The sequence below is a fragment of the Bos javanicus genome, chromosome 22 (assembly GCF_032452875.1).
Source record: "Bos javanicus breed banteng chromosome 22, ARS-OSU_banteng_1.0, whole genome shotgun sequence".
Classification (NCBI taxonomy): domain Eukaryota; kingdom Metazoa; phylum Chordata; class Mammalia; order Artiodactyla; family Bovidae; genus Bos; species Bos javanicus.
In genome coordinates this window covers 16,486,670-16,630,848 of record NC_083889.1, presented here as the reverse complement: position 1 = coordinate 16,630,848, position 144,179 = coordinate 16,486,670, and the positions used below count along the sequence as shown (strand labels likewise).

Here is a 144,179-nt window from a genome sequence, read left to right as displayed (position 1 = left end):
TCCATGTTTCTTTTTTGAGGGTATATTCCTTTTGATTCCTTACGATTCCTTTTTTCCTCTCTCCTTTCATCTCTGCTTTCTTGATGCATAATTAAGGAGAGTGCATATGATGATAAACATGCTTTTAAAATTTTTGGCATGCTTAAATTATAAAACACTGGCTCAATTTTTTGAGTTGTCCTTTTTTAGACATCCTGTTTCATTTTGAGGTTATAATACCATCTCTTGTTTCTCTGAGAATATGAATTAAAAGTTTGTTTCAAAGGTTTCTTTCCACACTATTTTTTCAGAGTTTTCTTCTGTTTTTTTTGGTTTTTTTCCCCTAAATATTTTGGTGTCATCTTTTGTGTTAGGCTTTTCCTCAGATGTTTCTGGTATCTGTTCATATTTTAACGATGAAGCATTAAGCCAGTTGGAAGTCTTGGTGCCTGGGTGGGCTTATCAACTGCTGCCTATAACATCATGTGATCACCTGTAGTTTCATCCTGAGAGGCTGCTGGGGGGTGAGGGGTGGGGCCCTGGGACAAATCCTCCAGTGCTCTGCTCAGGAGCACAGGTCCAGCTGCTAGTGTTTTAGGAGTCAGGTTGAGGGGGTGGCTGGGTTCATGAGTGTCTAACATGTGATGACCCTCAGCTATGTGTCTGTTGTCCCTGGTTCTTCCACGGGCTCCTTGGCTTAACTTTTCCAAGCACGAACCTTATCTTTTGCTGGGCGGGGAAGGGGCAGACCCATCTGTGCAGGATGGGAGCAAGGATCTGGGGCTCTAACTTCACAGATCCTCTTACTTTCATCTCCAGCCTCGCCTTCATTTTGAGAGCTCTGATACCTCCAATTCCTGGGTCTTCTGGGGGCCTATAGTATGATTCAGCATGTTTTGGGGGTTTTCTCACTGCAGGCCTAGGTTTTGGCCATCTGTGATCTGCTTATCCAGTGACTGTTCCTTTATCTGCTTTCTAGTATCTGATTATTTTTTTAGTTTGCTTTGCTCTTTTTTCTGTATGCTTTCTCTTCATAGGTTTATGCTTTTCCAAGTCCATTTCCTATAACTTTAATAAGAGGTTTTTGGCAGGAAGGACAAAACCCACATGTGCTGTATTTAATTGGAAACCCCAAGAGCAGTAGGTTTTGTAAACTACTTTTCCCGCCAACCCAGTGTATAATGCCTGTGTTTCTGTCTAATGTAGATCATTGTTTCACTGCCTGGAGTTCCCTGGTATGGGTGAACTTTCCAAACTTCTATGCCCAAACTCCTGTTTGTCAGACTGGACACTTAGATTGCCTGTTGAGGATATTTTTGGGTAGGTTAGCAGATGAGTGTTGAGATCAGACATTTTGAGTTCATATCCTGGCTCTGCTGGTGTACTGCAGTCTTGAGAAAGTCACTTAACCTCTTTGAGCCCCCGTTTCTTCCTCTATATAAAAAGGCATGATTCTTTAAATGTTATCACAGACTAATATGGGGATCAGCAGACTGTCTGTTAAGGACCAGATAGTAAATATTTTAGGTTTTTTGAGCTTTTAAGGCCTCCATTGCAACTATTCAACTCTTCTGTAATAGCATGAAAACAGCCATAGACAATATTAAAGTGAATGAGCCTGGCTATATTCCAATAAAACTTTACTTAAACCAACAGGCAGTGTATTGGATTTGGCTTGTGGGCTGAAGTTTGCTGAATGCTAAATTAATACATGAAAATACTTTGCTCAGTGCCTCGTGTATAGTAGACTCTCAATAAATGCAGCTTTAAATTTCACCATATGTACTTGAACCTTAGGCAGTCTTGAGTATAGGTAATTGTCAATTTTCCCAAAAAGGAAATCCAAAACCTTTTCCTGGCCAACTTGACTATATATAAAGTCTTTCAAGGTCTTAGATGATGTCGCCAAAGTCTGTTTATCATATGTATTCCTAGGTACATGTGCATTTTCTGAAGTCATTTTTCCCCCTACTCTGCCATTTCTCACCCCCTCATATTTGATTAGTTTTATTGAACCTTTTCACATGTTTCTCTGACATGGTCTTTGTTGTCACTGGAGTTACTTTTTGAGTCATGTAATGTGATTTCCTGAACTTCCCCTGATGAGAAGAATGAGAACCTGACTCAAGAGGTCTGAGATGGAACTGCAGAATTAGTTTTTTGTTTTTAGCCAGTACCCTCAGATAATAGTTCGTGAAGCAGCCAGAGGACATCCCTATCCTTCCGTCTGAGTTAGCATTTTAATTGCTGTTATTTCCATTTAAAGGTTTTATTATGAGATATTCAAAATATTTATGAAAATTACCCACTTACCCATTACTCATCATCAATAAGTGTTAACTCACTGCCGATCTTGTCTTGTTTGAGCTCTGTATCCCTTTTCTCTCCACAAATTATTTGGAGGAAAACTGCACCTACCATATCATTTCACCCATAAATATTTTGGTGTTTATCTCTCAAATTAGGATCTTTAGGGAAAAAACAAGCATAACTACAGTTCTAATCTCTCCCTCTGCCCTGTCCCCCCAGTCCTTAATAGGGTCAACTATCCAGTCAGTCTGGAGAAGGAAATGGCAGCCCACTCCATTATTCTTGCCTAGAGAATCCCATGGACACAGGAGCCTGGTGGGCTACAGTCCATGGGCTCGCAGAGAGTCGGGCACGACTGAGCAACTGAGCACACATATCCAGTCAGTGATTAAACTTCCCTATTTCATGGTTGTTTCAGTTTGTTTGAAGCAGGATGTAAGAGTCATCTGTGTCATTTTCTAAAGTGTTAAATCTCTTAGTCTCTGTAGATTCCTCCTCCCCTTTCCATTCCATGTTATTTGTTGTTACATATATTAAACAAAAAAAGATGTCTTTTGACTTGTAGAATTTCCTGTAGCTGAGATCTCATTGATACGATGTAGCACTTTTTGGTCTGTATTATTCTGTCCCTGGAAATTCTATACCACATTACAAGTAGCTGTTCCCTTTGCAAATCCCTTTGCATTTGTTCAGTCTTGGGAGGTAAATTTTGGGGCATCCTACAGTGTAACCATGTCTAATTATTCTTTCAGTTAGTATTTTAGGAAATATATTTCCAGGGTTTAAAACTAAAAAATGTATTTAGTGAAAAGTAGCTTTCCAACTGGCCCTGTGTTGCCCTATTCCTCCTCCTACGTATTTTATGTTTTTTAAGTTTCCAGTGTAATTTTATACGTAACCACTTAGCTTATTGCTTTTTAAAAAGTTATCTTTATAAAAAACTAAAAACTATCTTTAAAACCTTTGTTTAAAATGATATGTAGCAGAGAATTGTGAGGTCATACCCCCAGGAATAATTACTAAATCTGTTACCTTTTTTTGCTTCCCATCTCCCTTTAAAAAAAAAACGAGTTTAAGGAACCTCTTTAAATAAATACTCAAATTAGCTTGACTGAGTTTTGTTTAGGGTCATTTATCTTCTTCAAATAAAAGAGTGTATCTTGTCTACAAGAGACTTTGTGAGGACTTAAATATGAAATGAACCCTCAGAAAAGGGAAGTATCATTTTGAGGAGAAACCCTTACCTTCCATTTGGACATTTTTTATAATTTTAATCAGATTAACTTTTGTTGTTGGGGGAAGAGGAAATAGTGAAATATATTTTGAAGAGCTAGATTGCAAAGGTGTTAATTATCTGTTAGTGTATGTGAGAGGTATTTTATTGATGTGCTTACATGTGAACATGTCCAGCAGCTGGTGCTTGGCACCTACCTGTGACCTCTAGGATGTGGTTGTGGGTGCTCAGAAGTCATACGGTAGTCGACCTCCCCCAGAGGAGCAAGACTGGTTTGACCTAGTCCTGGAAGCTGCAGTCCCTTCCGGCTCTATCAGTTACCATACAAGTTGGCCCAGGTTCAAGGGGAGGGGTCACAGACCCCACTTTCAATGGAGAGTAACGTCAAAGAATTTGCAGACACAGCCTCCAAGGACTCCAACTGCATGGTGGTATATTTTGAATGTGCAACAGACCTGTTGTTAGTGATGAGATGCTGGGCAGTGCTTTTCTCTAACAACTGCACCCCCCATACCCTGTATGTCCTAGAGAGCAGTTTTTTTTCCCAAGAGGGGTTCTTCAGAAAGGGAATGCAGGCACAGCCTCCCTTCCAGGGAGGGCACATGACACCATGATCCCAAGTTTATTCCGTGGTAACCTGGCTCACTTTCTGCGAAGTAATCAGGAAGCCAGATGACAAAGTGCACTAAGGAGTCAATGCCGTGCCATCTCCGTGGCCTGAGAGTGGCCAGGGCCTCTATTTGGCTGGTGGCTGAGCATGGGAGGCTGTCCTCACACAGGTCAAAGGCAAACCTTCTGTCTCTTTCCTCCTCTGCAGCCTAAGGACCGGGAGGTGGTGATGGAGCGCACCTCTTCAGGAAGTGACTGGTCTGACGTGGACGAGATTTCCACAGCCAGGTTCTCTCAGGAGGAGCCCGTCCCCCTAAAACCCTTCACAGTTCCAGAGGCTTCTGCCTTCCCCACGGACTACGTCATGTACCCAGCTCACTTGTACAGCAGTCCCTGGTGTGACTATGCCAGCTACTGGGCCAGCGGTCCCAAAACCCCCAGGTACCCGTCCGTGGGCAGTGGCAGCAGCGACACGACGCAGGCGGGCAGGAGCTGCCAGGGCTCTTCCCCCGCCTCGACGGTGAGCCCCTTGCTCACCTCCAGGGAGCCTGAGGCTGCCAAGGAAGGCAGATCCCGGAAGTCTCGTTCATCTCGTTTCTCCAGAAGCTCAGAGGGACACGTGAAGGAGAAAAGAACATTCCAGGAGGACGTGCTGCCCCGTCCTGCTGAGGAACCTGCGTCTAGTTCCCTGCCCAGGAGCCGTCGGGAGTCCAGGCTGGAGGGTTTCATCGACACCCACTGTCACTTGGACATGCTGTATTCCAAGCTGTCATTCAAAGGGACCTTCAGCAAGTTCAGGAAGATTTACAGCAGCTCCTTCCCTAAGGAGTTTCAGGGTTGCATCTCTGACTTCTGCGATCCTCGCACCCTGACTGATGGCCTCTGGGAGGACCTGTTGCAGGAGGATCTGGTATGGGGTGCCTTTGGGTGTCACCCGCATTTTGCACGTTACTACAGTGAGAGTCAAGAAAGGAATCTTCTGCAGGCCTTGAGGCACCCCAAGGCCGTGGCATTCGGGGAGATGGGCTTGGATTATTCTCACAAGTGCACCACGCCTGTCCCAGAGCAGCACAAGGTAACGTCGTCCTTCGTTTGCTCACAGTGTTCCTCTCTTAGTGGTTACGTAAGCGTTTCTCCACTTTGGGAACTAAAGAATTCAGAATCTCTAAAAACATGATTGCTCTTATCCAGACCCCCTCTCCCCAACCCCAGATGTCATTGGTCAAATGCTTCGCAAGCTGTTGCTTTCCTTTCGGTTGTATTACGAAAGAAGAGGGTAGGGGCTGAATGACCTTTACAGCTAATGATACAAATGTCAAAGCTTCCATTCCTTCTTGGGAAGCAACACATTTTGTTTGTTTAATTAAACAATATGTTTTTCTTCTGATTTTAAAGTTAGTGTGCCCATTGCAGAATATTTTGCAAAACACACAAATGAGCAAAGAGAATCATTTCCCAATCCAGGAGAGAGCGACCATGACTTCTACCTTGTAGTGAGCTTCATTTCCTCTTGTTCTTTTTCTGCTGGCTCCTGAGGAGGACACATGCTCCACTGCAGCCACTGTTCCTGTCCCCTAACAATTCTTTCTTCTTAATAGTTTTTAAACTTCAGATGTGTTTTGGAATTCATATTTTTATTGTCGCTATCCCTTGGAGAGTTGCATGGAACAGTTGGTGGCATGTCTTATGAGTACCTGTCAAAGAATCTAGGAAACGAGTGCTGTATGTACGTGTCTTTTAAAAAAGAATTTAGGAGATTAATAGAAAGTAGTAGTTTGAATGTTTTTTCCACCGTGAAAATGTTCCCGCTTCATTAAATATTCTTTGAAAAATATGCTTTTTTAACAGCCATGTAATGTTCCACCCCAAGTCTATAGTAGTTTGATTATGCAAATAGTAGCTTTTTAGAAGCAAAAATTAAGTGTTGAAATTAGAATCTCTTGCAGCCTTCTGCCTCTAGAGGAGTTCAAAGAGGGCATATATGTTAAAGAGGGCTCCAGTGGGCTGTCGGTACTGGGATTAGCTCATCGTTAAAGTCCTTGAAAGCATTCCATGTTGTTGGTTTCCTGGCTCACTTCCTTTAGTTAAAAACACAGGTTAAACCTGAGTTACGTCAGAATTGGTATTGGTTCTTTGCCGCTATCTTGAGACAAGGTAGTGCGAGCGCTGGACTTGAACATGTCATTCTCGAGTGAGTCACCTGACTCAAAGCATCTTCTAATTTGATGTTAAAAATTCCAACGTGAATTATATTCCATGATTGGAAAAAACTACTCATGGAAATATTAAGAGCGTTGTTTTTTTTTAATGTATCTGTAGGTACTCACCTAGCAGATGTGATTTTGGTTAAGAAAGCAAGTTGCAGGATATAGCTTTAGTATTTATTCTTTCCACACATAATTGAGCACCTCTGAGAGTCAGGCATCATGCAGATACATCCATGGCAACTTTTCACGGAGGAAAAGGTGTGCAAGGTGACGGGCTCCCTCTTGGGAGTAGGAGTAGGGGCAGGGGCGGTGAAGGAGAGCACACTTATCTTGGAGTGCTGCTTCTGAGCCCTGCCCCGCCCCTGGAGCCCCAAATAAGCCTTGCCTAGTGGTTGCTCCATGCAGAGCCTGGGTTCTGGTTTGAATCGGGGTGCTCCAGCTAATCAGCTGCAAGTTATCTGGCCTCATTTGGAGCCTCCGTTTCTTTACATGATGGGCTGAGCACCCTATCTTAGGGTGTTTTTGAGGATTACAGGTTATAATACACCTAAATAATACTACTATCTAGTAAGCAGTCAGTAAATGTTAGCTATTATTATGCATTATAGAGCTTAAAAACAAAGAATGGGAGATGGTGGGGGTTGCCCACTGGACTGGCTGCTCTGGAGGTAACAGACATCCAGAATGGCCCTCACCCACAGGTCTTGTCGCTACCTTCTCCCAGGTGTTTGAGAGGCAGCTACAGCTGGCCGTGTCTCTGAGGAAGCCCTTGGTGATCCACTGCCGGGAAGCTGATGAAGATCTGCTGAAAATCATGAAAAAACTTGTGCCTCCAGACTACAAGATTCACAGGTGAGAGCCTGGAACTTCAGCGGGCAAAGGAAGTGAACATGTCCCTCTGTCTAGGATGTTACTGGGAAAAACAAATGCAGTGAGAAAAGAGCATTGATAATGTTAGGTCTTTTCATAGAATCTTTTCAAAAGATTAGCTATCATTTTGACCCATATGAAATTTCTGATACTTGACCACTTTTTACGTAAAAAATGACAGCTTCATATGGTTTGAGCTAATACTCTGAATCGCTGTGACCCCCATCCCATGAAGCAGGTTGTAACGGAGGCTCAGTTCTCAGAAATGAGAGCTGTTGATCTGGGGGGAGCTGCTGTGGGTCCAGTGACTGAGCACACCATTCCAGGGCACCAGAAAAGAAACTTTCTCTCCTCCTTGCAGTTTGAAAGCTCATCCCTCCCCACTCCTCCCTACCCCACCTTAAAGTCCAGGAGGTATCTTCTGTAAATGGTATCTAGGGGTTCTTTAGTTGGGTAAACTCACCAGCCTCCTGCCGTGTGCCCGTTCTGGGCATGGGCTTGGCTCGAGGGGGCCCTGGAGGAGCTGTGAGAGACGGTCCGCTGGTGACTCCCCAGAGGGTGTGGGGCTGAGCTGGGCACAGGGAGCCAGAGCACGGGCCCTTAGCTGCCTCTGGCTACAAGGGGCCAGGAGGTGATGCCCAGCTGGCTCTTTCAAGATGGGTGAGATGGGTTAACTGAAGAAACAGAGTCTAGATCCCAAGCCCGGTTCTGACAGGTGACTGAAGAGGGCGGGGCTGTCAGGCCTCTAGACCACCGCCTTCCAGGCACCCAGGCAAAGAGTGACGCCTCTGAGTGGAGCGGCCGCCAGAGATGAGACGAGGCACAGTCACTCGGCCCTTCTGGGCTGGTGTATATGGTACTAAGAACATGGACAGGTGTCAGGCTAAGAGAAGAAAAATTCACCCGTAGGCCCCTTCCGGTGTACTCGATGACATGGACGTAACTTCTGCCCATAGTATCGTGATCCGGAGGGGCTGCGGTTGTCAGTTTTGCTTCTGACTGTGTCGACTGTGAGTCCTTCCCTCGGATGCAGTCTTTGCATTTTTGAGAATTTGTCCAGCAACATTAACTCAGAAGAGGTGAAATGTCTAGAGGGAGCTGGGGCTTCGGCAGAGTGGGTAACGAGAGAATCCTGATGTGGGATTCTCCTCCTCGCAGGCACTGCTTCACCGGCAGCTACCCGGTCATCGAGCCCCTGCTGGAGCACTTTCCCAACATGTCCGTGGGCTTCACAGCCGTCTTGACCTACTCCTCCGCCTGGGAGGCCCGGGAAGCTCTGAAACAGATCCCGCTGGAGAGGATCATCGTAGAGACGGATGCTCCCTATTTCCTGCCTCGACAGGTAGGGCCGTCTTCAAGCTAAGTTGAGGCGCTGAGGAGAGAGGGTGGGCGGTGGGCGGTCACCCGTGCAAGGCTGGCAGGACCAGAGTGCCCAGTACCTTTCCAGGTCCCGCCCTTGGCTGTGTAGATGTCTCCTCTCTGTTGCTTTGCAGAACCAAAGTCTAGGGGGCTGAGAAGCTGAAGGGTAACCACTCTCTTCCAGGCAGTGCAAAGCCCTACCCTGTAGAGGGTTGTCCAAGGAAGCGTGGGACCCTGCTCACCCAGAGCCCCCCTGACTGGGACTCTCCCTGCACCTGCAGGTAAAGGGGTCTCTACACAGCTCCAGAGGCCCTGCTCGGGAAGGGCCGGGGGGGACACGCGCCTGACGGCTGTGCACAGAAAGCACAGCGATGTCCTGAATGCTTGGTGTCTTCCAGGTTCCCAAGAGCCTTTGCCAGTACGCCCACCCGGGCCTGGCCTTGCACACGGTTCGAGAGATCGCCAGGGTCAAAGACCTGCCGCTCGCCAGCACCTTGGCCACCCTGCGTGAGAACACCCGCCGCCTCTACAGTCTTTAAGCAGGGAGGGTGCCACCAGGAGTCTCCTAGGAAAGGTGGGGAAAATCACATTACATGTGTAGTTTTGCAAAACCAAGACAAAAAATGACTTGGTCTCTATGAATGTGGAGCAGGTAAACATGGGGTGAGCAATGAGCCTGGTCTGTCTTGAGTGAACTTGAGTTTGTGTGCTAACTCAGTGGTGTCCGACTCTTTTGCAATTCCTTTGACTGGAGCCCTCCAGGCTCCTCTGTCCATGGGATTCTCCAGGCAAGAATACTAGAGTGGGTTGCCTTCTCCAGGGGATCTTCCTAACCCATGGATCGAACCTGCATCTCCTGGGTTGGCAGGCAGATTCTTTACTGCTGAGCCACCAGGGACGCCCCTGAAGTTGAGTTTAACCTTCATCCTTTTCTCTTCCCCACACCCTGCAGGATGACCAGCGGCCTGACAGGAGAAAGGCCACGTGAGCTCTGCCTGTGGGTCCCCACTCGAGGATGTTGGAGAGCCAGCTGGGACAGAGGAAACCTGGACAGGGTGTTTCCTGAGACCTCCTCGGAGGCCTGTGCTTCCGGCTGGGGAGGGTGGGATGGGGTGCAGTGGGTAGGCGAGGGGCTTGGGCTGGCCTCCTGGCCGTGGTGCTCCAGGGTGACCTGGGCAGAAGGGGAGGGTATAAGGGCGCAGCAAACTCACCTACTCCGAGCTTGTCTCTGTGGCTTAGGCGCAAGCAGTCTGTGTGTGAAGTCACACTGCTCCTCGTTTAGTGCGCGTGAGCCAGTGGTGTGGTTCCTGGTTCTCCACTCTAAACACAAATCCTGAGTGGGAAATCTCTGGGGGACGTTGGCCAGAGACCTGTCTTGGAGGCTGACACTCCTGTGGCCGGTGAAGGAGCCCCTCGCTCCCCTGGATAACCTTCAGTCTGGCCCGCACCGTCGCCAGTGTCATTTCTGCGTCAGCACTGGCTGAAGGACCTCAGCTGCGGTCTCACTGGTTCCACTGCTGTTGACACAGAGAGGGCCGAGGGGCGTCCACTGTCCAGGGCAAGTCCTGGCTGAGGGAACCCTGGATTGATTGGAGGACCTGAGGAGGAAGCCTATTTGAGGACAAGGACCCCAGGGAAGGTGTTCTTCCCCCTCAGTTATGTTGAACTAACCGCTAAGGGTCCAGTCTGCCGCAGAAACTGTTAGCCTGCCCTCAGGGCTCTGAGCCCTGCTGGCCTCCACTTTGCCCCCTTCTCCTGCAGCATTGGACCAAAAATACTCCTTCTGTTCCATCTCTCGTAATGGCCCCTTGTGCGCCCCACCCAGGTCGAGAGGTAAACCAGTTTAATTCTCCAAAGCTCTGCTGGCGCCGCCCAGCCCTGTCCATTGCCTATGCAGAACAAGAGGCCCGGTGTCCATGAATCTCCCATTTCCCGGCCTGGGGCTCTCCCTCACCTTGGCCTCCACTGTGTTCTTTCTCCATGGTGGAAGTCAGAGCCCCTCCTCGGACTCTGAGCAGCCAGGCCGTCTCAAATTCTGAGCTGTGCTCTGCGCCCTGCTGGTGCCTTGTGAAAGTATGTTCCATACAGACCCTGGAAGGTTATGACAGTCAGAGGTTAAGAGTGAGGACGCTCTGGCACTTGGCACAAAAGGATCCTTACTTCCAACTTCCTCAGTGAGACAGGCCACCCTGAGTCCTTTGTCTCTTGGAGACCAGGAGCCGAAACCGTAAGATCATCACTTGCGCTGGACCCCTCTAGGTGTTTGTGGAAGGTGCTCTGGAACCTCGTGAGCTGCAAGGAAAAGGCCTTGGCGTTTCGTGTGTGGTATTTCCTCCTTGCCCGGGGACCTAAGTTGCTGGCCTGGGAAGTGGGCCTTGATTCACTGTCCACCTTCCATGGATCAGCTGTGCATCATCTGTGCCTCAGATCTGGGGAGTCCAGAGCCTTGTTCTCCTGCTTGGAAGATTTGGAGGACTAAGTGTTTCAGAGTGCTTCATTGTTCCCCAAATGAACTGCCGCTTAGCCGTCTCCTTCACAACAAGGCCTGGAAATCACGATACCAACGAGGGAAACCAGCCGGGCCCGCGTGCAATGATTAAAAGTGACAACTCAGTGGATGTCTCAGAGCCATCGCAGTCTCCCTGCCAAGGTGAAGCACCAGGTGCTATCTACTTTTATCTCCAGGATTAAGGATTTTCATTTCTGTTACACAGTGAAATGCGACCTGTGGCAGGCGGGATGGGGGTGAAAGCCAGTTGGCACTGTGTTTCATTTACAGATTTTAGATGGCCAACTGGATTGTTTCTGCTGTGTTGCTGGCATGCCTCTGTATCTCTGCCCCCTCGTCCCCTTTGGCCATCTCTTTCTGAAAATAAAGTGATGGATCTTCAGCCCATGGTCTCCATGTGTGTTTGTATTTCTCATTGTTAGCAGTGGTTTGGTTGTTTCCTACCTTTGTACCCTAAGGATCCAGAGGTCTGGAGACCTTCTCGAATATGTGCTTCAGCAGAATTCAGCTAGAAGTAAGCAGCTTGGGTACCTTCTCCAGATCTCTGCTGCCTCTAAGCACTTACTCTCATTTTACGGCCCAGGAACACCCAGATACACTTCTGCTTCTTAGCCTTGAAAAATAGACACGTTCTTTGTTCTGACCAATGAAACAGGAGGGAAAAAATGGAAGAAAGAAGGGTGTTGTTGATGGCTCCGTTGCACTGTGGGCTCTGGACTGTGAACTCTGGTGCCTCTGGGCAAACTCTGGACGCAGTGAAACAGAACTTCCTCCTGTCTTACGGTATCCTTGGACAGAAGTGCTCAAGCCAAAAGTAAGCCTGTCCAAAGGGAGGCTCTGTTCCAAGAACAGTTGATGAATTTGGAATCTGTTAATGCCTCATCTGGGACGCACAGTCATTGGTTTGTGTATTTCCAGCACATTCCTCAGTCTCAGCTCTGTCCCAGCTGAGTGCACGGCAGCTGTGTCTGCCTGACACAGAGATAGTCTCTGCAGCTGGAAATCTGCTCTCAGCTTTCCTGGTGTTTTCCACCTTTCCCTGTGTATTAAGCTTGGGACCAATAGTAATCATTTACTGTGAGCACTTTCATTTTTGTGTCACTCATTTCTGTAAAATCCAGGCAAATGTCCACTGTACGCTGCTTGAACACAGTGCCCAGGATGGCAGCAGAACTGTTGGTCAGTGGCCAGGCAGCCCTCTTGCTTGCTGTAAATGCTCGTCTGTCAACAGTGTTTGGAAGTGAACTCAGACCAAAGTGTGGTTGCTAAGCATGGGTCTCTACTCCTCTGTGTACACTGTCCTAAGGGAATTTCTTACACCCCTGTAAGTGTGTAAGAAGTTAAACACACGTGCTATCATTCTTATGTACTGGGCATATTATTTATAAAACAATTTCTTCATAAGGACATTTTTGTTGTTTTTGTTTTTCCTGTGTAAATACCTTGCTCAGCCCAGGGTGTAAATGTACCTGCTTCGGAGAGCCGGAAGGCAGTGTTGTCGGGAAGTGACATGGGCAGGTCTGAGAAGGCTGGCTGGACCAGGTGTGAAATGCTGCATTTTCTCAAGTGTGTCCCCTGTTTCCCCGCAGTCATTTTATATTTCTTCCAGTTGTCAACTTGAAATTGTCCTTGGCCTACTCCAGGTTGATCCCATGTCTTATGAATGAAAATGAAAAATGGAAACAAAAGGCTACCTTAGGTAGCAGGGCAAGAGGGTGACACTGGTTGAGAACAGCAGAACATGGGGGCGCCTAGGCCCAAGCCCACAGCTCTGGGTCGGTCGGAAACCTGTTTGCTACGTGGCCTCGGGAAGTCACCTAATTCCTCTGAACTTCAGTCTTCTTCCTCTTAAGTGGGTTTGTTGTGGAAATTAACTGAAATTACATTAAATTCATGCGAGATGTGTTTAGAACAGCGCCTGGTGCACAGCAGGAATGCAGTGAAAGGTGGCTCTTAGGATAATTGAATGCCTACTGTGTGCAGATGTCCTCCAGGGAGATACTGTTCAGTCTTGACTGGGGAGGTGGGTGTTTTACATGGGAGGAGCCTGAGAAGTTCAGTGTCACGGGCTGGATCAGACAGCTGGAGTTCACATTTGGGTCTGAGTCTGAGGCCCATAGCGTTCCACCCAGGCATGCTACCTGGGCCAGCTGAGAGAGCCCCATCCACAGTGGGTGCTTAACATCTGTTTCTGGAATTAATGACCTGGGCAAGTGGGAGAGGCGGCTTGTGTGTGCCCCCTGAGAAAGGTGTAAAGCCTTGTCTTTGTGGGGGAGCAACAGGTGACCGGCATTCCTTGGAGCCTGGCACCCATCCTCCCCTGAACCCAGACTGGCTGCTTCACCAGGTCAGGAGGTGGTTTCTTGGGCTGTTTGATGATGGTTGGGCCTTGGCTGCTCCTCTGGATGTTGAGAAAAGGGCTCTGGGCATTGTCAGCAATGATCAGGGTGGCCCCCCTTCTAAGTTTTAGAGCTGGGATGTGCCTCAGCTCCAGGCCCACATGTGGGTCTCTGCCTCAGAGAAAAGCTAGCTCACTGGAGGTGGACTTCGCTTCCTCCACCCAAATCATCCACCTGTTTTCCAATACCTTAGATTCCTCTAGTGGGGATGTGTGTGTGCTGAGTTGTGTCCAACTCTTTGCCACCCAATGGACTGAAGCCCGCCAGGCTCCTCTGTTTGTGGGATCTCCCAGGTAAGAATACTGGAGTGGGTTGTCATTTCCTCCTCCAGGGATCTTCCCAATCCAGGGACCAAATCCACATCTCCTGTGTCTTCTGCATTGGCAAGGGGATGCGTTACTGCTGAACCACCTGGGAAGCCCCCCTAATGGGGATAATGCCTTTCAAACTGGGGTCATCCCTCAGAGGCAGATGCTTTCAGAGGCAAGAGCTCGGTGAGCCAAGTCACTACACAGCCAAATAGGTGTGTGTGGTTTCCTGAGATGAAAGGGCTGTGTGTATGTGTGTGTGTGTGTGTGTGTTTTCCTGAGATGGAAGGGGTGTGTGTGTGTGGTCTGCCCAGTGGACAGGCACGGAGTTGATGGCAGAGCTGCAGCTTAGAGAGTTGGAGACAGGGAGGTGAGTCAAAGAGGAAACGACAGACTTTTCATTCAGTCTCACTTTCGTTGAGGGTCCCCTGCATTGTCCTAAGTTATGAGTCATGTCCTAAGTCATGAGAGTTGACACCTGTTCTAAATCAGGTGGGGCCACCTGGCTCTGCTGCCTGAATAGGACCCTGTGGGCATTAAGTCACTATATATGCTTCTGGGGGCTTGTTAAAAAGCAGATCCTGATCTTCTAGGGCAAGGACGGGGCCCAAGATTCTGCACTTCTAATAGGTTCCCTGATCACGGTGACATTCCACAGGCCATGCATGGCACCTCGCTGAGGGATGGTGGTCGGGTATCGCGGTGCCCACCAAGCGTGATGAGTGGTTTGCCCTACGGGGCTGTGTCTTAAGTGCCTGGTGCCTGGTGGCCAGAATGTCACTGGAGAAGTTACTTGGCTCCTACAGGGAGCCCTCTGTGACAAGGGTTTCTCCAGAGTGTGGACGTTACCCCAGCTCCACAGAGGGGTGTCCCGTGTGTTTCTAATGGGTGCACACATGCTGAGGCGGGCAGTGCTTCTCCCCCTGTGGTCACCCATCCTTCGTCACTAGCTCGAGAGTCAGTTCACACCAAAGAGCACGTGACTGATAAGAGACGTTCCCCCCGGGAAGACTGGGTCTTCACTGGAATTCAGCGGTGGAACTTAAGGATCAAAGCTCACTTCAGCTGTGAGCTGGGGCTGGAAGGCTTTTGGGACGTCACCCTAGTGTCCCAGATCAATGAAGGAGCCAAGGCAATGGCCAGCCTTGGCCAAGTGAGGTGGTGTCTGCTGTGCGGGTCTTCTCAGTGGACCAGGAGGAAGGGGAAGAGGTCAGGTCAGCTGTGTCTGGCAGTGGCTCTAACTGTTGTTCACGCCCCAATTGTGTCCAGCTTCAGACTCAGGCTTTCACATTCCCAGCATCTGTTTTGCCCTTGAATGTCAGTTCAGTAGCTCTGATAGTGTCACCGGAAGTTCCCCTGCTCACACAGGCCTCACTGGTTGTTAATGTACCTTTCTTTGCACTTGAGAAGCTCTGGTACTTAAAGGACCCTTGCCGGTCGTCTTTTCCTCTGTCTCGCCCTTCCTGCCTCCTTTCTGTCCCCCTCCTCTGCTCCTGCTGCTGCTAAGTCGCTTCAGTCGTGTCCGACTCTGTGCGACCCCATAGACGGCAGCCCACCAGGCTCCCCTGTCCCTGGGATTCTCCAGGCAAGAACACCGGAGTGGGTTGCCATTTCCTTCTCCAATGCATGAGAGTGAAAAGTGAAAGGGAAGTCGCTCTGTCGTGTTTGACTCTTAGTGACCCCATGGACTACAGCCTACCAGGCTCCTCCATCCATGGGATTTTCCAGGCAAGAGTACTGGAGTGGGGTGCCATTGCCTTCTCCGTCCTCTGCTCCTACATCCCCCCAGTAAACTTCTCCGCTGTAGGTGTGGCTCTAATTTGGTTTTCAAAGCATGCACACCTCCTTGCTACATGTTCACTTTTTCTCTTCCATTGACCACAGACCAAGGATTGGCTGGCTGGGGGGTGGTTTTTCAGTGAAATGTGAAATCTTCCTCTTTGGTGAAGTAAACATTTTGCACCTTCAGCATCCAGTTTGAGCACTGATTCTCCTCGGGCTAGTACCCCTCAGAGCTGCGTGTGATCTCGGAAGTGTTCTGGAATCCAGTTGAGTGCTTCTGGGAGAACAGAGAGGTGGCTGGTCTCAGGGTCGGTCACTTGCCGATTGGGCTTTCTGAAAAGCGAGAGGTCAAGTCGAAGTGCCGTGTCTGGGGCTCCCAGGGCGGTCCAGGGTTTAAGACTCCGCATTTGCATGGCAGGGGGCACGGGTTCCATCCCTGGTTGGGGAACTAATATCCCAGGTGCCTCGCCGCGTAGCTGGAAAAAACAATGCCCACCAAAAAGCCCCGCCAGTTTGCCCGCTGTCCTGCTGGCACCATCACAGTTGGCTTTTCTTCCACAGGGTGATGGACGTGGCGTGTTGTCACGGGGAGAGCACTGGCCTCGGAGTGTGGACCGTGTGACTGGGGTCCATCCCCTAAAAGCGGGGGGCGGCGGGGGAGAGGGCAGTCCTGGAACCAGTCCCCTGTAGGAACTGAGGGATGACTGGGACAGAGGGATCAGAAGCTTGAGAGGCAAGGGTGGGAAGAAAACTTCTGTTTGTTACCCACAGGCAGACTCACGCTGGGACTCCAGCGAAAACTTGGAGTTGACCTGACCTGGGCAAGGACTTACCACGGGCTTCTTCCCAAAGGACATCCTGAAGAAACCTCCCCAGGGACTAGCCATGCTGGTGGGACTGAGCCCCTGACAGCTTTGAACCCGGCATCAAAGCGGGCACTGAACTATAGGAGGGCCCAGGAATTGTCAGAGGTCTCACCCTCCCACCTCAGCCCCTCGCCTCCCACCCCCATCCCAGTGGAGGCCCTGGACTCTCAGGAGGGGGAGAGAGAAGGGCCTGGGGTCCAGCAGGCACCCCTCAGCCAGGTTACCCTCCTTCCTGGGCCTGGTCTTATCACCCCCACCATCTTTATTTTACATTGAAGGATAATTGCTTTACGATGTCGTGTTGGTTCCTGCAGTACAATAGCGTGAATCAGCCTGAAGTATACATATATCCCCTCCCTATGAAGCCCCCCTCCCTCCCCTCTAGGTCATCACGGAGCACCGGGCTGAGCGCCCTGTCATACAGCGAATTCCCACTAGCTGCCTGTTTTACGCATGATAGTGTATATGCTTCAATGCTTATCCTCACCATCTTTAAGGGCTTACCTTGTACCCTCTGTCCTTACCACTGAGGAGGTTACTGATAAAAGCTGTGGGGTCCCCTAGAACGAGTTTCCCCCATTCTTGCAGCTTTGGAAGGCAGAAGGTTGAATGGCCAGTGGTGGAGTTTGAGATGCCGGAAGGGTGATCTGGGGACAGGGCTCTCCCTGGTGGACGCAGCACTAGCCTGGGGAACGGTGTCTGCAGCCCACCTTCTTCCCTTCCCAGGTGGTCTTCCTCTTGACTGCACAGGCCTTTCCTTGTTCTGTGGAAAATCGGACAGGAAGCTGACGCTTTCCTCGAAGGATGCTCTGAGCAGGTTTGTTCTTCCTGTGCTCCGTCTCTTCCTTTCTGCAGGGAGGGTACCTGAGAAAGGAGGCCCTCCTTTCTCAGCAGCCTATGAGATGACTTCTTGAAGCTCAAAGCTGTGGGCAAAGAGGAAGGAGCTCTGTTTGTGGCCATGTCATCGTTTCTCTCCTGGGGAGTGGAGACTGTTTTCCTTCATGTTACCCCAATAACCACGTGGGTTCCCAGCTGTGTTGGGCAATGAGATTCCGGATGAGTAGACAAAGGGATCTTGGGGCCGAAAAGGAGCCCATGGTCCTTCTGCCCCCTGCCCTCCACTCAGGACGTGTCAGCCCCATTTTCAGGTGAAGCAGCTAAGGCCGTAAGAGGTTGTATGATGTGCCTGGGGCTGCAGAGGGAGGTGGTAGCCAGGGCCAGACAGCAGACTGGAACCCGCCAGCCCTGGAGCCCCTTTGAGCCCCAGGGCCGCTGCCACTGTGCCTGGCATGCAGCCTTCATCCTGGTCAGGCTCAGGCCGAGCCCTTACTCTCCAGGTAGGAGCCACTGTGGCTCCCATTTCACAGATGAGCAGAGACGCTCAGAGATATTAATAAAACAGATATGTGTTGGTTCCCTATTTCAAACGTACCTCCATCCCCCTCATCTCCACCATGAAGATGAAGCGAGTGATGACATCACTGATCTGGGGGACACCTGAAGCCCCTCTTTCCCTCCCTTCAGTGCATACTCATTTTCCCTCCACCCCCTGGCTGATGCGAGTGGTCGGATGATCCCAGCAGACCTTGCACAGCACTAGGGGCACCAAACTGGAGACCTGCCAGGCTAGACTGCATCCTGGAGCCGGACGAGGAGCAACCAACAGGCGCAGTGGCTGCTGGACGGGAGAGCGGCTTCAAGTGGCTTGAAAAGACCCCTTTGGCCTCAGTGTCTCATCTGGTGAGTGGGGGTTGGGTGCACTGGGGGTGGGACTTGGTCTCGAAAGCTTCTAGGTCTGAAACTCCATTTTGGGAAACAAGTTCAGAGGGAGAGGACGGGCCTGCGATGGTCCAGACAGGACCCCAGGACTGGAGGGGTTTGGAGAGCAGAGCCAGAGTCATGGCCTGTGTCATGGCCCCCTCCACCTTTGGGGCCCCCTCCACCTTTGGTGCCCCCCACCTCCGGTGCCCCCCACCTCCGGACTTGCGGACTAGCTGAAGTTGTAGCTGAAGCAGTGCCTGCTGTTCCCTCTGTGGAAACTAGAAACTTCTGCATCTGAGCTGGCTTGGAGCTTCTCTTGCCCTGCTGGACTTGGCCGGTGCACTGGGAAAGTTCCCTCATTTTAGTCTAAGGATTTGCAGACTGGTGTTGAGGGGGATGTGACAGGTGGGATCTCACGCATGGTAGGGGGAGGCGCCTGGTGAGGGTCAAAGGGTGTGGGTTGGGGATTTCACCCCTGACTCACAGGGATCAGGGGAGAGGCTGGGGGTCAGTGGAGGGAGGCCAAGGAGACTTCCTGGGCCACCCACTCTCTCTCTGCCAGATGGGTGATGGGGATACAGGGCTTGGGGACCGGAGTCCCCCCAGACCAGGGGTCCCACCTCTGCCCCACACAAGCTGTGGCCCCTCAGGCCAGTGAGCTCTCCCAGCTGAACCTCTGTCCTTTGTCTCTAAATGAGGGCCTAAGACCAGCCTTACTGACCTCACAGGCAGTTGTAGAGGTTAAATGCTAAGCAGGAGGGTGAAGCAGGGGAAAGAGAGACCGAGGCGTGGGCACCAGCACAGGTTACCAGGCACCCCGGGGGGATTCCAATTCCCCTGTACAGAGGTCTTTCTCTACCTTAACTCTTGTCGGGACCATTCGCTGGTTTTCTAAGCATGCACACCTCCTTGCACCCATCTTCCCCACACGGGTGGGGATCCCTTATAAAATGCCTTCATGCCCTCTCTCTCCTAGTCCTCCTTGCCCCCCCGCGCACAACTCACCAAAGCCTAAGCAAGCCTGGTGGGCTGCGTCCTCATCTACAGGTGGGGTTCGGTGAGAGCTGGGCCCCCAGCTCACCTGTCCCGGGTGCTGCCCCTCATAAAATACAGTCAGGTAAGGTCTGAGAGGTCCCTGAGTCCATCAGAAAGTTTTCTCTAGGGAAACGTCTCCAGTCTGAGCAGTGCTTTCTTCCTGATGTCTGCTTGCCGGCTCCCCTTTGCAATCGCCTGGTGTCTGCTGGCACCCCCGTTCCCCTCTGCTTGGGGCTCATCCTGCTGCAGCAAAGTTACTTAGGTATTTGCCTGCTGATGGGCAAAGACCTCCCAGAGCCCAGTGGTACAGAGTCCACTATTCCCTCCACTGCCAGAGACATAAAACTGCAGAGACCCACCTGATTTCCAGTTCCTCTTCTGCACTTTCAGCCTGACTTCCGATCCAAGCAGCCTCCCAGGGCCTCGGGACTTCAGTGTGACTGCGGGCTTCTTGGATTCCTTCTCTGCTGCAAAGAGGAGGTATTCTCCTTAGGACCCTGAGCCCCTGTCTGTCCAGAAGCAGAGTGAGGTGCGGGCTCGCATTTAGGCCTAGAGGCCTCCTTTGTGCTCTGAGGGAAGGCTGAAGCCCAGAGTGAGAGAGCCACTGCCCAGGTCACACGGCTCAGGGTAGGGCTGGAAGGAGTTTCCCCATTTAGAATGCAGGGCTTGTGGGGAGATGTCTCACCTGCACTTTCTGATGTTTGAGGCTCAGGGAGCTGGAGCCCACCCTGGCCAAGTCCACCCAGAGTGCACTGAGGAGCAGCAGGCTGCAGACGGTCCCCAGGGCAGGCATGGCCTCAGCTGGCTGGGGATACACGGGCCTGGAGGAGAGACTCCGGACCACGTGCCTCCCCTCCCCTTCCATCCCCTCTGCCCCACCTTCCATCCCTGTGCCCCAGCCCTGCAATCAGCCCCAGGGCTCCGACCTAGACCTGGGGCCACAATTGCTGAGTAGACAGCTTAGCCCCCTGTGCCTGCCTCCCCAGCTAGGAGCGGTGGAAAGACGTGGGTGCTGTTTGCCAAGAATGTTCATTCAGAGGCGGAATGTTTGACAGTGGGGCTCCCCAAGTCCTCTATCCCAGGCCCTGAGGAGGGATGACGAAGCTGAACCAGCAAGGTCCCAGGAGACTGTTCAGATGGCCCTGCAGACACTCAGTTGTCAGGGCGAGATAAACCCATAAAAACAGGTCCCTACAGACAAGAGCCGCCAGAGTGCCTGCCTGGGATTCATTTATTTGGCTGTGCTGGGTCTTCATTGCTGCATGGATTTTTCTCTAGTTACGGCAAGTGGGGGCTCTCATGTTGAGGGGTACAGGCTCGCGGGCACAGGCTCAGTAGTCGTGGCGCACAGCTCCACTGCTCCTCGGCATGTGGCATCTCCCCAGACCAGGGATCAAACCCATCAGCAGGAGGATTCTTTACCACTGAGCCACCAGGGAAGCCCCTGTTTGTTTTAAACAGCAGTCCCATCTCAGGGCAGCCCAGCCTCCGGTGCTAATTAACATTCCCTGGGAACTAAAAAAGCTCATGATGTCCTCTGGGTAGAAATCAGCAGCGGAGGTCAGATGCCCTGAGAAATGGCTGGGTTGGCCTGGGGCAGCCCCGTGAGGTGGCCGTCTGCTCCTGTTCCCAGGCATGCTCATCCCTGAGTTTAGGTGGGAGGGAGGGGGGCGGCCCTGAGTCCTGCCTGGTGTTGCTGCTAGGTGGCCTCGGCCTGTCTGCGGTTCCCTTCCTCCAGGGACAGGATCACTCGATCTCAGGAGCGTGTCCTGCCCTGGCCTTTGCTGCTTTCCATAAGGGATTCTGCTTGGGCTCTCATAGCCTCAAGCCTATAGGACTCCAGCTCGTTTTCAGGCCTCTCCAAGGGAAGGCCATTTTTCAGATGAAGAAACTGCAGGAGAGCAGGGCAGGGACCATCTCCAACAGGGGCTGAATGCCAGTGCTTTCTTCTGGGTGGTGGTGATGGCTCGGCTCAGCCTTTGCTAACATGTGGGCTGGTCTCCCCAGTCGCAGCCAGGTTCTAAGAGGGAGCAGAGGGGGCCTTGGGGCCTGGAAAGCTGGGGCCTGGTGCTACCCCAGGTGACCCTGGCCTTGGGGAGGTCACTCAGCGTCCCCCTGCTCAGGGCTGCCTCTCAGAGTGGCTTTCAGGATTAATTGAGGTGACGGTGTGAAATCCTTTACAACCTGTCAAGTATCATGCAGATAACAACTATTTTTTGTACCCTGGCCAGCCTCTGCTACGTCAGATGTTCTCAGATGAAGAATTCATCAACCACGTAGGGGATTCCATACCTGCCCCAGACCCCTTCACGACACGGGATGCTCAGGCGAGGACTCCTGAGGGCTCGGTGAGTTGTCTGCGTAGACCTTCTAGTGTTCTGGAGGAAGAACTCACTTCTGACCAGGCTCTGGCTGGGAGGGTAGGAAGGGCTCCGTGGCATCGGAGCAGAGCCTTGAAGGGCAGCCCTGCGGCAAGTGGCGGGCAGGGGTGGAGATGAACAGCAGGCCTGAGCGCAGCCTGTGTGGAGCCCCAGCCAGAAGGTGGGATGCTCAGAGGAGGCTGGCAGAGGTAGGGGATGGATCGTAAGGAAGGCCTCAAAGGAGATGCCAGGTGAGGATAAGCACAGTTTGGGAGCTGCTGGGACAAGGCACTGGGGCTGGATCTAGAGGAGGGGCTATGAAGGCTCCTGAGGGGCGGAATGACTAAACAGGACCGTAAAGGCCTGGGAGGCTGCACCTCTCTTTTCATAAGGAGGACAATCGATGCGCCAAAGGCCACAGTCTCCCCGAGCCACGCAGCCCTCAGTGGCAGTGCTGGCTGCCCGACCAGGTTCTGAGCACGGCAGAATGGGGGTCGGGGAGCCAGCAGACCAGCGGTCATCCAGTGACCTCCTGATGCAGATGGACTTCGGGGGGCACTGGACCCCTGTGGAGACAGGGGACAGTGTGGGCCCTGGAGGGGCTGGCTGAGCCCCTCAGGGCACTGCAGGGGCCGAGTATCAACACCTCTGCTGAGAAGCTTCTCACCACCAGCGCACCCACCGTGGAGGCTAGAACCCCTCCTTCAGTCCCAGCAGAGTGTAACCCTGTCACCTGGAGGCCTTCACCCTTGGGGGCCACCTGAGCTCAGGCCTGGGGGCCCAGAAGGCCTGAAGGTGGGGCAGGGTTGGGGGAGACACACTACCCACAGGCAAACACCCACTCTTCTTGCTGTGTTATCTTTGAAAACAGAAATGTGCCTGCGGGTTTGAAACCACCCCAGGCACATCCCAAAGAGCTGAGGCTGGGTCGGGGAGGAAGGAAGGGGTGAAGGACCTCAGAACCACTAAGGGAGAGGAGACAATGCCTGGAAAGCACCTCACTATGCAGTTGTGGGACTGGGGTGGGAACCCACTCGGATCTGGACCCCAGAGGCCTTTGGAGGAGAATAGTGTAACTTAAGCCAATGTTAACTGATGCTGAAGCTGAAACTCCAATACTTTGGTCCTCTGATGAGAAGAACTGACTCATTTGAAAAGACCCTGATGCTGGAAAAGATTGAAGGCAGGAGGAGACAGGGACGACAGAGTATGAGATGGCTGGATGGCATCACCAACGCGATGGACATGAGTTTGAGTAGGCTCCAGGAGTGGGTGATGGACAGGGAAGCCTGGTGTGCTGCAGTCCATGGAGTCGCAAGGAGATGGACATCACTGAGCGACTGAACTGAAGATAGACTCCCTCTCCACATATATTTGAGGGCTTCCCTGGTGGCTCAGATGGTAAAGAATCTGCCTGCAATTTAGGAGACCTGGGTTTGATCCCTGAATCGGGAAGATTCCCTGGAGAAGGGAATGGCAGCCCACTCCAGTATTCTTACCTGGAGAATCCCCATGGACAAAGGAGCCTGGCGGGCTACAGTCCACGGGGTCACAGTCACACACAACTGAGCAACTAACACCGCATGCATCTGCGCTTCTTATTCTGGAAAATTTCTAACATAGAAAGAAAGCAGAGAGAGTAATACAGTGAGTCTCCAAGCATCCATCGTCAGTTTCGACATGTATTAGCATCTTGCTTCATGTTTTTATCCCATTTACTGTTTTCCCTTTTAGGGGAATATTTTAAAAGCAAATCTCGGCAATCATGTAATTTCGACCTTAAAAGCTTCAGTATGCATCTTTAACAGATAAAACACACACTCTTAGGCTGTACCAGCCCTGTGCCTGTACCTGATTGTTTTTTTTTTTTATTGTTCCTTTCTACATTTACTAGCATTTTTTCCTTCAGCAATTATTTTGTCACCGTGATACACAGTTTGTACAGGAAAGGCAAGAAAAATATATGATTTTTTTTTCTTCTTACTTTCAAAGTAAGGTCATTGTTCTAGCAACCTTCAAACTTTTTCCCCTATCACACACTAAAAGAGTTTTTAAAATATGTGTTTCAATCGACTATAGTCATTATTATTTTTGATGCTTCCATATTTGAAGAGTTGATTGCTGTGTGCTTTTGACACAACCCTAATTGTTTTCCGGTAGCTTCCTTGTTATGACTGAGCATCTAACACTTTTGTTTTTTTCTGTCCTGTTAAGAAATCCTGGGCTCATTTTGTGCATGCCCTTCTTGCTTCTGACCTTAATCTGCAATTCCTTTAAGAAATGCTGGTTTCTTTTAATGGGAAGTAGTTTTTAAAGACCACAGTCTGGGACTTTCCTCATGGTCCAGTGGTTAAAATCTACCTGATAATGCAAGGGACACAGGTTCGATCCTTGGTTCCAGAAGATTCCACATGCCACGGAGCAACTAAGCCTGTGCACCACACTACTGAGCCCTCACGCCCTAGAGCCCATGGACCGCAACTGGAGAAAGCCTGCTGCTGCTGCTAAGTCACTTCAGTCGTGTCCGACTCTGTGCGACCCCATAGACGGCAGCCCACCGGGCAGTCATAAAGAAATAAATTTTTTCTTTTTTTTTTTTTTACAAAAGACCACAGTCTGGATGCTAATTAGTTATACTGCTTCTAGGCTTTTTCAGTGCAGAGATGAGAAAAAATATCGTTTTTAGGAGAAAACTAGGTCATGAGTTAATTGTGTTATTTCCAAGTAAAGCTTAAGGTGACAGTGTTTTCAGCTCCTGAGCTGTGTGCTTAAATCCCTTCTTTTATCTTAAAAATCTTGGTTTCTAGTCACAGTAACAAAATTACTTTTCTCTTGCTCTGTCTTACGGTATCAACATAATACTTTCAAAATAAGATGACAGCAATTACTACAAACCATAAAACTACTAAATATAGCCTATTAGGAATGTACAGTTTAAGACACTTGAATACTTATTTTCTCTCTGTGGTTATGGATTGGGCTTGATATATAAGTAAAATTACACCCATTTGTTCTCTCAGTTTTTAGGGATTTTCCCCTCTTTAATTGTTATTTTCTAAACATCACATGCTCCCAAAGTCAATGCACAGGACAGGGTTCACGTGTGCTAAGCCGCTCAGCCGTGTCCGACTCTGTGACCCCATGGACTGCAGCCCACCAGGCGCCTCTGTCCATGGGATTCTCCAGGCAGAATACTGGGGAGGGTAGCTGTTTCCTTCTCCAGGGGATCTTCCCGACCCAGGGATTGAACCTGCTTCTCCTGGGGCTCCTGCATTGCAGAGCAGAGACTATTACCTTCCATTTCTGCCTCCTCCTCTCTGTTTCTTCTTTCCTCTATAGTAACTATTTTTACTGTGACTTTTTTCTTTGACTCCTGAGTTATTTAGATGTGTACATATTCTTATATTTCCAAATACTTGAAGATTTTCCCAAATATTCTATTATTTATGTCTAGGTTATTTCCATTATAGTCCAAGAATATGTTCTTGATGCTTTTAATTCTTTTAAATTTGTTAAAGAATGAGTGTCCAGAAATGAGTCTATCTTGATGAGTGTTCCAGATGTACTTGAATGCATTTAAGTGTTGTTGGGTGAAATATTCTATGAATGTCAGTTAAGTCACACTGATTGATAGGTTTGTGTATGTATTCCATAACCTTTTTTTTTTTTTTAAATTAGGGATCTATTTCTTCTGTTGCTAAAAGAGGAGTGTTAAGATCTCCAGCTGGAATTGGAAATGACTTCTCTTCAGTTCTGTGAGTTTTTGTTTCACATATTTTGAAGCTCTGTTTTAGGTGCATGCGTATTTAGGATTGTTGCCTTCTTGATGAACTGATCATTTATTATGTCCTTTTTAAAAAATCCTTTATAAGTATTTGTTGTCCCGAAGTCTACTTTATTGGATATTTCTTGTTCTAGAATCAGTTTTACGTCATTATAATATAGATACTTCAGCTTTCTTTTGATTAGTGCGTATATAGGGTATCTTCTAAATCATTTCCATTGTTTTAATCCGTGTGTTCATGTTTAAAGTAGGTTTTGTATAAACAGCAAGTAGTTCTGGGTTTTGTTTGTTTTTAAGTCTATTCTGACAATCTCTCTTGCCCAGGGCCTTTTACTCGGGAGGGTTTACCTATTTATTGTAATCACTTGTACAGTTGGGTATAAACCTACTAGCTGTTTTCTATTTGACTCATCTGTTCTTTGTTCCTTTTTTCCCTCTTTTCATGCCCATTTTTGGGCCTTTTTTTTTTCTTTTTTTTTTTTTTTAATTTTTTATTCCTTTATTTCTCATGTGTTCCCCATCCTGAACCCTGGGCCATTTTTTTGTGGTATTAATCACTGGTGACTTATTAGCTATATTCTTTTAGTGGTTGACCTAGGATTTAAAACACAGCTTCACCACAACATACCTTGAACAGATAGGATATTCCTTTTCTATTAGATCCTTCAAACAGAATACTCTGATTTCCCTATTGCCATTATTTCTGTTATTTCACACATTTTATTTATATATGCTGTAAACTCCACAGTGTACTTCGGATAGTCAGTACTTTTAGAGATATTAAAGAAATGAAAGAAAATCTTCTGTTCACCCAGATCTTTACTATTTCTGGTGTTCCTTATTCCTTTGCATGGATTCAGATTTTCACCTGGTGGTATTTTCCTTCTACCTGAAGAAATTACTTTCACATTTCTTGTATTTCAGCTTTGCTGGTAATTCATTGTTTCAGTTTTTACTTGAAAACGAGTTTATTTCACCTTTAAAAAGGGATATTTTCACTAGATGTAGAATTCCAAGCTAACAGGTTTTTTCTTTCAGCACATCTGACATTAATCTTCTAATGCTTTACAAAATTTCTGATGAGAAGTTGGCTGCCATTGTTATATTTGTTCCTTTATCTGTAATATATCTTTTTTTTCTGGCTGATTTTTTAACTTCAGTTTTATTATAGTGTGTGTGAGGTACTTTGACTTCCTAGAATCTGTAGGGTTATAGTTCTAATGCAGTTTGAAAAAAATTTTGGCTGTTTCTTCAAAGATTTTTGGACTTACACATATTTTAAACTACTTAATATTGTAACTTGTTATTTTTTTGGAGGGGTCTCCTCTCTCTTTCTTTCTGTGCTTCAGTTTGTGTAATTTTTATTGCTGAATTCAGACTTACTGATCTTTCCTTCAGCAGGGTCTAATGTCTGTGTACTCCCATCCAGTCTATTTTTAACTTTAGATAATGAATTGTTCATTGCTAGAGACTCCATTTGCAACTTTCTTGCATCCCCCATTTTTCACTTTTAAACGAAAGCATGGGACACTGCTCCTAGTTTTGACAGTTCTCACACTGGCTGTTGAGTTTTCGATCTAGAAGGGATGTGTATTTGATCACAATTCTTGGGTTACTTGACTCAAAGGGCCTTAAAAACTTGCCTTTCTCCTCCCCGTGCTGAAACCACATTGGTGTTATGGCTATGAGTGGCTTGGCCCTACTCCTTCACGTTCTAGAGTTTGACGAACTACCTTAATGTCATCTGGGGTTTTCTTTTACTCTCCTAGTGGCTTTGTTTTTGTGAAAGGACTGAAAACCTGTGTGGCTGTTCTGCCACCGTGAACCTCACCAGAACTCTCTGTATATTTTACATCACCCTTCCATTCGTCTCATTTGGGTTTGGCAACTGCCCTGGAAGATGGACGCAACCCTGTATTCCACTCCATTGGTTTATTGTGTTGTAACAAATTTGAACTATTTCCCTTAGGAATGGCTAACATGTTACTCCCCTAAGCATAAATGTTTGGTTGAGGGCGGTAATTTCATTTGCTTCCAGCTTACTGTCATTGATCCTGGTGGTGTAAGGTACAAACACAGCTTATGGCCAGGAGCCCAGTGACCTATCACTAAGCTCACTGTGTGACTGGGGCCAGTCCCCTCTCATTATTCATTCACTGATGGCAGCAGGCACTGTACGGAGGACCAGGCCTGCCCTTGGGAGCAGAGAGAGAGAGAGAGAAAGCAGAAATGTACAGCTCATTAGAATTTAGAGTAGTCTGTGTCCGCTGAGAAGCCTGAGCAAAAGTTGCCTTCATGGCCTTTCTTTTCGTATCTGAATGGAAGGAAAGAAGCAACTATTGTCCTCCTGTTCTCTGAAGGCTTGGATTTTGCAGACTGAGTGCGCCAGGCCACTGTATCCTCACTTCAGCCAAAGTGGTTTCACTTTTTTTTTTTTTGCATTTTATACGTTATCATCTAATATTTATTATTTTTAATATCGTTTTTTTAAATTGGAGGGTAATTAACAATGTTGTGTAGCTTTCTGCCATACAACGTGAATCAGTCCTAAGTACATGTATATCCCCTCCCTCCCACTCGATCTAAGATTTATTTCAAAGCAGAGGTTCTGCTGCTGAGAAACGCACAAGGAACCTGTAGAAGAGGGGTCCACATTTAACTGTGGGCTCTAAGGAGCCCCTGTACTTCCTCTGATCCACCCTTGAAAGGACTAATTTCAGAATCCTCGTGGTGGTGGACCGTGGTGCCAGCACCGGCTTTAGCACGTGGCAGTGGTGGCTTTTGAACGTCTTGCCCGTTTGCGCATCAGTAAGGCGAGGGCTATGTGCCTACACACGAAGGCTGTGCTGCTTCACGCAGGCCTCAGTACATCGCAGCTGCTGTTGTGACTTCCAGTTCAGGTCAGGGCCCTGGGGCCTCTGGTGAGAGGTGGTCTTTGGTTCGGGGATGGTTAGGACCAGAACTGTGCTCTCCATGCTCTCTGGCCTAGACTGTCAGCCCTACGGTTAGTCCAGCCTTTGGCTCCAGCTTCCTCAGGCCCCAGGGATGTGCTGAGAGCCCAGGTCCCTGTGGCCAAAAGGAACCTTGTTAGGCATTTTTTATGTTTTAAAGATGATTTTATCTTGGAGTATTGTTGATTTGCAATGTTATGTTTATTTGAAGTGTACAGCAGAGTGATTCAGGTATAAACAGACATATGTATATATAAACTTCTCTTGCTCTTGGCTTCTTTTTGTATATAGGTTATGACAGAAAGTTGAGTAGAGTTCCCTGTCCTCTATAGTAGGCCCTTGTTGATTATTTTATAAATGTTACTGAAAGTGTCAGTTGCTCAGTCGTGTCTAACTGTGAGTCCCTGGGTTGCAGCCCACCAGGCTCCTCTGTCAATGGAATTCTCAAGGCAAGAATACTGGGGTGGGTTGCCATGCCCTTCACCTGGGGATCTTCCCAACCCAGAGACAGAACCTGGGTCTCCAGCATTGCAGACTTCTTTACTGTCTGAGCCACCAGGAAAGCCCATAAATATTAGTGGGTGTTGCTTAAACCCAGCCGCCTCCTTTATCCCCCCCAACTTTCCCTTTTGGTAACCCTAACTGTATCATCTAAGTCTGTGAGTCGTTTCTCTTTTGTAAATTAGTTCAGTTCTATCCATTTTTGTACTCTACCTGTAAGTGATATCATACATGTCTTTCTCTGCCTGACTCACTGGACTTCATGTGGCCATCGCCCGGTCCGTCCATTTTGCTGCAAATGGCATTCTTTCCTTCTGTTTCTGGCTGAGCCACAGTCCATTCAGTACATGTAGCGTATCTTTATCCGTTCATCTGTCGATGGACATTTCGGTTGTCCCCATCCCTTCTGTGTGCGTGCTTAGTTGCTCAGTTATATCTGACTCTTTGCAGTCCCATGGATTGTAGCCCACCACGCTCATCCATTCATGGTTTTTTTCAGAGGAGAATACTGGAGTGGGTAGCCTTTCCCTTCTTCAGGGGATCTTTCCAACCCAGGGATTGAACCCAGGTCTCCTGCATTCCAGGCAGATACTTTACCAGCTGAGCCACAAGGGAAGCCCAAGAATACTGGATTGGGTGGCCTATCCAGCCCATCCTATTCAGTTCAGTTCAGTCGCTCAGTCGTGTCCGACTCTTTGCAACCCGATGAATTGCAGCACGCCAGGCCTCCCTGTCCATCACCAACTCCCGGAGTTCACTCAGACTCACGTCCATCGAGTCAGTGATGCCATCCAGCCATCTCATCCTCTGTCGTCCCCTTCTCCTCCTGCCCCCGATCCCTCCCAGCATCAGAGTCTTTTCCAATGAGTCAACTCTTCGCATGAGGTGGCCAAAGTACTGGAGTTTCAGCTTTAGCATCATTCCTTCCAAAGAAATCCTAGGGCTGATCTCCTTCAGAATGGACTGGTTGGATCTCCTTGCAGTCCAAGGGACTCTCAAGAGTCTTCTCCAACACCACAGTTCAAAAGCATCAATTCTTCGGCGCTCAGCCTTCTTCACAGTCCAACTCCCACATCCATACATGACCACAGGAAAAACCATAGCCTTGACTAGACAGACCTTTGTTGGCAAAGTAATGTCTCTGCTTTTGAATATGCTATCTAGGTTGGTCATAACTTTCCTTCCAAGGAGTAAGCGTCTTTTAATTTCATGGCTGCAGTCACCATCTGCAGTGATTTTGGAGCCCAAAAAATAAAGTCTGACACTGTTTCCACTGTTTCCCCATCTATTTCCCATGAAGTGATGGGACCGGATGCCATGATCTTCGTTTTCTGAATGTTGAGCTTTAAGCGGGTAGGAGTTATTTATTTACATCCTTACAGCCCTTGTGAATGAATGTTAAGCACCGATTTGCAAGTTGTAGTTGCGAGCAATGGCCACAAGATGCAGGATTTCTTCATGCCAACTCTGGTTGCTGGGGCAACCAGAGCCCTAGGGAAAGTTTTGTTCCCAGGTTGTCCATTAGAGTGTAGTGTACCAGCACAAATATCCAAGGGCTTGTGATTCATTACTGCTCCTTCCTCACCCTTCTCCTCCAGGTATATTGGAATCCCTGCCAAGCTGCTATGCTGAGGGGTTGTCATTTTGTAAGTGGGGTGCCTCTAAGGAAGTGGGAACTCAGAGGATATGGGAGACCAGATGACTTTTCAAAGCTCTTCACGCCTGAAGGGACCATCATTTTGGGGGTCCTTTAGGCTTGGTTTAGCTGCAAGAGGGACCACCTGGATCTAAAGATTGTGGTCACATCCAGAGGGGACCAGACACTACAGGTCCCAGGGGGCTCATTGTTGGTACAACCTCCCCAGCAGCCTCAGCCAGAGGAGAGTCTAGCCTTGGAACCCAAGCCTCCTTAGGGATGAGATACCAGCCCAGGTCACCAAGGCCTGAAGGGAATATGGTAGGTACTTATTTTCATTAAAAACTTTAAAAATTACATATTTTTCTTTTTGGCTGCATTGCGTCTTAGTTGCAGCACTCAGGGTCTGCACTGTGGTGTGGGCCACTCTAGCTGGTGCGTGAATTCTAGAGCATGTGGGCTCAGGAGTTTCACCCCATGGGTTCACCCCTTGGGCCTAGCTGCTCTGAGGCAAGTGAGATCTTAGTTTCCCAAGAGGATCGAACCTGCATCCCCTGCATGGGAAGTCATGTTCTTAACCACTGGACCCCCAAGGAAAACCCAAAGATGCTGAGCATATTTTCATGTGATTGTTTTTTTTCTTTAAAGAATGGGAGGAAAATTTTGCTCTTGAAATGGCATCTTAAGAGTTGGCCCTGTACTGAATTCATTGATTTACCAACTGCAGGGCATTTCTTGAGGGAAGAGGTCATTTACAGTCCCACAGGCCTTGTGAATATTAAGCACCCTGAAGCACCAGCTTTCCCTTCATGGATCACAGCCTTGTAGTGGTGAAGGGGCTTGCATAACTCAGTGAAGCTATGAGCCATGAAGGCCACCCAAGATGGACAGGTCATAGTGAGGAGTTCTGACAAAATGTGGTCCACTGGAGAAAGAAATGGCAACCCACTTGAGTTTTTGTGCCTAGAAAACTTCATGGACAGTATGAAAAGGCAAGAAGTTATGACACTGGGAGATGAGCACCCCCGACCCCCCCAGGTCATACTGCATTCGGTATGCTACTGGAGCACAATTATTAACAGCTCTAGTAAGAAACAAGCCACTGGGCCAAAGTGGGAATGACACTCAGTTGTGGATGTGTCTGATGGTGATAGAACCAGATGGTCTGGTTGAAAGATGGTGGTAAAAGATGTGTCTGATGCTGTAAAGAACAATATTGCATAAGAACCTTGAATATTAGGTCCAGAAATCAAGGTAAATTGGACATAGTCAAGCAGGAGATGGCTTGACTGAACATCAACATCTTAGGAATCAGCCAACTAAAGTGGACAGGAATATGCGAATTTAATTCAGATGACTATTATATTTACTAGGGTGATGGCATTCCAGTTGAGCTCTTTCAAATCCTGAAAGATGATGCTGTGAAACTGCTGCACTCAATATGCCAGCAAATTTGGAAAACTCAGTAGTGGCCACAGGACTGGAAAAGGTCCGTTTTCATTCCAATCCCAAAGAAAGGCAATGTCAAAGAATGCTCAAACTACCGCACAATTGCACTCATCTCACACGCTAGTAAAGTAATGCTCAAAATTCTCCAAGCCAGGCTTCAGCAATACGTGAACCGTGAACTTCCTGATGTTCAAGCTGGTTTTAGAAAAGGCAGAGGAACCAGAGATCAAATTGCCAACATCCACTGGATCATGGAAAAAGCAAGAGAGTTCCAGAAAAACATCTATTTCTGCTTTATTGACTATGCCAAAGCCTTTGTCTGTGTGGATCACAATAAACTGTGCAAAATTCTGAAAGGGATGGGAATACCAGAACACCTGATCTGCCTCTTGAGAAATTTGTGTGCAGGTCAGGAAGCAACAGTTAGAACTGGACATGGAACAACAGACTGGTTCCAAGTAGGAAAAGGAGTACGTCAAGGCTGTATATTGTCACCCTGCTTATTTAACTTATATGCAGAGTACATCATGAGAAACGCTGGACTGGAAGAAACACAAGCTGGAATCAAGATTGCCGGGAGAAATATCAATAACCTCAGATATGCAGACACCACCCTTATGGAAGAAAGTGAAAAGGAATTAAAAAGTCTCTTGATGAAAGTGAAAGTGGAGAGTGAAAAAGTTGGCTTAAAGCTCAACATTCAGAAAACGAAGATCATGGCATCCGGTCCCATAACTTCATGGGAAACAGATGGGGAAACAGTGTCAGACTTTATTTTTGGGGGCTCCAAAATCACTGCAGATGGTGACTGCAGCCATGAAATTAAAAGACACTTATTCCTTGGAAGGAAAGTTATGACCAACCTAGACAGCATATTGAAAAGCAGAGACATTACTTTGCCAACAAAGGTCCATCTAGTCAAGGCTATGGTTTTTCCTGTGGTCATGTATGAATGTGGGAGTTGGACTGTGAAGAAGGCTGAGCGCCGAAGAATTGATGCTTTTGAACTGTGGTGTTGGAGAAGACTCTTGAGAGTCCCTTGGACTGCAAGGAGATCCAACCAGTCCATTCTGAAGGAGATCAGCCCTAGGATTTCTTTGGAAGGAATGATGCTAAAGCTGAAACTCCAGTACTTTGGCCACCTCATGTGAAGAGATGACTCATTGGAAAAGACTCTGATGCTGGAAGGCATTGGGGGCAGGAGGAGAAGGGGTCGACAGAGGATAAGATGTCTGGATGGCATCACTGACTCAATGGATGTGAGTCTGAGTGAACTCCGGGAGTTGGTGATGGACAGGGAGGCCTGGCGTGCTGCAATTCATGGGGTCACAAAGAGTCGGACACGACTGAGTGACTGAACTGAACTGAACTGATGGGCAAGAATCCCTTAGAAGAAATGGAGTAGCCATCACGGTCAACAAGAAAGTCTGAAATGCAGTACTTGGGTGCGATCTCAAAAATGACAGAAGGATCTTGGTTCATTTCCAAGGCAAACCATTCAACATCACAGAAATCCAAGTCTATGTCCCAACCACTAATGTTGCAGAAGCTAAAGTTGACCCATTCTGTGAAGACCTACAACACCTTCTAGAACTAACACCAAAAAGAGATATCCTTTTCTTCATAGGGGACTGGAATAAAAAAGTAGGAAGTCAAGAGAAACCCAGAATAACAGGAAAGTTTGCCTGTGGATTACAAAATGAAGCAGGACAAAGGCTAAGAGTTTCCCAAGAGAACCCATTGGTCATAGCAAACACCCTCTTCAAACAACCCAAGAGATGACTCCACACATGGACATCACCAGATGGTCAGTACTTAAAATCTGATTGTTCTTTGCAGCCAAAATGGAGAAGCTCTATACAGTCCATGAAAACAACGTCTGGAACTGACTGTGGCTCAGATCCTGAGCTCCTTATTGAAAAATTCAGGCTTAATTGAAGAAAGTAGGGAAAACCACTACTCCATTCAGGTATGACCTAAATCAAATCCCTTACGATTATATAGTGGAAGTGACAAATAGATTTAATGGATTAGATCTGATAGGATGCCTGAAGAATTTTGGATGGAGGTTCGTAACACTGTACAGGAGGCCGTGACCAAAACAATCCCAAGCAAAAAGAAATGCAAGAAGGCAAAGTGGTTGTCTGAGGAAGCCTTATAAATAGCTGAGGAAAGAAAAGAAGCAAAAGGCAAGGGAGAAAGGGAAAGATATACCGAACTGAATGCAGAGTTCCAGAAAATAGTGGAGAGAGATAATAAGGCCTTCTTAAATAAACAATGTAAAGAAACAGAGGAAAACAATAGAATGAGTAGAGATCTCTTCAAGAAAACTGGAGATACCAAGGAAACATTTGATGAAAGGCTGGGAACAAGAAAGAAGAGAAACAGTAAGGACCTAACAGAAGCCAAAAAGATTAAGAAGAGGTGACAAGAATACACAGAAAAACTATGCAAGAAAGATCTTAATGACCTGGATAACTGTGATGGTGTGGTCAATCACTTAGAGCCAGACATCCTGGAATGTGAAGTCAAGTGGGCCTTAGAAGGCATCACTATGAACAAAGCTAGTGGAGGTGATGGAATTCCAGTTGAGCTATTTCAAATCCTGAAAGATGATGCTGTGAAAGTGCTGCACTCAATATGCCAGCAAATGTGGAAAACTCAGCAGTGGCCACAGGACTGGAAAAGGTCAGTTTTCTTTTCAATCCCAAAGAAGGGCAATGCCAAAGAATGTTCAAGCTACTGTACAACTGTGCTCATTTCACATGCTAGCAAGATTATGCTAAAAATCTGTCAAGCTAGGCTTAAGCTGTACTTGAAATGAGAACGTGAAGATGTACAGGATGGGTTTCAAAGAGGAAGAGGAAACCAGAGATAAGACTGTCAACATTCCCTGAATCATGGAGATAGAAAAGGAGTTCCAGGAAAAACACCTCCTTCATTGACTACACTAAAGACTTTGAATGTGTGGATCACAACAAAATGTAGAAAATTCTTAAAGAGGTGGGAATACCAGACCACCTTACCAGTCTCCTGAGAAACCTGTATTCAAGTTAAGAAACAACAGTTATGGAATAACCAGACATGGAATAAAGGACTGATTCAAAATTGGGAAAGAGTACGACAAGGCTATATATTGTCACCCTGCTTATTTAACTTCTATTCAGAGTACATCATGTGAAATGCCAGGCTGGGTGAATCACAAGCTGGAATGAAGACTGTCAGGAGAAATATCAACAATCTCTACACAGATACTACTCTAAAGGCAGAAAGTAAAGAGTAACTAAAGAGCCTCTGATGGGAGTGAAGCTCACTTGAAAGTCAACACTGAGAAAACTAAGATCATGGCATCTGGTCCCATCACTTCGTGGCAAATATTAATAGAAGGGGGAAAAAGTGAAAATAATGACAGATTTTATTTTCTTGGGCTCCAGAGTCACTGCGGATGGAGACTGCAGCCATGAAATTAAAAGCGACTTGCTCCTTGAAAGAAAAGCTATGACAAAGCTAGACAGCATACTGAAAAGCAGACATGTCACTATGCCAGTGAAGGTCTATCGAGTTTGGTTTTTCCAGTAGTCAGGGACAGATGTGAGAGTTTGTTCATAAAGAAGGCTGAATGATGAAGAATTGATGCTTTCAATTTGTGGTGCTGGAGAAGACTCTTGAGAATCCCTTGGACTGCAAGGAGATCAAACCAGTCAGTCCTAAAGGAGATCAGTCCTCGGTGTTCACTGGAAGAACTGTTGCTTGAAGCTCTGTACTTTGGCCACCTGATGCAAAGAGCTGACTCATTGGAAAAGACCCTGATGCTGGGAAAGACTGAGGGCAAAAGGAGAAGGGGGCAACAGAGGATGAAATGGTTGGATGGCCTCACTGAGGCAATGACCATGAATTTGGACAAACTCTGGGAGATGGCTGGGGACAGGGAGACCTGGTGTGCTGCAGTCCATGGGGTGATAAAAAGTTGGATACAACCTAGTGACTGAACAAAGGACAAAGCACCAAGGTTCAAATTGTTTTGAGACAGAACCACAAGCAAGGAGCCCTTCTTTATGACCCACTCTTGCAACCATAGCCTAGAGGTAGTCCTGTTTCTGCCTGGTAACTTACAAGTGGAAAGTGTCTGAAGAAATACTCAAGAGCTGTATCTCATTGCTTACACTTGACCTCCGGCCCCAGACAAATCCAAAATTCTGCCAAAGTGCTATGATGAGGGTGCTGTGGTAAGTAGATGGGAGACTCTAAGGAAGGAGGCTGGAAGTCCAGCCCCAGAAGCCTGGGAGACAATATGACTTTATGAAACTCTTCATGGACAGGGGGTTCATGACCCTTCAGAGACACAAACCTTGGCATAGCTATAAGCAGACCAGTCTGAATATGGGAAAGGAAGTCCCAAAAGTAGGGACAAGGTAATCCAGATACAGTGGGGGGAGCAGCAGCTGGCATAACCTCCGCAGTTCCCGCAGCCCCACTACAGCCCAGCCTCCCAAGGGTCCCAACCCATGCCTGCTCAGGCCCCGTGGATGTGACACCAACATAGCCCATCAGGAAGGAGGGGTTGAACACAGGCCTTTGGGTTTAATTTTCTATTCTTGTGTGATTCGTATCTTCTCTTGCAGTACAGTTTACTTGCAAAGTTAGCCTCTTGTCAGGAGCACAGCTCCTTGATCCATCTGTCTGTATGGACATAAGTATCCCTTTGCACATTCTCTACACGAGTAACTTACTACCCTGTTGAGGAGAACTCCCTGTTGTATCCAGGAAGTCATAGTTCATTAACTTTCTTTCTAACTATCTTTCCAGGCCTCCACCAAACTCTCTGTATACCACCTCATCTATAATTCTATCTCTATTTCTCTTTCTGGCTATCAATAAATTTCTCTACCTATATTTTTATCTCTGTCCATTCATTTGCTATCTATACATCCATAGGCCTCACTGTTTCTCTGTGTGTATTCCTCTTTTAAGTCCATGATTCCAGCTGCCTCTATGTCCATCTATCTAGGTCTGTCTGTCTGTCTAGCTGGCTATGTATCTATCTCTGTATTTGTGTTTTTCTTTCTCCAGGTACCTATGTATCCAGGAATCCAGCTACTGATCTACCTCCCCGTCTATACTCATCTCTCTCTCTCTGCTTCTCTGCAGCTGCTGGAAGATCTTTCCACGTCCCTTCATCCTCTGTGTGTGTATTTATGTTTTATCCATCTCTCTATGGATCCAGTCTCCCTATCTCCAGCTAGATCTCTATCACACTATCTCTGAGTTTCATCCCTCCAAATCTCTCTATAGCTACGTGTTGATACACATTTTAATTTATATCTACCCATGTATCTACATAAGCATGTATCTATTGATATTTTTACAGCTATATCTAACTCTCCCACTGTCTTTCCACCTCTCCAGCTCCCTTTATGCCCACATATCTCTCCACCTCCGTATGTCACCCAAACTTCGTATGTTTTAATCCCAACATCCTCGATTACATCTCCCCTCGTCCCAGACATCGCTTGGCCAAGTCTCAGTTTGATGTCTCCGTCTGGGAATCCGTTTCTGCTGGGACACCAGTTCATTGGCATTGCTTCTGGATTCTGCTGAATGCTGTACTGTGTACACTCTTCATCTTTCTCCATCTGGTTTCCTTGAGTCAGTGTGAGGGTCCTTCAGTGTGGCTGCAAGTGACACGATTTCCTTGGTGTTTCTGGATGAGTCATAATCTACTGCATGTATGCAGCCTGTCTTCCGTATTCATCTGTGAATGGACATTTTGGGGAGTTTCCAGTGCTTGTCTCTTCTGGGGAGCGCTGCAGGTGACAGTGGGGTTCAGGTGTCTAGAAGAAGGATGGTTTTCTCTGGATAGCGGCCCTGCAGTGCAATGTGCAGATCTCCTGGTAGGTGCATTTTTCGCCTATGAACAACCCTACAGGCTGTGTTTTCAGAGAGGCTGTAACAGTTTCCATTCCGTGCAGCAACACGGGGGTTCTGTCTTCTCCACATTGAGAAATTCTCTAATTCTGTCTATATTTCTCAATCTGGGTATCAATTAATTTATCTACCTGTATTTATATCTCTATCCATTCATTATCTATACATCCAGTAGTTTCACTACCTTTCTCTCTGTTAATATTTATCTCCGAAGTCCATGATTCCAGCTACCTCTATATCCATCTATCTAGATATTCACAAGGCCTGCGGGGCCCTAAATGATCCCCACCCTGGAGAAACTTCCTGTGGCTGGTAATACTAGAAGAATGCAAAAGTGTGCCTAATTTCAGAGCCTATTTCAAGGCGAAAATTCTCCTCACAATTACAGCTTGTCAACGAACCTGGAAAGTTCTTCAGCCTCTCACCCATGAAGACAACCGCCATGCAAAAGGACAGCCGAGGCGGCGTCTGGCGCTGGTCCTCCGCTACCTCTACAAAGAACAAATGTTCAAGGCCGCCTGGAGAAAACAGAACCCTGCTGTGTTGCTGCACAGAATGGAGGCTGTTAACAATCTTGCTACAGACACGGCCTGCAGGTTTGTTCAAAGGCAAAAAATGCACCTACCAGGAGATCCCCAAATCACACTCCGGGGCTGCTATCCAGAGAAAACCATCCTTCTCCATCACACCTGAACCCCAATGTCTCCTGCGGGGCTCCCCAGGAGAGTCCAGCATTGGAAACCACCAAAATGTCCATTCACAGATGAATGGATAAGGAAGACAGCCTACATACATGCAATGGATGATGACTCAGCCAGAAACACCAAGAAAATCATGCCAGCTCTTCCGCATTGATAGTCCCTCAGATGATCACACTGACCCCAGGAAATCAGACAGAGAAAGATGAACAGTATACATAGGCAGCGTTCAGGTGGAATCCAAAAGCATCACAAATGAACGAGTTTCCCCAACAGAGACAGATTCCCAGCCGGAGACATCAAACTGAGACTTGGCAAAGGGATGTCTAGAATGAGAGGAAGGGTAACTGAGGAGTTTGGGATGAAAACATATCAAATTTGAGTGACACAGAGAAGTGGATAGATATGCAGACAAAAAGGGAGCTGGAATGACAGCGGAAGAGTTAGATACAGCTGTAAATTTATCAATAAATACCTGTTTATGTAGATACATGGATAGATATAAATAAAAATGTATATAAAGACCTAGAGATTCAGATGTATGAAATCCAGAGATAATGTGGTTACATATATAGCTAGATATAAGAACACTGGATCCATCGAGATATGGATAAAATATAAACAAACACAGAGGATGAAAGAACATAGAAATGTAGATAAATAGATTTACTAACAGATGCAGAGAGAAAGAGACGAATATAGACAGAGATAGATCAATAGCTGGATTCCCGTCTACACTGGTACCTGGAGAGAGAAACAGAGATAAAGACACAAAGACACATTCATAGCTACAAAGCCAGCCAGCCAGCCAGACTTAGATGGATATAGAGATAGCTAGATTCATGGACTTAGAAGATGAATACACACAGAAATAGTGAATAAATGGACAGATATATAAACATAGGTAGAGAAATGTACTGATAGCCAGAAAGAGAAATAGAGACAGAATTATAGATAGGGAGGTATACAGAGAGTTTGGTGGAGGCCTAGACAGACAGAGAGATAAAGGGTAATGAACAACAGCTTCCTGTGTGCACATGGAACTCTACTCAAACGTATATTAACTTACTCATGGAGAGAATGGGTACGAGAATACCTGCGTCTGTGTGGACAGATGGATCGAGTGGCTGTGCTCCTGACAACAAGCTAACCTTGCAAGGGAACTCCAATAGAAAATACAGCTTACACGACAGGAACAAATGACACCCAAAGGCCTGTGCTCGACCCCTCCTTCCAGAGGGGCTACGCTGGTGTCACATCCTCTGGGCCTGAGCAGGCGTGGGTCCCCAGGGTGGGCTGTCTCCTGGCTGAGGGAGGTGGGAGGATGGGTATGCAAATGAGCTCTTCCCTGGATCTGGAGGGCCTCGTCCTCTGCGCAGGGGACCTCAATCCTCAGATCCAGGCTGGCCCTCCTCCACCCTCACTAAGCCTACTGGCCCCCACTGAGGGACAGTAACAGGGCTTAGAATAGCCTGGAGTTAAAAGTTCCCCTCCAGGTCCTCCCCACCATTCTATGCAACACAAAGAACTCTCTCACCCGAAGAAAAAATGGACATTAGGTTGATTACACCCAGCTCCCAGCCGGTTCAGCCTCTGCCGATCTCCAAAATTCCTTATCCCAGCTGTTTAAGAGATAATTACTCCTAACAACCTTGAGGAAGAACAGGCCCCAGTAAGACAGTAGCTTTCCACATAAGATGCCTATATATACTTACTCTTTTCTTGGGTTAGTGCAGCAGCTCACTAATCTGACTGCTGCCCCTTCTCGCCTCATTAAAGGTGATCTGTTCCTGTAAAGTGCTGGTCTCATTCTTTTTCTGAACCTCGCCTTCTCTAACTCCCTTACCCTACATTTTTGGTGCCAAAACCTGGGATGTGGAGGTTCCTCCTCGTTCTCCACGGCCACCTCTTCGGAACGTGGAAGCCTGTCTACCGGGCTTTCAAGACCTCTTCCAGAGGACGGCCTGTGCCTTCGTGAGCGGCACAAGCCCTGTGTAAGGGCTTTATTGGTTTTCCATGTAACCCGAGGAATACTGGCCTCTCTCTCTCTTCCTCTTTTCTCTACACTTTCTTTTCCACGAGACCAACCAACTCCAGGACAGGCCTTTTGCCATTCGACTGCTTTACATGCAACACTCCTCTCAAGCCGGCGCCTAGATTAAGGGAAGATCCGCACGGTGTTCTGGAGGCGCCCTAGAATCCAGTCCTCTCCGGGTCCCAGGGACCCCAGCCTAGGGCCACTCTGTAGGCAACGGTGGGGGATGCTCCACCTCGACACAGAGCTCTTTTCTCGTAACTCATATTGCGACTACTGGTGACGACTCGAGCTCCCAATAGGAGCCTCTGCTTGCCTTTCAATTATGGGGTCTGACCAATCTGTTCCAAAAGATTCCGCTATGGCCTGTGTTCTCAAGAATCTCAAAACACTCTCACTCACTCAACTCAAAGCTAACCGCTTAAAACAGCTCTGTATACAGATCTGGCCTCAGTACCGATTAGACAATTAAGACCACTGGCCTGAGTTCGGGACTTTTGATTTCAATATTTTATCAGATCTCAGTAACTTCCTCAAACGGAATGGCAAATGGTTGGAGGCCCCTATATTCAAGCCTTCTGAGACCTTAAAAGCTGTGCTTTTTCTGCAAAGACTGTTCTACCTATCCTCCTCTGCTCTCTCTCCCCCTCCATTACAAAAGAATCCACATCTAAAGCCCCTAAAAGGCCCCCTAAACCCTCAGCCCCCCGATTTCGACCCGGCAACTGAGCCTCCTCCCTACTGCCCCAAAGAAAAAGCTTCCGGAGACGAGACCCCATCCTCCAGCCATTCCTTCTCCAAAACAGAAAGCAATGACTCCAAAACCCCAGAAGAGACTTCCAGCCCCTCCATCGTCCAGGACCCGAAGCAAACACATTTCCTTTCAGGGTTAGTAGGATTGGAGGGCCCCATACCGGTTCCTGGGCCTTTCTCCATTTCTGATATGAGCCAAACTGAAGAAACAAACTATTGAGATCCTTTTCAGAAAATCCTACTAGATACAGAAAAACATTCCTCCGCCTTACACAAACAAATCATTTAACCTAGAATGATCTTTATTACATCCTAAATGCCACTTTAACCCCGATGGAAAAAAAAAAAACGGATATGACAGGCAGCCCGGACTCATGCTGATCAGATCCATAACCAAGATAGGACTAATCCGGTGGCTGATGATGCAGTCCCTTTAACTGAGCCACAGTGGAAATATCAAGCAGGCGATGCTGACATCCAGGACCTGCATCATATGATCACCCGTTTACTGGAAGAAATGCTAAAAAGCTCTCACATTCATATTAACTACGATAAGATTAGGGAAGTGACTCAGGAAAAAGATAAAAATCCTGCCCTTTTTCTTTCACGGCTTACTGAGGCAGTCCACAAATACACCAATTTAGATATTTCCACCCCCGCCAGACTTCTGTACCTACACATCCAGTTCATAAGCCAGGCAGCCCCCAATAAACGCCGAAAACTTTGCCAGTCAGAAAAGGGCCCCCAAAACCCCTCAGCGAGAGCTCCTAGAAATAGCCTTTAAAGCTTTCAACAATAGGGAAGGAGCGAAAAAAGAAAAAGAAAAGAAAAAAAAGGCCAAATATGCTTTATTCCCCGAAGATATCCAAGGAAAAAACCAACCCCTTTGGCCCATCAACCTCGGCCCACCCTTATGAGACCTAACCCTCCAGGGCCCTGCTTCAGATGTAACCAAACGGGACACTGGGCTAGGTCCTGCCCAAATCCCCGGCCACCCACCAAACCCTGCCCCACCTGCAAACAATGGGGCCACTGAAAAACAGATTGTTCTCAGACACTACCCACCAAACCTCGGGGTCCACCCCAGGCCCAACAACAGTGGGCCAGGAACCAGACTCAGGGAGGCGCTGGCACCCCAGACCATGGTTCCTCGGATGAGGTGAGAGATGATCCAATTGTGCCTGAGTCATTCCAGTGACAGAGCCCAAGCTCCAGACCCCAAGTCTGCCCCATACGGACGGACTCGGGGCTTCAGGTAACTGACACAGTGGCTGGACACAAAGTCTCGTTTCTGTCAGATGCTGGAGCGGCCTGTTCACTTTTAACCTCCTTTAAGGGCCCTCTCCCAGAGAAGGCAATGGCACCCCACTCCAGTACTCTTGCCTGGAAAATTACATGGACGGAGGAGCCTGGTAGGCTGCAGTCCATGAGGTCGCTAAGAATCGGACACAACTGAGCGACTTCACTTTCACTTTTCACTTTCATGCATTGGAAAAGGAAATGGCAACCCACTCCAGTGTTCTTGCCTGGAGAATCCCAGGGACAGAGGAGCCTGGTAGGAGGCCGTCTATGGGGTTGCACAGAGTCAGACACGACTGAAGCGACTTAGCAGCAGCAGAAAGGGCCCTCTCCAACCTTCAAAACTGGCCATTAAAGGGGTCTCAGACATCCCTTTGTATCCCCAAATAAACCCTCCTCTCCTTTGTTCCTTTGGCAAAACAACACTAACGCATTCTTTTATAATAGTTCCTCAATGCCCGATGACATGGATGGGACGTAATCTTCCAGCCAAGCTACAAACTCTGTAAACTTCCCATTCTTAGATCCCATATCAGTTCTTTGCATCCAAATGGCACCCGAACCCCTGGCAAGCCCTCACTCCCAAAACCTGCCCCCTGATCTTCCCCCAATAGATCCTCAGGTCTGGGACACCGAAGCCCCATCAGTAGCCAGACACCATTCCCACCCCCCACAGGTCTTTCTTAAAAATGCCTCTCAAGTAATAACCCAAACTCAATATATCCTGACCACAGAATCCCGACAAAGACTTAAAACAATAATCCCAACTCAGAGATTTCGAGCCTTGACACAGACCCCCCAGGCCCCAGACCAAGAGAAAACGGCTTTCTCTATTAGGTCTATTAAACTTCTTCCAAATATGGGTCCCAAATTTTGCCCTCCACGCAAATTCTCTCTACCAAGCTACTCAAAGAAACTTACATGATCCCTTATTGGCCCCCACCTCTCTCCACACCCCAATAGACTTTGATCAAACATTTACTACAGGCCCCTTCCCTTTACTTACCTGATTACACCAAGCCTTTTTTCCTTTTTGTACATTCTCAACAAGGACATGCTTTAGAGATTCTGTGCCAAAAAAGGGGGGACATATGGGGCCCTCTAGCTTACTAATCTAAACAACTCGATCTCGTCATGCTCAGATGGCCACCTCGTCTCCAGGCCTTAGCGGCAACCACCCTCTTAATACCTGAAGCCCAAACTCTCACCCGAAATGCTCCTCTAAATGCATGCTCACCTCATTCCTTCAAAGATTTACTCTCTCATGGCTTTCCTTTCTCTGACCCCTGCTCGACTACTGATCCTCCACGCACACCACCTCGACCCATCCCTTTCTTTTATGCCTTGTAAACGTTTCTCATAATCCTGATAGCTTACTCCCTACACCAGATCCAGAAGCAGAACACCTGTTTCATGACTGTGTTCAGACCTTAGATATGACACTTAATCCCTTTGAACATATAATTGATCAGCCCCTTACTGACCCCAAAGTCCCATCCTGGTTCATAGATGGCATTGCCCAAAAACAAGCCCCATTTGGGGCTCAATGCTCTATAGTTCAGGGACAGCCTGACATAGTTATGCCCCCTCACCTCATCAAGTCAGCCACACTGCCAGCTCACACATTCTCACCACAGGCTGAACTGATAGCTCTTACACAAGCTTTGACCCTAGCCAAAGACCAAAAGATAAACAATTACACTGACTCCAAATACATCTATAACGTATTACATTCTAACATTATAATCTGGAGAAGAAAGAGATTCCTCACTCAAAAAGACACACCTGTTTTCAATGCTTCTTTTATTTCTGAACTCCTCCATGCAGCTCAGCTCCCAAAACAAGCTGCTCTAATACATGGCCGGAGACATCAGCGACATAGTCCTAGCTCCTTTTATAACAATATAACAGATCACGACACAAAATGGCAGGCCGCCTCTGTTAGTCCTGTCTTTTCTATAGCCCAGATTGATGAGCCTAACATCCACATATTACTTTCATATTTACATTCCCTCTTCCACCCCTCTACAAAAGTACTTAAGGCTTGCCTTCAAAACTTTATTAAACTGACTAAAGATGATGTAACTTATTTAAATAATCTGACCCAAACTTGTACCATTTGTCAGCAGACAAATCCTAACATTCGCCCCCACTCCTTTCCCCACCCACCAAATTCACAGACATTTTCCCGCACAAGACTGGCAGGTAGATTTCACCCACATGCCACCTGTAAAAAGGGTTAAATTTCTCCTAGTCTTCGTAGATACATTTTCTGGATGGATTGAAGCTTTCCCTACTACTAACAAATGAGCCCCTACTGTGACTCAGCTTATTCTTACTGAAATCCTCCCAAGGTTTGGAATGCCTTCCTCCCTCCAGTCTGACAATGGGCCCAAATTCACATCCCAAATCACCCAAAATTTTGCATGAGCCCGTCAAGTTCCTTGGAGGTTTCACATTCCTTATCATCCCCGGTCTTCTGGTAAGGTTGAGAGAGCCAACCGAGTCCTAAAAGAAATTCTGACCAAATTAACGATCAAACTTCATCGAGACTGGACTAAACTGCTCCCATTAGCCTTCTTTAAGGTCTGGGCCTTACGGAAAAAAACCCTTAAATATCAGTCCATTTGAGGCCATGAATGAGAGGCCCATAATACCTTTGGGTCTCCCCTCCTCCCAAGACAGTCCCAAACTGCCTTCCCACCTCCCTTTTCCTTTACTTGCCCAGATACAAGATGGCCTTTGCAACATATAGGTAACTTACTCCCTCGACCACACCCCAATCTTCCATACCCATCCCTTCAAATAGGAGACAAGGTCTATATGACAGTTCAGTCCCCCTCAGATCTAACCCCAAAATGGCAAAGACCCTACACGGTAATTCTGCTGACCCCTACCACTGCAAAATTAAAAGAAATCACCCCTTGGGTACACACCACCCAGTCAAAAAAGGTTACACAGCCCAATGATGAAAATGCTTGCCAGACTAATACTTATCAAGTTTCTCACACAGGCCCTACAACTTGGAAGTTCTCACGGTTTCCACCGGCCCCAACTGGCGATGGATGAGCCTGTCGGTTTCACGGCTACAATTATTCCTGGGACGACTTCTGGCAGATATCTGGGTCTCGAGTCCTCAAGGATCCATGCTCGAACACACTGAAGATTACATCTCCACCCTGTGGCTACAGGAAACCTTTTGTAACTTTTACCCCTTCTCAGACCATTCATGCTTATCATCTTCCTACTCACTTTTGGGCCTTGTTTGTTTAATCTTTTCCAGAGATTCCTCCAAGACCAAATCCGAGACATTTCCCGAGACCAAGTCAAGACTGTTTTGCTTGAGACCCTGACGGCTAGAATAGAAAATCAACGCTATGGGCCTTGGACTTCTTCCTCCCAGATCACAAAGCATTGACTCTCATTTATCAGCACGAAGAAGCCCTGAACAGTAATGGCACCTGCCTCTCTTTCTCTTTTTGTATATATTCCTTAGGGTCTGGAATGAAGGACAGTTACATGGCTCAAAATAGGCTGGAGTTAAGATTCCCCTCCAGGTCCTCCCCACCATTCTATGCAAAACAAAGAACTCTCTCACCCAAAGAGAAAAATGGACATTAAGGCTGATTAAGCCCAGCTCTCAGCCCGTCCAGCCTCTGCCGGACCTCCAAAATTCCTTGCCCCAGCCCTTTAAGAGATAACTACTCCTAACAACCTTGGAGAAGAACAGGCCCCCCGAAGATAGTAGCTTTCCACATAGATGCCTATATATACTTACTCTTTTCTTGGGTAAGTGCAGCAGCTCACTAATCTGCCTCATTAAAGGTGATCTGTTCCTGTAAAGTGCCGGTCTCGTTCTTTTTCTGAACCTCGCTTTCTCTAACTCCCTTACCCTACACCCACAAACGCTGGACGCCTCTGTGCTGAAAGAACTTTGCCAAGTCACCCTGTCTCCATGTCCCCTCGGGGTTCTGCTTCCCAATTTCAGCCTTCTCCTTTGCACTCAATTCAGCTTCCTAAGACATGGGCCTCAGCATAGCATATTTGAGGGGTTCTGATATGACTGGGACTGGGGGCCTGAAGGGTAAAGGGGAGGAAGCAATGACCCTCAAGCCCTTATCGTTTTGTCATGGCACTGTGCAAAGTACAGTACAACCCAGAAACACAACTTTTGTTCAAGCTTAGCTTCTCCCAGTTCCTAGATCGGGCATGAAGATGTGCTGCCCCCTTGTGGACATTTCTGTGAACAACAACTTTCAAACCTGGTGCTTAAGGCTATAGATATTCACAAGGCCTGTGGGGTCCCTAAATAATCCCCGCCCTGGAGAAACATCCTGTGGTTGGTAATGCCACTGCTGCTGCTGCTAAGTCGCTTCAGTCGTGTCTGACTCTGTGCGACCCCATAGATGGCAGCCCACCAGGCTCCTGCATCCATGGGACTTTCCAGGCAAGAGTACTGGAGTGGGTTGCCATTTCCTTCTCCAATGCATGAAAGTGAAAAGTGAAAGTGAAGTCACTCAGTCGTCTCTGACTCTTTGCAATCCCATGGACTGCAGCCTACCAGGCTCCTCCATCCATGGGACTTTCCAGGCAAGAGTACTGGAGTGGAGTGCCATTGCCTTCTCCAAAATACTAGAAGAATGCAAAAGTGTGCCTAATTTCAGAGCCTATTTCAAGGCGAAAATTCTCCTATTACAACATGTCAATGAGCCTGGAAAGTTCTTCCGCCTCTCAACCATGAAAACAACCGCCATGCAAAAGGACAGCCGAGGTGGCATCTGGCGCTGGTCCTCTGCTAACTCTACAAAGAACAAATGTTTGAGGCCACTGGAGAAAACAGAACCCTGCCGCGCCCCGCCCCCCCACCACCACCGTGTTGCTGCACAGAATGGAGACTGTTAACAGGCTCTCTACAGACACAGCCTGCAGGTTTGTTCAGAAGTGAAAAATACACCTACCAGGAGATCACTAAATCACACTCCCTGGCTGCTATGGAGAGAAAACCATCCTCCATCACACCTGAACCCCAATGTCTCTAGCAGTGCTCCACAGAAGAGCCAAGCATTGGAAACCACCAAAATGTCCATTCACAGATGAATGGATATGGAAGACGGCCTACATACATGCAATGGATGATGACTCAGCCAGAAACACCAAGAAAATCATGCAGCTCTTCCGCATTGATAGTCCCTCAGATGATCACACTGGCCCCAGGAAATCAGACAGAGAAAGATGAACAGTATCCATACGGCAGCTTTCAGGTGGAATCCAAAAGCATCACAAATGAACGAGTTTCCCCAACAGAGACAGATTCCCAGCCGGAGACATCAAACTGAGACTTGGCAAAGGGACGTTTGGATGAGGGGAGAGGTAATTGAAGAGGTTTGATTAAAACATACCAAATTTGAGTGACATAGGGAGATGGATTTATATGCTGAGAAAAATGGAGCTGGAGATGTAGAAAGATAAGACTTGTGGTTCGATAGGTACAGCTGTAAATATGGGGACAGGAAATTGTTTACATAGATACATTGGTAGATATAAATTGTAATCTCTATCAACAGACAGCTACACAGACATTCAGAGATAAAATCTAAGATAAGATGATATAGAAATAGCTGGATATAGAAAGATTGGATCCATGTATATATATATGAATGGATCATATATATGATCATATATCTATGTAAACAAAGCTAGTCAAGGTGATGGAATTCCAGTTGAGCTATTTTAAATCTTAAAAGATGATGTCAAAGTGCCACACTGAATATGCCAGAAAATTTGGAAAACTCGGCAGTGGCCACACAACTAGAAAATTCAGTTTTCATTCCAGTCCCAAGAAGGGCAATGCTAAAGAACATTCCAACTACCTCCCAACTGCACTCATTTCACGTGCTAGCAAAGTAATGCTCAAAACTTCCCAAGCTAGTCTTCAACAGTATGTGAACCAAGAACTTCCAAATGTTCTAGCTGGATTTAAAAAAGGCTGACGAATTAAGAGATCAAATTGCCAACATCGCTGGATCACAGAAAAAGCAGAAGAATTCCAGAATAACATCCACTTCTGCTTCTTGACTACACTAAAGCCTTTGTGTGGATCACAATAAACTGTGGAAAATTCTTAAAGAGATGGGAATACCAGTCCACTTGACCTGCCTCCTGAGAAATCTATATGCAGGTCAAGAAGCAACAGTTAGAACCAGACATGCAACAACAGACTGGTTACAAATTGGGAAAGTAGTATGTCAAGGCTGTATACTGTCACCCTGCTTATTTAACTTATACGCAGAGTACATCATGAGAAATGCTTGGCTAGATGAAGCACAGCTAGAATCAAGATTGCTGGGAGAAATAACAATAACCTCAGATATGCAGATGACACCACCCTTATGGCTGAAAGCGAAGAGGAACTAAAGAGCCTCTTGATGAAAGTGAAAGAGGAGAGCGAAAAAGCTGGCTTAAAACTGAACATTCAGAAAACGAAGATCATGGCATCCAGTCCCATCACTTCATGGCAAATAGATGGGGTAACAGTGACAGACTTTATTTTCTTGGGCTCCAAAATCACTGCAGATTGTGATTGCTGCCATGAAATAAAAAAGACACTTGCTCCTTGAAAGAAAAGCTATGACAAACCTACACAGTGTATTCAAAAGCAGAGACATTACTTTGCCGACAAAGGTCCATCTAGTCAAAGCTATGGTTTTTCCAGTGGTCATGTATGCATGTGAGAGTTGGGCCATAAAGAAGGCTGAGCACCAAAGAATTGATGCTTTTGAATTGTGGTGTTGGAGAAGACTCTTGAGAGTCCCTTGGACTGCAAGGAGATCAAACCAGTCAATCCTAAAGGAAATCAACCTTGTATATTCATTGGAGGGACTGATGCTGAAGCTCCAATACTTTGGCAACCTGATGCGAAGAGCTGACTTATTAGAAAAAACCCTGATTTTGGGGAAGACTGAAGGCAGGAGAAGGGGACGACAGAGGACGAGATGGTTGGATGGCATCACCGACTCAATGGACATGAGTTTGAGCAAGCTCCAGGAGATGGTGAAGGACAGGGAGGCCTGGCGTGCTGCAGTCCACAGGGTTGCAAAGAGTCGGACACGACTGAGCGACTGAACTGAACTGACTGTGTATAAGACATTGTTCAGGCCCTCATGGAGTTTACAGTCTAGTGGGAGACTAGAAATATTACAACTATTTATGACCAGCACTGGGGAGAAGAGCACGAAGGACACGAATCAAGAGGCTGTTCTTGAAGGATGAGTAGGAGTTCAACAGGCAGAGAAAGTGCTCTTAACCACCTCTGATTTGAGGTTGCTGGAACTTAAAAGAGGGAGGCTCAGATTAACTCTTAGAAACCTGAAATGGGCAGAAATTAACGTTCTCACACACAGTGCTGCATTTCACGTGGAGCACACGCCTCCTCTAGTCCCTGAGCACCTCGCTCAGGGGCACCAGGGCTGAGGACTCTCAGTGCAGTCTCTTCCCACTGCTCCCGGCCCCCCACGCTCCTGGTGTCATCCTACCAAGGGTTTTTGACACCCTTTCCCTTGTTTGCCTTTTCTTCTCCACACAGGCACACACAGGGAATGCAGGTGAAACTCACGGTGACTTGAATCTGGTACCTCTAACAATGCATCTGCCCCAAGAGCAGACTGGAATCAGGGGCGCTGCTCACCGAGGATCAGTCCCAACTCCGGAGCAGCCCATCTGATGCCCCAGATTCCTGCTTCTCACTGAGGCTTAACATTGTGGGCACAGCTCTGCTGCTCCAGAGTTTCTATCCAGAATATAGTCCCTCTTCCAAAATCAGACTTGCAGAGCCTAACAGGAAACACCAATTCACATTCCATTTAAAATGATCACTTATGGAGAAGGAAATGGTAACCCACTCCAGTATTCTTGCCTGGAAAAGTCCATGGACAGAGGAGCCTGGGTGGCTGCAGTCCATGGGGTTACATGACTGAGCATGTGTGCATGAGGGTGGAGGGTGACGGGTTGGTAGCAATAAACTGGGAGAACTAAAAAAATAAATAAATAAAACGATCACTTAAACGACCATGAAAGGAAAAAGTGTCCTGCCATGACTCCACCCCCATTCCTTGGTCATCCTTCTCAGAGCAGCTCAGAGACCAGAGTTCTGATACAGTTCTGGAAACTCTGTCACCTTTGTGACTGGATCTGCCATTTATAATTTTTGATGCTCAGACTCAGATTAAAGAGAGGAAAAGTGAAAGTGAAAGTTGCTCAGTCGTGTCCAACTCTTTGCAACCCCATGGACTATAAATCCATGGAATTCTCCAGGCCAGAATACTGGAGTGGGTAGCCTTTCCCTTCTCCAAGGGATCTTCCCAACACAGGGATCGAATCCAGGTCTCCCACACTGCAGGTGGATTCTTTACTGACTGAGCCACCAGGGAAGCCGAAGGGAAGGAGAGGAAAGGACTTGAAATTTGGTGGGTAGATTTTATCTTTATTATCCATGATAATGAAAGAGAAGAAATAAAGATAATCTCTACTCCCATGAAGGCAAGGCTGACCTCTAAATCCTCCTGGGAAAGATGAACACAGAATACCCAGTCCCCAACACTGAATATGTAGTCCCCAGCAGATTACAACAATCAGCTCTCATAATATGTGGATCTTAGCAGTGTCTTAAACACATACCTGTGAGCATGCAGTAGATCCTCATGAAACATTCCTTTCGAGAATGAATACTTCTTGTCCCCCACAACAGGCTTGCTCAGACTCCACTGCTTTCCCCAGGTCCTGCTCAACTGGCAGATGGTGAGCAGAGAATGTCATCTTTTCAGAAGGTGGTGGTGGTCTTCACTGGCAACAGCAGTATTTGTGTTCAGATAGGGTGGTTGTGTGTAAGGCACTCAGGCGCGGTTCTTGATTTCTTTAATTAATCCTGCCAGAAATGAAGTCTGGGGTAAGCAACTTCAGTGGTCATTCAAATTGCAAATTAATGACCTTCATCCCAGATTTGGAGAGTCATAACCTCTGAGTGTGGGGCCCTAGTATCGGTTTTTTAATGAGATCCATAAGTGATTGCTATAGATGGGAAATTCTGATAAGCAATGTTCAAAGTCATTTTCATCTTTGATTCCCCACTGGGATCATTTGTGTATTTTTTAGAACTACCCTCAGAGCTTCTGTCAATTCATCTTTGGCAGAACTCAGATCAATGATATCTCAATGAAGTGGCCCAGGTTATTCTATCACGAGGCTGGGTATACACTGGGAGGCTCCAGGTTCATTCCTGAGACCTAGTAGAGGGTCTGGGCCCTGGGGAGGCCTGCTCCGCACAGACATGAATGGGGGACAGTCAGTCTATCTCATGTTCCCGGCGTCAGCGGATGTGCAGGTGTCTCTAGGAGACAAGGGAGGAGAAACTCACACAAACTCCATAAAGGAACTCTGTAAACGCACAGATTTTCCCAGGCCCCCAAAAGCAATGGAAGAAGAGTTAGAACATCCCTTGCTGGGCGTGGGGAAGCCTCTGGTTCTCACTTCAATTGCCATGGAAGATCACCAGAGCAAAAGGAAAACCCTTAGAGGATTTAGGAGCATGGGGAGTGGAGCAGGAGAGGGACCTCTGTGACAGCGGGACACAGAGGCCTGGACTTCTCGAAGGAATCCCCCGTGAAGCAGAGCCGCCCAAACCACATTTTAAGGCCTCAGTTTCTCCTTCGCCTCAGACACCATCCCTGCGCAATCTGCGTTATTCATCCCTACCTACCTGGGTGCATGACTGTTGTCTCCTTTTCTTAACATCCCAGGGCTCCTTTCTTTGCTCAAAAAAGGTGACGAGGTTCAGCTTAGAGACAGCAAGACCTGTTTATTAAAAAAAGGAACATGAGTCATCCCCGAGATTCTACAATTTCCAATCTACTACAGTGTTCAGTAGAGAAGATAGGTCACTTTAAGTTATAGAAAATTATTTCATCAAATAGTATTTCCTGACAGCCCCTTTAAAACACTTAGGAAGCATTTCTAATTTGCAGTTCCTTAACTCTACTTCCGAGTACTATTCAATCAAAACCATGTATACATGTTTATACGTGTCTGAGTCCCTTTGCTGTCACCTGAAATCATCACAGCGTTGTTAATTGGCTATACCCCAATACAAAATAAAAAAGTTTTTTTTTTTTTTTAAAGGAATAGATATCTGATTTTAAGATGTGGGCAACATCTCATTTCATTTTAAATATCTAGAATGATCACTGATCAAGAGTGAAAGAGCCAGATCAACTCAAGACATGAGGACAAGATGAAACATCCTGAAGATTCTTTTTTGCATCAACAAACCCCTATTTCCTTAAAATGATTTTACTTCTCACCTGTGCTGATTGCAGCATTTTAAGGTACCTGAATTTTAAGCATTTTAAGAGTCCTATAGGACTCCTGTTTTCTTGTCCTGGAGATACAAACTGTAATAAAATGAATTCTTGTACATGACTGTGGAATAAAACTGCAAATTTATAGAACATTTACTTACAAAAGCCTGAACAAAGGTAAGAGCCTCCACTTTTCAAAGCCATCTACAAGTAAAGGAAAATGAAGCAGTCAGGGGGAGTATTCACTTGAAATGTGGTGGGTTTTAACACCCATCTCTCAGTAAATCCCTCCAAAACCCTATTAACGATGATGGGGAAATTATTAGCTTTTCAGTTGAGGAACCTGGGCAGACAGCCCCTGAATCAAATGAATAAAATTAACGTTAGCTGTAATGGGACAAATTGGTATCAGCTGACCAATACACTCATCATCACTGCTGGGATAGTTTTGACAAAAAATAATGACGACGGCAAAAAAAAAAAACACATAATCTAGGATATCCCAAGAGGTCCAGGGGTTAATCCTCTGCCTTCCAATGCAGCGGGTGTGGGTTCAATCCCTAGTTGGGGAATTAAGATCCCACATGCTATGCAGTTTTGGAAAAAAATTAATACAATTAATCACGAGAGCAGGTTAAACACATTTAAAACCATATATAACTGTCATGTCCTGTACTTCGGTGTATTTTAAATAGGAAGTCTTGCCTTGAGGCAACTGAGAGCTCTCTCTTTCAGAACTTTGAGTTATTCTAAGCCATATAGCGGAGAAGGTAATGGCACCCCACTCCAGTACTCTTGCCTGGAAAATCCCATGGACGGAGGAGCCTGGTGGGCTACAGTCCGTGGGGTCGCTAAGAGTCGGACACGACTGAGCAACTTCACTTTCACTTTTCCCTTTCATGCATTGGAGAAGGAAATGGCAACCCACTCCAGTGTTCTTGCCTGGAGAATCCCAGGGATGGGGGAGCCTGGTGGGCTGCCGTCTATGGGGTCGAACAGAGTCAGACATGACTGAAGCCACTTAGCAGCAGCAAGCCACATAGCAACAGCTTTACTGCTGCACTTTCATTATCCTTGTCTACACAGACTGGTGCTACATCCAGACAGGACCTAGACATTGCGTATTCTTCTTCTTCACTGATATGCCAGGACCCACCCTCACAACCAGTGGGAATCTTGTATCAACACATCCCCAAGGTGACCTGACAAAAAGGGAACATTTTCAACATTTGCACACTGGTAATTCATGGCAGGAATTCCTCATGCTCTGAAGAGACCTTGGATGGAGAAAATGGAGAGAAGGCGATGGGATATGAGAGGAATATCTTAAAGAGCTAACCTGGGGTATTACTAGAAAAAAAAAAATGTATTAAAAACTAAGTTTGTCAGCACCACCCAGAGGTCAGAAGTAAATGTTCACAATTTCTAAGTACATGGGATTTCAGTAAGGGGGACCCAGCCTCTGATGTGGATCCCAGACTTTACCTGAAAACCTGCCACTTCCTCCTCTTCCTCCTCCATTTCTGGGTTTCTTTCTCTGGCCATATTATGCAGAGAAATCACACCTGTGCATCTTTGAAGCATCAGCTCTGCCCTTTCACCTGTTCACGCTCTGAGGCAGGTGGCCCTTGAAATGCAGAAAGGCCACAGCGTCCCATCCTTTGTCATGTGACAGAGTCAGGAAAAAATGAGCTCCTACATCTCCTTCCCTGTTTTCCTAAGCCCTTCGGTCTCAGAGTCAGCCACCACAGCTGTGAGAGCAATGGGGAATGTGGGTGGCACCCACAGAGGCTATTAACCTTTCCTCAAACCAAAGGCTGGACTCAACTCTAAGTGCCTCTAACTCAACATAGTTCATATTTCAGAACCAATGACAGGCAAACTAAATTAAAAAGAAATGGATAGAGAAGGAAATGGCAACCCACTCCAGTATCCTTGCCTGGGAAATCCCATGGACAGGGGAGCCTGGCGGGCTGCAGTCCATGGGGTTACAAAAGAGTCGGACACAATTTGGCAACTAAACATCAACAGCATTTTGATGTATAATAAAAACAAAACGTCTGCTCAAAAAAAAAAAAAAGAAAGAAAAAGAAATGGAATTTCTACATTAACTGAAATGGTTTATGCACCCCCTTCACAGAGTATTTCTAAGACCCTTATTAAAGATAAAATGGAAAAAACACAAACTTCTCAAGTGCTGGAATCTCAAAGAAAGCATCTGAACCAGTAAAGATAAGAAGTCAGAGGATAAATGGATAGCAGACGACTAAAGCACAAGGAATGACACAGTATCACTGCCTGGGCGTTTTTGGCAAAAATAAATAAAATCTTAACCTGAAACAATCATGAAAATGTCACTTTTTTGCAAATTTCAATCCATACAAACTTTCCATTTCTTCTTCCCATTTCATCCATTTCTTTCTGTGTTCCTAATAGTACATTTAAATAGCAAGACTTTCCTAATTATAGAAAATAGACTCTCTGACTTTTTTAGAACATTATGAGGGATTCAAGATTATTAAGGTCATCCTGTTTATATGTGCATTTTCTTTTTTTAAACTTTTTATTTTATATTGGAGTATATACAGTTGATTAACGATGTATTATTTTCAGGTGTACAGTAAGTCAGTTATATGTGCATTTGCTCAATCCTGTTCCAAGTGAAAAATGTATCCAGATATAATCACTACATTTTCTCCCACTTACCTAAAATCCAAACACCTAAACCCAACTCAGCGGGGATCTTGGATAGCAGTACATTCCCTTGTTGATGTCTCACTAAGGGAACATTTCTAATACTTGAAACTTACAAACTCATGGTGGTAATTCTTCATCCTCTATAAGTAGGCTGGATTCAGACAAAGGAGAAAAGGTTCTGGGACAAAAGAGTATTTTAAAGAGTTGGCCATGACTATCACAAGAATAAAAGGGAAAAAAATCAGGTTGAAAACAACCTCACTAGGCAAGAAATCAGGAGAGAATTAATAATTTGGACATTCTCAATCCATGGCATTTCAGGAGGAAAAGGGGACACAGCTTCTAAACCAGGACAGGGTATTCAGCTGTGACGATGGTTTAGTCCAACTCTTGCTACCCCACTGACTGTAGCCTGCCAGGCTCCTCTGTCCATGGGATTTCCCAGGCAAGAATACTGGAGTGGGTTGCCATTTCCTTCTCCAGGGCACCTTCCTGACCCAGGGATCAAACCCAGGTCTCCTGTATATATATTTACCTGAGATGCTCCTCTTCTTCCTCCTGCTCCAAGTTCTTTTCTCATCAATATTGTGTTGAGCGGGGCTTCCCTGACGGTCCAGTGGTTAAGATTCCATGCTTCCAATGCAGGGGATATGGGTTCTGGTCGGGGAACTGGGATCCCGCATGCCGTGAGGTTGGGCCATAAAGTTTAAAAAAAAAAAAAGTTGAGGAATGACATCAGCATCTTGAGATTAGGCCTTGGGTGGCGTCAGCACAGCTCCTCCCCCGCTTTCCACCACACCCACAAGCCAAACTTTCAAAGCCCGACTTGAAAAGGTGAAAAGGCCAGTCTCTCCACTCCTTTGTCTCAGAAGAGATTCAGGAAAAAACAGGTCCTACATGGAGACCAAGCTGTGAGTTTGTCCTTTGTCGTCTACACGTGTTCTCTCTTCATAAACATCCCAAAAACAGTGCAGGCGGGGTATGCGGGCTGCACTGCGTTCCCCTTCCAAGCCTGCGTAGAGCAGACTGCTGCCTCTTTCTGAGGTCGGCCTCAGCTCTCACAGATGTACTCAGAAGGCCATGTGCTTAACCCTGGCCGCACCTCAGAATCACCGGGAGCACCTACTTAAAGCAGCACTGACTCTCCCACAGGACCAACAGACAGGCTCTGGGAAGCACACAGGTGATGCTCGTCTTAATACTGGTCATGAGATCCCAACAGGCACTCAGTTATACACTGAATACGGACGTGTAATCCCTACATATTTTGAATGGCCATCTCACATGCTGTTTCATTTTGTACAGTTTTCCCCACAGTTTCCAGGCTGAGTTTATTTCTAGGAAAATGCATTATTTCAGATACATAATTGCACACTTGGGGCTCCTTTTCGTCCCTGAATTATTTAACAGGCTTCTCCATAATACTGCCCGCTCCATTACATGAGTAAGATTATATTTATACATGTATTTATACGATAAGCACGCAAGCATGCATTTACAGTTGTATTATGATTTACTGCTCCTTCTGGCCCATAAAACTGTATCATATGCCATTCTCTTATAAATGACTGTTTAATAATTATACTCAGGAATTACACAGGAGCGAGTAAACTAAAAACTGACCAATGTGCAAATATAATTTATATATATATATCTCATAAGATTAGGAAATCCTCTAATAATTATCAAAGAAAAACAAAAGGGGGATTTCCCTGGCAGGCCAGTGGTTAAGACTTCACCTTCCAATGTAAGGGGTGCAGGTTTGATCCCTGGTCAGGGAGCTAAGATCATACTTGCCTCAAGGCCAAAAATCCAAAACATAAAAACAACAGAAGTAGTATTGTAACAAATTCAAGAGGCTTTAAAAAAAAATGGTCCATGTTAAAAAAAAATCTTTAAAAATAGAAATAAATAAAGGCGGTTCCCTGGTGATCCAGTGGTTAGGATCCAGAATTTTCACTGCCATGGCCTGGGTTCAGTCCTTGGTCAGGGAAGTGAGATTCTGAAAGCTACGTAGTGCAGGCACCCCCAAAACACCCTGGGACCATCCCAGGGTTGGTCCAGTGGTTGAAGCTCGGAGCTTCCACTGCAAGGGGAACCAGGATCCCTCCTGCCACTCGACCAAACAAACAAACTTCAGCAGTTCCTTGCTGCAAACTGAATAAAGTTCAAGTTAAAAAAAAACAACAACAACAAAAACCTGGATACTCTGCAGTCATGAAACAAGAGAATGAAGGGGATTAGAATTAAGAAACAGTAATCAAAGAGACTGGCCTTTTATTTTAACATAAAAGTTATGCAAACATGGAATCTCTGATGTATAAAATCTTGTGCATTTTATTAAGTTGGAACTGGACATTTTTATTGATAGATTATTTTTTAAAAAGAGTGAATATCACAAGATATGTTGGAGCCTGACTTCTGTTCTCTGAAATTCATTCATTTATATCTCCTTAAGAATTGATTCCTTTTCTTCAAGAGGGAAGGCCATCTCATCAAAATGACAGAGCACTGACATCTGCAGTAGGAAAAAATTTACTGTCTCCATTAAGCACTTCATACATCCTGAACTAGAGAACAGTTCTATTCCAGTAACTGCCAAGCAAATGGATACACCATTTCTGCCCAAGACATAATGATTTCTGTACATTCACCTTACTCCTTTTATTATAAATGTGTGGTGTTACAGGCACATACCTGCATAATCCTGAAAATTTAGTGTCTGATTCTAGTCATTAATATGAACAACAAATTGGTTTCAGTCCTTAAGAGTATATTAAAAGTCAGGCTGAAGTATTACTTGGACTCAACACCAAGACATCAAGGTCATTTTGTGAATTACACTAAATTGATAGAAATTATAATCCCAGTCTCTTTTTGCTAGTTCAGCTCAAGCTTCAGAATTATTTCATCTTCCTGTGTGGCTAATGCAGAATCAAACCTGAAGAAGCACCTTCTCTGACATGAACATGTACCTAAATTCCTGACACCCTTTCTTCCATTGAGAAAGGAGACTCATGGAGAGTACCCTTTCAGATTGAAAGAAAAAAATTATCACCTGACTCCTTTCTATGCCAGGATGGGTTCAGTGTGATGGTCAAGACAGCCAGTACTTACACTGCAGGGAGGTAGGCATAAACCTAGGTATGGGTCTGTGGAACCACTGGTGGACCAGTGGTTAGGACACCACCCTTTCACTGCTGTGGGCGGTGGTTCACTCCCTGATTGTGGAACTAAAACCATGCATGCTACATGTGGTGCAGCCAAAAAAATAGAAAGAAAAAAAAAAAATCTAGGTATGGGTTTGTTATTGTGAGACTTCATCTTTCCTCAGAAGCACAAATATCTTAGTTTTGGAAAATGGAAGATATTTGTGAAAAACTTCATCCCAGTCATTAATTACTAAAAAACAACTACAATCTACTAGTTATTTCCACAGAGATTATTAAAGAGTTTTGAGAGACTTTTTTTTTTTTATCCCAAAAATAAAAGTCAGAAAGAGGCTCAAGTGAAGGAAGCAGGAAATACTGAGTTGACCATAGAAACTGGAAATACACAGGAGACTGAAAGATTTTACAGAGGCAATAAATAATGCTCGAATCAAAAATCTGGAGGCCCATCAAGGGGAAGGAGAGCCAACCTAAAAAGTTCCCAATGGCCAAATGGAGATCGCCTTGAACGACAAAATAAAGAGCACAGCCGTGAATGATAACATAAAATATTCAATAAATACGTAGGGCTCCGAATCAATCTTAGAAAAATAACTACAGGAATAAATGAAGAAATTTATTCCTTATACAAAAATGATGAATAAACTAGGGAGTTGTTCCTCTTTTATAATGGCGAAGCTTATTCCAGTCTCCCCGCCCCAGCCTTTCCTTGAGTATGAGATGCACTTAATGATTTTCTGTAAAGAAGAGAGTATGGAAAAGGAAACCAGAGCTGTCACAGCATGATGGGAAAACTTATTTCCGGTCACAATATAATGAGGATCTTCCATTTGAAATATCACTTTTCTTTAAATTGATGTTTTCTATGTGTGCTGAGAGCAGGTCCTAGGGGTCATGAACTCCCTGAGCTCACGGGCAGGATGTGGGTCTCATGCCACCATTGCTTTTTCGTTTGGGGGCAGGCCCTGTTGCTGATCAAGCCTGGATAAGTAAACCTGCTTTCTTGAGTCATCGTTAACCTACAGGGGTCTCCCGTATGTTTTTTCCTATAATCCCCTAGTGGGGTTAACCATGTAATCACCTACTTTGTCCCATTATTCTGTGCTATCACAAGTATGACCAAATCAAGAATAAGGACTGGATATTTAAGATGTGGGCAATGGCATTTTATGTCATTCTATATTTTTTAGTATTTATTTATTTGGCTGTTGTGGCACACAGAATTTTTGACCTTCACGGCGGCATGTGGGATCTTTAGCTGTGGTATGCTGGGGAATTTTTCTTTTGTGGTGATAAGATGGTCTGGAATTAGACAGTGGTGATGGCTGATAAGTATGTAAATATAATAACAAACTACTGAATTATACACATTAAGTGAGAAATAAATAAAATTCTAAAACCAGAAAAAAAAAAGTAATACTGATCTATCAGGCTGCGGGCTGTTGAAACTGGACATTTAATTGTCAGTTCCAGGGCAAGGTTCTATTGATCATCCAGGGTGCACAGCAGAAAGACAAATACAGATAAACAGTTCATCCTCTTATCCAGATAACATACCTCTGAAATGAGGAGACCCAGTGAACAGTTCCCCATCTCCTTAGATGGAGACATGTATCTCTCTGTGCTTTGAAAAATGACTAATCTTCATCTGAGAGAAACATCTCATTGTATCCTATGGTCTTCTGCAGGCACACCTGTTACATTGAGAGTGAGAGGGTCTGGGTCAGCACCAACCATCCTTAGGTATCCAGCAGATGTCTGGATAGGAGGTAGGGTCTCCTCAGGACAACACTCTGAGATCGACTTTTTGCCCTTTCCACGAACTGCTCAGGGAGGCCAACTCTCAGCACTCTTCACGTCTGGCCTTGGTTGGGCGCCTGACCCATACGTGTGACCACACACTGCAGAGCTCTGCATGGCCTTCATCTTCTTCATTGGTACAATAATGGGGTCAGGTGAGATCAGGGAGACCTGAAGATTGTACCTGGGAGCATCAGGGACCCTCAAAGGGGTAGGAGGTAACTGGTGAACAAGAGTTCTGAGACCTGAAGAATGCTAGTAGAAAATGTAAAACAGGATCCTCTTCCACAGGACCTCTCCAGGGCTTTAATGTGCTGATGAGGGAAGCAGGATAGTTACAGCGATTAAGAGCACCAAACCCTGGAGCCACACAGACTTGGGCTGACCTAGTGATTTGGGCATTCATTATCTGTGTGACCTTGGGCAAATCACTCAACTTCTCTGAGACTTAGTTTCCTCATCCCTAAAAAGAGCATCTCCTTTTCATTATAGGGGACTGGAATGCAAAAGTAGGAAGTCAAGAGATACCTGGAGTAACAGGCAAATTTGGCCTTGGAGTACAGAATGAAGCAGGGCAAAGGCTAACAGAGTTTTGCCAAGAGAACACACTGGTCATAGCAAACACCCTCTTCCAACAACACAAGAGAAGACTCTACACATGGACATAATCAGATAGTCAATATCAAAATCAGACTGATTGTATTCTTTGCAGCCCAAGATGGAGGAGCTCTATACAATCAGCAAAAACAAGACCAGGAGCTGACTGTGGCTCAGATCACGAACTCCTTATTGCCAAATTCAGACTTAAAGAAAATAGGGAAAACCACTAGACCATTCAGGCATGACCTAAATCAAATCTCTTTTAATTATACAGTGGAAGTGACAAATAGATTCATGGGATTAGATCTGATAGACAGAGTGCCTAATGAACTATGGATGGAGGTTCGTAACATTGTACAGGAGGCAGGGATCAAGACCATTCCCAAGAAAAAGAAATGCAAAAAGGCAAAATGGTTGTCTGAGGAGGCCTTACAAATAGCTGTGAAAAGAAGAGAAGTGAAATGCAAAGGAGAAAAGGAACAATATTCCCATTTGAATGCAGAGTTCCAAAGAATAGCAAGGAGAGATAAGAAAGCCTTCCTCAGTGATCAGTGCAAAGAAATAGAGGCAAACAATAGAATGGGAAACACTAGAGATCTCTTAAAGAAAATTAGAGATACCAAGGCAACATTTCATGCAAAGATGGGCTCAATAAAGGACAGAAATGGCATGGACCTAACAGAAGCAGAAGATATTAAGAAGAGGTGTAAAGAATACAAAGAAGAACTATACAAAAACATCTTCACGACCCAGATAATGATGGTGTGATCACTCACTTAGAGTCAGACATCCTGGAATGCGAAGTCAAGCGGGCCTTAGGAAGCATCATTACGAACAAAGCTAGTGAAGGTAATGGAATTCCAGGTGAGCTATTTCAGATCCTAAAAGGTGACGCTGTGAAAGTGCTGCACTCAACATACCAGCAGGTTTGGAAAACTCAGCAGTGGCCACAGGACTGGAAAAGGTCAGTCTTCTTTCCAATCCCAAAGAAAGGCAATGTCAAAGAATGCTCAAACTACCGCACAATTGTACTCATCTCACATGCTAGCAAAGTGATGCTCAAAATTCTCCAAGCCAGGCTTCAGCAGTACTTGAACCGTGAACTTCCAGATGTTCAAGCTGGTTTTAGAAAAGGCAGAGGAACCAGAGATCAAATTGCCAACATCTACTGGATCATCGTAAAAGCAAGAGAGTTCCAGAAAAACATCTACTTCTGCTTTATTGACTATGCCAAAACCTTTGACTATGTGGATTACAACAAACTGTGGAAAATTCTTAAAGTGATGGGAATACCAGACCACCTGACCTGCCTCCTGAGAAATCTGTATGCAGGTCAAGAAGCAACAGTTAGAACTGGACATGGAACAATAGACTGGTTCCAAATCGGGAAAGAAGTATGTCAAGGCTGTATATTGTCACCCTGCTTATTTAACTTATATGCAGAGTACATCATGAGAAATGCTGGATTAGATGAAGCACAAGCTGGAATCAAGATAGCTGGGAGAAATATCAATAACCTCAGATATGCAGATGACACCACCCTTATGGCAAAAAGCAAAGAACCAAAGAGCCTTTGGATGAAAGTGAAAGAGGGGAGTGAAAAAGTTGGCTTAAAACTCAACATTCAGAAAACGAAGATCATGGCATCTGGTGCCATCACTTCATGGCAAATGGATGGGGAAACAGTGGAAACAGTGGCAGACTTTATTTTGGAGACTCCAAAATCACTGCAGTTGGTGACTGCAGCCATGAAATTAAAAGATGCTCCTTGGAAGAAAAGTTACGACCAACCTAGACAGCATATTAAAAAGCAGAGACATTACTTTGCCAACAAAGGTCCGTCTAGTCAAGGCTATGGTTTTTCCAGTGGTCATGTATGGATGTGAGAGCTGGACTATAAAGAAAGCTGAGCGCTGAAGAACTGATGCTTTTGAACTGTGGTGCTGGAGAAGACTCTTGAGAGTCCCTTGGACTGCATGGAGATCCAACCTGGAGGATTCAATGTGTCAAAGTGGGGCTTATCAAGTCTGTATATCACAGCGTGGCCTTGGTCCCTGTGGGAGCTCAGAAAAAGCAGCATATAGTTCCCTGGGGGTTTGGAAGAATGACCAGGAGGTTTCCAGGGAGAGGGGAAGGGGAAGGGAACCCAAGGCAAAAGAAAAAGCACAAAAGCATGGAGGTGGGATGACAGGAGTGGACTCAACAACTGCTCAGATGCAGACGTGGGGGAAACTCAAGCATGGTGAGCAGGAGTGTGAGGGAGGCAGCAAGGGAGAAGCTGGAGAGGTGGGCTGGACAGGAGCCCAGTCACTAGGAGCCACAAAAGAGCCCTAGAAAGCTCCTCTGTCAACTGCAGCAAGCGGTGGAGGAGAGCAATGGCGTGCCAAATGCATGGGGAGGAGGGGCCCGCCTGGGGACGACCCTTGTCATCCCCAGCCTGATGGCTAAGATGGTCCTCTCTTTTGCAGGGAACACGGAAGGAGACCCGAGTCCAGCCGTCAGGCTCAGGAGAGCTGAGAGGGCTCTCAGACAACCAGGGAAGCCCCGAGGGGTTGGAGTTGGGTGAGCATTACACTTGAAGCTACTCAAGGAATGAGGGTGCAGGCAACAAACAGACGATTTTGACTGACATTCACATGAGATAAGACACAAACCACTCAACATCACAGTAATCTAAGTCTATGCCCCAACCACTAACACCAAAGAAGCTGAAGGGGAATGATACTATGAAGACCTAGAAGACCTTCTAGAACTAACACCCCAAAAAAGATTTCCTTTTCATTATAGGGGACTGGAATGCAACAGTAGGAAGTCAAGAGATACCTGGAGTAACAGGCAAGTTTGTCCTTGGAGTACAAAATGAAGCAGGGCAAAGGTTAACAGTTTTGCCAAGAGAACACACTGGGTCATAACAAACACTCTCTTCCAACAACACAAGAGATGACTCTACACATGGACATCTCCAGATGGTCAATACTGAAATCAGATCGATTATATTCTTGCAGCAAAAACAAGACCTGGACCTGACTGTGGCTAGATCAGGAACTCCTGATTGCCAAATTCAGACTTAAACTGAAGAAAGTAGGGAAAACCACTAGACCATAAAGGTATGACCTAAATCAAATCCCTTATGATTACACAGTGGAGGTGACAAATAATCACGAGATTAGAGCTGATAGGGTTTCTGAAGAACTATGGATGGAGGTCCATAACACTGTACAGGAGGCAGTGACCAAAATCATCCCAAGGAAAAAGAAATGCAAGAAGGCAAAGTGGTTGTCTGAGGAAGCTTTACAAATAGCTGAGGAAAGAAGAGAAGTTAAAAACAAAGGAAAAAGGGAAAAATAGACCTACCTGAAAGCAGAGTTCCAGAGAATAGCAAGAAGAGATGAGAAAGCCTTCCTAAGTGAACAATGCAAAGAAATAGAGGAAAACAATAGAAAGGGAAAGACTAGAGATCTCTTCAAGAAAATTAGAGCTACCAAGGGAACATTTCATGCAAGGATGAACACAGTAAAGGACAGAAGTGGTAAGGACCTAACAGAAGCAGAAGATATTAAGAAGAGGTGGCAACAATACACAGAAGAACTGTACAAAAAAGGTCTTAATAACCCAGATAACCATGACGCTGTGGTCACTAACCTAGTCAGACATCCTGGACAGTGAAGTCAAGTGGGCCTCAGGAAACATTACTATGAACAAAGTTAGGAGAGGTGATGGAATTTCAGCTGAGCTATTTAAAATCCTAAAAAATGATGCTGTTAAAGTTCTGCATGCAGAAAGTCAGCAAATTTGGAAAGCTCAGCAGTGGCCACAGGACTGGGAAAGGTCAGTTTTCATTCCAATCCCAAAGAAGGGCAATGCCAAAGAATGCTCAAACTACTATACATTTGCGTTCATTTTACATGCAAGTAAGGTTATGCTCAAAATCTTTCAAGCTAGGCTTTGGCAGTTCATGAACTAAGAACTTCCAGATAAACAAATTGCCAACATTGGTTGTATCATAGAGAAAGGAAAAGAATTCAAGGAAAACATCTACTTCTGCTTCACTGACTACACTAAAGCCTTTATGTGGTTCACAAAAAATTGTGGAAAATTCTTAAAGAGATGGGAATACCAGACCACCTTACCTGTCTCCTGAGAAACCTGTATGTTGGTCAAGAAGCAACAAAACTGGACATGGAACAAGGACTGGTTCAAAACTGGGAAAGGAGTATAACAGGCTGTATTTTGTCACCCTGCTTATTTTATGTGCCAGTGGCAGCCTGTTCATACAAAGGCTTATGAAGGCCTGGTGCACAACTGAGAAGACAAGAAATCCTCTTGGCTCATCATGGTCACTCACTCACTCCAAGGATTCCACCCAACAGATACTAACTTTAAGCAAGATACTAACCTCAACAGGATACTAACCTCAAGCAGCTCCCACTGGATTAGTCCAAAATAAGCTTTAAATCTAAAGAATCAGACTGCCTACTGTCCAGGTCACAGCCTAACCCCGGGTACGCAGATACAATGAAACAAGGAGAAGCTGGCCTATGACTCCTTATGCGAGAGGCAAAAAGTGACACCTCTGCAGACATGGGGAGCCAGTTTCGGAATTCTCAGCTTCGGAGGAATGTCCAAAACGTTTCGTTCAGTTTTCCCTTCTACTGAAGATATCCCGAATTCCCAAGGTTTTTTTTTTTTTTTTTTTCCTTTTAGTTGCTGCAACTAATCCCCATGCCGCAACTAAGACCTGGTACAAAGACAGAAAGATTTTTACCAGCGAGATATGGGCAACAGGCTTCTCACCTTGAGTCACGTGGAAAGTAGTGTTCAGGCAAAAGGGCTTAAAATGAAAGACAGTGCAGGTAGGTGTGTGTCTTCCTCGAAAGCGGACTATCCCAATAGGAGATCAGATTTTACGTTCCAGCTAAGAGAACAAGCCTCAGTCCCCGAAATCTCTTTCCACCTACAATGGATGAAGATTGGGCGACTTCGATTCGACGTATACTCTCCTGCTCCCGTTATCTGCAGCGCCAGGCTGCGGATGAGGCGATTCCCGGCGTCCCCAGCCCCACTCCAGCCCCGCGAGGCCCGCAGCGCCCCTCCTCCGCATTCCCCACTATCCAGCCCGCCGCAGCAGCGTCCCGGGGTCCACCTTGTTTCCACAGGCCAGCTTCAGCGAACCGAATGTGCCCCGGGTGCACAGGAACTTGAATACTTCCCAGAAGCAGCGCACATCGCTCCAGGCAGCAGGAGGTGCTGGAATCCGGGGGAGCCGTCGGGGAAGGCAGCGGCGCACACCTTACCCCAAGCGGCCTTTGGCCTTCCTGCCACGTGTGCGCTCGCCGCGACAGACACCAGGCTAGATCGAGAGAGTTCAGCGATTGGACGGCGGCCCCACGTGACGGGACGCTCACGTTGGTTGGGTGGCCAATAGAGGCTCAGCGAAGGCCTGGAGGGGCGGTTGCCGGCAGAGACGCTGGGAGCCTTGCCTCCATGGTATGCTGCTTTCCGCGTTAGGTTTAACTGCGCAAAACACTCCTGGCCAGATGTATGAGGTCGACTGTGGTACTGTGGTTGCTGTTGTGGAATAACTCTTCGTGGCCTAGCAGTTTGAATCCTTGTCGTTCGGTGTCAATATGGGCTTCCCCTCCCAGGTGTCGCCCCACATCTGTTCAATTGGACTGTGTGTTTTAACAAGTCTCCCGGGAGATCTACATGCGCCTTACATATGCTTGGGCACAGAGTGCCAGAGACCTGCAGACTCAGCAAGAAAGCGGACTTGGGTTAAGGTTTCTGACAATTCAAAAGGCCCAGATGTCCCAGTGCCCAATATCGTGAGCAGCTCATTACCGTTGCTACAAATGTTTGAGTAAACAGATTATGATTTGATGATAAAAGATAAAATTAAGAAACTTATTAATACGATGATGTTAACTAGAGCACCCTGAACTGGGACTATGGAGGGCAAGGAATACCTTATCCCACATTTATTTAAAAAGCAATGAAAACAAACCTCAGAGATGGCTAATGGACAAAAGATGATCCATTGAGTTCTGGGAGACCCACTCAAACTCTCCCTCAACTTCAGGGGCCAAAGTCACAAATTTAAGAGGCTACAGGGCCCAGGGAGGGAATATGAATGTGCAAAGTTCCCCACACCAGTTACAGTGAGACAGGAAGGACGGGTGTGGCCTGTGATGACCTAGGGAGTGAATATCTTGTGTCTTACGCCTTCTCTCCAACCTTCCCTCAGTCTCTTCCTCTCTTCACTCTGTCCATTTCTCAGTTAAACCAATGAGCTAATAATAATATATACTCTGCTGCTGCTAAGTCGCTTCAGTCGTGTCCGACTCTGTGCAGTCATAGATGGCAGCCCACCAGGCTCCCCCATCCCTGGGATTCTCCGAGCAAGAACACTGGAGTGGGTTGCCATTTCCTTCTCCAATGCATGAAAGTGAAAAGTGAAAGTGAAGTCGTGTCTGACTCTTAGCAACCCCATGGATTGCAGCCCACCAGGCTCCTCCATCCATGGGATTTTCCAGGCAAAAGTTACTGGAGTGGGGTGCCATTGCCTTCTCCAAATATATACTCTGGGCCAGGCCTATTCCAGGCAGCAGAGATGCCAGGATGACTTAAGGTCCTGGCATTCCTCCAGTTTTGGCTTTTTGCAAAACTCAATTCTAACTCCGTCCTGAGCTGGCCTAAGGCTTTATCTCCTTTTCCTTTATCTGATTGACTTTATGTATTGAATTGTGGCCCCTAAAAAGACGTTTTGAAGTCCTCATCCCCAGTACTTGTGAATGTGACCTTATTGGGAAAGGGAGTTTTCTCATCCTGCAGCGGCTTGAAGCAGGATTTCAGTTGCCAGCCAGAGTGCCGTAATTCTAGGCTGCAGCAGTTACCTTCATGGTAATTGGAATCACTTTTATGAGGCATTTCTTCTGGCTTTTATGTGGCCAATCATCTTTCTTTGCCTGAAGTGAGTATATACCAGGCAGAGCAAGGTATATACTTGGTGTATCTCAGGGGCCTCCCATGTGTGAGCACACACCTCTTAGCCAAGATGGGTTCTAGCGGAGAGGCCTATGGGTAGGTTGCTATCACTTACATGAGGTGATGCCCTCTCCCTTTTGACCTCCGAGGAACTTTTCTGTGCATGTATAGTTGGGAAGGTCTCACTGACCTTGAGAATGAGAAATACGAGGTCTCTTATCTGGGCAGGGCTCAGCTCTTCTCTAAATCCTGCTACTTTGGAGTATCCACAGGGAATAATTCCAGCTGCTGAGCCTGGGGCCCATCTATCTCTTGCCTCAGAGTCATTGCAAATGTAGGCAAATTAAGGTCATTAGAGTGAGTCCTACTCTGACTAGTGTTCTTAGGACATATGTACACCTATGGCTGATTCATGTTGTTTTGACAGAAAACAAAATTCTATAAAGCAATTACCCTTCAATTAAAAAACAAAAAGGAGACAGAGGTGGGAGAAAGCCACGTGGCCATGGAAGCAGAGACTGGAATCATACATCAAAAAACCAAGGGACCTTCTCCCGCCATTGGCCACTGAGGGCTGAGGCCTGAGGCTGCCGGAAGCAGATAAGCGGCATAACCGGCGGTGCCAACAGCAGGGACAGGGCTCACGCCTGGCCGCACGTGTTCCTGCTCCCTGCATTCTCAAAATGACAACATTTTTGAGATGGAAAACAGATTAGCGGTTGCCGGGATTAGAGAGTATTTAAAGGATGCTTCAAAGAAGATGAAAAGTAGGCTTGTGTTGGTAAAACTGGCTAACCCATGTTCAGGGGAAGGAGCCATTTACTTGTTCAATATGTGTCTACTGCAGCTTTTGAAATAAAAGTTTTCAAGGAAAAAAACCCATTCTTGGTTTATAAATGAATCAGTTCCATCAGGAGGTCTTCTTCACTTTGCCACACCTGTGGACCCGCTGTTTCTGCTTCTCCACTACCTTATAAAGGCCGATAAAGAGGGGAAGTTTCAGCCCCTGGATCAAGTTGTGATGGATGACATGTTCCCAGATTGCATCTTGTTGCTGAGACTTCTTGAACTTGAGAAGTTACTTTGACACATTACAGAAGAAAAAGAAATAGATATGAAGAAATACTGCAAGTACAGCAAAGAGAAGACATTAAAATGGTTAGAAAAAAAGGTTAATCAGACTATGGCAGCATTAAAAACCAGTAAGGTAAATGTCAGTGCCTGGGTACAGTCTACTGCATTTTCCTCTGGTGGCCAGGTTTCCAGTGACAAAGACGAGGATTATGTTTGTTATGCCCATGGTCTGATATCTGATTATATCCCTAAACAAGTGATGACATCTAAATATTTAAAGCTTCCAAAACCTCCAGCTTCAGTGCCGAACCCTCCATCAGAGAAAGCAAAGTTATCAGATGAGCCTGTAAAGTCAAAAGAAGATTACACTAGGTTTAATTTCAAAGACTTCAAGACTGTAAAGGAAAATAGCAAAATGACCACAGCTCAGACGGCTCAGGCTAAAGTTGACAAGAGTGGAATGAAAAGTATTGATTCCTTTTTTGGTGCAAAACATGTTAAAAAAAAAATTAGATTTGAACCGTTGAAAGTGAAATTGAGCAAAAATATCTGCCTTCTTCATGTCCCACTTTCATCCTTCCTCCTTGCTGCTGTACTTCCGAACCCTTAATTATCACCTTTTGAAAAAAGATAGGATGAGGGCAATTTTCAGATTCACTCAAACATTTCTTTGAATTTTGTGTTTCCTGAATATGGGAAAAGTAATTGGGAAACATCATGGATTATATATAGCCTTTGGAATTTATTTGACATCATGAAAAGTAATCGAGTAGAATTAACCTTTAGCATCACAAATTCCTCAATAAACTGACATGTGACAAAAAAAAAAAAACCAAGGGATGCCAAGGGTTGCTAGCAATACCACAAGAGAGGAATGAAACAGATTTTCCTCTGGAGCCCTCAGTCTTGACTTTGAAAAGCCCTAACTGAACGTCCGGTCTCCAGAACTGTGCAAGAATAAATTTGTTGTTTTAAGCCATCTAGTCTATGATACTTTGTTGCAGCAGCCCTGGGGAACTCATACAGATTGTTGATGAGTAACTAAATCAATCTAGAAAAGAAATGGAAAATTTTGTTCGAGCCAAAACTGAGTATTTATAATGTGGTCAAAACATCTCAGAAAGCTGAGAACTGTTCTACCTGTTAAAAGTCAAGGCACAGTTATATGTTTTTGAAGAAAGAGGGCTGTACATCAAATGATGTATTATTGACAGTTTAGATAACCGAGAACTAAACACCATGTGATCCCTTATGAAATCAAGAAGGAATATTATTTCAAGGAGTTGTCTTCCTGATGCTAGAATATTGTTCTTTTATGGCTGAGCAGCCATTTATGTCAATGGGGAAGGTTTGGCTGACGCACAATGCAGAATCAGGACAAAAGATGTCAAAGAACAAAGATTTTTTAAGTTACATTTTTCTTGTCTTGCTATAAAATGTGAATTTTATTTCAGGAGGTGATAAGATTCAAGTTTCTTCACTGCCAGCCTCACTACACTACGTTCTCCCACCTCCAGGGCAGTCAGTGTCTGTATGTTACCTTACACTGAATTTTTGTTCATTTTTCATTTCTGTCTCTAGTGTTATCTGTTGAGAATTCAACCATGCATCAGTTTTCTATTTATTTATTATTTTTGCTGCATCAGGACTTAGTTGCAGCACATGAGGTCTTCCTTGTGACATACAGGATCTTTCATTTTGGCGCAGGGACTCCAGAGCTCGTGGGTTCACTAGTCGTGGCGCACAGGCTTACCTGCTCCACAGCATGTGGGATCTTAGTTCTCTGATCCTGGTTCGAACTAATGTCCCCAACATAGGAAGGCGGATTTTTAACCACTGGACTACTAGAGAAGTTCCTGCATTAATTTTCTAAAATTGTTTTTCTGCAGCATGACTGAGGTATAATTTACAAACCATAAAATTAACCTATAGTGCAGGTAGTTTCATTCTTAGCAATTTTATGGAGTTGTACAATCAGCTCCAAAAACCAGATGTACAACATTTCCATAATATCACAAAGTTTCCTTTTGCCCATACAGAAATTCCCACTCCCGCCTCCAAGCAACCAATTATTTGCTGTCACTTTTATGGACATTCACATAAACAGAATCATATAATATGTGGTCTTTTGGGTCCCTCTTCTTTCATTTAGTATCTTTTTCCCCTAAGGTTCATGCATATTGTAGTATATATCAGTTTTTTTTTTTTTTTTACTGTCTATCATATGTAGAAAGTGTTCAATATCGTTAGTCTTTAGGAAAATATAAGTGATACAGTACTTCACACCTGAGAAGATGACTACAGTAAAAACCTGACAATAACAAGTGTGGGAGAAGATGTGGAGAAACTGGAACACCCTACTAGTGGAAACATAAAAAAGCAAAGTCGAACGGTACATTTAGAAAACAGGCAGTATCTTTGAAAGTTAAACACACACTCACCAGATGACCCAGCAATTTCACCCCTAGGTATCTCAAGAGATATGAAACGTATTTTCACACCAAGACTTACATGGAAGTATTTATAGCAGCATTATTCTTAGTAGCTTCCAACTGCCAACAGATCAAATTATAACTGAGCGCCTTCTGAGGATAGACCCTTCCTCTGCTTTAGCTCCTCCATAAGTACCTAGATAATAGAATCTGATGGCATACTTCCTGAGGTGTTTTATAGATACTAAACACCCTGCTAAATGGAAGGAGTTAATGACCATGAGTGCATAGCCCCTGACCTTCTGGCACCTAAGGATTGATAATGTGATGTGACAGCACCCTGTTACCTCACTATCAACCAATCAGAGTTCCTTTCAGTTCAGTCGCTCAGTCGTGTCCAACTCTTTGTGACCCCACGAACCCCAGCACACCAGGCCTCCCTGTCCATCACCAACTAACTCCCAGAGTTAACCCAAACTCATGTCCATTGAGTCAATGATGCCATCCAACCATGTCATCCTCTGTCATCCCCTTCTCATCCTGCCCTCAATCCCTCCCAGCATCAGGGTCTTTTCAAATGAGTCAGCTCTTTGCATGAGGTGGCCAAAGTACTGGAGTTTCAGCTTCATCATCAGTCCTTCCAATGATCACCCAGCACTGATCTCCTTTAGGATGGATTGGCTGGATCTCCTTGCAGTCCAAGGGACTCTCAAGAGTCTTCTCCAACACCACAGTTCAAAAGCATCAATTCTTCAGCTCTCAGCTTTCTTTATAGTCCAACTCTTACATCCATATATGACCACTGGAAAAACCATAGCCTTGACTAGATGGACCTTTGTTGGCAAAGTAATGTCTATGCTTTTGAATATGCTGTCTAGGTTGGTCATAACTTTTCTTCCAAGGAGCAAGCGTCTTTTAATTTCATGGCTGCAATCACCATCTGCAGTGATTTTGGAGCCCAGAAAAATAAAGTCAGCCACTGTTTTCCCATCTATTTGCCATGAAGTGATGGGACCAGATGCCATGATCTTTGTTTTCTGAATGCTGAGCTTTAAGCCAACTTTTTCACTCTCCTCTTTCACTTTCATCAAGAGGCTCTTTAGTTCCTCTTTGCTTTCTGCCATAAGGGTGGTGTCATCTGCATATCTGAGGTTACTGATATTTCTCCCGGCTATCTTGATTCCAGCTTGTGCTTCTTCCAGCCCAGGTTTCTCATGATGTACTCTGCATAGAAGTTAAATAAGCAGGGTGAGAATATACAGCCTTGACAGACTCCTTTTCCTATCTGGAACCAGTCTGTTGTTCCATGTCCACTTCTAACTTTTGCTTCCTGACCTGCATACAGGTTTCTCAAGAGGCAGATCAGGAGGTCTGGTATTCCCATCTCTTTCAGAATTTTCCAGTTTAGTGTGATCCACACAGTCAAAGGCTTTGGCATAGTCAATAAAGCAGAAATAGATGTTTTTCTGGAACTCTCTTGCTTTTTCGATGATCCAGCAGATGTTGGCAATTTGATCTCTGGTTCCTCTGCTTTTTCTAAAGCCAATCAGAGAATGGGGCACAAACTGACTACAAACCCTGGGACACCTCTCCCTCACCTTACCTTTAAAAATGCTTTGCTGAAATCTGTAGGGGAGGTGGTGCCCTGCAGTGAACCCTGCACCTTTCTTCACCACAACCTGGTGTCAGGTGATTGGCTTTACTGCATACGGAGATGTGGTGAGCTAACCCAAGTTTGGTTTGGTAACAAAATGTCCGCTGAGAGGTAAGTAAATAAAATGTGGCATGTCTACAAAATGGAATATTCAGTTCAGTTTAGTTACTCAGTCGTGTCCGACTCTTTGTGACCCCATGAATCGCAGCATGCCAGGCCTCCCTGTCCATCACCAACTCCCGGAGTTCACTCAAACTCATGTCCATCGAGTCGGTTACTCCCAATAAATAAAAAGTGCTGATACACAGAAGTTCTTTAAGGGTGTTACAGAGTCCAGGCTTGTTCTGCTCGCTGCATGACAGACCAATTAACCAAGAGACGATGTGTTGAGGCAAGGAATATGACTTTATTTGGAAAGCCAGCAGACTGAGATGATGGTAGACTAAAGTCTCAAAGCTACCATCTTATTGGGGTCTGGATGCCAGTTTCCTTTATAGAACAGAGTGGGAGAGGTGAAGAAGTAAAGTAAAAAGACCATTATTCTGGCAAATATCTCCTGGAATGGCCAGCCCCGGGAGGGGATGTGTTAATTCCTTCCTTTCTGTAGTCATCCACAGGTAGACAGGATCCTGAACAAAGGCATTTTGGTTTAACATTCAGGCCAGAGGGACAGGGTTCTCTGAGGCAGGCTATTATGTACGGACAATATCCTTTCAGTGAACAAAACTAATGGGAAGCAAAGGTTAAAGTGAAAGAAACAGATCCAACATGGACTCAATTCTTCCCTGTAACAAGGGCAGGGTTTCTGTTGGCTTTGATCACTGATGACCAGTGCCTGGCATATAGCAGCTGCTCAGTAAGTATATATACTCAATAAGTATATGATGAATGAACACTATAAATTACATTATTAAAATGTATATTTTTAAAGTATTTTATTATATTTTTAAAAAGGCCATATTTACAGTCACAAAAAAGGCTCCTGAGAACACTTCAAGGAATATAAAAATAATCTATATTAACAAGTCTGCTATCCATACACACTGCGGAGTCACTAACTTCACTGGAAGTTTTGAAACCCCTGTAATATTGTTGGAGTTTCTGATGCAAGACTCAAAGGAGATTATGGCAGTATAGAAGGAAAAAATTAATCTGGCCAACATCCCTGTTTCCCTGTAAAGCCTCAGTTACAGGCTTTTATTTTAAAAAGGAAAAGGTTTTCCAATATTTACAGGTGACTTTAAAAGCTTTGAAATGGCAGCCTCTAACTGCAGACTGCCAGTTGCCACAGGTATGTACAGATGCGGTGTTCAGAAACTTGAGGGTCAGCCACCACCCCCATCCCCTGCCCCCACGTACACCATTAATAGTCATGGCTCTTAATTCAGCTCTACTAAGTAGGCATGGGTAGCTCTTACTTTTATAAAAGGGGAAAAAAAGTCTCCCAACAAGGTAGGCAGTTGATCAGGATCTTTATGGCTCATTCTTTTTCCTTTCTTTTAAAAATAAATTTTCAGCACGCAACTTTTCTGACTCCTGGTAAGAAAAAGAAAAGAAAAAAAATTTAGGCTCTAATTCTTATAGGAAGAAGTATTCTCAGAATGCATTAAGTTTAAATTTCCACTGATAAACTCTTAATGGTAAACAAGAATCTCATGGGTACGATAACCGAATTACGCTTGGACTAGCAGTGGCCAACTTTTTTTCCAAGTAGTTGAGTGATTCAATAATTAAATTTTAATTAAATAATCATTTAAAAATCAGAATGAGCCTATTTAGAACAATCAGGAGTTTACCTCAGTAAGCCTGACATTTTCCTTCTTCAACCGCACTACGTACTGGATCTTCTGATGGAGGTTTTGGTGACCCACCAACTTTCCATTCTCCTCGGCCAGACACTCCACCTGTTTCCTTAACATTTCCATCTCCTGTAGGGAAATCAATACAGGGAAGGTAAAAATGAGCTGCTTTGAATTTTTCATTTAAAATAACATTATTGCATGCCTTCCAGGAGGAGAGGGAGGGAGAGACAGAGCCCAGGCTCCCAGCTTTCGTGACCACACATCTCTACGTGCTCTGAGCAACTCTCAACTACAGGGTGCCCAATCTCAGCCAGCACCCTTATGCTGATCGGCTCTGTTCATAAAACCAACACACAAATGCACCTGGCATGTTCTCTCTTTTTCTTCTTTCAGCTCTTCGAACTTTGATCTCAGTTGTTCCTTTTCTTGGAATGCTTTAGACTCCAACATTCTGACTCGTTTGACTTCCTCAGTCATCGTCAGGTAGTCGGTCTCTTTGTTCTGAAGGGTGCTCTGGAGCTGCTCCAGGCTGTAATGGTAACTATCGAGTTATAATATTCCAAAGGGACACAAGTATAAGACAGTACTCAAATCAGACATTTGTCACCCAAGCCCAGGATTTTGATTTGAAAGTATCACTAATATTCAGTCCTCCCCTTCTGACAGAACAGGAAGATAGCAAGAGTTGCAATATAAGCTTTTTTTTTTTAATGCTTGCTTACCCCAAACTTACATTTTTCAAAGTTCCATAATCCATATTTTTAGACAACAAAAAGTTAGAATGCAGATTTTTAGATGTAGCCCTTGGAGGAAACTGTTACTTAAGTATTATTAGAGTCTGCAAGATTTATTCAGTGCCCCTTAGAGTAATCATTTCTGATTTCAAAAACTGGTTCTCAGACGATGGGAGAGTAGTCATTTCTTCAAGGATGTGCACTTTATGCAACTATCACTTGAAAATAAACATTAAAAAGAAGGGTTACCCCAGAGATTGTCATACTGATTGAAATAAGCCAGACAGAGAAAGACCAATAACCTATGATATTGCTTATATGTGGAATCTAAAAAAATTATACAAATGAACTTACTTATAAAACAGAAACAGACTGACAGACTTGAAGAATGAACTTAGAGTTACCAGGGGAAAGGGTGGCAGAGAGAAATAGACGGGGAGTGTGGGACGGACTTGTATACACCACTGTATTTAAAATAGATAACCAAGAACGGCCTACTGTACAGCACAAGAACTCTGTTCAATATTGTGTAATACTCTAAATGGGAAAAGAATTTGAAAAAGAACAGAAACATATAACTGAATCACTTTACTGTACACTTGAAACTAACATAACATTGTTAATCAACTATACTCCAATATAAAAAAAAGTTGAAGAAAAAGTGTTCAAAAACAACTAAGTGTTCAAAAGGGAAAGGAAAAAGGATTACCAAAAAATTATACAGAATTTCACAAAACTAACTTAATCCTATAACCTTCCCAAAGAAACAAATACTTTTAATTTATTTTACAATGCATATGGAATACAACACTGATAATTTAAATGATGTAATACACAGAATATATCATTTAGAGCCAACAATTCCTGGGGCAGTGTTTTCAGACTACATTCCGTGGAACCTCAGGACAGTGTGGGTGGCACTGATGTTTTCCTAATTGACCTGGAGCTGTTCTGCATTTGTCTTAAGTACTTTGCTTTTGTTTGATGAAAAAAAAGGCTTTGTGGCATGGCAGACACTACAGTTTCCTACCCATTTAATTTTTATAAAAACTCAGTTTGGGAGAAGAAAGGCAGAGGAGAAGCACACCCAGTTCCCCAAAATTAGTAAATAATAACCGGTCTGACCTGAGCATGGTTATCTCTATGCCACTGCCAGATACTGGTTTTTCTCAACTTGCCCTGCAGGCATGCTAATTTTGGCTAAGGCACAATCTTGAGCACTCCTCTGAGTATTTTTCCCCTGATAAAGTCCTTTTGAACCCACCACATTGCAGAGAGTTGACTCATTGGAAAAGACTCTGATGCTGGGAGGGATTGGGGGCAGGAGAAGGGGATGACAGAGGATGAGATGGCTGGATGGCATCACCAACTCGATGGACATGAGTTTGAGTGAACTCCGGGAGTTGGTGATGGACAGGGAGGCCTGGTGTGCTGTGATTCATGGGGTCGCAAAGAGTCGGACACGACTGAACTACTGAACTGAACTGAACTGAACTGAGGCAGTTTATAAGATTACATAAGTTAAAACATGAAACTAAATGAATAAAATAAAATTATGTCCATAGAGAACATATAAAAAAACCTAAAGTCAAGACAAGAAGAATTCAGAGTATTCATCTATGGGTCTGAGAGGGCCTCAAGGTTTTAAATGAAGTTGAGAAGGAAATCTGGTCGGTTCTCATTGGTCACACTGTCCAAGAAGCGAAAACCCATCAATTGCCCCAGGGAAACTAAAGTTTTCCTGGCACTTACTTCTTTAAGATATATATATATTTTTTAATGGCTTCACACGAGGAACCCCTTTGGCAAGAGGCATTTAAGGCAAGAATTTTGTAACCACCTACTGTGTTCACATACTGTGTTCACTATTACAGAAAGCAAAGAATTTTCTTACCTTGTGGTTATAATAATTATTTCTTCCTTTAGAGGAATACTGCTTGGTATTAATAAAGAAAAGGTCAACAACAACTTGAATTACAAGAGTGTACTTACTCTCCTTTCATTTTCAGCATTTCTTCCACCAATTTATTCTATAAGAGGATTAAAGAAAGAAAAAGAAAAAATGGCTTAAGTTATTAACATTGCTAAACAAAACACTGAAAGTAACTAGTCCACTCATGGTAATAAAACCATGATAATAAAATATTATTTTATAATAATATAAAATACTGATAAATAATAAAAAAGCAACATCCTTTTTAATATACAATCATACCTCAGTATTCATAGAAGCACTATTTACAACAGCCAATATATGGAAACAACCAAATGTCCATCAATAGAGGAATGGATAAAGAAGATATGGTACATATAGACAATGGACTATTACTCAGTCATAAAAAAAGAATGAAATATTGCCATTTGCAGCAACATGGATGGATCTGCTGCTGCTGCTGCTAAGTCGCTTCAGTCGTGTCCCACTCTGTGCGACCCCACAGGCGGCAGCCCACCAGGCTCCCCCGTCCCTGGGATTCTCCAGGCAAGAACACTGGAGCGGGTTGCCATTTCCTTCTCCAATGTGTGAAAGTGAAGTCACTCAGTCATGTCCAACTCTTAGTGACCCCATGGACTGCAGCCCACCAGGCTCCTCAGTCCATGGGATTTTCCAGGCAAGAGTACTGGAGTGGGGTGCCATTGCCTTCTCCACTAGAGATTATCATATTAAGTGAAGTAAGTCAAACAAAGACAAGTATCTTATGGTATCACTTATAGATAGAATCTAAAAAAATGATACAAATGAGCTTATTTATGAAACAGAAACAGACTTACAGACATAGAAAACAAATTTCTGGTTACCAAAAAGGAAAGGAGGGGAGGAAATTAGGAATTTGGGATTAGCAGATATAGACTACTGTGTGTAAAACAGATAAACAACAAAGTCCTACTGTATAGTATAGGAACTATATTCAGTATCTTATAATAAAACACAATGGAAAAGAATATGAAAAAGAATACACATATAGATATAACAATCACTTTGCTGTATACCAGAAACTAACACAATACTGTAAATCAACTATACTTCAAATAAAAAAAAAAAATGGGGGGGATATCCCTTTCCATAATCCCAAATACACACACGTACTGTGCCCTTTAATGCTTCAAATAGGATACTTGCTTCTAAATGGAGAACTCTATGTGAACAATGGGCTTACTATTTAGGCATGAAGACTACTTCACTCTCAATTTTCAACTATAGCCAAATAATGATGGTAAATATCAAACTTAACAGTGGGAATACAAAAAAGACAAAATTTCAATAATAAAATGATTTCTAAAATATATAACCATGAATGCTAATTATAAAAGCATGTCTCAGACAAGGAAAACAACTATTATATTAAAAAAAAAAATCATACTTTAGCAAGTCTTTCTTTGATCACTTCTTCTTGTTCATTCTTCAGCTGTTGACTGTCTGAATGATTCTGTTTGCTACATAGATTAGGAAGGGAGGATGGGAAAACACTGTCAAATTTATTCAAGAGTCAATTTCACATCTACTACACATACAACAATGCCAAGGTGTGTGGTATTTGAATGAAGGAATCTGACTGCTCCAATGAAACATCAGTTATCAAACAGGCTGACCCCTGGGTTGTAACTTTCTTCTAATCTTTCATGAAGAAGGTTCTGTATGGCTCCTCATATAAGGAACACAAGGCTATGAAGTATTTTAAATTGTGGTTTTATAAATGACCTGAAAATGTTCTGTGTTCCATGCTTAAACTAACTCTTGATAAAAAACAGTATACGATGTACAATGCTTTTCTTTAATGTGCCTGGACATGGGGGTGGAGCATATGGAAACTAGGTGAGCAGACTAGGAGCTACCTACATCAGAATCACTCAGAAGGGGAAGGTAAATCCCTAGAAGAGGACGCTTAATAAAATGACCATCTCCTTTGCTCATTAAAACTTGAAAGAACCATCTAGGAGGAACTTCCTGGTGGTCCAGTAGTTAGGACTCTGTGCTTTCAGTGCTAAAGACTCAGGTTTAGTCCAATATCACACGGCTTTCAAGCAACAGAGAGGACATAGCCCGGGTGTGGTTGCCCCTGACAAGATGCTGGGCCATTAGCAGATACAACTAGAAAGCTGCCTGAGTCAAAACCAACACACACACACACACTCACCTACCCAGACCTAAGAGAACACCCCTCTATAAAGTTCTTCCCAGAAGCTTTCTCTCCACTGGAAGCCATGAAGCAAAACCAAGGAAATTCTTTTTCTGCAGGCAGAACCTTAAGCCTTATCTTGTTGACATATCTGCTCCCCAAGCTCCAACCCCTCTTTCAGATACAAGTAGACAGTTTAGTTCAAGTATTTATTTCACATATTTGAAATTAATTTCAACAGCTCTACAGCAATAAAAAGGTCATCAGGGTGGGCAAGATCATGATGACCTTCTTCATCTCTGAAAAACCCCTCATTAGACCTGATGGAGAAGCAACTGATGAAGCAGCTCCTGGATCATCGAGAAACATCACACACGCTGTGAAACCTATTCCGACCTCATTCACTCAGTGGTACCCAGGCAGGCCAAGATTCAGCCCACAGAGCTCTTGAGGCTCTTTCTTACCTGCTGTCCTTCTGTCTTTTGATATCGTCCAGTTGACCTTGCAGGAGCCAGTTTTTCTCTCTTAACTGCTCAGCCTCCAGGCGTAGGTTTTCCATTTCACACAACTGCTCCTAAAAACATCAAATCAGGTCTTTTCAGAAAACATATGATAGTAGACATTATTCTGCTCCCCAGGCCATATTAAGACAGGTATTGTGTTTTAAGTTTCCTCCACGCACTGAACACTGTTCTGCATATCACTGGATTAAAAAGGAGATGATGAGAAGCTCTTGGGGGCTGGGAATGTGATTGATTTTCATATCCCTACTGTCTTAAACATAGTCCTTTATCAATATCACACAAATCAGACTTCCCTAGTGGTCCAGTGGTTAAGACTTCCGTTGCAGGGGGCATGGGTTTGATCCCTGATCGAGGAACAAAGATCCCACATGCCATGGGGCAACTAAGCCTGTGAGCCACCACAACTAAACATAAGGGCTCTGGAGCCTGCGTGACACAACAAGAGATCGCGTGTGCTGCAAGGAAGACCTTGTTGTGGCACCAAAACAAAAAATCACATCAAAATTAAACTTGATTTTAATGATTTAATTAAATCATTGAAATTCCTTTATGAGAAAAGATGAACAAAAGTTATCTACTTTGGTAAATATTCTATTTGATTCTATTTCATAGATTCTAATTTTTTAAAAAAACTGATGTGCCACAGCCTCAAAATACTTAACTGTATTCTAACTTGAAAATCATGAGCACAACCATCCAGAAGAAATAAATACTTGTCTATAAGGAGTGTTCTTTTTTATTTTATTTATCTATTTTTGGCTGTGCTGGGTCTTCATTGCTAAGCAAGGGGTTTCTCTAGTTGCAGTGCCTGGGCTTTTCATGGTGGAAGTTTCTCTTGTTGCAGAGCATGGGCTCAAGGTCGCATGGACTCAGCAGTTGCGGTGCATGGGCTTAGCTGCTCCGCAGCATGTGGGATCTTCCCAGACCAGGGATCCAACTTGTGTCCCCTGCATTAGCAGGGGGATTCTTAACCCCTGGACTACCTACCAGGTTAAATCCTGGAGCAACCATATTCATTTACTTCTGCTTATCTATTTTTTTATTTCTTTTAACCTGACCCAATTTCTTCTAAGTACCAAGATTGTATTGATCTGGGTAATAAAAATGATCCCCTCTATCCTATTAGCATAGTAAGGTAATTTTGTTCTAAAACAAATACTCACTGCAGAGCAATGAGCTCACAGATGATCTTCTATGGAGCATCACATCCTCCCTACCCGCCGCCCCCCACACCCACACTACACTTACCCAGGCACTCCTTCACACACCTTCTAGCCATAACCTCGCCCTAAACACACTCTCCCACACACAAAAACCATACCCTCCACGAGTGAGGTGAAAAACCTTAGAAGGAACTTTAAAGAAACGGCAAACAAGAGAAAAGCACTTTTTCACTATCACAGACAAAAGCAAATCTAATATACGAAGAACACCTGTAGCTCATTAAGAAAATGTTCAACAACAGAAAAATGGATGAAGTATATATAGCTCATAGAAGCAAAAAACTAAAAGATGCTCAATCTGACTCTTAATAATAAAAGCACAAATTAAAAAATACGAGATAATGTGTTCCAGCTATTAAACCAGCAAAGATCTAAAAGTCTCACAGCACTGTCATGAGAGTAGCTGGTGCAGCCTGTATGATATGACACCATCACAAGGGAAAAAAAAAGGGACAGGGAGACTGTTTTAACACCTGGCTATACATGCATTGAAAAGCTCTCAGAAACTGACTCCACCCAGAACTTTCAGGGACAGCAAACCAGGTAGCTTGGAGTTGGGCTGAGAGGAAAACTTTTCTGCATCTTACACTTCACTTTTGTTCCTTTTGAATTGTGGATCCTCAGTCATCATGAAAGATACTGCTTATTTTGCAACATTAAATTCATTGAAAAAAATTACCCAGTTACCTTTATCCTGAGAATCTCAGCATTTTTGACTTCTCTCTCTTCATTGAGTTTTGTTATCAGGTGTTGCAAAGAAATCTTAGAGGCTTTCCAGTCTTCTATCTCTTGTTCTTGCGTTTCCAGGAGTTTTGCCAAATGTGTTTGAAAATGTGGTGGTGTTTTAGGGCTCTAAAATAAAATCAAATTTCATCCAAATACCTGATGAAGTAGTTACAAAGATTTCATGGTAAATGTATATGTCACACATGAAGAAAATACACAGGCCACACATCGTTTGTTATCCTAATTCTTGTCCAAGTAAAACAAATAAAACACTGGTACCTTTTCATCAAAAACAAAAAAACAGAGAAGGTGTTTGTGACAATCTTTTTCTGTAAAGACAAAGCTAGTCTTAGCAATTTTCAGCTTTCATTGTTCACAAAATCGCTTATTCCTCCTGAAATGCACTCGTTTATGAAAAGTACCTGGGGATAATTGACAGCAGAATCCATCACATGTCCTAGTTGCCTCATTTTGAAGTTATATTCGTTCTTTTTCTGTTCTACTTCCTCTTTCTTTTGATTTAGCTGGGGAAAATTGAACAGGAGTTTACAGATTAGATAATAACATGGGGACATGATCCAATTAGAATAGACAATCTTCCCTGGGCATGTGGAAATGGACTTCTTATGTTATTTTTTTCATGACCTGTTTGATAATTTGAAATTTCTCTCACAAATTTATTTCCACTTTAAAATAAACTTTCTTTTTAAGCTTCACAAGTAATCACAGGGTTATCTGAGGAAAATTACAAAATATAAAACCACAATAGCCAAAATGAGGATGGAAGTCAGCCATAACCTTTTGCCATAGTAGTCAGAACTTGCTGGCATGTGTCAAGGGTCGAGGGTGGGTAGGAGGACAGCCATGCAAGTCTGAACACAAAGAAGCAACCTGTTAAGAGCCCAGCTACACACCCTGTTAGCCTGCTTTTCTGAATGAGGAGAATTACCCAAGGTGGGGACCTCATAGCTCAACCACAATGCAGCCCTGCTTCCCCCACCCCCATGCCCATCCTGAGTAATGGTCCCCCTGCATCTCACCTCATGCTGAAGTTCCTGGATGAGGGCATCCTTCTTGGTCAGCTCCTCCTGGGCCGACTGCAGAAGCCCTGAGTGCTTTTTCGAGGCCTCGGTGAGCATGTTCAGCTGCTCAGTGGCATGAGCCAGGTCCTCACAGAGCATGTCCTTCTGTTAGGGGACAAGGCCCACGGAAGAAGACTCTCTTAATTGTGCCACTCCAATATCAATTTACAAATCATTACTATGCAGGATTTTTAAAGTGCTAGGAAAGTTTTAAGTGAAAACTTTTTTTTGGCTTGTATGCTAATCCATTATAAGATAAACCAAGCAGTTAATATTTAAGTCATCACATCTAGAGATAAATATTACAGTAAATTCATTTAAGTAGCCAGACTGAAGTCTCACTGCTCTCTGCTCCTCTCTCCCCTCACCCCCATGGAATCAAAGCTGATCTCTCTCGCCTTGGGAGGACTCCAGGCATTGGTCTCTAGTTTACCTGCTGTCTCTCCAATAGATTCTATACATGGGAAGGTAAACAGTTATAAAGACAAGTACTCCTCAGCTAATTGTGTTAGAGTGTCACAGGCCATCAAAGTTTCCGGGGAGCAGCTTGATAGAAAATGGCAGAGACAATTAGAAGTCCCAGAGGTTGCATGCACAATTCCTACATCCACAGTGTATGTAATCTCTACCAAATTAGAGCAGCATCTATTCCACCTAACTTTCCAAATATGCATGCATGAAAGTGAAAGTGGTACCTGCTCAGTTGTGTCCAACTCTTTGAGACCCCATGGACTGTAGTCTGCTAGACTCCTCTGTCCATGGGATTCTCCCAGGCAAGACTACTGGAGTGGTTAACCATTCCCTTCTCCAGTGGATCTTCCCAACCCAGAGATCAAACCTGGGTCTCCCACATTGCAGGTGGATTCTTTACCGTCTGAGCCACCAGGGAAGCCCTGTGCATGTATGCGTGCGTGTGTGTGTGTGTATAATAGTGTATATTACATATACATTAAACATACAATATTACATATACATCATAGTATGCACACATATACTTGATAGATCACAAGATCTCCCCATATACTTATTTTTATGACAGTAAGTTCCCTACATATGAACCTTCAAGTTGTGACCTTTCAAAGGTGTAAATGTATATTTGCATGTCCAATCATGGAAGTTAGTTCAGGTGTCTGGCACACATTGTCACAGGTGTGCATCCTCTGCAAATGGTTGTGCTTTTGTGCACTTCACTGTATACTACTGTATATAGTAGTAGCAGTACAGTATCTTTATTTCAAGCCCAGGGTGTCCAGAAGCAAGTGTAAAAGCAGGAGTGATGCTCATGTGCAACAATTACTGAAGCCCAAACATCCTAGAGCTCGGGCTCTGCAACAAGAGAAGCCACTGCAATGAGAGGCCCAAGCATCTCAACTAGAGAGTAGCCACCATTCGCCACAACTACAGAAAGCCACATGCAGCGATAAAGACACAGCATGGCCAAAAAATCTTTTTTGGACTTAAAAATGCACTCTCGAAACGGAACTCGTTCATATGTAGGTGACTTACTGTATATAATTTTCATTGAGTGGGCTCTATTTCATCTTATGGATGTACCATTTAACCTTCCACTAAATATTTTAATTGACCTGAATTTCTCACTACTATATGCATCTTATTCTAATATCTAGATTATTTTGTGATGTGCTTAGTCACTCAGTCGTGTCCAACTCTTTTTGACCCTATGGACTGTAGCCTGCCAGGCTCCTCTGTCCATGGTGATTCTCCAGGCAAGAATACCGGAGTGGGGTGCCATGCCCCCCTCCAGATCTAGATTATTACTTTTAGGCTAAATTTCTAACTGTGCAAATTTGAAGCATATGCAAAAAATTTAAGGCTACATGTTATTACCAGATCACCTCCCAAAAGGTTGAACTTAAACTTCACCAAAAGTTCAAGTAATCCTCTTTCTCTGCATATCTTCAAGTCTTAATATTCACCAGTTATAACATCAAAAAATAATTCTTATTTCAATTTGCATTTTGCTGACTTCAGAGCGGTTCCTGGGTCACTACAGTTCTCCTTCGGGAAACTACTCCGCCTAAGCTCTTGCATCTCTAGCCACTCACAACTAACTATTCCCCTTGATGGGGATCCTCCACAAACATTCACAACTGCCATGCTTCCCTCCCTAGCAAAGTCCTGTACAAATACTATCTCCTTCTGGGAGCTCTTAGGAATTCTCCAGGCATAACTGCTTCCTTTTCTGGGATCCCAAGCCTTTTATTACCTTGTAACACATCTACCTCTTAAGTTAGACTGCATGCTTCATGGTAAATAACTGTGTTTCAATCATTCTTCTATTCCCAAATGCAAAACAAGTACAGGTTGTATGACAGGAGGGTTCAGTAAATACTCGTTGAATTTGTTTCATGGTAGCAAGAGAACTATTTGTAAAGCAAGTGCAAAGCAGTATACATAGTGAGTTCTCATCAAGGTATACAGGACTAGCCAAAAATATTTCTGGAAGGATACACAAGGATATTGCTTTATATACTTTTAAGTTTGAACCACATGACAGTACTGCTTAATTTTAAAAAATACATTTACATCAACAACAAAACAAAATCTGTTTTAGCTAAAACACAAGAAGCCACTCTGAAGTTAATCAGCCCTTTCTTTGCTCCCTGTTGTTGCCACTACATCCAAGTAAGTGTAATTTCCACTCTGCTTCCTTTTCAGAACAGAGTTAGTTACAAGAACTTAGCATGGTGTTAGCACAAATGAATGAAGATAAATCAACTAAACAAAATATAACAAGCTCAGTGTTATCTACCAATTATGTAATACCTTAGGGAAAATGGTCCTAATTATGACTTACTCCTTTTAAAAAGTCTTATATTTATTCATGAATATACACATAAACATACTGACAACTAAAAAAAGCAAAAAGAGTCATGATGTGTTAACATCTACCTCTATGTCCTCAGAGAGTATTCTCAGTCTCAGGGCTTCTTTGAGATCCAGAATGTCCGCTTCCTGTCTGTTAATCAATGCTTTGCTCTCTTCTTTGTCAGCCAAAGCAGAGTTGTATTTGCCCTACAGAAAAGAAAATTATGATACAAGATCTGTCTGCCTTATTATCAGTTTATTTTTAGAGTAATAATACTCTAGTAACTGAAGAATGAGTCTCAGTTCTAAGATGTTGACCAGATTAACACAAATGAGTTTAATAACTACTTGTTGAATGAAGGAATGGAACAGTAAATGTATAAATTACAAAAGAGAAGTGGAAAAGTCCTGCAGGTATCAGTGAAAATACACCTGGTTTTGTCATCTTATCAGAAATCAGTATGGAGCACAAGCTCCCTCTGGAGCAGAGGAGTGAGGGACATTAACAAAAAACTTTACCTTGACCCAAGGCACGGAGGAAGCATCACCGTTTATATGCAGAAAGATTAAGTCTTTACTTTAGGAAATGATAAAGTCCAATAATAGAAAAACAAACTCATTTTTTAAATCACTGACATTTCTGAACATCACTAAAATATGCTTTTTTTTTTAAGCAATTAAGGAACACCACATACCCTTAAGAATCAGAGACAACAGCCAATCTGTTTCTGATCTGGGCTGGATCAGCAATGTCCTACTGTGCAGAGAGGGCACTCTCTCAGGTCAGTGAGGTCTGAGAACACTACAAAGTGACTTTGCCTTCCTGAGAAGCACACAGCATGTCAGCATACTAAAGGCTCTGCAGGTTCTGCAGATACCCAAGCATGCTGAGCTCTCACCAATACATATTTCCAAACCTGGGTGAACACAGAACCTTGCTTTTGTGTGAAGCATTTGTGTCTTGTGCTCAATTTTAATATCTTGTTGGCGAAAGAACTTACATTGATGTCCTCCAGTTCTTGCCTCAGGGTGTCTATTGTTTCTGTTTTCTCAGAGACTGAGGTTCTTAGCTCCTGGATCTGGCTCATGAGGTCAGTTACAACTTCCTGACAAGCACAGAAAGGTATCTTCATACCGAGTGACAGCAAAGAGATCATTCTTTAATGGTAAATAGTTTACCTTTCCAAAGGACAACAGAAGTCAATTTTATTTTAGCAGAATATCATGTGTCACATTACATTATTAATATCATCACATTATATTATCAATTTATATTTTAATGATTTTCTAATATTTTCATCATTTGCATTGGTTTTATGAATGAATAAGAGCTGAACATAAAAGGAATGTATATCTAATTATTCACATCAGGGGACTGACAATCAATGAGAAAAGGTTGCATTAACGGCATCTTAGTTAAAGGGGGCAGGGATGTGTTTTAGAAACACTGCAGTTGTGACATAACAGTTGGCACTTCAAGTTATGAGGAAAGTTAACTTAAAAGACCTCATTCTCCAGGAACTTTGGAAGATGAGCACAGCCTAAATGCATACAGAAATGCTGGCTACCTATCACCTTGGGAGCAGGAAACCAGCATGTGAAGGCAGCATTTATAAGGAATACACAGGGGGCTATAACCTCAACCTCAACCTACCTTGTCAGCGTCTCTAGACTTCTCCAGAGAACTGATTACTTTTTCATTAGCACACAAACTCTCCTCTAGTTTCTGTACTTTTGCCATCTATGGGGGGAAATTAGTATTTTTAGAAAGAGAATTAAATCACAAAGTTAACCGTGCATATATATCCAAAAAAAAAAAAAGAGTTGAAATCTGCTTTTCGTATTAAACAGTGTACACTAAGGTATAATATTTGAAAATAAAAAGTCGAGCCAAAAGACAATGATTTTGTGGTCTCCATCAGGAAGCCACCAACAAATTAATATTACAGCCATCTGGGGGTTAGAAAAACAAGAGCTGAAAATAATATAACCAACTCCATCTTTTTATTACCAATATTCAATATCTGAAACATGGAACAATTTTTATAACAAAACTATTTAGATACCAGGAATAAAAGTTACAAACTTCAAATTTCATAGTTAAGAGTATAGGATATTTACCTGCTGCTCACACTTGGCCATCTCTTTCTGTTTCTCCTGACGTACCGCTTCAAGTACTTCTAAGATTTCTCTGGAAAAGAAGAATTATCTTCTAGTCATGACTCATTCAATGGAAACGGGAACTGAGTCCATTCATGAAAAAGACATTCAATGCAACTGAACTTCCTACACAGTGTTAGGAATTGCATTTCACTCAGATCAGAAATTTAAACTAGTTTCTTCAGTTATTTTAACGAGAACCCAGTTTCGTGCCAGGACAGTTTATTTTTCTCCAGAGTACTTAGGACTCCCTAACATAACATGAAGCATTTACTTATCACCTATCTCTCATTTAAACCTCCTAAGGGTGGGGATATTTTGTTCATCGTCTTACCTCTAAATGTCCTGGCATTTACTAGAATAGTGCCTGGCTTGCTGGCTATCACTAAGCATCTGAATGAATGACTAAATGTTAACTATCTTTCCCAAATAGATAAGAGTCACTACTGTATACCAGGAACTAGAGAAGAATCTGTCTCATAGTAAGAACTCTACAAGTATCTGCTGAATAAACTAACGCAAATTCTTCTTACTAGAGTCATTATCCTACTGCTGGCTGAAACGAAGAGACTGAGAGAGATCACCAAGGAGAAGGACTCTGAGAGAGGGAAGAAAGACAACTGCATTCATGTTAAGGACCAGAAGAATAAAGGAACAGAGAGAGAAAGAATAGTAGAAAAGAACAGAAATAATTTCCACTGGTTTATAGTAGAAATAAACCAGTTCCCATCTTCCAATAATAAATACCGTGATTTATTTACAGAAGGTCCTGAATTCTAATCACCACCAATTCATTTAAAAAATACTATTCATTTAAAAAATACTGTAGACAGTTATTAAATGTTTTGAAAAATCAAGTTTCTCTATATATCTGTTTATACAAAAGAATCTGGTATTCATTTTGAAATTAAAAAAAAAAAAACAAAAACCTAACAGGCTATAGCAATTAAAAAAAAAAGGCCCCACAAGATAAAGAATGTAGTAGTAAATGATATTCTAGTCAACCATGGGAAAGATAAATAGCACTCACTTAGAACTGTTTTCTTTATCTTCTTCAAATTGTAATAATAATTTGTTATTGCGTTCTTTTTCTGCCTCAAAAAGCTCCATCAAATTCTAAAAGACAATGTTATATTAGATTTTAACGTGCAGTCAACAAACACACGGAATACCTTCCACGTGGTAGCCACAGTGGGCCATTACACAAGTCAGGAATAGGTCAAATAGTCATACATCCAGGACAAATTCATCAATAACCAGTACCTTTCTTAACTTACATTCAGATCAGATTTCAGAGTTTCATTTTCTTTTTTGCAGTTTTGGAGGCTTTTTGAAAGTTGGTCAATTTCAAACTTCATCACTTCTTGTAAGTTGTCATAGGAATCCTGTAGGCAGGTTTTGCTCTCAAGCAGCTTTTCATTTTCTAATCTTTATCAGGAAAACATTTTTACAAATGTAAATAGAGACGTTAAATGAAGTTCTGCTCGCCAGACTTATCTGCAGTTCACTGATCCCATTTACAGACCATTCCCAACTTACAGAAGCCTGACTGATGTAAAGCTTCTCACAGACTTGTGTGAAATGGTCATGATGCACAAACATTAGTGTGAGGGGGATGGAGAAGACAGGGTGAGTGTGTCAGCCTGTAGCCACCTATTTCCTCATTCTTTCTCCCATGGAGTCAACCAGACATGCTTAATTGATCGGTAATTTCGGGTGATGAGACTCATTTAGGGAGGTCCAGACCTAACCCCTTTGTAAACCAAAGACTGGCCACTGACTTAATTTTATTGCTAGCTCAACTGTATTCACTCAGCACATATTCTCCAAATCCAGAAAGACTTTTCAGGATGGCAAATGTGGCTTCGATCTGAACAAGAGAATAAATTCCTTCAGGATAGAACTATCTTTTTAAGTCACATGATTATTATTTACTGCTTTTTAGGTTTTCACCCTCTCATTCTGCTTCGCAACATACAGTGACACACTCAAACATCAAGAGTTCATCCAAGAACTAGTGAACAATGAACTGATCTCTGGACCACTCAAAACAGATGTCCCAGCTTGTATACAGAAGGCTAACAGATCTGGAACTATCTGGTTCCACAAACTCCAAGCAGAGCAGAAACAGCAAATTATAAATTGCTAAAGACCATAGATATAGGAAAGGGGAACATATGTGTTTATGATACAAATTGTATATATAAAACATCAAATAATTCAAGAGTGCAAAAAGATCACACAAAATTCATTGATGACAGAGCCAAGATAAGATTTCGTGATTTAGATGTTCAAAACAAATGCCAGGTCTAAGAAAAAGGAACAGTGCACCAGTGTTGATAAATGGCCATTGATCACCAGCATTGGTGCCGGCAGATGGTGCAGGGGAGTGGAGGTTGCACAAACTCAACACAGGGTCCCCCTCCACTAAAGGATGGCTGCCAGGCAAGAATGTGGGCCCAGAGCCACCCACTTGTTGGATTTTTAAGAGGATGCTGAAATATGGATCTTTACAGGAAAGATCTCAATTTTTTAAATGTTATGCTTTTTTTTTTTTAAGTCACACTGGGGAACCTTCCTGGTGGCCCAGTGGTTTGGACTCCGAGCTACAATCCTTGGTTGGGAAACTAAGATCCCACATGCTGTGCAGCGTGACCAAAAAATTTTAAAAAAATAAAATAAAAAGAAGTTAAAAAAAAAAAAAAAAAAAACCCTGACCACCACACTGGTTAGGTCCAACAAAAACATGTCTATGGATGATTTGGCCTGCAGGCCTCAAGTTTTTGTCCTCTATTTTTAATTCCTTATTGTATATTCATAAACCACTCAAGCATTACGGATTTTTGTCTTTGCAAAGTCTATAAAAATTAAATTCAAGGTTGTCTATTAGTAGCCTTTCTAGAGTGAGGAGTCACACTCATATCACACTCAGAGTATCATGATCAAAATGTCCACTATTAAGTTATTGTGATACTCAGGAAGCAGCATCAAAACCATAGGATAGCTTTAAGTTATATTTTGCAAAAGGCTGAAATTAGTAAGAAAAAAAAAAAAAGTGGAAACAAGCAGTTTACATCTTTAAGATTATTTTGTTTCAAGATGACCCGCACTTGACTGACTAGCCAGCCTCTGGCGTTCCGGTGGACAACGGGGACTACTACTGATCTGGTCTACCCTGTACTGTCCAGTAAGAGCACACCCTTCCCTCTAGAGAGGGAACAGGCACATCACCCAGGCTGGGCCAACCCTTGGTAAATGACTGGTCCAAAAGTAAGCAGATGACTCCAGTAAGAATAACCGCAATTTTCTCTGGGATTGACATATGGCAACTGAAAGACACTATTTCTTTGCAGGGATTGTTACACCAGAAGACAGAAGATGGAGCTGTCTGAGGCAGTCTGTTCCCTGTCAAAAAGAGGAAGGTTCTTAACAGGAGAAGAGAACGAGGGCAATACACAGAGGGAAACAGAGCACCGAAGGAGTGAGGAAGAGAGGAAGAAAAGCTTGGCAGGGGTGGTGGGCAGAGAAGGGAGTGCATACTGACAATGTTGTTTGAGACTCAATCTAGTCTGTCCCTGAAACCAAAATCACCTCTGGGGCTTCCCAGTATCAATAAAGTACCATTTTTTCCCCCTGTGGCCCCACACGCTGGGCCCCACCTGGAACAGAGTGCTGGGTCTTAGCTCCCTGATCAGGTGTCAATCCTGGGCCCTCAGCAGTGAAAGCACAGAATCCTAACCACTGGACAGCCAGGGAAGTCCCAATAAATTACCCCTGAATTTTTTAAACTAGCCTGAGCTGGGTAAACAGCACTTGTGCTTTAAGTAGTTCTAGGTGACAAGCCAATCAGGCAACTTGAAAGCAGAAGAGAACTCTACCTGACATTATCCAGTTGAAGCTGGACCTGCATGTGTCTCTCGGAAAGGCTGTTGAGTTCTTTCTCCTGACTCTCTCTGAATAAAGTGTACTCCAGTTTCACTGAAGAGAGCTCCTTGTCTGCAGAATGAAGAACGACTCGCAGGTCATGTACCTCACTTTTCAAAACTAAAACAAAGAAACACAAAATAAATCTAAACAGGCTTTTTGTCACATGCATTTTTACAAAACAGACAAATAAATTTGATAGGTACCCTTCACACAATCAGCAAAAACAAGCTGAAGAGACCATTTTGAGTGTAAAATGTTGAACTACTAACTGGGAGGTACCCAGGAACACTGGGATTTCCATTTTCTTCCTCTTCCTCACCCATGGACTTTAGTATATTGTTTTAGTCGCTAAGTTGTGTCCGACTCTTGTGACCCCATGGACTGTAGACGGCCAGGCTCCTCTGTCCATGGAATTTCCCAGGCAAGAATACTGGAGTGGGTTGCCATTTCCTTCTCCAGAGCATCTTCCTGACCCAGGGATCGAACCTGCATCGCCTGCATTGGCAGGTGGACTCTTTACCACTGAGCCACCAAGGAAGCCTGAATTCTGATACATTCCTACCCCCCAAAAAAGTTAATATCTGACCCTCACATGTAGGTCATTTGATTTTTCTACATTTCTCCTGTAGAATGTGCATCAAAATTCTTAATATAAGAAAAAATGCAAGAGATTTTAACATACTTTAGGTGACCTAATCTTTACTTATTGAAAACCCTTTGGAGATGTACCAGAACTTTCCAACATAGATTAAACACTCTGGTCTTCTAAAAAAAACTCCAACTGGAATTAAAACTGGGCAACTTTTTAATAGATCAAACAAAAGAGAATGGCTCTCTTTTTTGTCTTAGTAAACTACTGTAAATACTTTGATAAAAGGAGACATAAACTGGAAAAACTGGGAATTAAATGACACTCCCACATCTACAAATATATACAAATATATAATTTATGCTTTTTTTGTCACTACTAAAACTCTTAAAACATTCATCACATGCATTTAAGACACTGCATTTTCAAAGCGGTCTTCAAACTTCAAGCAAATATTTGTATCATTTTTTTGAGAGCAGTCTTGGAGAAAATGACCCTTTATATTACTATTACTCATCTAGTCTAATTTAAAAGAAACAGGACCAACCAACTAAAAACACAGACACAACACTAAGCCGTATCAGTAAAAAGTTACTGAGTTACAGCGTTCAGATCAGGAAGCTCCCAGTGTTCAGACTCACAGTCATTCTTGGTCTGTGTGTCTTGAAGCTGCTTTTCAAGGACGTTCAACTGAGAGAGATGCTCCAGCTGCTGTTTGGTCCACTCAGTTCTTTCTGATGAGAAAAGCTTTGGGAAAGAGATCAATTTACTGGAAGAGGAATACTAACAAGCTAAAACACACACCAATCACTTTGTTTCTGTTTTTCAAATGCAGTTTTAAATTCAGACTAGGGGTGTGTGTCTCCTTATCAGAGGAGTGGCTGAAATAATAAGAGAATACAACTCAAATAGACCTTGACCCAAGCTTTCTAAAGTCTCTTCCTTCCTTCCTTACTTTGAGGTTCAGACATTTTCTGAGGTCATGCTTGCAATCTCACCTCCTGCATCTGAGTAGAATGATGTTCCAGTTTGTCAATCTGCTGCTGAAGCTTTACATTTTTATGCTCTTCTTCATCCAACTTGACTTGAAGGGCACTCATTTGTTCCTGCAACACAAGAACTTCAGGGGTCAAAAATTCTTTTAATGAACATCTTAAACATTCCACCATTTCTCCTGCATTAAAAAATACACAACGCAAAACCTCATACGGACAAAGGTATCAAAAGCCAGTATGGAGCCAACAAGCAGACTATACTGATGATTTCTCACGGTTCAGAATTATACTTGTGGCCTGTCAAAGTCGGTAATTTGAAGCACAAAGGAAAGAAGAGATTAAAATTAAAATCAAAGACTACATCAGAGCCATCTTAAGACTTCTTTGATGCTTCCTCAAGACTCTATCGAGTGACCTCACCAGAAAGGCCTCCCTGTCCATGAAAGGTAAACTTTCAGAATTTGGGGTGATGTAGCTTCAAGTCTTACTAGAGAGTAGAAAAACTTGTACAAAAAAATAAATCACTGAATTCTGAGGTAAACAAACTTCATGCATTATTTCAAATACACAGAAAGCTGTCTAAAATTTGAACTATCATAAGATTCTTTCAAACTATGTCATCTTCTTTAGCATATATAACAGTGTGTCTTATAAATCAGTTCTGGAACTAAAAGATAGAGGCAAACTGGTCTTTTTACACACAAGAGAACCAAACCCCAAGGAGAGCAGAAGGTGACTTGCTAAATGCTGGATTAAAAGAACAAGAGTAGGCTGATTTCTAACCCAAGGACCTTACATCCTTAAAAAGATATGATTTTGATACTAAACAGGTTCAAACACTGCAGATTACCAAGAGTTAAAATGATAAAGAAAATTTATTGAGTGAAAGTCTATTTCTTTCTAAAACTGAACATTACCTGCACCATTCTCAGCTCTTCGGAAATGGCTTCAAAAGCTTGTTCACTCATCTCAGGAGGCACTGGCTCACTTAAGATATCATTATCCAAGTTGCTAGAATTCTGGGTTTGCGCAGAGCCAAAGCTCTCTGGTTCAGGGCTGAACTTCAGTAGTGGTCGAGACCTAAGTTGATAAGCCTTGGTTGGTGTTGTTATGATCTGCAGCAAAAAATTATCAGGAAAACAACATTAGCACACATGAAAAGAATAACTTATTTAGTAATTGTGTGAACAGAGGATAAAATTACAATTCTATCAAGTGAAAATTCATCAAAAGAAAAGAAAAAGTATCCTTCAGAGCCAGCACAGAAGAAAGGCCCATGTGGAAACAAATTTATCAATTCAAAGCAATCTCAAGCAAAACTGTCAAAAGATTTTTAAAAATAAAACTTGATAAGTCAACACAAAAACTTCATTCAAAAAAATAAATGTGCAATAAGTCATTGTTAAAAAGAAGAATTTAGGAAGATTTCCCTGGTCAATATAAAAATAAAAGGGTATGGTCATTAAAACAATGCATCATTACCATGCGAACAGTCAGAACACTGGAAGAAAAGACAAAGTCCAGAAACAGAACACTTTATACATGGAAAGTTCAAATTAGTGAGGAAAGTAAGGCTGACTTAAAGAAAGGTAAACCCAGAGGCCATGCCACTTAAAAATAAAATAGCAGGGACATCCCTGGCGGTCCAGTGGCTAAGAGTCAGCCCTCTCAATGCAAGGGGCCCAGGCTCATTCCCTGCTCGGGGAACTAGATCCCACATGCCGCAACTAAGAGTTTGAATGCTGCAACTAACACCCAGCACAGCAAATAAATAAATGTTAAAAAAAAAAATTAGACACCATTGATTTAAGCTTCAGATTACCTACCTTCAGTGTTTCAGCATGAATTTTACTCAGTTGAGAAACTTCTTGCCGGTTGCAGACTTTTGTTGCTTCCAAAAGGTTTTCAAGATTAAGGTTCGCTTTTTGCAAAGACTGAATCTCTGATTCTAATTCCACCTGCCTTTTTCTAATAGATAAGATAAAATGGAGTATTTCAGGTAATAAGTAATGTCATACATTTGTAGAGTAGTTTATACTCTCACATAACATATAATTATCCATTTAATCAGAGACTTTGGCAGATTATTACCCTCATTTTCCAATTGGGTGAGGCAAAGTTCAGAGATTGATGACTGTTTAAAGTATTCAACTAGCAAATGGTATGCTCCAACTCAAAAGCCCAAATAATTCAACAACAATTCCATGTTACATTATTTTTAAAACAAATATTTCTTTATCTTTTAGAATAGGATTAATCTTAGTTGCATATATGAAGGTGGTTTATCTGTTTTCTTTTACACAGTATATCAAGAATATTAACAAAACTGTAATTTCTAAAAATACCAATATAATTCACAACAGCAATGATTTAAATTTTGTGCTCAGATAAAGAATTCACAAATAAGTTTAACAGATACTCATCTCAATAGGTATATCCCTCCAAAGATTTGTATCATCTAGTTACTAAATATATTATTAAAGACTAGAAGTTTAGGTCAATTTTACCTCAGTTTTTAAAAAATAAGTTAAGAAAAAGAAAAGAGCAAGATGCAAGCCCTTTTGCTTCATGTCAAAACAAGTTAGCTGCTATATTAGAATATTTAAGGTAAATGCTCAACTAAAATCCTAACCAGGCTAAACACTAGACAAATCAACATTAAAGGACATTGAAACAGTAAGTATGAATGTGTATTTATACTTTACCTAGTTAGTTCTTTGAATTCTTCATACTCTTGCTTTGAATTATTCAGCTCTGTGTGAACTTGCAGGAGTTGTGCTTTTAACTTCTCAGTGTTTGCTAATGAACACGGCTCTTTCAGAGCTTTTGGGGAGAATCCTTGCTGACCTGATAATAAGGAAACAACCTGGCCTTTGAAAGACAGAAAATCACAGAATACAATTTCTAAGTTCTCTGCCAAGTATCAATTTTGAAGCACAAGGAGGAAAAATGAGAAATCATTGGAAAATGAACCCTAAAATACAAGAGCCTGTAACTCAAGAGGAGACATAAGACACAACAGAGTGTGTTGAAGAGTATTAAAAGTTGTTTTTGTGAAGTTGTGAAGCAACAGGATGAAGGGGCATATTTAAAGCAACACTTTTTCCATTAAGAGAAAAGAACAAATAATGACTGAAGTATAACACCCACACTGCTGGATAGAGAAGTATCACCAGTTGAATTTTGCATGAATTAGTGTCAGCAGTCAATGAATTTTTAGCAAAGGAGATAAACAGCAAAGGCAGCCAGTTCAAAGAACTTGGTATCATCTACCAAGCAGAAAATACTAATTTTTAGGAATTCCTTAGATGACTGAATTTGTTGAAGAGAGTACCACTAAGTTTCAGTATGGGAAAATACCACATAAAAATTGTTCAGAGACTGATGTTTAGAAGATAGTGAGGTCCAGAAATTACCATTAGTATCTTTGGAAGATAGTAAGTTAAGGTACTATAGAGGCCAAAATGGCCAATGAAATATAGAGCACTGTAAGATATATAATACAAAAAATCTGATTTTAACTTTGCATCCAAAATCATGGTCTCTCTACAAGCCATATTCCAAGAATTTTATTCTTTTGTTAATTAATAACAGAATGGAAAAAGGCTTGGAAAAGGAAATTCATAAAACTTTTTTTTTCTTTATCATTGCAGTATAAAAAGATTAGAAGTATCTTCATTTCAACTGAATTCATTTCAACCTAAAAAGAAACAAGGACTGAAACAGAATATGATAAAAGGCCACGAAACTACTCAAAGAATGAGCAAACATTCTGTCACCAAATCCCATAGCATTAATACCAATAGCTGCCAAGCCTGTAAGTTAGATTAGTACTAACTAAACCACTTTTCAGAAAGTAACAGTAAACTTAAAGAACTAATGTATAACTAACATAACCGACAGTGGCAAGATGACCCGCAAACAAGACATCAGGATCAAAAACTGTGCTGGCTGGACCGTGAGTATGACCGCTCTGACCAATCTCTCACACCATATAGTTGTTCATCAGGGGGATAAAGATGTCAGCTCTACAGTCATTCAGATTGTCATTAGTTAAGCACTTTTCAAATACTTAACACAGGAAAATTCCATTTAATAAAAATGTAAAGTATCAAGATCTGCAAGACAGAGATATAGGAGTATTCCCTTGCTCGTGGGTATCTAATAGCCTACATGAAGAATAAGTATGTACATAGGAAATTTGCACACCAAGTCTGGAGGCTAAGTGCAAACCCTCAGGGCAAGGCAATATCAAGGTCCTTATAAACAATCTCCCTGCCCCTAGAAGACATGTTTACACAATCATGTCTTACTTTTGTCATTTTTCTCTGTTCCAGACACTTCGAAGAAGGCTTTTTCCAGGATTGCAATGGTCTGGGCATCCATTTCGTGGGCTCTTTTCACAGGCTCTAACAGTCTCAGTCTTCTGTTCTCCTCCCTGAGGGAATGATTTTCCATAGCATATTTTGCCACTCTGGGGTGGTGCTCTATCTGTGACATGGAAGAATCAGAGACATGTATTTACAAACGTGACCATTTTAGAGAACAAGTTTTTCTAAAAACCAACAGAAAACACTGTGGACACCACAGGAACTATGGAGAGCACCTCAGTTTTTATGATCAGACTGAATATGTGCATATCCTACAACTCTCAAGTCCACGTTTGGGTCTGAAAATTTGAAACTTCTCCATCTACTCTTGAAACTCACCCAGACATCTTCAATAAGCATACGGGGTGTACCCTGTGGCAGACTCTTCATGCAAGGGAGACTGCTTCAACACACTGAAAATAATAAGAAAGCTCTCCAATGACTACAGCGAAATGCCCCTCAAGATTCAGTAAATGAAAAGGGTGAGGTGCAAAGAAGTGTATATGGCAGCTGTCTTTTGTGCACAAAAGGAATAAAAGCCAAAATATCTGTATTGGTCTGAAAATGCATAAAGACCTCTTGAGAAATGTACACTCTGATAAGAGATTATCTTTGTTTCTTAATAATGTGCCTGGTGTCAACTATCCATCCTCCCAGGGAAAAGGAAAAACAACAAAACTTTGATGAGCTCAACTGCAAACTGACTCTGATAACCCCAACTGCCCCCTGGAAGGAACTGTACCTGGCCTGCCGGGGCTGAGTGCCACAGCAGCAACATCACAACTTTCTCCCTTTTCCCTTCAGGTTTTACTATTTTAGAAAAATGGGGTGTGTGTGTGCGCGCACGCACATAAGTAGTGGGGTGGGGGAGTGTTTGAATTATATAATGATACTGTCAGTTCAATTCATTTAAAACACTTTCTCTTGCATTACATTACAAGAATTTGCTGACCAGTCTGGTGACTGACTTATACTTGTCCTGAATCTCTTATTTTTAGAATTACTGTGAATGTCACGTACTCACTTGTTCTCGCAGAGTTTGAATCTCATCCCTCAGTTCCGACAGCAAACGGTCCTGCTCCTCGGGCAGAAAACTTCCCCGGGATTCCCTGTGGAGCTTTTCCAGGCGCATTATTTGATCCTCTCGGAATTTCACGATCATTTTATTCGACTGAATGAATTTTTCTTTTTTGAGGGTGAGATCTTCCAATTGCGTAACTTTTTCTACCAGAGACTTAAGAAGTTCAAAATTTGATTAGACATAAAAAATAACTGGGCTTCCCTAAATTTCCACAAACCAAGCAACAAACACTAACTTCACATTTAATCTCAAAGTCAAAATTAAGTGTTTCAGTCTTCCTTTGTTTTACTGACTTTTGCCATATATTTTACTCAGAAAAATTCCAGACAGTGAAAGCCTAAAATATCTTGAATCCCCTTTATAGTAAAGTTTCCTACCTTCTTTTCCTGTTCAGATTTCTTAAAGAATAACATTGCCTCTCGGAAATACTTGATGTAGTTAGTCTCATCTTTATCTGTAATGGGTCCAATAAAAAAGAAAAGGAAGTAGGAAAAATGTTTTATCTCTAAAATTTTAAGAATCAGCAATGAGCTGGAATAGCCTTTGATGGACTGCTCTCTATTACTCTAAAAGAATCAGACTCTCATCACCACATGATGAATTTCAAATTAACTCAGTCTACAAGTTAGCTATTCTTTGAAGAAAAGTAAGTCTCTGATATCCAATTTAGTAAACATATAAAGATTACATATAACACAATCCGGAAATGGATCTGAGTGATTTACTAGTATCTCTTTTTTTTAGCACTTATTAGGGATGCATTTTCAAAATTGCTTCTACATCGCCCCCTACAACACCTCTCACAGAACTCAGCACCTGCAGTAACTGTGAATTCAGTATCTGTAGTAACCACGTCTGGTTTCTATGCAGGTGAAATAAACACGAACAGATACTCGTGGGAAATCTGGATAGCCATACAGTGCTGTGCCTGTCATCGGAGGGCTCCCATACTACATCTACACCTAGATCTCCTCAGCTTAAAGGACACTGAGCTCATCTTACCTACGGTGAGCAAGCTTTCTGGTAGCATTTGCCCTGCAGTAAGCTGGGCCAGTTGCTCTTTGAGTCTCTTCACTTCAGCTTGGAGCTGGGTCACGTTTCCTTGTGTGTCCTCATTTACCACTGCCTGTTCAAGAATTTTTTTTTTTAACCATTAAAAGAATGCTTTTTGAGTCATACAGTCTTGTGTTTATATTTGTTTGTATGGTTTGGAGTGATGAAGACCAAACAAATTGACACTTGCATCTCACCAAGAGTCCGAAGGCTTCCAGAATTGGTGTGCTGGAGGGGAGGGGAGGCTTCTTTTCCCTGTGCCATCATGCCTAGAACCAGAGACTCTTTCCTCCCCCTCCCTATGCCCCACTTAGGTCTCTAATCTGTTTACAAGGCAACGGCACCCCACTCCAGTACTCTTGCCTGGAAAATCCCATGGATGGAGGAGCCTGGTAAGGCTGCAGTCCATGGGGTCGCTAAGAGTCGGACACGATTGAGCGACTTACTTTCACTTTTTCACTTTCATGCATTGGAGAAGGAAATGGCAAGCCACTCCAGTGTTCTTGCCTGGAGAATCCCAGGGGCAGGAGAGCTTGGTGGGCTGACATCTATGGGGTCACACAGAGTCGGACACGACTGAAGTGACTTAGCAGCAGCAGCCCTGGGCCCTGCTGGGCTGGTTCACTCCTGAAGTGAAGTGAAGTGAAAGTCGATCAGTCGTGTCTGACTCTTTGCGACCCCATGGACTATACAGTCCATGGAGTTCTCCAGGCCAGAATACTGGAGTGGGTAGCCTTTCCCTTCTCCAGGGGATCTTCCCAACCCAGGGATCGAACCGGGGTCTCCTGCATTGCAGGTGGATTCTTTACCAACTGAGTTATCAGGGAATCCCGATTCACTACTGGGGTCAGCATATATGCACCTAATACTGCTTTTTCCTGTGACTGACAGCCCCACCCCATGAAGAAGGGCAAACACCTCCCTTGGTATCACCTTCCCCCGTCTTTGCTCACTAAAGAGGGGTGAGGAACTGCATGGCTGGCCTGAGCTCCCCTGGCTCCACCCTCTTCAGAGAAATTCAACCCTGTGTCTTCCTAACAGTCCTCATAGAAGGGGGAGGTGGTTTGACAACTCCATTTGTGTTTTATTATCACAGTAAATGCTCTTTCAAATAAATGTCTATCAGAAGACTTCTAAGGAGTTCACAGTCTCACAAAACCCACATGGTGTTAGCAAGACTCAAGAGCTAATGGGGACTTCGCTGGTGGTCCAGTGACTAAGACTCAGTACTCCCAATGCAGGGGGCCTGAGTTCTATCCCTGATTAGGGAACTAGATCCCACATGCCACAACTAAGACTTGGCAGAGTCAAAAAAACTTTTTTAATAATAATAATTTTAAAAAAAGGCCAAGAGCTGAGTACCAACCAAATCAAATACCCAATACTCCAGAGTGAGAGGGAAATCTCTGACAGCCCCAAGCTTCCCATGTTCCTCTCTTAGGCTGGGTCTGCCCACTGGGAAGGACTGTTCACTCTTAGGTCCCCAATATCTGAGTCACTTTCCCCTGGGAGGCTGCAGCAGAGGACTTACTATTGATAGTGACTAGTACAAGGTTCCTACTTTTCTTATTTCATATGTTAAGAAGTCATTTCCAGTTGTTTCTGCTTCTTAAGGACAGACTCATCACAAGGCACTCCTATACACTATGACATCACAATCTCACATTGGTGATGTCATAATTCTAATCATCCCTGCAGCTTTCCATTCTCCAAAAACTTATAGTAAGTCCCAAGAGATAGGGTCAGGAAATGCTAATGATTTCTCCTCCTTGTATTACAGATATCCTATAAAGAGGTCATAATCCAATAAACGGAGAAGGCAATGGCACCTCACTCCAGTACTTTTGCCTGGAAAATCGCGTGGATGGAGGAGCCTGGTAGGCTGCAGTCCATGGGGTCGCTGAGGGTCCGACACAACTGAGCAACTTCACTTTCACTTTCACGCATTGGAGAAGGAAATGGCAACTCACTCCAGTGTTCTTGCCTCAAGAATCCCAGGGACGGGGGAGCCTGGTGGGCTGCCGTCTATGGGTTGCACAGAGTCGGACATGACTGAAGTGACTTAGTAGTAGTAGTAGCAGTAGTAGTAGTAATCCAATAAATGAATGAATAACCAGACCCATACTCTTCTGACTTATCCAACGGAAAAGGCATCATGAACCTCTTTGCTTTTACCATGATGAGATGATCAGGGAGTCTATTTTGTGGGGTAAGAATAACCACTGTCTCCTTTGAAAGAGAAAGGAAATTAATTTGCCAATATATGCATTTTGATTCTTGTGTTTAGAACCAAAGAGGCCTCCAACCAACCTCTCCAAAACAAGTGGGGAACTCCTTGGTCTTTTGACAGTCTGCACCAGGGGTTAGCCAAGTGCTGCTTGACCACAGCCGTGCTCATGTGTTTACACAGCATCTACAGCTGCTTTCTTACTACAAAAAGCAGAGATGAGTAGTGGGGGCAGAGACCATACAATCCACAGTCCAAGAAGCTGGAATTATTTATCACTTGGACCCTTTACATGAAAACTTTTTGGACCACCAATGTACAAGAATATCAAATAAACTTTTTTTTTTTCTCTCTCTTTCTTTTTGGCCATGCTGTGCAGCATGTGGGATCTAGTTCCTGGATGTATCAAACCCACATCACCTGCAGTGGAAGCAGAGTCTTAACCACTGGACTACCAGGGGAGTCCCAGAAATTTCTGGTATAGAAAGAAAGACAAGGAATCCCTGGAGTTACAGACAACTTGAAAGACAGTTTGTCAAGCTCATCAAAATTATTTTCATAGTGGATCCTCTCACCCTTAGCACCCAGCTCTGCTAGCATGGTTTAGGTACATAAATTTAGTCTCCAACCCAATTACAAAGGAAAAACTTTCCCTTCCCTTAAGAAAAAACAGGCCAAACAATAATGACCGTAAGACCTCATCTAGGTCTCAAATTACATGATCTATACAGAAGGCTAGGAAAGATGAAAACAGAAACCTTGCTTACAGTTAGGCTTTCACAACAGAGAAATAAATAAAAGCTAATGTTAATTTCAGGGCAATTACAAAAGTGAGATACTGCAAGCTTCAATATTTTTTTAATTTACTTAAATATACTCAGTATTTTACCTTATTTTTAATCAGCTTGGCTCTTTGAGCAAAATTAAGCGTTGATAGGGTTTCACCAAAACACCTAGATCCAGGATGAACATTTGCAATTATGACTGTTTTGGCATTACCTCCAAGGGAATCCTGTTTAATGATACAAATGGCACACATTTCAAGGGAGAAACCAAAAGATATGGCATAAACGAACCTATCTATGAAACAGAAACAGACTCAGAGACATAGAGAACAGACTTGTGACTGTCAAAGGGAAGGTGGGTGGGGGAGGGAAGGACTGGGAGTTTGGTATTAGCAGATGTAAACTATTATAGGTAGGATGGATAAACAGCAAAATCTACTATATAACACAGGCAATTATATTCAATACCCTGTGATAAACCATAACGCAAAAGAACATAAAAAAACATAACCTAACATAGTTTTGTTCATAGTGAACATAACTAAAAAAGGGGCTCAGGAACCCGTGATCTGCTTTACCCGGAGTAAGAAGGTAAGTTTGGAGTCTCTGTAGCAAATATGTCTCTGTTTTCCATTACCCACATCGACAAGCGCAGTAATCACCTGGCCCAGGCAGCTCAATGATCGGTTTATGTTACCTGCTTCCTAGGGTGTTAGGGAAAAGGAACAAAAATTGAGGTGCACTGATTTCTTTTTAGTATTTTGAATTAAAATATACCTAGCAGGGTGGTAAGTTTGAATGGAAAGGCAAGACAGGGACAACGTTAGTTAAGGGTAAGTAACTTTTCAGCAAAAAGATGTCCTCAACTGTCCCCTAACCTTTTCCTATTGAGGCACACACTGCAATTCTAATACTATTCAAATTCAAACACAAAAGTCATTGAAGGAGAAAAATACTGTTATCAACTCATGATTGTAATAGTTTTCAACTGACCTATAGGCAGGGATAAAATCAAGAAGAGAATAGAGGAAAACATGTTAAAGCAGTAAATTATAAGCATATTTTTCAAGCCTTTTATGTTAAAATGTTTGCTACATTATAAAGGTATGGTAACTAACGTCCCACTCCCATGTCCCACAAAGCTATTAATGAACATATTATAGATAAGAGAACATTCACTCTAATTCTGTAAATTAGAATTTACACTTATCAAATGTCAATTAGAATTTACATTTATTATATGTAAACATAAAATTTCTTTAAAAGAGTGGTTTGGGGAGAAAAATGTTTGGGTTAAACCTTTTACTTTAGGCAGCGTATTTTTGATAACTGAGTCTGCAGAGATGGGAGTATAGAAAAAAGAGAGGAGAAATGGAAATTATTAACAAGATGCACTGAGCTCAGAGCTTCCACTGTTACCATCCTTAAAAGTGGTTTAGGCCCACGGCTCCACTGTCTGTGGAGCTGGACTACTGCTTGAATCTCAGCTCAACTCAATCACGTGCCCCTGGAAAATTTACTTCTGTTTCTTCAAAATAGAAAGGATAATAATATCATGTCCTAGAATTCTTAGGAAGGTTAAATAGTTTCATATGAAGCATTTAGAAAAGACCCAGCATATATCCTATTATGAACATATGCTATTTTTCTTTGCTTTATGTCACCGTATAAACACAAATGTGAGACAGCCTGACGCTGTCTGAGAGCTCAGGAGGCTCAAATCCTCGCTTTCAAGGCAAACAGCACACTCTCCTCTACCATTGCTGACTCTTCGCTCTCTGCACCCATATATCCTAACATGTAGAATCCACACATTTTGTTGACAGTACATGTCACAATACGTATGCATGTGTGCTCAGTCGCTTCAGTTGCGTCCAACTCTTTGCAACTGTATGGACTGTAGCCTGCCAGGCTCCTCAATCCAATGGAATTCTCCAAGCAAGAATACTGGAGTGGGTTGCTGTACCCTCCTCCAGGGGATCTTCCCTGACCCAGGGAATGAACCCACGTCTGCACTGCAGGCAGATTCTTTAACCACTCAGCCACCTGGGAAGACCACAATACATATATACATTAGTAGTTCATATTACTGAGGACCTCTGGTAATGCCTTAGCCTAGAATGAAGTCTTTAACCCTTAACTCCAGAACTACTTCTTTCCCACGCTTCCCCCAAGTAAGGGGCATGTCATATCCTTCTTCCTCTACCACTCATACCATCGGCCTTTTTGGGTGACAGTGAATTCAAATACTCTTGCTCCTGACGCTTGTCATATCCCATTATGTTTACTGTCCCTACACTACCACAAAAGTTAATATACCTTTAGGATAGAACCAATTTCTTAACACTTTGTAGCCATCAAAATACTGAGCTTGGTATTGACTTCTAATTCTCAGGCAAGTTGAATTGAAGACCGTAATTCCAATCTTACCTTTAATCTCATGCCTTCTGCATGGGTGTCCTTTTGCCTTTCAGATCCTGCCAAATCCACCAGATTGAGAAGAGAGGTCCGTATATTCACAGTTTCATGGCTTTTCTCCATTGACTCTATTGTAATTGTAAAGACTGCATGAGACCTAGAGGATTCTCTATTCATTGATGTTGAGGCGACACGTCTGTTTCTCCACCCTCCAGACAACACCTAGGCAAAAGGAAAATACACAATCACAACTTCCACATTTTCACAACAGCTACAAACATCAGCAGGAAATCTGTAAAGGGTGGTGTGAGACTACTGGTCTACTGAGCAACATACGCAAGTACACACGCTAATTTTCCTTTCCCTTTCCTTTTTGTTTCTTCTCTAGGTCATGAGACCAAACAAGCAGGAAATCAGAAGGCATAGCATCTAGAATGGGTTTTGCCATTTCTCTATTTGTATTAATGCAAGTCATAAAATCTCTCTAAACCCTTTTCTTAACCAAAACTACGAGAAGTCAGATAAATCTCAAAATTACCTTCAAGCCCAAAGCTTTATCAGTCCTTTTGGTCTACAGAGTATTTGTTTTTACTTCCTGTTCCCTGTGGCAGGCAGGCTACATGAAGGTTCAGATAGCAGGCTCTAAAATCAGATGAATACCAGTTCAACCCTTGTCTCCACATCTACCAGTTGTGTGGTCTGGGGCCAAGTGACCTTTTCAAGGCTCAGTCCCATATGTGTAAAATGGGAATGTGGGTACCTCCCTCACAGTGCAGAACATCTCAAACTGTAATATGCACGCTAACCACCTAGTCCCATTAAAATTCAGATTCTGATTCAATAGACGTGAAGTAGAGGCTGAGATCCTGCATTTCTAACAAGCTCCCAGGTGACACTGATAGTATGAGAACTACATTTTTGAGTGGCAAGGTCACAATATGTATTGGATAAATAAAGAAATTATTAGCTTACCTCAAAAGCAGATAAAAAATTAAATGAAATAATGTATACAAAGAAGTTAGTATAGGCTTCAGCATATATACTCAATGAATAGAGCTGTTATAACCCTATTAAGCAGTCACAGCATAAAAATGAAATTGTTTATACCTTTTATTTTTTGGTTAATTAATTCATGCTTCCTTTTCATAACACCAAATACTGTATATTAAATATTAGATAAATAATGACATTTACACAGCTGCAAAGAGAAAGAAGAATCCTCACTCAAACATGAGACAAATTTCAAAATACTATTAGCTTAAAAAAAGTGTGGGACTTCCCTGGTGCTCCAGTGGTTAAAACTCTGCACTCCCAATGCAAGGGGCCCAGGTTCAATCCTTGGTCAGGGAACTAGATTCTGCAGGCCACAACTCAGGCCCGGTGCAGACAGACAGATAGATAGTGAATGAACAGAATGAACAATACCAAACTAACCCAAAATCAAGGAGTCAAACATCTATTTTAACAAAGGGGAAATTTATAAAATACGGTCATACTATTTTTCTTTCCTTCTCATGAACATCCTGGCTATGGCTTAACAAAACATCTTTAGTAACACAATTCCTTCTTTTTTTTGAGGTCAAGGCGTTCTTCACAGCATGCTATGTTGTCTATGGAGCAATCATTCGATGTAGGGTACCTGATAGGCTTCAGCTGCTGAGGTCACCACCTGTTCTACTGCACCAACAACAAAGACCCCCTTCTTAATATGCTCCCTTATGTACAGTCCAGCCGATGCAGAGTCCAGCAGGTCATAGATGTGCTCGTTGTAGATCTCAATAAATGAACACTTACAAAGAAAACTCTTTCCAAGTCCAGCCTGTAAAAGAGAAGCCTGGTTTAGTGATATTGTCATGAGTTCATCCCTACCTTTCCTGAGCACTCATCTTTTCACTCACTTCACAACATATAAATTTCCTACAATATTATCCTTTACACAATACAAGATACTTAAAAGTCAGTTTAAAAACATAGGTTACTAGTTTCAACACATCATTAACAGTTTTAAGCAGCATCAAACCGTGGTCCCAGGAGCCCTGACATTTCCAACAGTACCTGAGAACCAAGATAGGGAACTAGGACTTGAGCATGCCAAACGGGCAATTCCATTTTTCGCTTAATTGAGGTATAATGGATATAGAGCATTACACTAGTTTCAGGCATACAACACAATGATTTGATATTTGTATATACTGCAAAATGATCATAAGTCTAGTTAACATCCATCACCATACATAGTTACATAACTTTTTTTCCTTGTGATGAAAATAGCAGTTCTAGTTTCATCTGTCATATACTGGACTTCCTCATAAGTGTATCTGAATCAAGTGTTATATTTTCGAAATGACAGAAAATAAGGCATTTTAAAAGCCTCTCTTACAAAAAATAAAAAGCCTTGCTATAGGATTTCTAACCACAGAAATGCACGTCACTAAATCTATTTCACTGGCACATAATATGCTTGTCTAACCACAATGGTAAGAGATAGTTTCTGCAAAGGAGTTAAGTGGTAACTCAATGTTATATATCAGTCTCCCTGGCACATAGGTAATAGAATACAGAACACTAATGGCCCTTAAGCCTGGAATTCACTAAGGTAACAATGCACAATAAAGAGAACGGCCCAATCTGGGAGCTAATGCAAAATGGAAGCCCACGTAGCCAGGACAACAGAGCCACACCAAGTGTGAAGCAAGATCATGGTCAGATGGTAGCAGGTAAAGATGGCCCGTTACTACTGTCAGCCTAGGTGCAGGTAGGTGATACGGATTCATGAATCTGTTTTCCTCAGTTAAGATTTTCTTTACACTTTCTCTTTTGTAAAATCTGAGCGTCTAAAGAAGCACTACTTTCTACTTTCTTTTAATGTCAGGTCAAGGATGATGCATGTTTTATAGACTAAAACCTTTAGAAATAGAAAACTCAGAATCCTTAATTTTATCTTGAGAACTGAAGGATTTTTTATACCACTCTAGCCTATCCACGTGTAGATGACCAGTTATACCCCTCCATGTATCATGAACTATTATTAGTAGTTAACTACTCAAAAGTAGATATTGCATGGAATTCCCTTTATTTTTACAGTAAGTTTTACCTTCTCTTTTTCACGTTCAATTAAGGAAAATAAATATTCAAAACTTCGAGGGATTACTCCTCTCAGATTATGAGAAAAATTATCAGATTCAGATGGTCCTAAAGAAAAACATAAAAAAACACAGATATGTAACTGCTCATTTTTATTCTGTAACAGAAGTCCTTCAAAATGGCAACAGTGAAAGACAATTTAACAGAAGATACATTGTATAATCAGTTTCTTCTGGGCTCCCAAACAAGTTAATCTGTGGTAAGAGACGGCATAAGAGAACCAGCCTATCAACAGGTGCATGATAGTCACTAAGTCATTTGAAAAAGCAGCTGTTGTTTGATAAATTAAAAAATCCATTGAAGTCCCAAGCTTGAAATGTTTCCTTCTGCAGATATCAAAATTAGCAGAAATAATAAGCAATTATACTTTACTGTTGCATAAGACATTCAGTCGTCTAGGATGACCTTTATAAACTGGCAGTGTGGCCACGGGCTAATTAAATACTTAATCTCTTTGAGTCTTTCACTATAAAATGGAGATAATAATGGAAATAACTAACTCACAGGGTATAAAAATTAGCATTAGCTAGCATTTTCTTAATTGGGCAATAAAAGCCAGGGTGGTAACAAAGATACTGTAGGAATATGTCACAAGGTTTCTATACAGAGAGAAAACTGAAGAGGAATCCTACCCTTATTTTGTTAACACTGGAGAAAAATATGTAGATATGTAAGTAGTAGGAGTTTTTGGAATATTAATTCAAACTAGCTATGTTTAGCAGAAAAAATTATATAGCTAGAAAAGATCTAAAAGTTACTGTACGTATTAGATAATTATACCTTAGAGACCACAGGAACTAAGAAAATGCTGGTGTATGCAAGAAAGCTACAGAAAATAAATTTTAAAATATTATCATCATCTTGATGTGCTATATCTAAATTATATTAAATGGATCCTGTAAACTGTACCTTAAATATATGTGTGTGTGTGTGTGTGTGTGTGTGTGTGTGTATGTGTGTATATACACAAACGGTAGAAAAATGGAAGTAAAGAACACAGAGGACAGAATATTAGAGTATGTGCAGATAATTTTTTAACATTTTCCTGCTAAATCCTATACAAAGATATTCAGCACACTCGTTACAGTTACCTTATCATCTCTTGCCTGGTCTCCTGACTTGGCTCGCAATCCTGCTTCTGTTCTAACCCCTTCTTATACTCTCTACTCCATTCAGCTGCCTGAGTAGTACTTTTAATTTAACATCACTTTGTGCAATGCTTCTTAAAAACAAACAAACAAACAACAAACCTTCCCATGACTTCACATCCCCTCAAAAAAAAAAATCCAAAATCCATGACTTGCCCTCTGGCTACATTTCCAACCTGCCCCTAATTCTGGAAAATTCCACTCTAGCCCCATGTGTCTTCTTGCTGTTCCCTGAATACTTTTCAGCATACTCCCAACTTAGGGCTTGCCTGTGAATTTGCAGGGACAGCCCCTCTGCAGAAGATTCTTCTCCTATGGTGTCAAGGTTCCTTCTCATTTCATTAAGTCTCTTCAAATGTCACCTCAAGAGGCCTCTCTGACTCATCAACCTAAAACAGTACCCCCTGCTCCTTTTTATCCCCTTATTTTCCTTCACAGCACTTATTACTGCTGCTGTTTAGTCACTAAGTCATGTCCAACTCTGAAACTCCATGGGCTATAGCCCACAGGATCCTCTGTCCTTGGGATTTCCCAGACAAGAATACTGCAGTGGGTTGCCAGTTCCTCTTCCAGAGGATCTTCCTGACCCAAGGACTGAACCCGCATCTCCTGCTCAGCAGACAGATTCTTTACCAACGAGCCACTGTTGCTGCTGCTGCTGCTGCTAAGTTGCTTCAGTTGTGTCCGACTCTGTGCGACCCCAGAGACGGCAGCCTGCCAGGCTCCCCCGTCCCTGGGATTCTCCAGGCAAGAACACTGCAGTGGGTGGCCATTTCCTTCTCCAATGCATGAAAGTGAAAAGTGAAAGTGAAGTTGCTCAGTCGTGTCTGACTCTTTGCGACCCCATGGACTGCAGCCTAGCAGGCTCCTCCGTCCATGGGATTTGCCAGGCAAGAGTACTGGAGTGGGGTGCCACTGCCTTCTCCAAATGAGCCACTAGGGAAGCCCATATTACTTATTACCTCTGGCACAAGTGCTACGATATTTATTTGCTTTCAATTGTACATCCCCCCATGAGAATTATAAGCTCCAAGAGAGCCTTGACATTGCCTTTTATTTGAACAGACCACCAGAGCCTTGAAGAGTGCCTGGCATATTTTTAGTACTCACTTATATGTATGTTGCTGTAATTTCAGAGAAAGGAAGACCTTTCTTACTAAAACTCACAATTCAGAAACCATTAAAAAAAAAACAACCCTGAAATTCAACCATATAAAAACTAAAATTTTGGCATAAGAAATAAGTAAGCCAGCAGAAAAAAACTAGAGAAAAATTTGTCATCTATATTATAGACAAAGAGCTAACCTATTTTATGAATCCCCACAAATGAGTAAGAAAACGATATGCTAATTTTTAAATAAGAAAAAAAGCTTGAATGTGCATTTAACAGAGAGGCTATTTAAATATTCAATAAATGTATAAAAGGTGGTCAATGGAAATCAAGGAAGTGCAAATAAAAACACAATGAGACAGTACTACACACACTCCAGAACAACTAAAATTTTTAAAAAGGACAGTATGAAGTGTGGACATGTACGTGGAGCACTGGGAAATTCCACGGTGACACATCTCTATCATGGTGACACATCTCTATCATGGCCCTACCTACAAAAGCTGAACGTACACATACAAGTACCCAGCAAGTCCACTCCCAGAAGTTTAAAGTTCAACAGAAATGAATTTTAAAAGACACATACAAGAAAAAAATGTCCATAACACCATTATTCACGGGGTCTAAAACTCTCTAGCAACAGCAGAATGGAAAATGTGGTCTACTCATACAATAATATATTATACAGTAATGGAAATGAACTACTACTACATGCAATAACATGAGTGAATCTCAGAGTCTTCATGCTGACAGAAAGACTCCAGACATAAAAGAGTAAACACAGTAAAACGTCACTCACAGAAGTGCAAAACCCAGCGAAACTAGTGACACAGAAGTCAGAGTAATACATACATCATGGGGTGGAGTGGGAGTAGTTACTGATTAGGAATTTTGATCAGAAGAGTGGTTATACGGGTATATAAATATGTAAAAATTCATTAAACCCTCTTCAAAAGTTGTTAGTTAAGCACATATTCTGTGCTAAGCTTTAAACTGGAAATAGCCAAAAACACAGATTTCACTGTTATATAATGGAAGTCGTAATCTGACAAGAATGTGGGAAATGACCCTAATTTCATGAGTTCAACATCATACACAGAAAGTATGACTTTCCAAAAAACATGCTAAGTTCTGTTATCACGAAAGAGTAGACTAAGCCAGTAAATGTTAATCTCTAGTTTACTTACCCATCATGGTAAATGTTTTCCCTGAACCAGTCTGTCCACTGTAAAAAAGAATGTTTTATATATTATTTTCACACGTATAATTTAGAAGACTACCTAATTTTAATATGGTCTGCTGCTGCTGCTGCTAAGTCACTTCGGTCGTGTCTGACTCTGTGCGATCCCATAGACGGCAGACTACCTAATTTTAATACAGTCTACTAGTATATAAATTTTCCCCACAAAGAACTAATTTTCTTTCTTTCTTAAAATTTATACCAGGTAAAAAGTGAATGATCCATTTTCTTTCTCTCCTATTCTACTACTAAGAGCTAACTACTCTTAATTGTCTGATAAGTCCTTCCAGAGTATACAAACACAGCCATCAGAGTTTTCATTTAATTTTTATTTATAAAATTGGAATGATGTTATTCATACTTCTCTGCAACCTGTTTTTTTTCCCCCTTAATTTCAGACATTTTTCTACATGGGTAAATAGAAATCTACCTCTTTATGTTTAATGGCTACGTAGTACTCCATGAATGTATCATAATTTATTGAACCAGAACCAACTGGATTTTTTTCCTAATTTTTTCTGTTCTAAATAATGCAGCAATTCTCCTAAATTCTGCCTTTAAAAGGAACCAAGATATTGTCATACTAAAAATAAAACAATTAAAAACATCCTTAGGCTATAGGCTTATTTTGGGTAGTGTCATGATTTCTCAGGTACCCTGAGAAACAGGGGTAACAAACAAAATACAAAAATAAAAACTTAAGTTGAATATAGTTGTCAGTTAGGATGATAAATGTGTTTAGCTTGGATTCATAGCACAAACATAAAATTTTGAGTTTACTTTTTGGTTCAATGCCCCAAGAGCTAGAAAACAGCATAATCTGCTTGTTTACCTATTTCTTTTGGAAGCAGGTTGGAGATAAGTTCTTTAGTTAACTTAGAATGAGAAATGGATATTGCTGCGTGCCCTGCTTGAAAGTGAAAGGGACACTATTAACAATAACTTTAGGAACTTCCTTGGCAGTCCAGTGGCTAAGACTCCATGCTTCCAATTCTGGGAGCTCACGTTCGATCCCTGGGCAGGAAACAAGATCCCACATGTCGCAACTAACAACTGGTGCTGCCAATACATTAAATAAATAAATATTTTTAAAAATAGCTCATGAACCAGAAAGTATGCTCATTCAACCAATAAATCAATGCTCACTTCTCTCCATGTACTTCTCCTTTCTACCCTCAACTACCAAAAGTAATTTTCAAACTAAATCTATGATTAGTATGCCTACAGGAAACACTTTGAAGATACATAATCTCTGGTTACTGGGGATTTCATTTTCGAGCTTTACCACTCAAAATATTCTGTGAGAAAAAATCCTTTCTTCTCTTGAGAAGAAATATGAGAAAATGGTTAAGTGCTTCACAGATGAAGAGAGAACATTTAGTTCTGCTGAACACAACTGAAAAGCAAGCATGAAAGGCAAAGGGAAATTTTCAAGGAAGAAAGTGTATGCAAGATGAACACAAGCTTCAGACTTCTGGATTTTTATTTTCTTTTATTTTGAGCCTATTATGGATAAACCAAGGGTACATACACACACACAAAAATCAACTATTCAAAATGAACTATATAATTCACTAAATTCACTACATTCTATTAAAAACTTCTGGTTCTAGATAAAATTAGGAAGTCTGTTGCTAGGAGAAAAGGAAAAAATAATTATAAAATTCACCTTGTATACCTGCCAAGATTGTCAGCTTACATTCTAATATTAAATCTAGAGCAATATTTGAAGGCTGCCAATACTTAGAAATTCACAATCATTGTGCACTTTATTTTGGCTGCACTGAGGGGTTTACAGGATCTTAGTTCCCTTTCCCAGGCCACTGCAGTGAAAGCACCAAGTCCAAATAATAGGCTCACCAGGGAATTCCCATCATCATGCACTTTGAGTATACGTCTTGAAGACAGTTTCATAGTTTCTCATACTATAGGACCCAGCAACTGTATCTCCAGGTATTTACTCAAGTGATTTGAAAACTTACGTTCACATAAAACCCAATATTTGAATGTTTGTACTAACACTCATAATCACTAAAAACTGGAAGCAATCAGAGAAAGACAGAAAGAAAGAAAAAGCTATTGATGGATGCAACAACACAGAAAAATCCCAAGTACACTTTACTAAGCAAAAGGCTACATATTGTGTGATTTCTTTGGAAAAGGCAAAAGAGCAATGGAAAATATATTAGTGTATCCAGCGGCTGGGAGAAAAAGAAGTGGTTGACTATGAATGCAACAAGAGGAACTTTGAAGGGAAAGCGACTGCTCTCTTCAGTAGGTGTGCCAAAAACATGACTCTGCAACTGTCAATACACTAAGAAACCGTACATCACAAAGGGTGACCAATAAACAAGCAAAACACATCAAACTAGGATGTCAGAGACCCTGGGATGAAATGCATCTAACTGATTACAAGTTCATGACACACTGCACTGAAGGCAGTAGGCAGAAAAGGAGCTGACCTAAGTTGACAAAAGGAGGTTTTGATTAGAAATTGTAGGACTTAAGGGAAAAAAAGGATCTGTGCATCAACAATGTACTCAGTAAAATTGTTTCTCACAGGGATCCACGATAACAATTTGGAAACTGCTTTGCATGTGTACTAGGGCTGAACAAATAAATAAATGGATGATAGCAATAGGAATCCAGATTTCTGTCAGCCAGGAAGTTACAGATAAAAAAGAAAGGAAGGTTAGAATGAACCCACGTCAATTCTCAATCCTTGGATTAGTCAGACATTAGCATGAAGGCAATGGCACCCCACTCCAGTACTCTTGCCTGGAAAATCCCACGGATGGAGGAGCCTGGTGGGCTGCAGTCCATGGGGTCGCTAGAGTTGGACATGACTGAGTGACTTCACTTTCACTTTTCACTTTCATGCATTGGAGAAGGAAATGGCAACCCACTCCAGTGTTCTTGCCTGGAGAATCCCAGGGACAGGGGAGCCTGGTGGGCCGCCATCTATGGGGTCGCACAGAGTCGGACACGACTGAAGCGACTTAGCAGCAGCAGCAGCAGCATGAACTCAAGTCTAGCTTACTCTATATATTCAAAAGAAACAGACAAGAACAGAAACAATTGTAGATATGTCTCCACACATGACTTAGTATATGTGCACATATTACCAAGCTCTGTCTGCTGAGATGGCCTAAAAGCAAAACACAGTCCTGCTGACACCTTTATTTTAGCTCAGAGAGCCTTGTCGGACTTCTGACTCACAACACTGTAAGATAATAAATTTGTGTTGTTTCAAGCCACTTAAGTATGTGGTCATCTGTTACAGCAGCCATAGGAAACAAATAGAAGCACTTACTATTGTAACCTTGTATAAGAACACAGGAGACAACTTACTATGCAAAGATGGTGCCATTGTAACCGCTCATGCAAGACTCCACAATGCCTTTGGCCACAGTTGAGAACATAGACTCCTATAAATGTAAGCACCAAATATGTTAACATTTTATAAAAATGAAAATGTTTTCCCTAAATGACATTCTAAAATATAATAAAATTTGTGTGTAAATTGTCATTTGCAATGTGAAAATTATATCCACTATACAAAAAAAGGCTAAAATATCTAAGATGATAAAGCTGTAAACATAATTATATCCATTAATCTGCTATGCAATTATAGATTTAAACCCCACATCTAGACTTTATATAGAAATTAGCATGTTGCACACAATATTATACTGCTATTAGCATAAAATACATAACCCTATATGTTCTTCAGTACTTTTCCCACAAACTTTTATCTGATTTTTCCTTTCTTTTTTATATACAAGTAGATGCATCATTAGAAAAGACCCTGAAGCTGGGAGAGGGGGACAGTAGAGGATGAGATGGTTGGATGACATCACTGACTCAATGGACATGAGTTTGAGTGAACTCTGGGAGACGCTGAAGGACAGGGAAGCCCGGCAGGCTGCAGTTCATGGGGTCGCAAAGAGTCGGACACAACTGAGTGACTGTACAACAACAGATGCACTTGTATTAACAAACCAAGAATTAGACACCTGCACTGCCCAGTATTAGCAGCCGTGAGTCACACATGGCTACAGAGCACCTGAAGTGTGTCTAGTTCAATTTGAGATGTGTTGTAAATATAAAACAATCATCAGTTTTGAAAGGTTGAACATGAAAAAAACAATGGAAAATACCTCATTAATAACTTGCTTTATGTTCATTACATGTTGAAATGCATTTTAGATATACAAGGTCAAATAAGATACAGAATTAAAATTAATTTTACCCATTTCTTTTTAATTTTTTAAAGATGTAGTTACTAGGAAATTCCTTGGTGGTCCAGTGGTTAGGACTCGGTGTTCTCACTTCTGAGGGCCCAGGTTCGATCCCTGGTCAGGGAACTAAGATCCTGCAAGGTATGCAGAACAGCCAAAACTGTAGCTATTAAAATTTTTTAAATTATTAATATATATGTGACTCACTTTCTATTTCCATTTTTCAGACATGTCCTAGATGAAAAAAAAGATCTAAAAATCTATGTGTCACCAAAAACGCAAATCATGTGTATTACGAGGGAACACAATATGTGTGATGTCCAATGCAATAAACATTAGCCATATGTGGCTATTAAAGTCAGGTCCTCAGACACACTATTCATATATCACACATGACTAGCCACATGTGGCTAGGACTCTGAGAAACTAATAATCTGAAAAGGTGGGTTTAAATTTTAATTAATCTTAATTAATTTAAACTTAAATAACCATGTGTGGCTAAAGGCTAATGCAATGGACAGCACAGATACAGAACATTTCTATTACCACAGAAAGTTTCAGTGAACAGTGCTGACTAGATTTTAACCAAATTGTTCTTAATTAGCAAGTTATTGAAAGCATAGTAATTATTTTTTTGGCTGTGCCCTGCAGCAGGTGGGAATCTTAGTTCCCCCACGAGGGATGAGTCTTAACCACTGGACCATCAAGGAAGTCCCAACACCATAGTAATCTTACGTTGATCACTCTCTAAGTGGTTTTAGTCAATAAGTCATGTCCAACTCATTTGCAACCCCATGAACTGTAGCCCACCAGGCTCCTCTGTCCATGGGATTCTCCAGGTAAGAATACTGGAGTGGGTTGCCATTTCCTTCTCCAGGGGATCTTCCCGACAAAGGGATCGAAACCACATCTGCTTGGCAGGCAGATTCTTTACCAGTGAGCTGTGTGGGAAGCCCTTGAATTTCTGTAACCTCCCTAAAATTCCCACATTGAAATTCTAAGCCCAAGTGTGATGATATTTGGAGATGGGGTCCTTGGGAAGTAAGTAATCATGAGACTGGAGCCCTAGTGATCCAGTATGGACACACCTTGGAGATATTGTAGGTTCATTTCCAGACAATCTCAATAAAGTGAATATAGCAGCAAATCGAGTCACATGAACTTTTCAGTTTTCCAGTCCATATCAAAGTTAAATTTATACTATAGTCTATTAAGTGTGGGACAGATTATTTCTAAGAAAACAATGTATATGGTCTTAATATAAAAATACTTTATTGCTAAAAAATGCAAAGAGTTACAACAGTAACATCAAACATTTCTGATCACAGATCACCATTACAAATATATAGTCACAAAGGATATGGGGTCACAAATGAAAAAGTATGAAATATTTCAAGAAATATTGACCACAGTGTGACACAAGGACATGAAGTGAGCAATGCTGTTGGAAAAATGCAGAGTTGCCACAAACCTTCAATTGTGTATAAATAAACCCAGTATCTGCAAAGTGCAATAAAACAAGGTATGCCTGAGTTCCCTGATAACAAAAGACACACAGGATTCTCTCTTTCCACCACGTGAGGACACAGTGGAAGGAAGCTGTCTACAATCTAGTGAGTCCTCACAAGACACTGCATCTCTGGCACTTGCTCTTGGATTTCCCAACCTCCAGAACTCTGAGAAATAGATGTTTATTGTTTAAACCACCCAGTCTTCTATTTGTGTAACAGCAGCCAGAACTAAGATATTCTTAAACTAGGCAGTTCAACTTTACTTTTCAATCATCCAGGGGTTCTCAAAAGTATACTTTCAATAACCTCCATCACTGGTTGGAGAGGGAAAGTAAAACAGGCTTGTCATGCTGTTCAAACTTTGACGGAGGCAGAAAAATATTTAATGAAATTAAATCTTAAATGCTAATGGAATATGTGCGCTTCCTTACTTACTTGAGATCTGTTGAACTGATGAAATCAGAAATGAAATTCTCCCAAGTAACAGAATCTTGTATGTCCCAAATGATAAGTGGAGCTCCCCGAATTATCATTACCTGAGTCGTGTCCATGTTGGCCACATGATCAAACACGAAGGTCTTAGGCTCAGGGTTGGAGTGCAGCCGGAGAGTCGTAGAAGAGAGCACAGATAAGCATAAGTTTTGCTCTCCATCAGCTGATCCAGAACCCTCTATAGGTGGGCGTATTCGTACGAAAACTTTGATAGCATCACCTTCATTACTAAAGACAAAAGACGTAGTAGCTCAATTTACAGGAGAAAAAGAATCTGAGCCTCCTATTGCCTCTAGTGTTCCTGGGTCAAGTTTCCCCAACAAGCCCAAAATCTGTCAGTTGACACTGACCGCTTTTCAAGAGTCACACATGACCCAAACCCTTTACTGATTTATAACTTCCTCTGATCTCTTCACAATTGCCATTTTCAAGACTTTACTACTTAAAACTAACTGAAACGTAGTTCGAAACTTTGCTTATCTCTGGTTTCCCTCTTAAAAGCAATAATAAACTGAGTCATTCTAAAGGAGAACTATGTTATTGATTTCATCTTTTAACCTGGAAATTGAGAAGATAGGGCTAGAGAGGAGACATGATTGTTCTGTATTTCCAAGTAGCTGAGGACAAAGGTTAACACTGAAACAAGGATCCCTTACTATGCTAAATGGTTGTTTTTGGAATACTACACCCTTAATTCTTTCGGCCTCATTCTTAATATTTTTTCCTTACCTTGGTTGGTTAGACTGACAGTTTGTCACATTGCGTAACTCAGCTAGAAAAAAAGATAAGAAGTCAGTAAAGATTTTTTAGAGTGCAATATAAAAACCCCATTCTTCTAGCCTGTTCTTCAGTTGCTCACACTCATCAATCTCCAGGGTCCCTGGCCTGGGCAGGTCAGGGGACAGGCCTCGATCTTCCTACCTATTCTAACTGTGAGCAGACTGGTTAAGGGGTCCCTGCAGAAAGTGAACCAAAAATGGCTTTCTCAACATAAAAGAACTCATTGTGGCTAAAGCCATTTTGTGATCTAAGCCTGGCCCAATGTTTGCCCTTCAACAGGTCTCAGTAATTAATGATCTTAAGGGAGGGATAATTAATGATCTTGGCAGGAGGGCTGAGAGGAGCTACTCCACGTTCAAGGTCAGGAGGGGCAGCTGTGAAGAGATACCACTCATCCAAGGTAAGGAGAAGTGGTTGCGCTTTGCTGGAGCAGCCGTGAAGAAAGACCCCACATCCAAGGTAAGAGAAACCCAAGTAAGACGGTAGGTGTTGCAAGAGGCATCAGAGGGCAGACATAGAAACCATAATCACAGAAAACTAGTCAATCTAATCACATGGACCACAGCCTTGTCTAACTCAATGAAACTATGTCATGCCGTGTGGGGCCACCTAAGAAGGGCGGGTCATGGTGGAGAGGTCTGACAGAATGTGGTCCACTGGAGAAGGGAATGGCAAACCACTTCAGTATTCTTGCCTTGAGAACTCCATGAACAGTATAAAAAGGCAAAATGATAGGATACTGAAAAAGGAACTCCCCAGGTCGGTAGGGGCCCAATATGCTACTGGAGACCAGTGGAGAAATAACTCCAGAAAGAATGAAGGGATGGAGCCAAAGCAAAAACAATACCCAGTTGTGGATGCGACTGGTAATAGAAGTAAGGTCCGATGCTGTAAAAGAGCAAAAATGCATAGGAAACTGGAATGTCAGGTCCATGAATCAAGGCAAATTGGAAGTGGTCAAACAGGAGATGGCAAGAGTGAATGTCGACATTCTAGGAATCAGCGAACTAAAATGGACTGGAATGGGTGAATTTAACTCAGATGACCATTGTATCTACTACTGCGGGCAGGAATCCCTTAGAAGAAATGGAGTAGCCATCATGGTCAACAAAAGAGTCCAAAATGCAGTACTTGGATGCAATCTCAAAAACAACAGAATGATCTCTGTTTGTTTCCAAGGCAAACCATTCAATATCACGGTAATCCAAGCCTATGCCCCACTCAGTAACGCTGAAGAAGCTGAAGTTGAATGGTTCTATGAAGACCTAAAAGACCTTTTAGAACTAACACTCAAAAAAGATGTCCTTTTCATTATAGGGGACTGGAATGCAAAAGTAGGAAGTCAAGAAACACCTGGGGTAACAGGCAAATTTGACCTTGGAATAAGGAATGAAGCAGGGCAAAGGCTAATAGAGTTTTGCCAAGAGAACGCACTGGTCATAGCAAACACCCTCTTCCAACAACACAAGAGAAGAGTCTACACATGGACATCACCAGATGGTCAACACCGAAATCAGACTGATTATACTCTTTGCAGCCAAAGATGGAGAAGCTCTATACAGTCAGCAAAAATAAGACTGGGAGCTGACTGTGGCTCAGATCATGAACTCCTTATTGCCAAATTCAGACTTAAATTGAAGAAAGTAGGGAAAACCACTAGACCATTCAGGTATGACCTAAACCAAATTTCTTTATGATTATACAGTGGAAGTGAGAAATAGATTTAAGGGACTAGATCTGATAGAGTGCCTGATGAACTATGGACGGAGGTTCATGACATTGTACAGGAGACAGGGATCAAGACCATCCCCATGGAAAAGAAATGCAAAAAGCAAAATGGCTGTCTGAGGAGGCCTTACAAACAGCTTTGAAAAGAAGAGAAGCAAAAAGAAAAGGAGAAAAGCAAAGATATAAGCATCTGAATGCAGAGTTCCAAAGAATAGCAAGGAGAGATAAGAAAGCCTTACTCAGCCAACAGTGCAAAGAAATAGAGGAAAACAACAGAAATGGAAAGACTAGAGATCTCTTCAAGAAAATGAGAGATACTAAGGGAACATTTCATGCAAAAATGGGCTCGATAAAGGACAGAAATGGTATGGACCTAACAGAAGCAGAAGATATTAAGAAGAGATGGCAAGAATACACAGAAGAACTGTACAAAAAAGATCTTCACAACCCAGATAATCACGATGGTGTGATCACTCACCTAGAGCCAGACATCCTGGAATGTGAAGTCAAGTGGGCCTTAGAAAGCATCACTACGAACAAAGCTAGTGGACATGATGGAATTCCAGTTGAGCTATTTCAAATCCTGGAAGATGATGCTGTGAAAGTGCTGCACTCAATATGCCAGCAAATTTGGAAAACTCAGCAGTGGCCACAAGACTGGAAAAGGTCAGTTTTCATTCCAATCCCAAAGAAAGGCAATGCCAAAGAATGCTCAAACTACCACACAATTGCACTCATCTCACACGCTAGTAAAGTAATGCTCAAAATTCTCCAAGCCAGGCTTTAGCAATACGTGAACCGTGAACTTCCAGATGTTCAAGCTGATTTTAGAAAAGGCAGAGGAACCAGAGATTAAATTGCCAACATCCACTGCATCATCGAAAAAGCAAGAGAGTTCCAGAAAAACATCTATTTCTGCTTTATTGACTATGCCAAAGCCTTGACTGTGCGGATCACAATAAACTGTGTAAAATTCCTAAAGAGATGGGAATACCAGACCACCTGACCTGCCTCTTGAGAAACCTGTATGCAGGTCAGGAAGCAACAGTTAGAACTGGACATGGAACAACAGACTGGTTCCAAATAGGAAAAGGAGTACATCAAGGCTGTATATTGTCCCCCTGCTTATTTAACTTATATGCAGAGTACACTATGAGAAACGCTGGGCTGGACGAAGCACAAGGTGGAATCAAGATTGCCGGGAGAAATCTCAATAACCTCAGATATGTAGATGACACCACCCTTATGGCAGAAAGTGAAGAGGAACTAAAAAGCCTCTTGATGAAAGTGAAAGTGGAGAGTGAAAAAGTTGGCTTAAAGCTCAACATTCAGAAAATGAAGATCATGGCATCTGGTCCCATCACTTCATGGGAAATAGATGGGGAAACAGTGGAAACAGTATCCGACCTTATTTTGGGGGGCTCCAAAATCACTGCAGATGGTGCTTGCAGCCATGAAATTAAAAGACGCTTACTCCTTGGAAGAAAAGTTATGACCAACCTAGATAGCATATTCAAAACCAGAGACATTACTTTACCAACAAAGGTCCATCTAGTCAAGGCTATGGTTTTTCCAGTGTTCATGTATGGATGTGAGAGTTGGACTGTGAAGAAAGCTGAGAGCCGAAGAATTGATGCTTTTGAACTGTGGTGTTGGTGAAGACTCTTGAGAGTCCCTTGGACTGCAAGGAGATCCAACCAGTCCATTCTAAAGATCAATCCTGGGTGTTTTTTGGAAGGACTGATGCTAAAGCTGAAACTCTAATACTTTGGCCACCTCACGCGAAGAGTTGACTCATTGGAAAAGACTCTGACGCTGGGAGGGATTGGGGGCAGGAGGAGAAGCGGACGACAGAGGATGAGATGACTGGATAGCATCACTGACTCGATGGACATGAGTTTGGTGAACTCCGGGAGTTGGTGATGGACAGGGAAGCGTGGCATGCTGCGATTCATGGGGTTGCAAAGAGTTGGACGCGACTGAACTGAACTGAACTGAAAGGAGGGAATGCAGAAACAAGGGAGGAGCAGTCAAGAAACAATAGTGCGGCCTTGGGGCATGCTCCTGGCTACTCAAGGGAAACACACAATATATATTTGAGTTCTTGAGGACCTAAGGCTCCTACCCAGGGAGAGGGTGGAATGATGATGTTGAAGCTCCAGACTTCAGTCAACTAAAGCCTGGACTTTGTTGACCTCTGCCCCAACTCTACGCTAAATTTCATCTGTCCAATCAAGTGCTTTCATGAATATACATATAGCCTTAGCTTAAAACCTCCTCAATTTTGCTGTTCAGAGAGACTGCTTTGGAAAGATTCTGATGTTCTCCTTATTTGCTGTACATAATAAATCCTAGAGGATGCAGAGACCACTTACCCAGAGTTGCTACAACGTATTACCCAAGATGTCTAGTTTCTAACAAAAAAACTGCAAGGAATTCAAAGAAACAAGAAAGTATGACCCATAAATCAGAATAAAAAGCCTGTGAGAGTGCTTACATGTTGATATCAGGAAAAAGACTTTAAAGTAGCCATTACAAAGATGTCCAGAACTAAAGGAAATCATAATTACATTAACTTTGAGCTGAAAGAAAAAAAGAACAACCAAGCTCTAAGATCAACAGAGATTATGAAGGCCAAAGAACAGAGAGAAAAAAAATGAAAAGTGAAGTGAAACTTGCAGAAATGTAGGCCCAGATTAAGCATACCAACATGCACAAATGGGGAGAAGAGAGAGAGAACAGAAAAAAGTCAAAGAAATAATGGCCCAAACTTCCCAGAATCCATTAAAAAATGATCTATATATCCAGGAAGTTAAACAAATCCCAAACAGGATAAACACAAACAGACCAACTGATGCATCACAGTAAAAGTGTTCGAAGTCATTACTTAAGAGAGAACCTAATTTAGATTAACAGTTGACTTCTCAGTCAAACAGGAGGGAAGGGGGCAGGGCACAACATTTAAAAGAATGACACAGACACGGGACACGACAAAAACTGGTTAGAACAAACTCAGTCAAAGATGGTGGAAGATCTGACTTCCAGTGGACCTTGACCCTCATTATATGCTTACTGTAATATACTAGCATAAGCTAAGGGACATACCAACCAGTGCCACGATCTTTCAGGCCAATTATCAAAGAACAAAGAGGGCAAAGTGCTTGTCTGAGGAGGCCTTACAAGTAGCTGAAGAAAGAAGAAAAGCAAAAGGCAAGGGAGAAAGGGAAAGAATATTCGATTGAATGCAGAGTTCTAGGGAACAGCAAGGAGAGTTATGAAGGCTTTCTTCAATGAACCATGCAGAGAAATAGAGGAAAACAATACAATGGGAAAGATTAGAGATCTCTTCAAGAAAATTGAACATATCAAGGGCACATTTCATTGCTTGCAATGAATTTCACACCCATTGCAAGGATGGGCAGCATAAAGGACAGAAATGGTATGGACCTAACAGAAGCAGAAGAGATTAAGAAGAGGTGGCAAGAATACACAGAAGAACGATACAAAAAAGGTCTTAATGACCCGATAACCACAATGGTGTGGTCACTCACCTAAAGCCTGATATCCTGGAGTCTGAAGTCAAGTGGGCCTTAGGAAGCAGTACTAGGAACAAAGTTAGGGGAGGTGACGGAATTCCATATCAAATTCCATTTCAAATCCTAAAAGATGTTGCTGTCAAAGTGCTGAACACAGTATGTCAGCAAATTTGGAAAACTCAGCAGTGGCCACAAGACTGGAAAAGGTCAGTTTTAATTCCAATCCGAAAGAAGAGCAATGCCAAAGAATATTCAAACTACCATACAACTATGCTCATTTCACATGCAAGCAATGTTATGTTCAAAATCCTTCAAGCTAGGCTTCAGCAGTACATGAAATGAGAACTTCCAGATGTACAAGCTGGGTTTCAGAGAGGCAGAGGAAGCAGAGATCAAATTGCCAACATTCATTGGATCACAGAGAAAGCAAGAATTCCAGAAAGACAGCTGCTTCATTGACTACAAGGAAGCCTTTGACTGTGTGGATCACAACCAACTGTGAAAAATTCTCAAAGGGATGGGAATACCAGATCATCTTACCTATCTCCTGAGAAATTTGTATGCAGGTCAAGAAGCAACAGTGAGAACCTTACACAGAACAACTGACTGATTGAAAATTGGGAAAGGAGTACATCAAGGCTGCATATCGTTACCCTGCTTATTTAACTTCTATGCAGCACAAGCTGGAATCAAGACTGCTGGGAAAAATATCAACAACCTCAGATATACACATGATAACACCTCTAATGGCAGAAAATAAAGAGGAATTAAAGACTCTCTTAATGAGGGTGAAAGAGAAGAGTGAAAAAGCTGGGTTGAAACACAACATCCAAAATACTAAAATCATGGCATCTGGTCCCATCACTTCATGGTAAATAGAAGAAAAAGTGGAGACAGTGACAGGTTTTATTTTCTTGGGCTCCAAAATCACTGCAGATGGTGACTGCAGCCATGCAATTAAAAGACACCTGCTCCTTGGAAGAAAAGCTATGACCAACCTAGACAACATATTAAAAAGCAGAGACATCACTTTGCCTATAAAGGTCCATATAGTCAAAGCTACAGTTTTTCCAATAGTCATGTATGGATGTGAGAGTTGGACCATAAAGAAGACTGAGCGCCGAAGAACGGATGCTTCTGAATTGTGGTGCTGGAGAAGACTCTTGAGAGTCCCTTGGACTACAAGAATATCAAACCAGTCAATTGTAAAGGAAATCAACCCTGAATATTCATTGGAAGGACTGATGCTGAAGCTGAAGCTCCAATACTTTGGCCACTTGATGCAACTTGATGTGAAGAGCTGACTCACTGGAAAACGCCCTGATGCTGGGAAAGATTGAAGGCAAAAGGAGAAGGGGGCAGCAGAGGATGAGATGGTTGGATAGCATCACCAACTCAATGGACATGAGTTTTAGCAAACTTTGGGAGATAGTAAAGGACAGGGAAGCCCGGCATGCTACAATCCGTGAAATGCCAAAGAGTCTTAGCAGGCTTACCAACTGAACAAGAACAATAATCAAAGAACAAACAGTGGGCAGTGGCCCACTTCCTGGAAATCTCCACCCTTTCTGTGAAGTAACTGAAATAATCCACCCACTCAACAGACTATGAAATTATCCTGCCCGTAAAAACTAACCACTTGCCACATTTCGAGGCCCCTCACCTCCTGAGATGGTCCACACTCCATTTGTAGAGTGTGCTTATATTTAAATAAATTCAATTCTTACCTATCACTTTGTCTCTCACTGAATTCTTTCTGTGACAAGACATCAAGAACCTGAGCTTCATGAAGTCCTAAGACCAGGTAAGTGATCACAGACAATCAAACTCAAATTCACGTGGAAAAAAAATCAAAGAGCATCAAGTTACAGCAATCATATAATTAAAAAAAGAAAAAACGTAGAAATGTCTGTTTTCTCCTGTTTATTTTTAAAAATTGTAAATAAAAATGTATAAAATAATATGCATAAAAGGTATCAGGCTTCCAGGTGGTGCCAGTGGTAAAGAACCTGCCTGCCAATGCAGGAGATGCAAGAGAAGTGGGTTCGAACCCTATCAGGAAGATCCCCTGGAGAAGTATTCTTCACTTCACTCCAGATCCCCACTGGATCCCATGGGGATCCCTAAGATCCCCACTCCAGTATTCTTGCCTGGAAAATCCCATGGACAGAGGAGTCTGGCAGGCTACAGTTGGTAGGTTGCAAACAGTCAGACACTACTGAAGCAATTTAGCATAGCATATAAAGTATCATAAGCCTTTGACTGTGTGGATCACAACAAACTGTGGAAAATTCTCCAAGAGATGGGAATATCAGACCACCTGAGAAATCTGTATGCAGGTCAAGAAGCAACAGTCAGAACTGGACATGGAACAACATGGTTCCAAATCAGGAAAGGAGTACGTCAAGGCTGTATACTGTCACCCTACTTATTTAACTTATATGCAGAGTATATCATGAGAAATGCTGGACTGGATGAAGCACAAGCTGGAGTTGAGATTGCCAGGAGAAAGATCAATAACCTCAGATATGCAGATGACACCATCCTTACGGCAGAAAGCGTACAAGCTGGACTCAAGATTGCTGGGAGAAATAACAAGAACCTCATATATGCAGATGACACCACTGTTAGGGTAGAAAGCAAAGAAGAACTAAAGAGCCTCTTGATGAAAGTAGAAGAAGAGAGTGAAAAAGTTAGCTTGAAACTCAACATTCAGAAAACAAAGATCATGGCATCTGGTCCCATCACTTCATGGCAAATAGATGAGGAAACAGGGACAGACTTTATTTTGGGGGCTCCAAAATCACTGCAGATGGTTACTGCAGCCATGAAATTAAAGGATGCTTGCTCTTTGGAAGAAAAGCTATGACCAACCTAGACAGCATATTAAAAAGCAGACATTACTTTGCCAACTGGTCAAAGCTAGTCCATCTAGTCAAAGCTATGGTTTTTCCAGTGGTCATGTATGGATGTGAGAGTTGGACTATAAAGAAAGCTGAGTGCTGAAGAATTGATGCTTTTGAACTATGGTGTTGGAGAAGACTCTTGAGAGTCCCTTGGACAGCAAGGAGATGCAACCAATCCATCCTAAAGGAAATAAGTCCTGAATATTCATTGGAAGGACTGATGCTAAAGCTGAAACTCCAATACTTTGGCCACCTGATGCGAGGAACTGACTCACTGGCAAAGACCCTGATGCTGGGAAAGATTGAAGTTGGGAGGAGAAGCGAACGACAGAGGAGATGGTTGGATGGCATCAACAACTCAACGGACATGAGTTTGAGTAAGCTCTGGGAGCTGGCGATGGACAGAGAAGCCTGGTGTACTGCAGTCCATGGGGTCGCAAAGAATCAGACAAGACTGAGCGACTGAACTGATAAGGTATCACTGGATGTATAACATATAGAAACATAATATATATATATTTGCCAAAATATCACAGAGAAGGTGAGTAGGAACAAACCTGTAATAGACTAAGGAAATGAATAAGATGTCAAGTAACATACTGTTGAGTTTGTAACAATACATGTTAATGTGTTTAACAATAATACCAGGCATTCCCTGGCAGACCAGTAGGTAGGGCTCTGTGCTCTCACTACAGTGGCTGGGGTTCTATCCCTAGTCAGCGACCTAACATCCCACAAGACATTACAGCCAGATAATAACAATAATAATAACACCAAAAAAGAGGATAAAAGGGAATAGATCTACACAGGAGTAATGTTTATATCACTGGAATTAAGCTAGTATAAATCTGAAGCTGATGCTGTTAAGATGGATATGTTAAACCCTAGAGCAACCGTTAAACAAAAACACAGTGAATGAAGAACAGAGGACCATGAAAGACCTGAGACACACAGAAAAAGAAAAGTAAAATGGCAGATGTGAATCCAACCAAATCAATAACAACACATGAGTAGATTAAACAACCCAATCAAAATGCAGAGATTGTCAGACCCAATCAAAAGGCAGAGATTGTCAGACTATATACTGTCTTCAGGAAACACCCTTTAGATTCAAAGATATGCTTTCACTTTGCGTGTGAAAGGATGAAAAAATTATCTCATGCAAACAGCCATCATAAGAAAGTGGGAGTGGCCACACAGGTTTCAGACAAAATGGGACTTTAAAACAAAGATACTAGAGATAAAAAGGAACATTTTATAATCATAAAAGGGTCAAATCACCAGGAAAATAACACAGATAAAAACATATCTACCTAATAACAAAGCACCAAAATACAAGAACTGACAAGAAATGAACAGAAAAGACAATTTTAGTTGGAGACTATTAATAGTTGGAGACTTCACCAATAATAGTTGGAGACTTCAGCATGCCACTTTAAATAATGACTACAACTAGACAAGATAGCAAGCCAATTAGTTGTTGCTTAGGGCAGGTGGGGGATGGGGAGGTAGCAGGTGAGAGCTCAAGGATATGAGATTTCTTTCTGAGGTGATGAAAAGATTCTAAAATTGACTACAGTGATAGTTGCACATATCTGTAAATATATTAAAAAACACTGAATTTCACATTTTATATAAGAAACTGTATGAGATAATATGTGACCTATCCCAATTATGTGCTAAAAAAATTATTTTAAAGAGGTCAGAGATGAGTACTAAATGCAGTGAAACTACAATGAGAAATCTGGTATCCGATCTGGTTCTAGGGAAAAACAACTATAAAAATACATCACTGGGACATCTAACAAAATGTAAACTATGGGCTGTGGATTCGACAACAATATACTTTCCATTAAAGAAACAGATGCTGTAATTATAGCACAGGCATCAATTCTCTTGCTTAAGTCCAGATTTATTGAACAAACACTGTGATTGTGCAGAAAGCACAATGAACATTTTGGTCCAATAATGGACCAATTTGTGTGCTAATATCCTCTGAATGCTGAAAATGTTGGAGGAAAATGAACATTTTAGATGGGAAAAGAGAGCATAATGATGTTTTAATGGTACGAGCGACCTAAAAAGTAAGTGAAACAACATATTAGAAAAGAATTACGATTGACAGCTAAAAGCATTAACGTTATTGGAAGACTCAAACACCAAACCAAAAATTCACCGTTTCTTTCATCTTCTAACACAGGCATCGCCTCCTTACCATTTATACCATTCACTAAGATACATCAAATTAGTCCAAAATCCAGTCCCTTGGCTTTAAAAATCAAGATTTCTTAAAGGGTTAGGCAATGTAAGAGGTGGGGCATGTAGCCAGCAACAGCAAAGGACAATGGAAGGGTTTATCAAAAGCAAAAACGACAGGCTCCCCTCCGTGAGAAAAAAGGAAGAACTTCCAGGAGAAGGAAAAACGGGATTGTGAGAATGTAAATACACCACTGAATTCTGTGCTTTAAAAGTCTCCTATCTAAGAAGAGTCCACAGCGGACCCTCCAAAAGAGAACGAGGTGCATAGAACAATATAGTAGGTTCTCCCCTTCAGAAAAGTCAGTAATCTAGAATTAAGCAGAAAGTGGGGAGAGTGTGAGCCGACCCTCAAGTTAGGATACAAAAGAGGCAGCCCCGACTGGGACTCGCGAAGGGACCAGCGACGAATGGAAGGTCCGAGAACAGAGGCAAGATTCAGCACGTCGCTTAGGAGCGCCTGGATGACAGCTCTCCGTTTGGTTTTGCTGCTCAGCCCCAGTGCCTAGAACTGCGCCAGGCTCTTAGCGTGCTCCCAATACACAGACGGAAAGACAACTGTTCCATTAATGTATTGTCTTGGCGAGACAGAGACGCCAAACACCCTCCCTCGCCGTTCTGTGCGCTCCTGCCCTTCACGGCCAGCAGGAAAGCTTGTACTTGTGGGAGGGAACGGGGTCACGAAGCTGGGGCTCCTCACTTACTTTTGCAGCCGGGCGCCATCGTGCCCTCAGCCCTCGGTCCCGAGACCTACGGAGCGACAGTACTCATTCCCAGCCGCGCAGCGCGCGGGGATTCCTCCCATTCAAGATGGCCGCGAATTTAAATTTGGCGCTCAGGTCCGACGTTGACGCCAGCGTGGAGGCCGCCATGTTGCCCGGCTTTGGGTCAGGGGACGGGGCTATGTGACGTCACGAGTAGGCGCCGTCGCCTCTGTACATCCTCTAGGCGCCCGGGAAGGCCTGTTTTCCCCCAGAGCAGCTATGAGCAAGCGGAACCAGGTGTCGTATGTGCGGCCAGCCGAGCCGGCCTTCCTGGCCCGCTTCAAGGAACGGGTCGGCTACAAGGAAGGGCCCACCGTAGAAACCAAGGTGAGCCCGGGCCTGTCGGGTTACCGCAGAAACGCGGCCGGCTCCGCTACTTTCGGCTTCTGCCTTGGAGGCCAAATACTGATGGGTCCCACTTCCCACCCACACTGGGCCTTCAGTCCGAGTGTCATCGGACCCCAAGCTGGTCCTCTTCAAACAACTACAGCCTCTTGCGCCCAGAAAGCTGTTGGTCGTTTTCACAGTGTTGCTGTGTTCTGAAAATTACTTGATGCAGGTAAAGCGCCCAATCCTTGGTAGATAGTACTTAAGGAATGATCATTTTTCTGTCTCTTCATTTTCACTTGCTCATTCCAAAACCTGTAGTCAACACTGTAGGTGATAGTGTCGTCCCACCTTCCAGGTAAAGAAACTGAGCACTTAATCAAATGACCTAATATACTTCCCTGGTGGTCTAGACGATAAAGCGTCTGCTGGGGAGACCCAGGTTCGATCCCTGGGTTGGGAATATCCCCTGGAGAAGGAAATGGCAACCCACTCCAGTACTCTTGCCTGGAAAATCCCATGGATGGAGGAGCCTGGTGGGCTACAGTCCATGGGGTCGCAAAGAATTGGACACAACTGAGCGACTTCACTTGCTTTCTTTCTTTTTAATATCCTAAGCCTCGAATCTAGAACATCTTTAAGAATGTCTTAGATCTACTTCTGTCCTTTGTTCTTACAAAAAAAAAAAAAGATGGAAAGCAAATACTTTTCATATCCTAGATCTGAATACGATCATGAGAGTCAATTTCTATGTCCTTCCAAGCTCCTTCCTGAACTGATTCACATCAAAACCTGCCCTATCTCTTCTAATAGAAAAGAGACATACCCTTATGCTTAAGACATGTGTGGAGAAATAATTTATTTAGCATTTTATCTAGCATTTGCAGTAAGACCCACTCCCATGTCACCTAATAGGACCCAAGATTGACTTAAGTGCAGTTAGTCCAGTGAGTATGTGTTAGCCCCAGGCACTGCGCCAGACTCTGAAAAGACAAAGAGATGGATTTCCAGAATGCTGTGTTCTTTAACTTTTAAATATTTCTTTGCCTGCATTGGGTCTGGATTGTGGGGCGCAGGATCTTTGTTGTGGCATGCTAGCCTCTCTCTAGCTGTGGTGCTGCAGCTCCAGGGTGCATGGGCTCAGTAGTTGCCTCTAGCGGGCTTAGTTGCCCCGCATGGCATGTGGGATCTTAGTTCCCAGACTAGGGATTGAACCCACATCCCCTCTGTTGGAAGGCAGATTCTTAACCACGGGACCACCAGGGAAGTCCCTGCCATGTACTTTAAACACCTTCCTGCCTGCCCTATTGTGACCTTCACAGGTCACCATCTCAGTGAAGCCCTTTGAACCTCCCCACAACAGTTACTCCTCTGTTCTTCTCTTCACTCTATCCATATCTTATCTGTAGTACTTACCATTCTGCATTGCAACTGCTTGCTCTCCTGTATATCTCCATCACTAAATCTAACTCTTTTAAGTATCTTAATCCATCTATATTTTCCTAGTACAGTGTCTGTGACCTCAACGAGTGTGTGAGAAGTTACAATGGTTAGATGACTGTGCTTATCATCCTGTTGGTCATTCATGGGTAGATTGACAAATGTTTCTTGTCCCTGCTGTTTGCCAGGCTCTGTGCCTTTAGATACAGAGAAGAAACACATACTGCATTGCCTAGTAGAGTCAGGAAAACATTGATGACACTGTGTGGTACATGCCACCTGTGAGCTATAGACAATATGAAAAGAAGAGGTGAGATCTCGGAAGCCACTGCTGAAGGATTTGAGTCTAGAAGCAGATTGATTAGGAGTTGGCCAGGGTCAGTGGGTTCTTCTAGGCCCTGGGAATTTACGCAGTGACAGGGGAGGCAGAGGAGCTAATATGTTCAGGGATCTGCAAAACTCAAACGTGTCTGGAGCCCAGAGGCCATGAGCATGGCGAGAAGATAAGACTGTGCTTCTAGCTGTGGTTATTGACTCAGGCCAGATCCTGCAGGGCTTTGTTGCCCTGTCTGGGGGACAAGGAAGGCTCTGTGAGAAGTGGACTGACCAGCTGTGTGTTGAGTTTGCAAGCCTTGAAACCTAGCATTTCCATTCAGGGAATTCCATGTATAAGTTTGGAAAGGTGAACAAAAACATACAAAAATTTTATCATAGTAGAAAAAACTAGAAACAACCAAAATTTTTGCTTACAAAGAACTGATCAAATAAACCATGAGATAACCATATATAGAGTTAAATAATCGTAATTTTTAAAAATAGATAATGCCATATGTATCTCAGGGTATTGTGCAAAGCGTTTTGTTCTGTTTTTCTTTGAGTAAAAAAGTTGGGCAAGTAGAGCTTTTATGGTGTCTGATATTTTTCTTAAAAATCTCAATTAGCCAAAGGTTACCATGTGTTACGTGTGTAAAGTGAGTCCATGGTTTCTGTTACATTATTCTCTGTACTTTTTTATGTTTGGGAATTTTAATAATTTAAAAAGAAAAAAGAAAGCAAGTCATATAGTAGTATGTTTAGCGTCCTGTTTGTTTACAAAATGTTTTCTATACCTCCACATTTTTATACGCTTAGAACAGCTGATGAGATACCCACCAAACAAGCTGCTGAGAGGGAAGAAAGATGAGCAGAGCAGGAGGACCTTTTACCTACCGTTTCCTGTACTTTGGTGGTGTTTTTTTGTTTGTTCATTACTCTTTGAGAAGAGATGGAAGTGAAAAGGGTTGATGAAGAGCAGCAAGAACTGGCGCAGCCCAGCACTTCCCTGAATAGACTGGACATGGAACAGAGGGCCCCTGACATCAGGAACTGCAAGTTGGGGTCCTGCTGGGATGGAAACTGGTTCCCCTGGATAGGCACCCCAGAATAACTGGCAGGTGGACCTCTTCCCTACTCTGGCGAGGTTAGATTCTTAAGAGTTAACTTGAAAATTCACTGCCAAGCACATTTAGTCAATAAGCTTACTCTTCTCACTCTACTGATTAGTTTCTCACAGAGACAGTGGTTGTATTTAGTTCAGGGTCAGAACTTAAATGTTGTGTTTGTGTTTTTCCCTAGAGAATCCAGCCTCAGCTCCCAGAAGAAGATGGTGATCACAGTGACAAAGAAGATGAACAGCCCCAAGTGGTGGTTTTAAAAAAGGGAGATCTGTCAGCTGAAGAAGTCATGAAAATTAAGGCAGAAATAAAGGCTGCCAGAGCAGGTATGTCTGAAAGTAAGCTGGTTTTCCCACCAATTTAACGTTAGGTATGAAATCATTTTATATAATGGTATGGTATGTTTGATATTTCTCCTGGCAGTCTTGATTCCAGCTTGTGCTTCTTCCAGCCCAGCGTTTCTCATGATGTACTCTGCATATAAATTAAATAAGCAGGGGGACAATATACAGCCTTGATGTACTCCTTCTCCTATTTGGAACCAGCTTGTTGTTCCATGTTCACTTGTAACTGTTGCTTCCTGACCTGCATACACGTTTTTCAAGATGCAGGTCAGGTGGTCTGGTATTCCCATCTCTTGAAGAATTTTCCACAGTTTGTTCTGATCACACAGTCAAGGCTTTGGCATAGTCAGTAAAGCAGAAATAGGTGTTTTTCTGGAACTCTTTTGCTTTTTTGATGATACAGTGAATGTTGGCAATTTGATCTCTGGTTCCTCTCCCTTTTCTAAAACCAGCTTGACCATCTGGAAGTTCATGGTTCACGTACTGCTGAAGCCTGGCTTGGAGAATTTTGAGCATTACTTTACTAGCGTGTGAGATGAGTGCAATTGTGCAGTAGTTTGAGCATTCTTTGGCATTGCCTTTCTTTGGGATTGGAATGAAAACTGACCTTTTCCAGTCCTGTGGCCACTGCTGAGTTTTCCAAATTTGCTGGCATATTGAGTGCAGCACTTTCACAGCATCATCTTTCAGGATTTGAAAGAGCTCAACTGGAATTCCATCACCTCCACTAGCTTTGTTCATAGTGATGCTTTCTAAGGTCCATTTGACTTCACATTCCAGGATGTCTGGCTCTAGGTGAGTGATCACACCATCATGATTATCTGGGTCGTGAAGATCTTTTTTGTACAGTTCTTCTGTGTATTCTTGCCATCTCTTCTTAATATCTTCTGCTTCTGTTAGGTCCATACCATTTCTGTCCTTTATCGAGCCCATCTTTGCATGAAATGTTCCCTTGGTATCTCTATAATTTTCTTGAAGCGATCTCTAGTCTTTCCATTTCTGTTGTTTTCCTCTATTTCTTTGCAGTGATTGCTGAGGAAGGCTTTCTTATCTCTCCTTGCTATTCTTTAGAACTCTGCATTCAGATGCTTATATCTTTCCTTTTCTCCTTTGCTTTTCGCGTCTCTTCTTTTCACAGCTATTTGTAAGGCCTCCTCAGACAGCCATTTTGCTTTTTTGCATTTCTTTTCCATGGGGATGGTCTTGATCCCTGTCTCCTGTACAATGTCACGAACCTCCATCCATAGTTCATTAGGCACTCTATCAGATCTAGTCCCTTAAATCTATTTCTCACTTCCACTGTATAATCATAAGGGATTTGTTTAGGTCATACCTGAATGGTCTAGTGGTTTTCCCTACTTTCTTCAATTTAAGTCTGAATTTGGCAATAAGGAGTTCATGATCTGAGCCACAGTCAGCTCCGGTCTTGTTTTTGCTGACTGTATAGAGCTTCTCCATCCTTGGCTGCGAAGAATATAATCAATCTGATGTCGGTGTGTTGACCATCTGGTGGTGTCCATGTGTAGACTCTTCTCTTGTGTTGTTGGAAGAGGGTGTTTGCTATGACCAGTGCGTTCTCTTGGCAAAACTCTATTATCCTTTGCCCTGTTTCATTCCATACTCCAAGGCCAAATTTGCCTGTTACTCCAGGTGTTTCTTGACTTCCTACTTTTGCATTCCAGCCCCCTATAATGAAAAGGACATCTTTTTTGAGTGTTAGTTCTAAAAGGTCTTTTAGGTCTTCATAGAACCATTCAACTTCAGCTTCTTCAGCGTTACTGAGTGGGGCATAGGCTTGGATTACCGTGATATTGAATTGTTTGCCTTAGAAACGAACAGAGATCATTCTGTTGTTTTTGAGATTGCATCCAAGTACTGCATTTTGGACTCTTTTGTTGACCATGATGGCTACTCCATTTCTTCTAAGGGATTCCTGCCCGCAGTAGTAGATACAATGGTCATCTGAGTTAAATTCACCCATTCCAGTCCATTTTAGTTCGCTGATTCCTAGAATGTCGACGTCTACTCTTGCCATCTCCTGTTTGACCACTTCCAATTTGCCTTGATTCATGGACCTGACATTCCAGGTTCCTATGCAGTATTGCTCTTTACAGCATCGGACCTTGCTTCCATCACCAGTCACATCCATAGCTGGGTATTGTTTTTGCTTTGGCTCCATCCCTTCATTCTTTCTGGAGTTATTTCTCCATTGATCTCCTGTAGTATATTGGGCACCTACTGACCCGGGGAGTTCCTCTTTCAGTATCCTATCATTTTGCCTTTTCATACTGTTCATAGGGTTCCCAAGGCAAGAATACTGAAGTAGTTTGCTGACCCTGATGCTGGGAGGGATTGGGGGCAGAAGGAGAAGAGGACGACAGAGGATGAGATGGCTGGATGGTATCACTGACTCGATGGGCATGAGTCTGAGTGAACTCTGGGAGTTGGACAGGGAGGCCTGGCGTGCTGCGATTCATGGGGTCGCAAAGAGTCGGACACGACTGAGCGACTGAAATGAACTGAACTGATGGTATGTTTGAAGGAGATAGTCCTAGTTCAAACTTCATTTACCAGATTTGTGACTCTGAACAAGTTATTTCACCTCTCAGTCTCAGCTACCTCATCAGTAAAATGGGAACAATAATTGTGGCCACCTTATTGGGTTGTTATAAGGATTAAACGCAAATTTAAGTAAAAACATCCTTTTTTTTTTTTTTTTTAAATAGCTGGTTAGGTTTACAAACTAGTCAGCAGAGGTCTATTTAGTGCCTGAAGTGTGGAATGCTATATAGCATTTTATTCATTATTTGTAAGTTTTTATTACATTGCTTTAGGAGGAAATGCTGGAGTTTCAAACAATCACGTTTCAAAATACTTAAAAATACAGCATGATTATGGATAACCAACAAGGACAGTAGTATCTGCCCAGTGGTATGTGGCAGCCTGGATGAGAGGGGAGTTTGGTGGAGAATGAAAACACGTATATGTACGCCTGAGTCATTCTGTTGTCCACCTGAGACTATCACAATATTGTTAATCTGCTGTACTCCAATACAGAATAAAAAGTTTAAAATATGTGCGTGTGTGTGTATCTCCTGATTGTTTTGAATTGGGGACTGCCAATATTACAGTATACTTCAGTAAATGAGTTTCTTTAGGTTTTTTATTAAGTGACTGCATGTGTTGTGGGTACATAGCTAGAGGGAGCAGAGAAGAACAGGCTGAATTGACTCAAGGACATCCATAAATACAGTATGAGATTTTCTTGCCATCTGACTCTCCATTAAAGTCAAAATAATGAGAGAAAGAAAGTGTTTTAACTTTGTTTTTTGGTGCAGATGAAGAGCCACCTTCAGCTGATGGAAGAATTATGTATCGAAAACCAGTCAAGCGTTCCTCAGACGAAAAATATTCGGGTTTATCAGCAAGCTCAAAAAAGAAAAAGACAAAAGAAGAAGATGAAATAAATAAGCAGGACTCGGTTAAAAAGAACTCACAAAAGCAAATAAAAAACAGTAGCCTCCTTTCTTTTGACAATGAAGATGAAAATGAATAAATACATATTTTGGACTTCTTTAAAAACATATGGGATTTTTAGAAAATAACATCTGTTTTCCTATTATAAAGTAATATAAGTTCATTGAAGAAAATTTAGAAAATTCAGAAAACGTTCAGCAAGATAAAAACTATCTATCCATCAATACCCTTTTGACCTGAACTGCTAATTCTCTAACATTAACTACCACTAACATTTTATTTCCTGATGTGGGATGTGTGTGTATGTAAATTATATTTTTGTAACCAAATTTTTACTGTATTCTGTATGTTCTCTGTCCTGCTTCTCACTTGACATTGTATCATGAGTATTTTTCCAGGTCAGTAAAAATCAAAATCCTGACACTAATAACTACAGAGGATTTTGTAATTAAACATGTCCCATGTTTTATCGTCCTCTTCAGCAGAACCTCAGTTTGGATGAGGGAAATGATCATGGGCCTAGTTACCAGTACTTCCCCAGCTCCTGCTAAGGACAGCCTTGTGATAGCTCCGATAAATTAAGAGTTACAAGTAGATCTTGAGCAAGGATCTAATACAGGGGACCGTGATACAAGTTCAGATCTACTGTATCACATGGTGACTATAGTTGTTACATGATTTAAAAAAAAAGGTACAAGTGGAAATCTGCTTCCTATGTATCTGATACAAAAGGACAGATTTGGCAAGCATGAACGGTTGTCCTCTCTCCATCCTGCCTGGAACACAAACATGCAACCAAGAAGTTCCAGAGCCATTTGGGGGCATGAAAAAGACAGCCACTTGTTCCAGCTGGTACACTGGACAGACTCCAGGAGCTTGGATCATGATGGCATGCCTGGAGGATCTGCTGTACCAGCCTTGGACTTACTGATCCATGAGGATAAACACCTCCACAGTTAAAGTTCAGTCGGGTTTCTGTGACACGCAGCCTAATGATTCAATGGTAGAATGTGTGTGTATAGAAACCTCCAAGTGTATTTCTGATGATTTCCTTAGAATGAGTTGCTAGAAACAGAATTACTGGATCAAAGTATTTGAATATTTCTAAAGCTTTTGATGCTTTCTTTCAAATTGCTTTCTATGTAGTTTTACCATTTTATTCATACCACCTACAAGAACCCACATCACCTCATCTCTGGTAACTGCACCACCATTGGACTGGCACCTTTATATTTTTGTCAATTTGATATATTGAAAATGGTGTTTAATAGTTCTATTTAACCAGCATTTTCTCTGACCAGGGAAGCCCAACTGTTTTTCATGTTACCTAAAAATTTTCCTCGTTACAGCAAGTCCACCACATCTGGAGACTTATCAAGATCCCATTCTTCACCAGCCAGAAATTAGGAATTTCAGAGCTTCCATGTTATGAATTTGGTGCTACATCTGTCTTTCAGTTATTTTAAGACCTAATGTAAAGAGTCTCAAAAGTGATTCAAGTGAGTGGGCTCACAAGTCTTGAAATAGGCTCTGTAAGTTACACAGACTAGTCCCAAAGCCATTCTGCAGTGCTATCTTTAATGTGTACCCAACTTGTTATATAAACCAGGGTTTTTCTAGTCTGTATCACTGCTATATCTATTCTTGTACCAACACCCCACTGCTTTAATTACTGTAAATTTTAATATGTCTTAGGATCTACAGGTGGGAGTCTTGAGGACAAGGACCTTGTCTTACTTATCTCTGTATCTTTAGTACCCAGAACAGTATCCAACATATTAAGAGCATAATAAATACAATGAGAATGACTGTTTCTCTAATTTTTCAATAGGCTGGTGATTCTCAAAGTATAGATCCTAGACAAGCAGCATCAGCACCTCTGGGAACGTAAAGATGCAAATTTGTATGCCTTGCCTGAGAACCAGAAATTTAAGGTGTAGGGCCCAGCATTCTCTGCAACAAGCCCACTCGAAGGTTCTGATGCTCACTCAAATTTGAGAAATACTGATAAAAGCCTATAGTAAGGGAGATGAAGCCAAAAATTTAAACAAGTAACATGGAAGACTGTTTAAAAGATCTTAAATTTTAAAATTTATCATACTGATGAAGTCCTGACTGTAGGTGATACTTCTGACAATGTAAGTGGTACCAGCCAGGAAGCACATCTGAAGAAAGCCCAAGATCAAGGTAGAGTGGCAGGTGAGATATGCTGAGCAGCCTTCACAACACTGTTTGACCTCCGTAAACTGCTTTCTAAGAACAGTGGGTCCTGTTAACTGCAGAATCTAGTTTTCTGAGAAAGATGAGTGAGTTTGGGGCCAGAGGGGAGAGGATAATCCTTTCCCCTCACCAGCCCCAGAGTGCCTCCTTGCTTCTCATGAATGGACCATATGTACAGGTTAGACAATTAGGCCAATAATGTGATCCCAAGGCTGAGGCAGGAAACCTATTAATAAAAAGACAAGCCTGGGAACTTCCGTAGTGGTCCAGTGGCTAAGCCTCCACACTCCCAATGCAAGGGACCAAAGTTCAGTCCCTGATGGGAACTGGATCCTAGTTGCTGCAACTAAGAGTTTGCATGCTGCAGCTAAGACTCAGTGCATCCAAGTTAGTTAACAAAAGAAGCCTGGAACATCTTGTGCCCCAAAGTAAGGAGGTCCTCAGGGGATAATGGGGGTATGTCAAAAGGATGGAAGGAGAAGAGAAGGGATAGGTCTTCCTTGCAAAGGAATCCTAATTAATCAGTGTAGGAGGAATGATGGGAATACAAAAATCACAGTTCTTCCTGGTGGTCCAGTGGTTAAGACTCCAGTTTCAATGCAGGGGACACTGGTTTGGTCCCTGGATGGGGAACTAAAATCCTATGTGCCATGTAGTGTGGCCACCAAAAAAAAAAAAAAATTGGCAAATTCCACAGTAATAAGTTCCAGTGGGCTGAATGGTAGCCTCCAAAGAGTTTGGTCCTAATTCCTTGGAACCTGGGAATGTTACCTTATGTGGTAAAGTTTTTGCAGGTATGATTAAGGTTCTCAAGATAAAGAATCCTGGATTATCTGGATAGGCTCTAAAAACCATCACACATCTCTTTATAAGAGAGAGGCAGACAGATTTAGACATAGACAAGAAACTACAAAGAGAGGCTGAGAATGCTCACAGCCACCAGGAGCTGTAAGAAGACGATGCCCCCGGAAGTCTTCAGAGAGAGAGCAGACCTGCCAACACTGTGACTTCAGCCTAACAAAACTGATTTCAAACTTCTGACTTCTAGAACTCTAAGAGAATACATTTCTGTTCTTTTAAGCCATTGAGTTTGTGACAGTTTGTTACAGTGGCCATGGAAAACCAACACGTGGTGTTGGCAAGATTCATCAAAAGATATCAAAATTAGAGACTTCCCTGGTGGTCTAGTAGTTAAGACTATGCTTCTACTGCAGGGGGCTCAGGTTCGATTCCTTTTCAGGGATCCTGAACTAAGATCCCACATGCCACATGTCACAGCCAAGGGAAAAAAGAAGGTTTTTTTTTTGCCAGAAATATGCTGAAAAACAATATTTGCATAGTATCAAAGTATAGTTCCACCAGAGACTGATTAATTACAAAAAGAAAACTAGTCACTTAGAGTGGAGAACCAGGCAGGTGCCACATTATCTAAATGATCAAAGTAACATCACCAGTATACTGACATCATGACTTCCTGAAATGATGAACTGAGAAGGGCATATCACTTTCCAAAAGCCAGGAAGATTCCCCTACGGCCTTCCTGATGCCCTTTTCAAAGAGCGCAAGTCTTAATACCGAAGAGACCCAAATCCTAGCAGCTGACAAAGCACAGAATGTCAATACAGACACCAGAGCTTCTCTGCCAGTGTCAGTGCAAAGATGCCAGCTTATACTTTCTGCTTGGAAAAGGAAATAGCAACCCACTCCAGTGTTCTTGCCTGGAGAATCCCATGGATGGAGGAGCCTGGTAGGCTACAGTCCATGGGGTCACAAAGAGTCGGACACAACTGAGCGACTTCACTTTCTTTCTATAGTTTCTTTTGGAGAAGGAAATGGCAACCCACTCCAGTGTTCTTGCCTGGAGAATCCCATGGACGAGGGAACCTGGTGGGTTGTGGTCTATGGGTTGCAAAGAGTTGGACACGACTAAGCAACTAACACACACACACACACATACTTTCTTCTGAAGAAGTCCTTTATTCTGAGATTATAGGTTTCTTATCTCTGGTGTTTCTTCTATGAAACAATGTTTATAATAAATGGTAGGTTAATTTAATATGCTTACTCTTCAAATTAAAAGGCAATAAATCTGTATCAGCTTCCAAAAAATATTTTGAAGTTTATGGCCAAGGAAAGCCAAACATCAAGGCCAGCTGTTTGATAGAATATTCCACAGTAACAGAAATGTTTTATATAATAGCTTTGCTATCCTTAGCCACAGGTCCATTGAGCACTTGGAATGTGGCTAGAGTGAGAAACTTAACTTTTCCTTCTGTTAATTTTAATTAGTTTACATATAGGAAATTCCCTGGTGGTCCAGTGGTTAGGACTCAGCACTTTCACTACCAAGGACTGGGGTTCAATCCCTGATCAGGGAACTAAAATCCCATAAGCCAAAGTATTTACATGCAATTAGTGGCCACTATATTGGACAGTACAGTTTTAGGTATTACTGGGGTAGACAGGAATTTTTTAACTCATTAGGAGTCCTGCAGTTCATGAGGAAGTCTTTCCCACTTTGTAAAGGTCAGAGATGTTTCTACATTTAACATGAAACAGTGCAAAATGCAATTATATCTGACTATGTGGCTCAAGATAACCAGGCCCATACAGTCAAATCAGGCAGCAGGCTCCCATTTCTGTGACCCTTTCCCCAGTCCTGGGCCCTGTCTCTCCAGAGGTTGTTGCTTTCAGAGCCTCACACTGCTATGGAAACAGTCTCTTCACTGTATCTACTCGCACCAACCTACTGCTTCTCCCGAGACATACATGAGGTCTTTCAGACAGGAGAAAGGCTAGACAGAAGGCATCTGTCCAAGTGTCAGGTTAGGAACTCTCCACTGCCTCACAGTCATTCTAGGCTAATGGCAGCCCCAAGTTTAATGTGATTTAGGCATATGTGGTCCCAGAAGCTGGCACAGAAGGGCCATTTAGTTATCATCATTGATTTGAATGTTTCCTTAGAGACTGGCAACAGTGACAGCACAGTCCTGGTCCCAGGAGCTGCTGGGGAGAGCTGAACAACTTTGTCAGCTGCAGGATGGGACCCTGAACTTTGTATCCATGTAGCTGATTCCCCAAATTCTCCAAGTCTAGTCATACCTTCTCGTGCTACTCATCCCATCACAGCCTCCATTCTCTCCAGTGCCTGGGTCCTTCTGAACCTGCAGTGTCAGATCTGAGAACACAAACTGTCTGTTCTACCACCTTGACACTGAGTCGTTCCCAGCCTTCTCCTCCCTACACCAATCCAGCTGTGCACCACTACACTCTTCCCCTCCTACCTGGTGCCCTGAGGAGACGGTATCAGAGAGTCCATTTCCCATTGCCCCTACCTCTCCCTGGGTCAACAAGTCAAGCTGGGTCTCTGGTGCAACTGCGGCAGTATTGTCTACCTCCTGGAGATAGTTCTCTATAAAATTGTATGCAACAGAAGCTGTACATCCAATTAAAAATGAGGAAACATCCTGAACAGATACCTCACCAAAGAAGCTGTACAGACAGCAAATAGGCATAGAAAGCTGTCCCACTTTGTATGTTATTGAAACACAAAACAATGAGCTACCACTACACACATATTAAAATTACTAAAGTCCAGATCACTGACAACACCAAGTGCTCACAAGAATGTGGAGCAATAGGAACTCTCTTCATTGCTGGTGGGAAATGCAAAGTGGTATTGCCACTTTGGAAGACAGTTTGGCCCTTTCTTACAAAACTAAATGTGATCCAGCAATTACACCCCAAGGTATGTACCCAAAGAACTTGAAAACTTATGTCCACACACAGACCTGAACACAGATGTTCATTGCAGCTATAACTGCCAAACTCTGAAAACAACCAAGATATACTTGAGTAGGTGAATGAATAAACTGTGGTACATCCAGACAATGGAATGTTATTCAGCACTAAAAAGACATGAGCTGTCAAGCCATGAAAAGACATGGAGAAAATTAAATGCATATTACTAAGTGAAAATAACTAATTCAAAAATTACAAAACTACAATTCCAACTACATGACATTTGGGAAAAAGCAAAACTATAAAGACAATAAGATAAGT

The 144,179-nt window shown here is 43.0% G+C and overlaps 3 protein-coding genes, 1 long non-coding RNA gene, 1 other non-coding gene and 1 pseudogene across 10 annotated transcripts in view; 5 read left to right on the top strand and 1 right to left on the bottom strand.

The window, feature by feature from the left end:
- The window catches only part of TATDN2 (TatD DNase domain containing 2), a 21,323-nt gene extending 9,864 nt beyond the window's left edge, over nt 1–11,459 (top strand). The window contains exons 4-8 of one of the 2 annotated variants that reach the window (XR_009732450.1): nt 4,341–5,207; nt 7,064–7,191; nt 8,368–8,551; nt 8,753–8,849; nt 8,967–9,054. Coding sequence is in view for 1 of the 2 variants with exons in the window: in XM_061396218.1 (XP_061252202.1) it covers nt 4,341–5,207; nt 7,064–7,191; nt 8,368–8,551; nt 8,967–9,107 (1,320 nt within the window). In the remaining variant the exon portion in view is untranslated. Of the gene's footprint in view, nt 1–4,340; nt 5,208–7,063; nt 7,192–8,367; nt 8,552–8,752; nt 8,850–8,966; nt 9,143–9,520 lie in introns of those variants that run through there. The other variant, XM_061396218.1, reaches the window with a different exon arrangement.
- Nucleotides 11,460–66,674: 55,215 nt separating this feature from the next.
- On the top strand, nt 66,675–70,125 carry LOC133235136 (ribonuclease H2 subunit B-like; annotated as a pseudogene).
- A 3,638-nt stretch (nt 70,126–73,763) lies between these two features.
- On the bottom strand, nt 73,764–130,939 carry KIF15 (kinesin family member 15). Of its 5 annotated transcripts, none has more exons than XM_061396169.1 (35): nt 130,817–130,939; nt 119,636–119,678; nt 118,951–119,134; nt 116,014–116,090; nt 112,610–112,647; nt 109,114–109,211; nt 107,659–107,838; nt 106,032–106,241; nt 104,180–104,305; nt 103,706–103,828; nt 100,539–100,662; nt 99,914–99,990; nt 99,480–99,689; nt 98,399–98,576; nt 96,791–96,956; nt 95,912–96,053; nt 95,003–95,200; nt 94,089–94,196; nt 93,732–93,837; nt 92,453–92,618; nt 89,852–90,002; nt 89,605–89,690; nt 88,536–88,605; nt 88,069–88,155; nt 87,416–87,520; nt 86,499–86,621; nt 83,544–83,690; nt 82,926–83,027; nt 82,465–82,629; nt 80,495–80,604; nt 79,275–79,347; nt 77,908–77,945; nt 75,545–75,710; nt 75,176–75,307; nt 73,764–74,915 (listed from the first exon to the last, which is right to left on the bottom strand). In XM_061396169.1, exons 1-35 carry the CDS (start codon nt 130,833–130,835, stop codon nt 74,853–74,855), a joined length of 4,191 nt encoding a protein of 1,396 aa, XP_061252153.1. In that variant the 5' UTR covers nt 130,836–130,939; the 3' UTR covers nt 73,764–74,852. The 5 variants fall into 5 exon arrangements, with proteins under 5 accessions (XP_061252153.1, XP_061252154.1, XP_061252155.1 ...); XM_061396170.1 differs by having other exon boundaries at nt 96,791–96,932; XM_061396171.1 differs by lacking the exons at nt 103,706–103,828; nt 104,180–104,305.
- Nucleotides 108,642–109,472, top strand: LOC133235140 (uncharacterized). Its single transcript, XR_009732449.1, has 2 exons — nt 108,642–108,774; nt 109,270–109,472. It is a non-coding gene; the product is annotated as an uncharacterized LOC133235140 (long non-coding RNA).
- TRNAE-CUC (transfer RNA glutamic acid (anticodon CUC)) lies at nt 116,957–117,029 on the top strand. The gene has a single exon. It is a non-coding gene; the product is annotated as a tRNA-Glu (tRNA).
- Nucleotides 130,940–131,015: 76 nt separating the features above from the next.
- KIAA1143 (KIAA1143 ortholog) lies at nt 131,016–139,706 on the top strand. The gene is made up of 3 exons (XM_061396212.1): nt 131,016–131,203; nt 134,258–134,402; nt 137,759–139,706. Exons 1-3 carry the CDS (start codon nt 131,096–131,098, stop codon nt 137,974–137,976), a joined length of 471 nt encoding a protein of 156 aa, XP_061252196.1. The 5' UTR covers nt 131,016–131,095; the 3' UTR covers nt 137,977–139,706.
- The last annotated feature ends 4,473 nt before the right edge of the window (nt 139,707–144,179 follow it).

Coding starts and splice junctions, on each gene's coding strand:
- KIF15 (XM_061396169.1), bottom strand. Junction 99,991..100,538: donor AGAAAGCTTGCTCACCGTAG/GTAAGATGAGCT, acceptor GACCCATTACAG/ATAAAGATGAGACTAACTAC. Junction 86,622..87,415: donor AAGAACTGGAGGACATCAAT/GTAAGTTCTTTC, acceptor TCTTTTCTGTAG/GGCAAATACAACTCTGCTTT.
- KIAA1143 (XM_061396212.1), top strand. CDS start 131,096: ATGAGCAAGCGGAACCAGGTGTCGTATGTGCGGCCAGCCGAGCCGGCC. Junction 131,204..134,257: donor GGCCCACCGTAGAAACCAAG/GTGAGCCCGGGC, acceptor GTTTTTCCCTAG/AGAATCCAGCCTCAGCTCCC. Junction 134,403..137,758: donor AATAAAGGCTGCCAGAGCAG/GTATGTCTGAAA, acceptor TTTTTGGTGCAG/ATGAAGAGCCACCTTCAGCT.